Source organism: Emys orbicularis, chromosome 9, assembly GCF_028017835.1.
Source record: "Emys orbicularis isolate rEmyOrb1 chromosome 9, rEmyOrb1.hap1, whole genome shotgun sequence".
NCBI lineage: Eukaryota > Metazoa > Chordata > Testudines > Emydidae > Emys > Emys orbicularis.
In genome coordinates this window covers 18,639,014-18,783,192 of record NC_088691.1, presented here as the reverse complement: position 1 = coordinate 18,783,192, position 144,179 = coordinate 18,639,014, and the positions used below count along the sequence as shown (strand labels likewise).

General features: G+C 43.6%; 1 protein-coding gene across 5 annotated transcripts; it reads left to right on the top strand.

Annotated features, from left to right (window-relative positions):
* The first annotated feature begins 57,489 nt into the window (after window positions 1–57,489).
* On the top strand, window positions 57,490–105,474 carry CHRDL1 (chordin like 1). Of its 5 annotated transcripts, none has more exons than XM_065411125.1 (11): window positions 57,490–57,586; window positions 59,450–59,562; window positions 64,369–64,462; window positions 88,278–88,423; window positions 89,969–90,062; window positions 93,477–93,544; window positions 95,802–95,976; window positions 99,821–100,015; window positions 101,967–102,131; window positions 104,522–104,611; window positions 105,344–105,474. In XM_065411125.1, exons 1-11 carry the CDS (start codon window positions 57,490–57,492, stop codon window positions 105,472–105,474), a joined length of 1,368 nt encoding a protein of 455 aa, XP_065267197.1. The 5 variants fall into 5 exon arrangements, with proteins under 5 accessions (XP_065267197.1, XP_065267195.1, XP_065267194.1 ...); XM_065411123.1 differs by having other exon boundaries at window positions 101,964–102,131; XM_065411122.1 differs by having other exon boundaries at window positions 99,821–100,027; window positions 101,964–102,131.
* Window positions 105,475–144,179: the final 38,705 nt, after the last annotated feature.

Below are 144,179 nucleotides of genomic sequence, written 5' to 3'. Positions count from 1 at the left end.
ACCCCAGTTCCCTCAGCCTCTCCTCGTAAGCCATGTGCCCCAGCCCCCAATCATTTTCGTTGCCCTCCGCTGGACTCTCCAATTTGTCCACATCCTTTCTGTAGTGGGGGGCCCAAAACTGAACACAATATTCCAGATGTGGCCTCACCAGTGCCGAATAGAGGGGAATAATCACTTCCCTCGATCTGCTGGCAATGCTCCTACTAATACAGCCCAATATGCCGTTAGCCTTCTTGGCAACAAGGGCACACTGTTGACTCATATCCAGCTTCTCATCCACTGTAGTCCCCAGGTCCTAGATACTTGACTTTACATAGAGTAACACAGTGTTGCCATACTGGAGCAGACCATTAGGCCATCTACCCCAATGACCTCCATGAGTGGCCTATTCTACAAACATGTAGAGCGGGGGTCCCCAAAAGGTTTGCCAACTTTCTACTCACACAAAACCAGAAATCTTTGCTCCGCCCCTTCTAGGAGGCCCCTCCCCCTGCTCACTCCATCCCTCACCCTCTGTCACTCACTCTCCCCACCCTCACTCACTCGCTCATTTTCACCGGGCTGGCTCAGGGGGTTGCGGTGCGGGCTCCGCCTGGGGGTGTGGGTTTCGGGGTGGGGCAATGGGTGGGATGTGGAAGGGGGTGAGGGCTCTAGCTGGGGGTGCGGGCTCTGGGGTGGGGCCAGACATGAGGGGTTTGGGGTGCAGGAGGGTGCTGGGGGGTGGAGCCAAGGGGGTCGAAGTATGGGAAGGGGCTCCAGGCTGAGGCAGGGGGTTGGGGTGTGGGAGGGGTACAGGCTCTGGGCTGGGGGTGTGGGTTCTGGGGTGGGGCCAGAAATGAGGAGTTCAGGATGTGGGAGAGGGCCCTGGGCTGGGGCACGGAGTTGAGGTGCAGCGGGGTGAGGGCTCTGGGCTCTGGTGTGGGACCAGGAATGAGGGATTTGGGGTACAGGCGGAAGCTCCAGCTGGGGCTGAGGAGTTCAGAGGGCGGGAGGGGGATCAGAGGTACAGGATCCAGGCAGCGCTTACCTCAAGCAGCTCCTCGAAGCAGCGGCATATCCCCTCTCCTATGCGGCGGCGCGGACAGGCGGCTCTGCACGCTGCCCCGTCTGGAGGTGCCACCCCTGCAGCTCCCATTGGCTGTGGTTCCCAGCCAATGGGAGCTGCGGAACTGGCGCTTGGAGCGGGGGCAGCACACGGAGCCCCCTGGCTGCCCCTAAGCCTAGGAGCCAGAAGGGGGATATGCCGCTGCTTTCGGGAGCCACGTGGAGCCACAACAGGCAGGGAGCCTTCCTTAGCCCAGCTGTGCCGCCAACAGGACTTTTAACGGCTCAGTCAGCGGTGCTGACCAGAGCCGCCAGGATCCCTTTTCGACCGGGCGTTCTGGTCGAAAACCAGACACCTGGCAACCCTCGTCCCCAAACTGTGGGATGCAGCCCCCTAAGGGGGTGCAGAGGAACATTTGGGGGAGTGCTGCAGGGCCCAGGCCAGCCCCCGTGGGGAGCGGGGAGGGAGTGCCACCCAGCCCCGCCCTGTCCCCTGCTCTGCTCTGGTGCGGCCCCAGCTCCTGTCCCTGTGCCTGGCCCCAGCCCCAGCCCTGCCCCCGGCCTCGGCTCCGCTCCTGCCCCACGCTCCTGGCCCCCTTGCCCCTCTCCGCCTCCCTGCCTCAGGAGCCACGGCCTCACTTCTGGCCCTGGCTCCCAGCAGGGGAAGTGGGTGGCGGGTGGGGGGGAAAACAGGGGTTAGGGGAGGTGTGACTCTGAAAAGTTTTGGGACCACTGACGTAGAGGAAGCAACCACCACCAACCTCCCAAGTAAACCTAGGGCCAAATCCTGTCATCTTTACTCTGATGAGTGTTCCACTGAAAGTAAATGAAACTTCTCACCAAAGGGAGGACTACTCCCGTAAATAAAGGTTGCAGGGTCAGGCCCCTTGCTAACTGTCCAGTGCTATATGGGATGGTGTGTGTGTGTGTGGAGGGAAATCCCTTCTTACACCTGGAAGCATGAGCTGTGGTTTCCTTTATCATGGCCATAGCTTGCAAAGCTGCTAAAGCTATTAGCACTCAGAATGTTTTCCAGTCCTTTCCTCAAATCTTGCTGCACAGTTTGCGCACAGATGACGGCTTGTGGCTGTAGATCCCATGAGTCAGCTACACACTTTTTAATGAAGAATTCCCTTTAGTACATTTACAGCTCAAGTTTCTCTATAGCCTCACATGGTAAAGAAGAGGGACAGAGACTGACCAGTCTTCATTATACTCTTACGTACCTCGTTCAAACCCCGCCGTGCTCTCTCTGCTCCCCAAACATCCACAATCCCTGCAACCCTTAAAAGCTCACAGTGAAAATCTACCACTGCTTGTCAATTTTCTGCAGTTTTCCCCAGACATTGGACCCACATTTCAAATGGCTCCTGGATTTTTCCTAATGTAGTTCCTGCAGGGACCTTGTTTGTGTTACCTTTCCAAATAGAGAGTTAAATCTACCCCATAGATGGCTACTGAACCCTATTATGTACTATAGACTACATGAGAAAGAATAAAAAATGGCAATGTTTTGCCTCCATGGAAAAACAGCCCCCTTAGGCAGTCTGCTAATTCATCATCACCCATCCTTCAAGGCGTTTTATTGCAGCTTTAATACCTTTTGTTTCTGTGGAAATGCAGGTTTGCCTTTCTTTTCTCGCTGTAACATGGCAAAACAGAGAGAATAAATCCACCCCCAGTGATCTGACAGCTACAAGTGACACTAATAATACTTCACTCCTTGCTGCCTCCTGATTATATCACAAGAAGAAGAACTGATAAAGGACACCAAGAGGCAATATCCCCAGTAAAGATTGGGAGCAGCAGGTAAATTTGTACATTGTGCTTTGAAGTACTGATGGCTTATCAGCAAGGTTGTGAAGACAGCATTATATACCTGGTTAGGGACAGACTGAATAATCAAACTTAAATAGAGTCTTATGTAAATAACTTCTCAGAAGGTTATTTCACTGCATTACATTCCGAATTCGCAGGCCAGCTCCCTGCCCAAATATCTGAACTAGGTGCTGGGGAAATCTGCCAAGACTCTCTCCGCAGTGGCTGGAATCACACAAGCCTGCTTAAGGGGTCCTGTCTATACCACAGCAAAACAACGACAGGACAATTGTATGTGCCTGACACAGCGCTTGGTGGGTAGTGCGGCTAGCTGCCACGAATCCTTAGTGTGCTTTAACCTTGTGGTGTCCAGATACAAATGGTATTTAGAGTCAGCCATGCTAAAAGTGGTCACAAACTCAGTGAAAAGTTGTGATACAAACTGGGCCCCCTATCTCTGAAGCAGTTCGCATAGGGATGGGGTCGAATTTCAGTCTGAATCCTGAATTCTTATTTTGGAATGATGGTTAGAAGAGCGATTCCGTTGTTTGTAACATTTGTTTTAGGACGACCTGATGTCACTCTGAGTAGCTGATTCCAAATGTCCTCCCTCCCTGTCAGTTTTGCCTCTTCAACAGGACAAGAGAAGGCCAACTCCATTTGCCACAGATCTATTTATTTTCTTGCAATAGTTATACACTTTAACCCCATACTACTAGTGTGTTTGTACTAGGAGCAGGAGAAATCACCCTTTCTTCAAATCCTTCCTGAGGTTCCAAAAAAGTCTGGCATATTTCCCCCCTATTCTCTTTCGTTTTCACTAGACCTCTATTTTTGGCTAGAAGCTGAACTATATTGTGAGACAGGCTTCCTCAACACCACCACAAAAGCCTAACTGGAACCAAGACGTTCCAGAATTCTTGTGAGAAAATGCATCTTCTTGAAACCACCTGTCCGAGAGTGCAAAGCCCAGAGGTTCAGAGGAGGCAGCCAGCTCATTGGGTGATTGGTCAAGCCATATAAAACTGCTATTTTTTGGTTTGCCTTCCTCTGGTTCAAACCAGAGATAGGCTCTAACCAAAATCTTGGATCTGAAGAGTTGCAAACTTTGGGAATGTTTCCAAACTTTGTGACTTGAGCCTCTCTCTAATTTAAACTTCATTATGGTTCAGCCCATGGCACTTGGTATGAGCTTTACATTTCCAAATGAATCCAATACATAACAAGGGTGAGATCTCCAGAATGCAGGCACCCCCCCCCTCAGTGCTTTTTCTGAGAACCTTTTCCATATAGCAACCACCTTTTCTATACCGAGCATATCTCACTGCTCCTGCCCCTCCTGGATCCTTCTCCCATTAGCTGGAACCACCATCCCAGTTAGCAACACGGGAAGGGGAGGATGGTCTTGTGACCCGAACACCTGTTCATGCCTCCCAGGTTGCAAATCCTTATTCTAAGGAGCAAGGAGGGATACCACTATTAAAGGGGCTAATATTCACTCTGCTTTAAATGAGTAATGGGCTCTGTGGCTCAGCCTGAATTTCAAACCAGCTGGCTGATCGTGGGGCAAACAGCTGCTTTATTTGTCAGGCTTCATTGTCTGTTCACTGAACAAAATAAAAAAAAAAGTCTAAATAAATCTAAAAAGAGTTCCAGCAAATACATTTATGTCTTTAACTGTCCCCCATGCAATCACACACACACATCCCTCATCACTTTAATGGGGTCAGTGTTAATTAACCCAATTTAAACCCCCTCCTTTGAATAACCTAAAAAAAAAGCCACTTTTGTTTTACACTGGTGAGCTATATTATGTATATTTCACAGCGTGCTATGAAAAGGCAGCTTATCGTTTGGGGGGGGGCATTACTTTACTGTATGCAGTGTACAGTCTGCCTCTACACTGATGACTGATTAGAGAAAGGGCCACTAATAAAGGAAAGTGTATAGGGTAGAGCATTTGCCTATTTAACTCGATGGCAAAATAGGGTCATGAATTAAAGGAGGTCTTTCAGCAGGCTGGGATAGGACCCTTTTAGAAAGGTTTGACTGTACTCTGAACATAGACAGGCTTTGTTTTCAGTGCGTATGTGTTTATTTGATAAAGAGCAGTTAGAGTATTTATCACATACCAATGTTAAGGGGTCTCCTTTCCTCTGTCCCTCACCCACGACTCGATTTCTCCTCTCCACTTACCAACCAAGCCCCCCAGAACACGTCAAACCCCAGAGGACCTGCTGGAAAAGCCTTTTAAAAAACCCCAATAAGGTTGTATCAAAAATGAAAAGCGGAGCTTGTGAGTCCTGAATTTGTTGTTAACAAGCCAAGGGGAGATTGACATGCTTCATGCAAAACTGACTCCTAAGATCTGTCTAATGTGATTTCTCTCTCGATCTGGATTACAGAACTTTAAGATTATTAAGACTAAAGGCATTTTCTATGTTTTATTTTACTGTTCAGGCTGTTGTTTACTTGCTTTTTTTGCACTCCACTCAGCTTGTTGCAGTGTGAAACTAGGCCATGTATTCACTGCAAAAAAGCTTTGTGTTTTTACATTGCGGTTATTATCCTGATGTAAAATTGTAGTGTAGATGGAGCACTGACCTTAACGTAGCTGGCCAAGGTAAACTCGAGGGAGGAGAGTTTAAGGTTGACCTCCACCAGCTGCACTGAGATTAAAAACTACAGTATTGCCAACCCCAAGCATTCAAAACTCATGAGTCAGGCATAAAAAATAATAAGACTGTCTTAAAAATTATGAGATTTTTAGAACAAACTTCAGTCTTATTTGATTTTTTTTCTGGTTTCTGAGCCTTTAGGGTTCAGTTGAGCCACGTTTTCAGGCTTTTCTCTGAAACCATGAGAGTTAGATTTATTTATTTTTAATGAAAGCTGAAATTCTCACCTCGTCACAGGTATCCAGGAACCGAGGCTTTAAGAAAACCATCAAATATTGTGAGACTCGTGACAAAAGCATGAGAACTGACAACACCGGTGCCTTGACTCCACCAGGATTTTATATCAAGTAACCTCTATGTAAAAACCACATCTTTTTTTTCTTTCAGTGAAGACAAAAACCTATATTATTCAATTTTAGAGAATTCTTTGCAATGATGATTTCTGGCTTCCCCTGTGACATATTCTATTGTTTTACCAATTTCTTCCCCTCCCCCTCCCCTAGTTTGTTCCTTAGATGTAAATCTTGGTTATGCAGATTTCCAAACTAGCTCATAAGCGAAAGGGTGACTTATAATATTCTAAATTATAGAAGACCAGAAAGATTGCACGTGCCTCTCTCATTACTTCATGCAACTGCCCTGGAGCAGATCATGCTTGTTAACACTGTCCACTCTTACCGTGACATACTGCATATACTGTAGCACGGTATCTGCCTTTCTTCTGTATGCCCTCAAAATGTACGCATGTCTCTTTATATGGCTTTGGGAGTGATTTTTGAAAGGCGCTGGGCAGTAATTGGAGTTGTAAGTGCTCAGCACTTATGAACATCAGACCCTTTGTCTTCAAACCCCAGGCATTCAAAAATCATTAGTCTGACCCGTTATTTCCTTGTATTCCCTGTCTGTATCCAGTCATTGTCTCTTGCCTTTTATTTAGATTCATAGAATCATAGGACTGGAAGGGACCTCGAGAGGTCATCTAGTCCAACCATCTGCACTCAAGGCAGGATTAAGTATTATCTAGACCATCCCTGACAGGCGTTTGTCTAACCTGCTTTTAAAAACCTCCAATGTAAGCTCTATGGGGCAGGGATCATCTCTTTGTTCTGTGTTCATGAAGTACCTAGTAGAATGGGGTCCTGGCCCCTTACAGGGTTCCTAGCCGATATGATAATTCAAATAATAAATAAATACATAATAATAAGAGACATTAGAAATCTCTTTGTGGATCCTGTTATTTGCCAGTTTCAGCTCTTTACCCTGACAGATCCAAAAGCTTTGCAGTCCAATCCATAGGGTAAGAAGGAACCGCAATGGTCATCCAGTCTAACCCCCTGCCAAGATGCAGGACTTGTTGTGCCTAAAAACCATCCAAGACAGATTAGCGATCCAGCCTCCTTTTGAAAACCTCCAGTGAAGGCGCTTCTACAACCACCCTATGCATTCTGTTCCATTGTCCCTCCGTTCTTACAGTTAGGAAGCTTTTCCTGAGATTTAATCTAAATCTGCTAGGCTGTAGTTTGAACCCATTGCCTCTTGTCCTGCCCTCTGTGGCACGAGAGAACAACTTTTCTCCATCTTTTTTATGCCAGCCTTTCAAGTATTTGAAGACCCTTATGTTCCCTTACCCCCCTTAGTCTCTTCTTCCAAACTAAAATTAACATAACCATCCTTCAGCCTTTGCTCATCTAGCTTGCATTCCATCCCTTTGATCATCTTTGTCGCTTGCCTCTGGATCCTTTTCCAGTTTCTCTACATCCTTTCTATACATTGGTGACCACAACTGGACACAGCATAGGTGCTGGAACTAGGGGTGCTGGGGATGTTGCCGCACCCCCTGGCTTGAAGTGCTTTCCATTATATCCAGGGTTTATAGTTTGGTTCAAGGGCTCTCAGCACCCCCACTATACAAATTGTTCCAGCACCCCTGGGACACAGTACTCCAACTGAGACCTAACCAGCACCAAGTAGAGTGGTACTATCACGTCCTGTGACTTGCATGCTATGCCTCCGTTAGTGCAACCTAGAATAGCATTTGCTTTTTTTGCAACCGCATCGTATTGCTGACTCAAGTTGAGGTTGTGATCCACCACAACTTCCTGATCCTTCTCAACAGTGCTGTTGCCAAGCCAGTTATTCCCCATTCTGTATTTGTGCATTTGGTTTTTCTTCCCTAAGTGTAGCACTTTTCATTTGTCTTTGCTGAATTTCATTTTGTTGTCTATAGCCCAGTTCTCCAATTTATCAAGATCCCTCTGATTTTTAGCTCTATCCTTCAAATCATTGGCAACCCTCCTAGCTTTGTGTCATCTGCAAACTTGATCAGTATGCTCTCTATTCCTATATCCAGGTAGTTAATGAAGATGTTAAACACCGGACCCAGAACAGATCCCTGTGGAACCCCACTTGAGACCTCCCTCCAATCTGACATCATTCCATTACAAATCCATGCTGGTTGCTAGTGATTACCCTTCATCTTCCAGGTTTTTGAAAACTGAATGTTTTATACATTGCTCTAGTAACTTCCCAGGTACTGAAGTCAGGTTGACTGGTCTATGGTTCCCCGGCTCTTCCTTTCCCCCCCCATTTTAAAGATGGGCACTACGTTAGTCCTTCTTCAGTCTTCTGGGACCTCACCTATCATCCAGGAGTTTGCAACTACTATTGCCAGTAGCTCTGAGATTTCTTCAGCTAATTCCTTCAATAACTTGGGGTGAATAGCATCAGGCCCCACTGACTTGAATTTATTCAAATTGGTCAGAAGATCTGTGACATGTTCTTTACTTATCCTGATCTGCATTCCTTCCCCTTTATTGTCTATGGTAACTTTGCTAGTCGTCTGGTCGTGTTATTTTTTGTGAGAAATGTACCAGACCTGAAGAAGAGCTCTGTGTAGATTGAAACTTGTCTCTCTCACCAACAGAAGTTGGTCCAGTAAAAGATAGTACCCTACCCATTTTGTCTCTCTAATACCCTGGGACCTACATGGCTGCAACAACACCGCATACATTTACATATATTAAAAACACATTGTTTGTATGCACCAAGTTTACCAGATTGCTCTGTATCAGTGTCCTGTTCTTTTCATTATTTACCACTCCCCCAGTGTATGTGTCATCTGCAAATTTTATCAGTAATGATTTTTGTGTTTTCTTCCAGGTCACTGATAAAAATGTTAAATAAATGTAAGGTCCAGTGGGTCCCAAATTGAGGCCTACAGAGTTGCCAGGCAACAAGCACCTCCATACTGCCACAGGAAGTTCTGCCTCAAGTAGTTCAACAGACAACAGCCTCATGGCACCTGATTGCCTCCCTGTCCTATATAAACCCAAGAGCATTCCAGGAAGTGTCCAGGCCACAATGTGGATCACTAGCTAGCTGCCCCACCTCTGTTCCTGAACTCCCAGTGTTGAGCTCAACTCTGACTTGCACTTTGACTCCTGCTCAACCCTCAGAACACACACAGACCCCGATACCCAGTACTGACCCTCGGCCTGATCCCTGACCTGTCTCTGCCCTTCAGCCTGACCCTTGCCCTGACTATCAACCCTAATTCGCAAAGCTGAATATAAACTGGTAGATCAAAATGCTTTAAACGTTGCACTTGAGTGAGAAGGGGAGGGGAGGGGGAAAGAAGAGCCCTGGTGGAAGTGCACCAGTAGGCGCACAGAGATAATTAAGGACCCTATCCCACAAGCCTGTCTCACATGAGTAGCCCCATGGCTATGTGCCTGCCAGCATGAACAGGGATAATCACATTCGTCAGCGTTGCAAGAGCAGCCCCTGCATGTTTCAGGCTAGAGTCACACCTAAGTGAATGGAGTTAAAGGACCGAATTCTTCCCCATTGTATCTTTAGACCCCAAAACACAGTTCTTCTGCAAGATACAAGTATGTGGGGCAACCTGGACAGATGCAGTTGGCAGCACAATTGCAGATAATGTATTAATAAGGCAGAGAGAGTGAGAGGTAGAGCCAAGCAGAAAGAAAAATGAACGCAGAGCAAAAGCCGCAGCAATCTGTCCTGCTTAACATAATTTGAAAGGCCTATCTTCATACAGAATATTTTGAATAGACATGCATATTTACAACCTCCCTTTCCTTCCCCTCCAAAAATTCCCAAACTGCTACAGTCAACGGCCCTCTGTAAAACAAACTAAATATACATGGCTTTTCAAAGCAGCCATCAATGCACCAAAATATATAATCCTTTAAACCCTTGTGCATCTCAACATTTACTGGGCCTTAGGCAGAAAAAAAAGAAAAAAGAAAAGGACAAACTCTGCAGTACAGCTGTGAAATATGAAATAAGACAGGAATGAGAACACATTCCTTTCTCCAGAGGAAGTGCATAGTGAGCTGCAAGCGTTTTGATCTACCAGTTTAAATTAGGCTTTGCAAATCAGTTGCCTAATTTATATATACTATATACACACACACAGCCAAGACATACTGCTTGCTGAGTGTAGCTCCCCGCTGCATGCAAGGGGGATTTGTTCTGGTAGCAGTGGTAACAAGCAGAAAGTCCATGAACCAAAATGGGGACAAAGACCCCCAAAGTGCACTGTTGTTGTTTTGTTCTTTCTATTCCAGTAGAAGCCTCTCTCTTTATTAGGAAGTGAGGCATAATTGTGCAAGAATGGAAGGATGTGAATCATGCCAGAAAACTAGACACATTTCTAAATCTGTACGGTTGAAAGTGATCACCTAATAATATTATAAAGGAGAAACCTAACAATTAGGGAGGACTGACTGTATGGTTCATTTTCTGAATGAGAGCCATCCAAATATGGCCAGATATTTTCAGCCTATGTTCTAGCAATGGTGATGATCTCTTCTACTTCTGCCATGTAACAGACTATGTGCTACTTCTGCTACAGGGATTACTTTGTTTGTTGTCTCTAATCATATGCTACAATTCTAGTCTATGTAGGGCAGGGATTGTCTTTTATTACATGTGTTTACATGTGTTTACAGTGCCCAGCCCAGTGGGGCCCTGATCTCTGACTGGGCAAATAATAAATAATCACCGCCACTAGAGAAGTTCTGTCTATGTAACTACTTATATCGCCCTCATCATCATGGTATCTGAGCACTTCACAATCAATGATGGATTTATTCCTGGTGCGCCATGGAAGTACCATCTCCATTTTACAGATGAGAAACTGAGGCCCGGGATAGGGTAAGCCAAAGTCACACAGGAAGTCTGTGGCTGAGAGAGGAATTTAATCCAAGTCAGTCCAAGTCCAGTGTTTTAACCATTAGACCGTTTTCCTCCTCTGGCCTTCCTGGTACCTCTTCTTCCCAGATCAATGAGAAAAGAACATGTATAGTGTCAGTTCAGAAAGGAACCAACAGCGTATGGTGCAGTGGGATGAATATGGGAATTTTCTGTAATATTTTTATGATCTGTAGGACTCTGCACCCAGTGGGCGCAGTAGGGTTAAAATGCTGCTCCTGGGGCACAGCAGGAGACATGCAGTGTTTGTGGTTGGCTGAGGTGATATAAATGGGTCATTAAGGACTGGCTGGAACCAAAACTTATCAATGGAGGATCCGGAAAGACAATGGGTGCCCCAATGACTGAACAACTGACACTTAACACCGGGAGGCCCCCAGCAGGTGGAACACATGAACTCAGCATGGCTTTGCAGCAAGCGGACAGTGGACTGAGGGGTGATAGGAGGCCATGGTAAGAACTGGGCTCACAGAGACAGAGCGGCGCTCACCTGGGACCAAGACAAAGGGACAGAAAGAGACAGGCAGAGCCAAGATGGATTCTACAGCATCTTGGTAGGTCCTTGGTGTTGGCCAGTCTAAACTTTGTCTTAACCTTGGCTTCTCTACACTAACCTAAGGACTGCCTGGTGCTGTACCCCATTTGACTAATAAACCCTACTCTGTTTTGACAAGGCTTCGTGGAGTCACTGCAGGTACTTGCTGAAACGCATTGATCCCCAATGGGGTTAAAAGTCTATGACCAGGAGTCTGCTTCAGCGCTCACAGTGAGGAACAGGAGGGCTGGAACCTAGAGGCTCAATCTCAGAGGCTTTGAGGCCATGTGACCTACCCATGTGGAACAGGGTGACCGGTTGGGGGTCTGGCATGCTAAAAGAGGCTAATTACAGGCTAGGGCATAGCACGGATCCTGGAAATCCATGATATGTGGTAATAAATGAGGCTAGGTCAGATGATAATAAATAGGATGATGAATACTCCAATATGCAGACAATTACATTAGCATTTCCAAACCAAAGCTCTTACTCCAGAGAGACTTGCACACAGGAAACCAAATTTAACAGTCATAGTCATCCCACTTCTTAATGTATTTTTCCTCTTACGTTCTCTAGACACAGATGAACTCTCTCTGATCCGTATTTTATGGTGACTTCCTTGAAAATGGAGACTGCTAGCATTGTGATAAATGGCTTGAAAGACTAGCAGCACGGCCGTTTCTACAAGTGTATCCCTGTCCTCTGCAGAAATGTTTCTTGGCAACTTCTCAAAGCAACAGCTCTCAGTGGATCATGGCAGATATCCCTACACCTCCTTCAAGAAATATCACAACAAAGGGATTATTGTTCCTGCTTCTGGAATGATGGAAGCACATTAGGGTCAAAAATATTGATATATCTAAGTACTAACTCTTATTTCTAACATAAGTCAGTTCTGGCCCAATTACTGGCTTCCCTCATTCATCAGAAAACAAATTATCACTATCAACAGTTTTTTCTACTGAACAGCACATTTTTATGTCAAAGAAAAACTAAAAACATACCTAAAATATTAAATCAATCCTGTCAATTTAAAATCTATCTACAAAAGAACAAATTAAAAACATCAGAATTAATTTGGACATTGTAATGTTTTACTACTGTGTAATATTTTAATTTGCCTGTATGCATTGGTATAAACTACAGACGTCAGTGAGGAGATATTGGAAGAAGGGGACACACATCAGGGCCCAAATGGGGTTCTGGGTGATCGCTACTTCCCACCACCCAACACAGATGTAATGAGGTTAAGTGGTGTCCGTATAAAGAAATTAAAACTACTAATTATTCCTCAAGATAGGCTTTTAATGACTTACGGCTATAAATGCAACACAGACAGAATAGGAAAAGAAAAATTAAAGACCAGCATTGAATAAGGATTAATATAAATGACAAATTATATTGCAAACAAGCACAAGTACAGGTAATGTTATGCATTAGCTACTTATTACTATAAAAGCATGTTCTTAACATGTGCCTGTCATCAGTAAAAACTGGCAAAGTAGATGCTAAGCTATTATTACTTATTAACTATTAACCTTACAAATTTTATTCCTATTCTTAATAACCATAAGTACAAAGATACTATAAACTGATTAACAACTTTCTACTATTTCTAAACAATTTAACACTAGTATTAAACTTTTACTACTATTTTTAATACTGCAGCACTAATATAATCTGAGATCAAATTATCCCGACACTACCATTCTTAATACTATAGAGTCACTACAACTTGAGATCAAAACAGCTCGAGCAACCCAGACTTCTTTACTCAGTTACCTTATTCTGCATGCAACCAGACTTTTTCTTTTTAAAACCTTACCCTCCCGAGAATATGTTACTTTCTAGTCGACCGCTCTTTGCATTGGCCAGGTGCAGATAGTCGGTGCAGTTCAGGTTTCCTCAGTTCAGGGGGTGCGGGTCAGACCGATCAAAGAGAATAACTTCTTAGACCAAGACACACACACACCTCTGAGGTTCTACACATTTAATCTCATCTGCTCGCCGTGTTTTGAAGCAAATCAACCAATCAGGTTAGGCCAAATTTAATGTTGTCGCTTTGGCTGTATAATTCATGCTTACTTATTTTCTTGTAGCCAATTATTGTTTTAATTTTATAAGTTATGCTCAAGGAGATAGCTTATTTCTATATAGCCCACTGTCTCAACTGTGGTTTCCCTTACTTTTCTAGGTAACTTACCTCTAAAAGGGCTATTGCCTTCATTGTGGATAAGGTTATCTTGATGACCTATGCCTAAAGGCCTAGCCCATCAAACCCACATAGGAATCAGTTTTTTGGCTGCAGCGTCTCTTAACCACAAGTTCCAAAGGTGGTTTCAATAAGCCATACCCGGGGGCATGACCTATTATCAGGGCTCCAGGCACCAGCCTGGCAAGCAGGTGCTTGGGGCGGCCAGTCCGGAGAGGGGCGGCAAGTCCAGCTATTCGGCAGCAATTCGGCGGACGGTCCCTCACTCCCGCTCGGAGCGAAGGACCTTCCGCCAAATTGCCGCCGCAGATCGCAATTGCGATCGCGGCTTTTTTTTTTTTTTTTTTGGCTGCTTGGGGCGGCCAAAACCCTGGAGCTGGCCCTGCCTATTATACCATATAAGAGTCAGCATAAAATGTTGTCTGGTTGTAGGTGTCTTTTGACCACAAAAAGCAACAGAGGGTCCTGTGGCACCTTTAAGACTAACAGAAGTATTGGGAGCATAAGCTTTCGTGGGTAAGAACCTCACTTCTTCAGATGCAAGTAATGGAAATCTCCAGAGGCAGGTATAAATCAGTATGGAGATAACGAGGTTAGTTCAATCAGGGTGGGTGAGGTGCTCTGCTAGCAGTTGAGGTGTGAACACCAAGGGAGCAGAAACTGCTTCTGTAGTTGGATAGCCATTCACAGTCTTTGTTTAATCCTGATCTGATGGTGTCAAATTTGCAAATGAACTGGAGCTCAGCAGTTTCTCTTTGGAGTCTGGTCCTGAAGTTTTTTTGCTGTAAGATGGCTACCTTTACATCTGCTATTGTGTGGCCAGGGAGGTTGAAGTGTTCTCCTACAGGTTTTTGTATATTGCCATTCCTGGCATCTGACTTGTGTCCATTTATCCTCTTGCGTAGTGACTGTCCAGTTTGGCCAATGTACATAGCAGAGGGGCATTGCTGGCACATGATGGCATATATAACATTGGTGGACGTGCAGGTGAATGAGCCGGTGATGTTGTAGCTGATCGTTGTAGCTTCATTTTGCAAAGCTTGCTTTTTAAAGATAATTTTGCAAAGCTCATTCTATAAAGTTTCCGGAAGTTTTAGGCCTAACACTGGCAATACTGTTGTTCATCTTAAGCTTGACAACACTCTTGCTCAAATTAATCACAGTCAGCTATATGTACAGCAGACGTAGGCAGAAGAGGGTTTACTGCACTGAAAAAGAACTACATTGTCCATGACAATAAGCATTTCTCCAAGATCTAACTACTTATGCATTCGATAAGCAGAATATTTTGTACTAGCTGATGATCCCTTTAATATTAACATATGCAAATCCCTGGTAGTGCATATAAGTAAAGCTGACCAGAGAACAACAATTTCATTTCATGGCAACTTTAAAGGTTTCTAAATTTGTTTTCATTCCAGTGTGGAATGAAAACAAAACCTTTCAAAACTTTTATTGAAAACTGCATTGTTCTGAAAACTAAAATTTCAGATCAAAACTTGAGCTTTTTGATTTGGAAAGTTCTCACCCACCACAACTGGAGGGGAGAGGGATTCTGAATCTAAGTTTGAGATGATCTTACGTCATCACAAAGAATGAGCAAAAGACAATATCAAAATACTGTAGTTTTTGCTCTTAACTATTTATAATATTGGCTGCATAATGCAATGATACTCTTCTAAAGTTTAACTAATTGCACCAATTAATAGACTCATTTTTTCACTCATTTGAAGTGTTCTTATTTGGTTCGCCGATGATTGAAGAAATGGAAAAGTGGAAAAATTAATTAAAGCTTCCGTGCACAATTTATTGCTCTGCAGACCACCACATGTGCATGTACATAGGTCTATATATGTACAGATCATTATGTCTTATTCACAATAGGGTACTGTAAATATGTTCTGCATTCTGGAAAGGGCTGAAGCGTGTGTCCTAATGGTTGGAACAAGGACTCTCAGGTTATATTCCCAGCTCAGCCCTGATTCACTATTTGAACTTGGGCAAGTCATTTCCTTCAAATCCCTCCTTGAAATTCTCCTTTGCCGCGATACCTACAACAAACAAAAAAACTTGACAACAGCTAGGCTGCTTCTCTGCTGAGACCACTGCTTATCATACTAACCAATAGTGTCTTATTTCCTTGTACTCCCAATGTTTATATGCACCTATTGTCTTTTGTCTTACGTTTGGATTGTAGGCTCTTCGAGGCATATGTATGGGGCATAATGGGGCTGCTCCATGACTAGAGCACCTAGGTGTTACTGGAATAATACATAATAGCCATCCCTCAATTTACCATCTGTAAAATGGGATAGTAGTTCTCACATCACAAAATGGGCTTATACTTTTTATGACAGGGATGTTATGAGGCTTAATTATCACCATCAAAGTACCAAGATCCTTGGATGGAAGGAACTACTTTATCATTAAAGTGCACTGAACTAATAAGTGCAAGCATAATTATTGTTAGAAAAGGCTTTATTAAGTTACTCACAATTGAGAATTTAGCCATTTGATTTGCCAAGAAGATCGGATAAAGCTGATGATCGTGTCCTTTAAACCTCAACTGGTTTAACCAGCCTGCTCCCTTTGGCACTTCTAAAAATAATCATATCATATAATTTATTTATTAATTCATATCAAAATATCCCTTCATTCCTCTGGGGGGCTTTTACAAAAGTTAAAACACACAGTAATCAAATAAATTCGTCCTAGATAGAATGAAATTTCCTTTGTAGGACAAATAGAGAAACATTTTCACAAAAACCAAGAAAGGCCCTTCACAAATTTGCTCAAACCAACTGCAGCTTGGAAGATGTCGTCTTTGTCTAAAATTGGTAGCTATCACATTTTACTGCATTATTAAAAGTGACAATTATCTCCGGGTTTGTACAATTAGAACTTCTGATATTACGGAAAATAATGAATGCACCACTACTGTTCTGGATGGCCTAACACTAATAAAGCAAACCTATTCTGAATGCCCAAGGCCAGGACCTCAGGGACAGCAGATGGTGCCCGGGATACCCATTCTCACATTAGCATAAGAAAAGCATTGAGTGGGTCACAGATTGCCTGTAAGCAAGCTTTCTGTTGTCCACACAATCTCTCGCCTTCTACCAAATGGGACAACAGCATTGTTTTGGTTTTTTTAATTTAGATAATCAGTGCTTCATTACATAGAGAGAGACCTCATTTCACAATCAAGTCAAGCAATACAGAAGCCCACTTCCTTTGTCACTAGTTGGGCTCTAAAAGCTCATCATTCAAATTCTAGGACACACAACAAAAGGAAATGAGCAGTAGCTGATAATATGCATTTAAACACTTAGGGCCAAATGACCTCTGGATCTTAAATTAGATTTTTTTTAATGGCCTCTAATTCTGTATGTAGTCAATTGCAGCTGCAATCAGTTGCAAGCACAAATGGTACTGTTTAGATACCCAGCTACCTGACTGCACTCTCAATTCAGACTTGTCTAGATTCTATCATCTGGGGGCAGGATGCATGGCAGCCACAAAAATAGAGTCCAGACTCAGGACTCTGAAAACTTGGGGTGAAATCCTGACCCCCAACAGTCAATGGACAAATTCCCACTGACTTCAGAAGGGCTAGAATTTCATTCTTGGCTCTCAATATTTTTCATCTAACTTTCTGCACTTTTCATGACTTACCACTGGAGGCCCAGCAACATGAACAAAGCAGCAAACAAGTAAAAGCGTCACGGTGTCTCTCCCAGGAAGTCCCAGAGTCTATAATATCACATGCAATCTATCATGAGGCGTTTACATTTTTCGCTATAGAGTTGACTTCCACATTTATTACTGTGAATTATGAAACTCATGAGTAGAATCTGTTTCTGAAACAACCACCAGTGCCATTCATGACCAACAGAACCCTGTGTGTTTACAGGAATATTTTCACTGCAGAGTTCACTTGGGTGATCGGCACCAGGCTTAGCCTAGCCCAGGTGTAATCAGCCACACCTACCTGATTTACAGGGTCCTGACTGGTGCTGCATGCACCTGTGTGTCACATCCGATGTTTCTTTGTACTGCAGTAAGCTGAGCCACTCTGTGATTCTTTCCCAGTGAACTGTGGGAGAATTTGTCTGTTCTTCTGGGCACTTCTGGGAATTGTGGGAAGGCACTGGAGGACTATCAGCACTCAAATAATTTAGTATGTGTCCTCGCTGCAAAATGGGCAGGTGACCAGCTCATGTGAAAACAACACCCGAGTTTTAACTGATACACCAGGCCAGGCCAATTAGCCAGGGTTGAAATCACCGCTAAACTCAGCTCAGAGGTTTGTGTGTGTTGATGGGAGGGGGGTTATGGCAACGTCCATGTGAAAGCCCAGGTTAACCCTGCAGTGAAGACATACCCTCAAAGGGAAGGGAAAGGCATGGTTAACACCAGGGCCGGCTCCAGCTTTTTTGCTGCCCCAAGCGGCGAAGTGGGGGAAAAAAAAAAAGAGAGAAAGCCGATCGGTGGCACTTCAGTGACAGCTCAATTGCGCCGCTTCATTCTTCGGCGGCAATTCGGCAGCACTTCGGTGGCAGCTCAAAGAGGAAGAGAGGGACTGAGAGACCCACCGCCGAATTGCTGCCGAAGACCCGGACGTGCTGCCCCTTTCCATTGGCTGCCCCAAGCACCTGCTTCCTTCACTGGTGCCGGCCCTGGTTAACACACTCTGGATTTCCCCGTTCATCCTTGTTGCCTATTCTGTAACTTCTATGGCTTACTAATTTGAGATAATGTCAAAGAGGATTTTTAAGTGGAAAGCATGAAGCCCTGAAAGTTTTGCATGGTGTAAATAACAGGAAGCTCTATGTAGAGCAGATCAAAAGAGTTTACAAAACAAACCTACCTGATTTGATAATAAAAGTCCCAAGTTTAGTTTCCTATGATTCTGGGGGCTTGTCCACACTTGCAGCTCTGTAGCTGCACTGCTGTAAGTGCTTAGTGAAGACACTACATACACCCAGGACAGCTTCTGTACTCCACCTCCCCAAGAGGTGGTAGCTATGTCGATGGGAGAAGCCCTCCCACTGACATAGCACCCTCTACACTGGGAGTTTTGTCAGTATCATTGCATTGCTCAGCTGAGCGATTCAGTTACATTGACTTAAGTTTGTAGTGTAGACCAGGGCTGGGGGTCATACTATTAGTTATTCAGAAGTATTCCGAAAACCACCTGATATTTGTAAAAACTTTCATGGATCTAGAAAGTTTCAAGAGTTTTAACTGAAATACCATTAGTCTGAAAGGGTGGACCAGAAAGTGCTTTCTTTGTTAAATGCTGCCTGTTTAAAGGAATTTAAGTCATCTTCTTAGAAAGCAGAAACAATTCTACAGGAATTAGGCCACCTCACCCCCCTACATTACAGAGAATGACTAGCAAACATTTAACAAATAACCCCTCTTCCAAAGATCATTCATCCCAAACTAGTCTACAAATCCTTACAAAGACATCTGAAGAAAACCAGGGCTGGTTTGTGAAGGATAAGCAAACATATTATTCATAACATACAGTACCAGTTGGCATCTTCATCAAAAAGTGTCCATGTCTGCTTCCAAAACAATAAGCACATGCAGCATCTTGCAAACCTCCTTCTTTCCCAAAAGCACCTGCTTGAGAAGGAGCATCATGCAGCAATGGAAATCAAAAAGCAATTTCAGAAGAGACATTAAAAAAAATAAGATTTTTATTTTGGCAAAGTGCTTTCATCTCTATGGCAATTAAAACATTTTAGCATAGTAAGACAGAAGGAGTTTTAAGGGTGACTTTTAAAAGGTACACCGAGCAGTGAGAAGCCCAGCTCCCAAAACCAACTTGGGCAGTGACATGCAGCCAGGTGGTTTCACTTCCAGATTGGGTTTTGAATGTTGCAGTGCAGGGGATGCTTCAGTCCCTCTAGAACCCATATTCTGAGACATTTTTAACTTAAAATAAAATATCTCATGAAAACAAATTATATTCACATTCGGGTCAGTCAAATGCCCTTTAAGAGGAAGCCAAAATAAGGGCCTGACATCTCACCCCTTCACAGAGGTGTCCCCAGACTGGAACCCAGCAGGGAGGGGAAGGGCAGGGTTAATTCCCACCTCTCTCTCCATCCAATACACAGAATGAATACCTGTTTCCACCACCAAGCTCAAGGGGCAAGCAGGAGGTCCAGGCAATCCACACAGAGGCCTTATACTCCCCCCGCCCCACCCCAATCTGGCTCCTCAACAGAGCAGTTCTGCTGGTAGAGCATTATTGACCCAAAAGGGTCACCCTAGGAATCCCCTATGACAGGAGCATCCACAGCATATGATAGACAGTAGCACTAAAATTCTGCATTGTTTGAAGGGGATGGTGCCCCCACCCTACCTCATTCCAGCTCAATAATCCCCAGCCTTGTGGCGCTCCAAGGAAGGGGACTCCCATGCCATGGATACAGACTGGGGTCTTACTGGGACAATAAGGCCTTAAATTCTTGTTTGCCTAAACCATTGACACCTTACTTTTAAACAAAACCCTGACAGAGCTAGTGAAGGCGAGTCACTCAATACCGCGCAATCCCAGCCACAGGCTGATGGCGAGGCAGCTGAGAGTAACATATTTATGCACAACACAAACTGGCACAAGGGGCAGAGGAAAATCTTTTGTTGTTGCTGCTGCTCGTGTAACACAGTTGTCATTCTCTAAAGCCAATGTACTAATTGCCAACTAACAGAGTCGTCTCATCAGTTTAACTCTAGCAAATACAAACAATATTTTAGCATTACTAGAAAATGCAAGCGGCCCCATCTGAGCAGAGAGAACACTAACTTTCTCTGCCTCGTGTTTAGTATTCGTTTCCCTTAGACTCATAAAATCGTAGGACTGGAAGGGACCTCGAGAGGTCGTCTAGTCCAGTCCCCTGCATGCAAGGCAGGACTAAGTATTATCTAGACCATCCCTGACAGGTGTTCATCATTAGAGATTTTTAAGAGCAAGTTAGATAGAGATTCCACAACCTCCCTAGGCAATTTATTCCAGTGCGTAACTACCCTGACAGTTAGAAAGTTTTTCCTAATGTCCAACCTAAACTGCTCTTTCTTCAATTTAAGCCCATTGCTTCTTGTCTTATCCTCAGAGGTTAATGAGAACAATTTTTTACCCTCCTCTTTGGAACAAACTTTTATGTATTTGAAAACTGTTATCATGTCCCCCCTCAGTCTTCTCTTCACCAAACTAAAGAAATGCAATTTTTTCACTCTTCCCTCATAGGTCATGTTTTCTAGACCTTTAATCATTTTCGTTGCTCTTCTCTGGACTTTCTCCAATTTGTCCACATTTTTCCTAAAATATGGCGCCCAGACCTGCACACAGTACTCCAGTTGAGACCTAATCAGCACGGAGTAGAATGGAAGAATTACTTCTCGTGTTTTGCTTACAAAATTCCTGCTAAAACATCCCAGAATGATGTTTCCTTTTTTTTGCAACACCATTACACAGTTGACTCATATTTAACTTGTGATACATTTTAACCACCAGATCCCTTTCCATAGTACTCCTTCCTAGGCGTGACTCTCCTAACCTAGTAGTTGAAAAGTACTAATTCACCGAAACCAGCCTGGTACTGGTGGAAGTTTCTGAATATACTTGAAAATGTTTCAGCCAGTGAGATTGGTATAGCACCACTGAATTACAAGAGTCATTATCTTAGTGAGGGGTCTAGAGAGACAGACAGATGATTTTGTGGCTAACAAACAGGATGGAGAGGAAACCAGGTTTCTGGGTTCTAACCCTGATCTCCTATGTGACCTTGAGCAAGTCACTTAGGGCCCAATTTTCTGAGACACTCAGCATCCAACACTCCCATTGACTTTAACTGGCACTCAGCACCACCTTCCAATCAATTGCCTTCAGGGCTGGGGCTTTAAGAAAAAAAAACACTAAATATCATTAGAGTTAGCAATACTACAAATGGAACATAGCCCATACAAAAGACACATGTCAACTCTCAGCACTATTCGTCAGGCAGGAATTGTAACCTTCTAAAGGGTTTTTATACCTTCCTGTGAATCACTTGGTGCTGGCCACTATTGGAGACAGGACACTGGACCAGATGAACCTCAATTCTGCTCTGTTTCCAGTATGGAAATTTTTATGTTCGACTTAAAAAACAACAACACTACAGCAACTGCCAGGCAGTGGGTCATTTTACCCATCTAACCTCTCGTCTTATTATAGAAGATAGAGTGTTTGATTATTGCCCTCTCCGCACTTCTGCATAAATTAGCCATAGAGGACTAGTCAGAAATTATTACTGAAAATTCAATCATCATGCTCAGGTCAAGGTTCATTGACCTGCCAAGGCTTTTGGAAAAGGTTTCATTAACAAAACAGGAATCGCCCTTAAAATCAGGAAGGAGCAAAGACTTGCTTGGGGGGGAGGAGAATTTAATCCCCCAATTTCTCAGTCTGAGGGTTTAATTTATATATTTACAAAGGGACATTATCCAGTAATTTAGGTTACATATTATACATTATTTTCAAGGCTGTTTCTTCATTACCTTAATTTGTCTAATGGATTAGGCATTTCCTTGGATACACTTTGATTGTAAACTCTTTGGGGCACCGACCATCTTATCATTCTGTGTTTGTACAGCACCTCACACAATGAGGTCCCGGTCCATGACTAGGGCTCCTTGGCCCTACCACAGCACAAATAATAATGGACCATACTCACATCCACAAACCGAATCCTGCTGGGGCAGCTGCTCTAAAGGGTGGATTCCATGCTGGGAGAGCAGCTTTAAGTGGCCAGGGCTTCATGGAAACTCAGCACTTCTCCTATCCAGGGTTGTACTATGGTCAGCAGTCCATTCCATGAACAGATATTCCAAGCCTGGATTTAGGGAGCCCCTCTGTGATTGGACTGGACAGCTCAGGCTGTGTTTAGGCCCTGTCTGCAAGGGTTTATAGCACCAGTGTAGCCGACCCAGTCTAAGCCCCTCGTATCAAACTCTGTTAAGCCCACATCAGTATAAATCACCAATTACACTGGTGCAGCATATCTGCACTAGGGATTTGTACTGGTGCAGTCACATTGTGGTAGCTACACCAATGCTAAAAACCCAGTGTAGACAAGACTTTAGTCCAGAGCCAGGGAGCACTACGAGGTCTGCCTGTTTCCCATATAATGAATATAAAATGACCCTTTATTCAGGCTATCAGAATCAGGTTTGTTCTCTACCACTAGGGACACTATGGAGTTCATTGACTTTCTGTGCTGCATGGATGGGATGGCAATAAGGGTACATCTACCCAGCAAATGAAGGTGTGATTGTAGCATGGGTCGGTATACCCATGCTAGCTTTAAGATAGCTAGCGCAGGTAACATTAGTAGTGAAGATGCGGCGACACAGGAGTCAGTGCAGGCTAACCACCCCAGTACGACCCCCTCGGGGATTCTGAGAACATATTCGAGTTGCTAGCCTGCACCAGGATCTTGCCTTTGCATCTTCACTGCTATTGTTACCTGCGCTAACTGGATTAAATCTAGTGTGGCTTCACCTCTCCAGGCTACAATAACATCTTATATTCAGTGTAGATGTACCTTAAACCTCTGACAGAGCTGGGTTGCAACTAACTCATAGCACTGCTTTCCCACCCCTTCCCATGGGCTTTCTGCTACCGGGGACCCACAGCTACTGAGCCTGATTGGTCTTTAAAAAAAAATCATTTCCACCCTGAATAATTGCACAAAAATACATTTGGAGCTTTGCATGAAGGTTCAACATAAACCAATATTTGCATACCCAGGCTCCTGGATTAATACATGATCCTCAGGCTTACTTGTATTGTAGGAAAGACATCAAGAGCTGCAAGAACTGCAGAGCCCAAGGGACCAATATTTAAATCAGAGGGATACAGTGAGATGGATATTTACCGACACACTGACTTTAAAAAGATGTGCAAAGTGCAGGACCTAAATTACCTGACCTGGCACCTCTGATTGATACTTCAACATTGCATCACCTTCATTCTAGTATAACCCAAAAGTAGAGATGGCTGGAAGTTTTTACCCCTCTATGACCTTGGGGTTGTCACAATCTCTCTGATCCTCAGTTCTCCATCTGTAAAATGGGGATAATAATACTTCCTTTTTACCACCCTTTGCGTGTCTTGTTTTAGGCCTGATATTGCAATTCATAGTCATGGGCGGACTGCTGCACATATGGGGAATCTCCTTGAAGTCAACTGATTTTAATGGAGCTGCACCCACGCTGTCATTGCAGAATCAGAGTTCTCAGTATAAGCTCTTGAGGGCAGGGACTGTCTCTTATTAGGTATATGTACAGTGCCCAATCTTGGCTGGGGCCCCTAGGTGCTACTATCATACAAATCATAATTGTACTTAATCTGGACCTTCTTCAGCCAGGTATGGATCCAGCTTGCTTCCACTTCCACAAAGTTAGACTCCCCGTCCCCATTAACATTTACAAACATTCACCCCCAAACCAACAATAATTCCATCCTCATTCTCGCAACAAAACCAGAATGAGTTTAAATTACCGACAAGGTGAAATAAAATGCATGAGCAAAGAGCCAATACTCAGCAAGAAAACAGACAGAACTGCCCCAGCAAAACACCTGAGATGTTTAGCATCGCTACCGGAGAGCTTTACAGTGTGTCAAATGTTCCCCCCGTCCGTGCACTCAGAGTCTTAACCCACTCAGGAAACTACCATGTATAGCCTGGTGTGCTCTCGACAGACTGTGGTCCTGTAGCCAGAGACAACGGTTAGATTAAGAACCCCCAGCAGTGACAAAACTTCTGGATGTTGATGCAATGGAGCAAGATTTACAAGGAAAATGATCAGAAGTAAATAAAGAAATAAAAATGAAAGGACCTTACAGGGAACCTAGCCCCATTTGAGGGGTTAAGCCTTTGACTAGTCAACAGCCCCTAGAGTGCTATTAATTCTACACAGAATTGGGAGACTCATGGTTTTATATCGGTGTTTTAGAATAGCTAAAAGTAGTTTATCTGCATAATTTAAGGTGATGTTTATTGATGCCATGGGGTATTTTAGGGACAATATTGTCTCTGCAGAACATTACCACCCAGCTGTTCTGCCAGCTAGTGACAATCTGTTTAAAAATACCAGGGAGCATGAAGTCTGTAGTCTGTAAGCAAGTGTGTGTGTGTCGTCCAAAACCTCTGTGAAAATAACCTTCAGGAATGGCAATTCTCCAGGAGCTCAGTTTGAGCCAGCTAAGATATGAACAAACAATCAAGGCAGCTAGGTAGTTCAGATTTAATGTATGCTGCTAGCATAGATAAATATTCAGATTTAATTTGGTTATGGAGATCAAACCCCCTTTAAAAATGTGTTCACATTGTGCAAATAAAATTTGATTCTTTTATTTTAATTTTTGCTCTCCTAGCTTCTACACAATGAGCTTTGATATATTTGTAATGCTCTGGCTGACTGAAGCTATTTTATATATATTCATATCTCTGCAGTCGGGAAACCAGATGCAAAAAAGTTTCACCCCATGCTTTCTGTTAGGCTGTGGGGGCCATTGCTACACCATACAGAAGTGGAGGTTACAAACCATCCCAACCCTTTGTATCATTTGATTGTACACCGTTTAACTGTTGCTGCATTTCACACCAGTGGTGGCTGCATTTCAGTAGTGGGTAAAGTGATTTCAGTGCAGTCTGCTAATTACTTTGGCCTTCTTTGTGATAAATGACAATGTAAATGTAAGAGATTATTACTATCAACTCTGAAGGCTACTCTGTGTCAAGGAGAAAGTTTCAGTTATATAAATTCCAATCTCCCGGTTTATTGCAACTGACACTGAGTGATTACATCATTAGGAAGGCTCAGTTTACACAAAACCCATTGTTGACTCAAACAACCGAGTTACAACATGATTAAAAGGTAGAGGCAAGACCTAACCAAGCCCCATAACTAGGCTAAATCATTGGACACAAGGCTCTCCACTGAGGGAGAGATACCCCCAAAATAAGGATGCACTTGGTAAATAAAGTTAGGCTTAGCGTAGGATTGATTCCACTGGCACAAAGACTAGACCACGGGTCAGCAACGTTTGGCACGCGGCTCGCCAGAGTAAGCACCCTGGCGGGCCGGGCCAGTTTATTTACCTGCTGATGCGGCAGGTTCGGCCGATCGCGGCCCCCCCCTCGCTGCAGTTCGCCGTCCCGGGCCAATGGGGGCAGCAAGAAGCGGCGCGGGCGAGGGATGTGCTGGCCGCGGCTTCCCACCGCCCCCATTGGCCCGGGACGGCGAACCGCGATTGGCCGAACCTGCCGTGTCAGCGGGTAAATAAACTGGCCCAGCCGCCAGGGTGCTTACCCTGGCGAGCCGCGTGCCAAACGTTGCCGACCCCTGGACTAGACAGATGTGATTGGCAGGGATGGTCTTGATAATACTAGCCCTACCTCAGTGCAGGGGACTGGACTAGATGATCTATTGAGATCCCTTCTGTGACAGTGTACCCCATAAGGCTTTATGGAGGGTGCTTATAAATGTATGTATGATATAACTGGAATAGGTTTTTGCTACATATGCCAGGTAACATATCTATGTAAAGGTTATGATCTACTGGTTATGTTCATCCTAGTTGTATGCAGGCACCATTTGTGTGTTCAAAGTTATGAACATTGGCTGTATAATTGCTAAGTAGCCTTAGATTTCTAAGTAGCCTTAGTTAGAACATTTGGTCACTTCTTGGGAAAGGAATGTGCAAATTAGGTGCTCAATCAGGAAGCACTTAACAGACAAAAGAGCTTGGAAAACTCCAATCCACATAAGAAGTCTACCTGAGGACGTTCAAAGTGGCATGTGGGTAATGGCTACTACCTGCAAGTCCTGAGTCATGCATGGGCATGTGACTTGCCCATGTGATTCCGAATCTCCATTTTGTGACTGGATTCTACACAGGGTGAGGAGGGGGTCTCCACCCACAAGAGAAAGTCTATTTAAACCCGTGGGAGACCCCTCCATTTGGTCTTCAGCTGGCTAAAGAAGGAGCCTCTCCACCCCCCCAGGATACTTGAAGGAAACTGGAACAAAGGACAGTAACTACAGGGGGTGTGAGTGATTGCTGGACCCAGGCTAAAAGGAGATTAGCCTGTAAAAGGGAGCATTCTGGAACTGATGAGGATCTTATCTGTATTTAGTTTGATTAGACATAGATTTGCGCATTTTATTTTATTTTGCTTGGTGACTTACTTTGTTCTGTCTGTTACTACTTGGAATCACTTAAATCCTACTTTCTGTATTTAATAAAATCACTTTTTACTTATTAATTAACTCAGAGTATGTATTAATACCTGGGGGAGCAAACAACTGTGCATATCTCTCTATCAGTGTTATAGAGGGCGAACAATTTATGAGTTTGCCCTGCATAAGCTTTATACAGGGTAAAACGGATTTATTTGGGTTTAAATCCCATTGGGAGTTGGGCATCTGAGTGCTAAAGACAAGCACACTTCTGTGAGCTGTTTTCAGGTAAACCTGCAGCTTTGGAGCAGGTAATTCAGACCCTGGGTCTGTGTTGGAGCAGATGGGAGTGTCTGGCTCAGCAAGACAGGGTGCTGGAGTCCTGAGCGGCAGGGAAAACAGGAGCAGGGGTAGTCCTGGCACATCAGGTGGCTGCACCCAAGGGGGTTTCTGTGATCCAACCTGTCACACCTTCCAGGTCTACATTACTATGATTCTATGACTGCCCAGGGTTTTACCTTATTAGGTAGCTATGGTTAAGTCCTGTCCACACTACAAATTCTAATCAAGCAGTAAGCAGATCTGAACTATACTGAAACTAGGCCTCCTCACTCGTTACAGGGCCCAATACTCCTCTCCTCTCTAGATTCCTCTTGGAGCCGGTCATTTATAAAAACAGATACTACATTTTCTTCTGAAGCCATGGGCTGTGCATTAAAAGAGCTAAGTCAAGAGCTCCACTCCCAGCCCTCTTTCCCTGGATACCCAGTCACCCCCTTCCCTGGCTGTTGTGCTCAGACCTCCTAACAGCAAAACATGGGCTCACTTTAAATGGCAGATTGCTCTGATGTGAGCCACTATGTGACAACTTCTGTAGGCTCAATGTAGGCTTGAGATTGGCTGGCAAGAGCTGTAGGAAGAACAGCTGATTACAGCAGCAGTAGTATTAAAGGCAGTACTCGGTGCACAGCAGGAATACTTGCAGAAGAGGGAGTAAACAGCCTGTTAACAGAATCCTACTGAACAAGGAGAGATGGCAAACACCACTAAGGACAGAAAAACAATATTAAAAGGGACCTAGAGAGATTAGCAATACAAGCAGAAAACAACAAAATGTATTTCAGCTCAGGAAAATGCAAATTATCATCACTAGAGAATACCACTTCAACATATTCTACCCATATTAAACCAACTTCTAGGTTTCCCAACATAGATTCTTTACCAGTGTCGCACTAAAGATCAACACTATAATCAACTTCACACAAGCATCAGTGCTTTCCCTGGATACTATTCATCAGCTCAGGAAAAGTTATTTTTAGAAAGAAAAGAAAAGAAAAGAAAAGAAAAGAAAAGAAAAGAAAAGAAAAGAAAAGAAAAGAACTTTCCTTCCTCCAGAATTCACTAGTAAAAATGGGAGCTGTGCTTTAGAGCCCATTCTTAAAGCTCTCTACAATCAGGTTCCCGCAGCAGCAGTTTGGCAGTAGGGTAAGCTACAAATGTTGAACTTCTAACAATAGTCATTTTAGTCTGTTTTAGAAATAAAGCAGGACCCTGTGCATATGGTATAGAACTTGAACTCGTAAGCTAGCTTCAAGACAACTTCATATTTTCCTGAGGGATATGAGTAAGATTGAGTAACTGGATGAAAACTTCCTACTTGCACCAACTCACTGCTTCCAAAGTTATTTCCTCTATCCCATTGTTAAAATAAAATACATTGCTGTACACCATTACCGATTCCCATGGTATGTCACTGATCCGTGTGACTTTATGAGAGGCCTGGCTGTTGCTCAGTAATGTAACAGCACGCAGATGAAAGTTTTCTGGCTTAAAAACTGGATTGAGGTTCTAATGCCCTGTTTTTTCATGTTGAATAACTAGTTATGTTGGGCCACAGAAATGCAACTGAAGAATTCCTTTGATTTCCCTGTTCTGTATGTCTCAACAAATCAGAGATTGATGAGCTTTCTTCTTTTTTGGCTATGGTTCTTGACAACAGCTAGAGTGACCATATTTCCCAAAGGGAAAACAGGACACCACACAGGGCTGACCTGAGCCCCCCGCCCCAGCCGCTCTCCAGAGCCCCCGCAGAGCTGGCACCGGCTGATTGGTGGAACCCTGTTGCCCACCCCCCCAGGTTGTCACTGGTCACTCAAACCCCACCAGCCTCCCCGCATGCTGGAACCCTGCCTGCCCCCCTGCGCAGGGCTGGCATCTCCACTTCCCCACCCCGACAAGTTCCTCTGACCACGCTGCACCCCACTTTTTTGACAAAAAAAAGTCAGGACGGACAGGACAGGGCTTAAAAAAAGGGACTGTCCTAGCCAAAATGGGACATTAAGTGATCACCCTAGCCGCCACATCTGCACTTGGTAAGGAGCTGGTGGAGATCCACAATAAAGTTAACATAAGTGGAAGGAAGCATGAGCATATGGGATGACATTGGACTCGCAATCAGGAAATCTGGGGTCAGTTCTCAGCTTGGTAACAGACTTCCTGTACGACTGAGGGCAAGTCATTTCATCTACCTGTGCCTTGGCTACCCACCTAAATAATAATAAAGTGAGTAGATTTTCTACAAGCTTTTATTCCAAGCAAAGTCCAACTCACATAAGATCCAGTTACCAGGGTGTTAGTCTAACACAAAGGACACTGGATTCTAAGTGTTCAAGTCTCTCAGCCATAATAAACAAATAGAAGCAGCAATGGAAGAGAGATTCAAATGCAATCAGCACCTTTTTGATCCAAAATTAAGAAATGGTCGTAAGGTTTCCTCCTCAAAAGGTTAAAGCAATAGCAGTGCTAACTCACCTGATCTGTCTCTTTATTTTTAAAAATATAGACCAGTGATTACATCAGCCGGTGCATTGGTCCCGTCAGTTAAGATAAGCTCATCCCAAGCTGGATCCTTGTATGAACCCGACAAATCTTGCTCAGATAAGAAATTGTCAGTCCTGCTGGCAAGGTGAGCAATGTCAGCCTTAGTAAGATTTCTTAGTAGGCACCACATGAGAGTGGGGGAGGGTACGTCATTAGATCAGTTGCTGCTGGAAAAAGGGAGAAGAATTTTTCTGCTCCAGCCCCGTTAAGTCAGTACTGTGCATCAGCCCCTAAGCGTATGTGATTTTCCTGCATGAAGCCTGAGGTGATCTCCCTGCTCACTATCACCACTGGCCATCATTGTGGCCAGAGCAGGAAATACAATATTTGGGTTTCCTCTTTTTAAAAGAAATTTGGGTAAATACAGTAACAAGAGTAAAGTGCCTGCTCCCACTACAATCAATGGCAAAGCTCCCCTTTACTTCAGTGGTGCAGCACGGGGCTCATAGTTTTAGTTTGCTACTTGTTTCTGCTAAACAAGTTAATCATGATCCCTGTACATGACCTGGCTGTTACATGCTGTTCATCACTACAATAAAACAAAATCTTAAACCACTTTAGTAATGTTAGATTAAGATACTGTATTTTTGCCTGACCTGAAAAATAAAACATTTTTTTTAAAAAAATTGCTGGTAACACAGAGAGAGTTTTAGGTTGTGAGTGGGTTTAAAAGAAACCGATTAAAATTATTCTCTTCCTGAGACTCTGGAAGTGACTAATACAATAGAATCACAATGAGCCTTGAGTGTCTAGTTGTCTAGTTGTAAAAAAAATAAGTGTGGGTATCAAAAAATCGGGGAATTTTTCTATCCAAAATAATTATTATTCTCAAAATGTTGGTAGAACAGGTAAAGCCCAGACTACAGCCGTGTGCATGCAGTGTACTCTGACACAGGATTAAACAACCTGGCCCACAGGTATATTCTAAGAAGCACTGATAGCGATTGCTCTCCATCCCCCCTTCAGCACTTGCTCCAGTTACACTGCTTATTTAAGTGCCTTCAATCTGTGTACACACACACCCGTCTAGTCCTCCTCACACAAGTGCAGACGCTGCCAGCAGAGAGGCGCACGCAAGAACATTTTTCACACTGACACTGCTCCCTGGAGTCTCAGACTAACCAGGTCCGGCAAAATATGGAGAGAGAGAGAGAGAGAGAGAGAGAGAGAGAGGCTTGTCCCCCTCCGCTGAAACTGACAAGGAGAGTTTTGCAATTGACAAGTGATGAAACTGACCAGTTGCTACCCCGACTCCCTCCCCTCACTGCCGCATCAGATCTACTCCCCGGCTTTGTTTTAAACGAGCTGCCTTTCTTTTCCACCCCAGACGGAGCTCTGCAGGGCAAGCTGGCAAGGTAACAAAGCAAATGACAGACCTTCTCTCTCGCCTCTTCTGTGCTGGGGAGGGAGCGTTTCCTCGCCCTGCCTTTGCCTGGCGCCGCTTGGCAGGAGGAGGCGAGCAGCACAGAGGCTTCCTCAGGGATGCTCCAGTTTCTTTGCTGGCTCTCTCTTGAGGCGTTGCAGGATCTCGGAGGGCTCATCTGCTCCACATTGCTCGGGCCGGTGGGATTCTTTATTTTCCAAAAAAAAAATTATCTATATTATTATTATAATATATTCTGGGGGCTTGTGGTTCCTGCAGCCAGGCGGAAGTGAAACCCTTCCCCCTCCCTCCTTCCTCTGAGCTCAGCCCAGCAGAGAGGAGAGACGGGGTAATTCCCAGGCCCCGCGCCGAAGGGCAGGCGAGCGGGAGCCTGCCAGGGTGGGGATGTGTGTGTTTCAATCTGCACACGGGGGGGCACAGTAGATTGCAGGGTGTTTCCTGCAGACAGGGCACTACGGAACCAACAGCGCCTCGGGCGTTATTCACAGGAGCCGGTTCCAAGGCAGCCAGGCACGTGTCCCCCGGTCCGCCAGGGGCCTGCGGGTCCCGCTCCCCTACCGCCTCCTTCGGCGGAGGCGGCGTGTGGCGAGCTGCACTGAAGCCCCTGAGCCGAGCCCCCTGCAGGGGCGGGAAGGGGGATGTTCCTCTGCCGCTATCAGTCCATCCACCGCCTTTCACCCCAGCCCCAGTGCGGCAGGCGGGGGAGGAGGAGAGAAGCCAAGAAGGGGGAGGGGGCTGTCGATCTATTTCACCCCCCTGCCCTGGGTAAAGTATCCCCAAGGGAATGGGGGAGAAACTTGGGGCTCTTTTCGCACCCCCCCCCTCTCCCGCTACCTGCCGGCTGAGCTCCCAGCGTGAGTGGGCAGGGGAGGGCGGTTTCCCTTCTCCACCCCATCCAGGACGTAGGGCCCCGTTTCTTCCCCGCTGCAGCCCGCCAGGCGAAGAGCAGGCACCGTTCCCCACGGCCCCGCGGAGCAGGTGCACAGCCCAGCTGCCACGCCGGGGCTGCCTGTTGGCAGGGCCGGGGAGGCGCAGCTGGACGCAGCGATCAGCGGCTCCTGGCGGCTGCTCACACAGCGGGGCCGGGCGCATCTCAGCCAGACAGCGGGATTCCCCCAGCCGCAGCCTGCTCTGAATAATAAAGGAGCGGCCCAGCCGTGAGGCACGGAGCTGAAAGCACAAACAGTAGATCGGGAGGCTGCAAACGCTTCCCGGCTGCTTAACTGCGCTTTGAGTTGTCCCGCTGCCCCCTCTCTGAGCAAAGTGAAGAGCCCGGTTAGGACTTTAAGCCTTAGGACACCCCTGTGACTAGGTATTGAAACAACAAGTGGAGATTGTCGTTAGCTGTTTGACAAAGGTCAGTCCCTTTTTCTTATGTCCTGGAGATATTCTCTCGTAGAAGTAGGCTGGGTGACAGGCTGTTAGAGAGGAAAAACACACTCTTCTCCCTGTGTGTGTCTGTGTATATACATAACTGAGAGAGAATCATTGATAGGAAGGGCAATTTTCAAACAATTCATGATTAAAATATAAATCCATCTACCTCTTGCTAATTCTTTGTATGGTTTCTTGGGTGTTTGTTTTAGATGCACAGGTAATTTCCTCCAAAAAATATATATGATAGTGTCTAGGGACCACCCAGAAGAGGGCTCCCATGTGCTAGGTACTGTACAAACACACAGAGAGCAGTTCCTTCCCCAAAGAGCTTCAGTCTAAATAGACAAGACAGACAAACCGATAGGGGGAGGGGTAGATACACACAGCAGAGTGTTTAATGATATGGCTGCAAACTAGATGTTAATTGTACAATCAACCACAAACTATTGTACATATTCAGACACATTTGGTGCTATATTTCATTGTTTCAGTGCGTTCCATGAAGAGGGAAGAGGCATCTATCTGCAACCAAGGCACCCAAATACCCCTGAAAATCTGGGTTACATTTTCAGAAACACCCAAGAGACCCATCCTCAGAAGTGACCCAGGAGCCCACATCTCATTGAAAGTCACTGCAACAGGGTCATCAAAGGATCAAACTGCTTTATAGAACAGTGTTACATACTCTGCATATACATTTTATGTACAAACGTGTGTAGTGTTTTAGATAAACGGTTCAGATGTCTGTTCTTGGCCCTGATCCTACTTCTCATAGCAGTAAAGTTAAGTGATTAATTCTTCTGTGCCTACTATGCTTTCCCTTGCGAAGCAGCAAGTTAGAGAAGTTGAAAGAGATTCAGTTACATGCAATTACTGTAATAGTATAGGAGGAAAGATTGTAAAATACAGCTAAATACAATACCTTCTGCTAGCTCCTGAGTGACATCCTGTGGTGCAGTTGCTGCATGACCCATTCATTTGCACCATTTATTTTGGGCCTAATTCTGCAAGCACTTGAGTGGTAACTTGACTCCCTCGAATTGTCTCATTCACTTAAGCTGCTGGGTGCTCAGCATTTGGAAAATCAGACTGTTTACTCAGGTGCCTAAATGAGTATTAGGTACCTAACTTTAGGCTCCTATTTTGTCCTCTGTTTTATGCCATTCACAGACTGCTCAGTTTCCAAAAATTATTGGCACCCACATTCCATAGTGACCAGCACCATATAAAGATGCAGAACCTCACACAGTATGTTATATTTCAACTGGCTTTATGCATACGCTGAGGAGCAGAAGCCGAAAGGGAGAGATGCTAACTGATCCGCCAACCACAGCAGACACATACTAAGGGTAGGATTCACAAAGATACGCACTTGAGTCCCATAGCAACTCACAAAATTCCGCTCAGCTGCCACCTAGCCCTGTAGGCATTTAAACCCACTCCACCCCTAAGTTTTTCTCCTCTGGGACTGCACACTCACTATGTGCTTGGATAGCTGCCTTCTGCTTAAGCCCCAGAGCAATTCACAAACCAGGAAAGATAAGTCTTCAGCTGCCCAAGTCACACATGGGGGCCTGATCTGGTAGGCAGGCTCTGACCACACCCTCCCTTATAGTCTTTAGACTAGTGGCTAGGGTACTCACCCACTATGTAGAGACCCCTGGTTCAAGTCCTCACTCCTCCTGAGAGGGAGCAGGGATCTGCAGCCTCTCGGGTGAATGCCCTAGCCACTAGCTATGGAATATTCTGATATGGGTTTCCCTCAATCTCTCCTACTGACGTTGTTCCACCTTAAACAATGGAATACCAAATCATAATTGAACCAGAGAAAGAGTAGCTTACACCGTCCTACCTCACATGATCCAATGAAATATAAGGCAATACAGTGAAGTCAATAGTTACAGCATAAGTGCACAGCACATCAATCGCCATCTCAGTGACTGATCCAGAACCATCGTTAGGCACTCAGCCTATACCGTCACTTCAAAAAAGGTAGGGTTTTAACAGTGAGATATCGAAGTCCAGAGTCTGGACATGGACTATGTCTTCCTATAAGTGTGTATATAATAGACTAGTACAGAGGGCTCCAATACTGACCGGTGCCTCTGGATGCTACTGCAATACAAATTCCAAATAATAAAGTGCACACAGTATAAGAGCACTAGTCGTTATGATCATTTATACCTTCCTAGCTATAGAGGAGAACTGAAAGGCCATGAGAGACTAAGCCACCATTCCTGCATACTACCATATATTAAATGTCCATGAGTTCTCTTAAGTGAATGGGGTGGTACTGAATGAGGACAAGTAGCATATGCCAGCTGACGACACATGGAAAGTCATGGGCCTCCAATGGCAGGTCATGACAGGGGGCTCATGTTTTGTTTGCCGGTTTTGAAGTGCTGTTTCTTTTTCATTTTCTCAGTTTGGATGTTTTGCTCTGGAATTCAGCAACTGACATTTTATTTACTATTTTTCATACAAAGTCACCATGCATAAAAATTACATTTTTGCCCCACATACTTGCTATAGTATGAAAAGCAATCTGCTGTTAATAAAACAGAAACTAATCCCCAGAGGAAATGAATGTGCTTAGGAACCATGAGCTTAAAGAGGAAAAAAAAAAAAACACTGCTGCATTTGAAATAATGACAAGAAAGTGAACGAAGACTAATTCCTCTCAAAGTTAGGCAATTTTTATATCATGCTACTGATATCCTTAATGAAGAATGATGCATTTATTCACCATCGTGTATTTTTACTTTAGCTTATGCTGTACAATAATAAACATCTGCTTTCTAAGTTAGTGAGTGGAATGATGGGTTAGCTACTCACATTTCCACAGCAGGTCAACTCCTAAAGGTTTGTTCAGCTGCAGCTAGCAGAGTGTTGTACTTGTGGGAAAGGACTGCTCAAAAGTGGAAGTGTTCCAGAGAATCTTCAGTCCAGCTGGGTTGTTCTCCTGAAAAATCCAGATGAAGGATTCAGAGAAGGCAACCCAGTGTGGGGATCCAAGCAGTGTTACTGTCTGAGTCAAGAAACAAGGCTTAACCTGAAAGCACCCTTTGGCATGTGTCACTTGTATAAGAGAATGATGGCAAGTGACTGAAATGAGGTAGAAGGCAATGGCGAGATTGCCGACTTTTCACAATCTAAAGGAAGAGGGGGGAGATTTTTTTGCCCATCTCTGGACACCAGCTGCAAAAGATGTAATGGGGAATACCATGGTTGCTCTTTCAGGCCCTGATCCTGCAAAACATGTACACATGCTTATCTTTACTCATTCTTTGTATTACAGTAATTCTTAGAGGCCCCAACCAAGATTGCAGCACCATTGTGCTGAACCACTGTATATACACATATTAAGAGAGAGTCCCCAAAGAGCTTACCATTTAAATAGACAAAGGTGGAGGGGAACAGCACAAAGATTAAGTGACTTGCCCAAAGTCACACATCAGGAGAATGGCAAAGCAAGGGACAGAGACTAGGTCTCCTGAGTCCCAGTCAAAGGGTTTATCCACAGAATCATGCTGCCCCGAGTGTGTTCAGGAAAGGCAAGACCTCTGGGAACTGCCCATGAGCAAGTGCGGAAAAGAAGTGTCCATCACAGGGTCCTTATTCAGGCAAATCTCTCACTGAATCATCATGTAATACTCTTTACATGAGGTTGTTGAAATAACTAGCCAGGAGTCTGGTGTGAGCCAAAGAAATCCTATTGTGAAAGAATAATTATTTCCCCTCTCGAAAGATCAAAGGGTCCCTAAATACATTTATAGACTACCAGGAGCTCGACAGCGTCCCATAACAGGAGACAATTAGATCTGCTGAGGGGGAAAGAAAGTTATTCGTGTCATTTTAAATGTTAGTGAATTTATTGCAGGCAAAATGTGCCAGAGCATCAGCCCGGGAGACTGAAATGCTCAGACTATCCATAGACCATGCACAGCACAGAAAGCAGGAGTGCAGGCTTCTCTGTCACACTGCCCCAGCCAATGTATCTGATACCTGGAGGCACCTGCTCTGGAGGGTGTTGGGAGGGGAAGGGTTCAGGTTCCTTGCCCCATGTAAACATTGTTTTCGCTGAACCTCTTCTAATTTTATTGCACACAGATAAGTCTAAGCATGTTTTCTGTTGCTCTAGGGACTGAAAGTGTTAGCTTACAATATAGAGGCCAGATTCCAGTCTCAGTTACCAGGGTGACACTCCAATCTTACACTGATGTAATTGAGACTGGAATCTGGTCCCCACATTGTAAGTAAACACATTGTCAATGGAGTCACCAGTGCCACAGGTCAGAACCAGGCCCTGTAGGTTTTGATGCATCCTGGAAGCCTGATGACATGCCAATTCACCGATGCTCACTGCTGGTTGTGTTTTTGTAAATGTACGCCATACAGTACAACAACAAGACAACTCAGTTTACTCTTTTCTGATGGTAATTGTTAGTTGGGAACAAAGACCCTCGCCCCCAATGTGTGCGCTAACTTGAACACGTTGTTGTGTAATTGCTTCCTGGCAATATCTGTTTTCCACCACTAGATGTCAGTGTTTGCATTAGTAGGAACAGCAACTCTCAGGACAGGAGACCAGTTTTTAAATATTCATGGTTAATGCCTCCTTTTATTCTTGTGGGGCTTTGCTTTTCATATTTTGTTTATTTAATAAGTTACTTCGTTATATGGTGAATTACAAAGCCATTTACTGGACTTTTGCTACAACCAGCAGAATGCCAGTAAAATTAAATGAGGCATCTTCATCAAAGTAATTCTTTTTACATTTTTTATTATAAGCTTAGCAGGACATATTTCGAAAGTAACGTGTTTATGCTCCAACTTTAACCACAAAGGCAAAACAACAACTTCAGCTACGAATTTTCTTTTTCAAAATATATCATAGCTATGAAACCCCATTAAACAGCTATCATCTCCCTCACCCATTTAAAGAGCAATAACTCCCTGTAACCTTTTCTGCTTCATTTAGATACCAATTTTAAAAAAATTAAGCCCCAACAACATCTGGATGGAATGATCCTGCTCCCATTTAAATCAAAGGGACTTTTACAATTGACTTCATTTGGAGTAGAACTGGTGCCAAACAGTGGTTAATTTACAGGACAGAGTTTTCGAAGGATCATTTCCCTCAGTCATATTATATTCTGGTAAATAACCCTCCATGAGGGACTCTGCTGTTCTTTCATTGCTGTCTCTCAGCCAAGCAAATTAATACAAGAATCTGATGCACCTTCAAACCATCTTCTGTCGTCACTGAGGTTCTAAGAAAAATCTAAGAGTCCCACCAGCAACCACAGCGGGATTAGTGTCCTCTAAGCCTGTGGCTAATTTACAAAAGGCCAAGAATTTACATTAGGAGGGTCTGGTTTTGCTCATTCTCAGACTGGTGCAAATGAGAAGTAAGACTCTATGGAAGGTAGCTGAGTTACTGACATAAGACCAATGTTAGATCAGATTCAGGCCCAAGTTCTGTATGTTATTTCAAGACCATAATTAGCGAGACGTTATCTCCTTCTCTGGCTATTTCATGTCCCAAATATCCAGAGATATTAGGCCCTCCATAGAGAAAATGGCTAGAACTGGAGTAACGTGCTATGACAATAATGAAGTATCCTAGGAGCTTTTGCAGTGAGACACAGAGCAGGCGTCTTTCTCTACAGCAGACAATTAGAGAATATAGAGCTCTGAGCATAGAGAATCCCTGTTTTAGTCAGATGCAAGAACAAGACCTCAGAGTGGTTATTTCAATGCTGATGAACCACATCTTCAGAGACCAATTTTTTTATATTCAAACTGTGAGAGAAATATAGAAAAGTGAATCAAGTTCTTTGTGGGATTGAGAGAGTGAATCTACTGGTTTAATAATAGTAATGAGCATGTTTAATCTCCAAAGCACTTTACAAACATTTACTAATTAATCCTCATAACATTCCCAAGAGGTAGATGCTTTAGTACGTTCATTTGACAGATGGGGAAGCTGGGAGGGGTCAAGTAACTTGTCCTGGGCCATAATAGCGCAGTTGGAATTAGAACTCAGGAGTACCTGGCTCCTGGTCCAATGCTCCAAGCACTAGACCATACCTTTCTCTTAGGATAGTGCTCCCAAAATGCCAATGACCCACATAACTCATTAGTAAGATGGTTGCCAAGTGTAAAGAACAATGTGACAGATCATCCCCTAAGGATCTGTGCACATAAGGGACCCTCTACATGGCACCCATCCCTCCTGCAAAGAAGGGGTGAGGTTCTGCCATCTCTACAGCACTGTTTCCTTCCTCCTCCACACCCCCTGAAGGACTAAGGTTTTGGAAATGTACATGGGGGAAGGAGAGGCTGGGATGAGTCTGGATATAGTAAGTTCATCATTTCCTCCACTTCAGAGTTTCCCAGGAAAATTAATACAGTCTGGCCCCCCTTCCTTGCGTAGGGAACCCCCTTTTATGGGTAATCCCAGGATCAGCTGTTGCCTGAGGGCCCCAGAGTTGCCATAGAGAGATGGGAATGAGCTGCCTTTACGCTAACCCAGAATGCCTCTGCACTGTGGGGAGAAGGGGGCGGGAGTCCCTACCAGCCCCTTTAATTCCTTTATGCTGCTCTAACTGTGCAAAGGGACCTTAGGCAGAGTGGAGGATTTTTAGGGGCCTTTCCTTAAAGGTCATTTGGTGCCTTAATATAATTTAAATAAAATCGGAAGTTGGTCCAAACATGTGAGCATTTTTGAAATTTCAAAATGGTTTGTTTTGAAGTGTTTGAAATGACCCTACTTTTAGTTGTTTCAAAATTTGTCATGATTTTTAAAAAGTCAAAAGCACAATGTCAAATGGTTATTTACATTTTTATTTCTCAAAAAACATAGTAAGTAGTTCAATAATGTTGACTATACATATACATTCTTAAAGGCACAGCATTTTTCACAAACAAAAAGAAGAGATGTCCCGTCCTCCCCCCCCCAAAAAAATTGTGAAAACTTGTTGCCAAATGCAATTTTTCATGAAAAATTGTAACCAGTTTTACTCAAACCAAAATGCAACATAAATTGGTAACTTGCCAAATAAATGCAAGAGCCATTACAATAACACCAGCATCCCACTCCTCACACAACCCCAGCACATACACGATTAGCAAACTAAAAAGAAATCATATTGAGCCATCAGCCCAGAAGGATGCCACAGATGTGGTCTGGTGAACAGTGATTAGAATATTTCTATCTGTATCTATACTTGCAAAACAAGGACTTGTAATTCACCCCCAAACATAGTGGCAGAGGAGGCTGTAGTGCAGTCTGGACAGATATTTTTACCACCCTGACATCTAACCTTGCCCTGTAATTAACTGAAGAGTCACACACATTTCAGCTGGTTTGGCTGCTTCAACTAATGAGTGGCTCAGGACTCAACTAATGTGGATCCTGAATTACCTGCCACTCATGGATTAGTCCTTGTGGTTACATGCAGCAAGTCAGGTGCAGAATTGTGGTAGTGTGTGTTAAATGGGAAAGGACACAAAGAGAGGGCCATGTTCCAATCTGGTGCAACTCACTGACTTTAATCACACATACTGAATGTTTTGGATGGCTAGCCATATAAGAACAAAACCTTGAAGTTCCTGTATGTCCATTACCCGAGACACAAAGTGCTTGACATTTTAATTAAGATCTACAGAATCAATATAACAAAATTAGTCTGAAGTTACAAGAGCAGGATCCAATTTGATTGTAAAAACATGGTTATTCAATTGATGGCCAGCACTCAGTCATAACCAGAGCTGGGTTAGGATCAGGAGTCCAAGTTCAAGACTGGGGAAAATAAGAAACCAAGGGAAACTATCTTCTCAAATAATCGTAGGAGGAGCTGTGATTTTAGCATGAAAGAATGGAGTGCAGCTTTAAAGTAGCCAAATGAAAATCCTGCTGCCATAATTTCCCTGTAAGATAAAAGCAGACTTGATCTTGTAATACTGGCCTCTGACGTGTGTTTTTATTGGGACTGTCCTCCATATTAAAGAAAAAAATCACTCCACATTTAATATTCAAGATTACTCCAATATGTATGCATTACAGAATTTGCCTGGGCTAATCCTTTCCTGGAAATAAAGTTCCCTAGTGTAAATGTTGAAGGTGAACAGAAAAAGAAAAAAAAATGGATAAGTGATTTTGGTTCCTATATCAGATCACTTTTTAAATACTTTTCCTGCTTGTTTTTTTATACTTGAAATATCCGATTCTTCTTTCCTCTCTAAGGAGGGCAATGGCAAGATCTCTGCAGGACCTGATGATGTCAAACAAAATTGTAGCTTCACCTCCCCACAACTGCGGGTGGAAGAGATTCAGAAGCATGTGACATAGTGAAATCAACTGGAAAAAAACAGATGCCTCTAAGAATAGAATATGGGCTTAACTATGGAATGAGCTTAACTAGAGGTAGTGTTGTCCGGAGCACTAGACCGGAACTCAAAAGACAGGTTTCTATTCTCAATTCAGCCCTGGTCTGCTGGGTGATTTTGGACAAATCACTTGTCTTCTCTGTGCCTCAGTTTTCCCCTCTATACAATGGAGACAATGAAACTTACCTCATTTGTAAAGCACCTTGAGATTTACTGATATAAAAGTGATACAAGAGCCATTTGCTGCAAATGGATTCATATGCTGCAACATAAGAATTTCCCTGTACTTAAGTTATAGGGTCATAGATCCTGAAGTATTTCTCCTACTAGTGCAACCGGCTGGTCAAAAAAATGGTAGCAAAAGAACCAAAGAGCAAATTCATGGATGGCATCAGTGACTGTGGGTATGTTGACACGGCAATAAAAGACCCACAGCACTGCCACGGCTGACTTGGGCTGTGGCTGCGAGGCTAAACACTTCAGCACAGACATTAGAGCTCGGGCTCTGAAACCCAATGTGAGGGGAATGGATCTCAGAGCCCAGGCTTCAGCCCAATCCCCAATGTCTGCAATTTTTAGTCCCAGTCTGAGCCCCATGAACCCGAGTCAGTTGACCCAAACTTGGAGACTCCGTGCCACAGGTTTTTTATTGCAGTGTAGACATATCCTGTAAGTCCACCGATATCAGTAGACTTGCACCTGTTTACATGGTGAATCTCATCCCTGGGATACTTGGTCAACAATAGGAGATTTATATTTGTGAATGAAAAGGGGCTAGAGCTCTTCAGTGATAGAGCCAGGAGTGAGTTCTCACCTCTCCTCTCAAATAAAGTAAGTGTCCTAACTGATCAACCATCGTGGATTTAGCTATTAAGAGTTGTGAAGTATTACAAATGGTGGGAACGCCAAGAATACTGTTCAGAAATTATAAAAGCTTATGGTGGCAATGGAAAAACAAGGTGTATTTGATGCATTAAAAAGATCTTCATCCCTACAAGGGATGTGTTTAAATTGTGACATCTATATGTGTGGACACAGTTCTACAGTCCTTCCTCTTTTTTTTACCTTACTGGAAACAGCATCCAAAGCTGTGGACCAGATTCTGATTTCACACCAGTTTTACACCACTGACTGAAATTGAATCCTGCCTCATTTACATGGTATAAGGGAGAGGAGAATCAGCTCCAATATTTCTACATTTGGCAGGTGTTTGTCATGAGAAAACTATTATTCACTGATAAAAGGAAAAGCAGGTAATAATATGTTAAAAATAAGATGGAAAATATAAACTAAACCCACTCAGGCAACCAACACCCCCCTCAGCCTATGAAATCACAGCCCCCAACCATGTATCCCCCTACAAGGAGACACCAGCCTGGAAAATTACCAGGTCACCAAAACCTTGCAAGAGAGACTCACAAAGGAATCAATCTAACAGTACACATTCCCTGGGGGCAAAGCCCACCCCCATGCCAACAATGAGTAAGCAACACTTATGCCCTCCGTGCAGGCCTTAATTCAGCTGTAGCAGTTCTAAGGTGCTCACCTCCCAGGTATCTAATCTTCATTGATCTTAAAATGGCCTGGAGGGCTTTGCATGGGTTTCTTGAACTGGGTTCATTGTCACCCTACTAGACTATGGCCTCTTATTGAAACAAATATCCAATATTTAGCACATCCAGACATTAACTAATTAAAGCCAACCATCCCTGTGGGGTGGGCATTATCCCCATTTTATAAATGGGGAACACTGAGGCACAGAAAGGTTCAATGACTTGCTCAAGTATACCATGAGCAATAGATAATAGAGAAAAAAAACAAGAGTCCTGATTCCTGCTTTTGGGGTTAGATCCCTGGAAAACACTGAGACCAGCAAACCATGTCAGAAGTGTGGTATATGCTTCAGCAAGATGGAGAGAGAATAGGAGGGCTCACCAGAGACCTAGTGTGGGTTTCCCACCACAGAGGAGAAGAACCCAGAGGAAAAAGAGCACCACACCGTGCAGGAGAAGCCCTCCCAGACTGCTGAAAGCTTGCTAAATGCATGCTCGCTGCAGTCAGAGTGCTGGCCTGAAGCCATTTAAAGGGGAAATATACCTATTATATTTAATATACCTATTAAACCCAGAGGTGCTGGATTAGGATATTTGTAATGGAATCAGAATCATTGGGGCTTGGCCATCTTCACAGAGTTATCCTAAAGCCAGAAAAAATTAGCAAAGTTAAAATAGCAAATCACCCCGCCTCTGAGCACTACCCCAAACCATTTACCAGCTCTGAGATGGACCCTAAGGATTCCCTACCTCCAGCTTCAGGCTGGCTGCTGCAGGTCAGGACTGAGGTGTGTTAGCAGAACAACACGGGGGATTGCAGTTTAATGGATGCTGCAGTTTAAGATGACTGAGATGTTTTGGCAAAGCTGCGTGTGGGGCTCAGGACTGGAATAGCAGGGGACTGACGTGTACTGGCAGAGCTATGTAGTGAATCTTGTCCAGAACCTGTTTATGCTGTGTCTGCTTTAACCACCGCTCTTTATGCCTCCCTTTCATAAACAACAAGCTGACCAACAAAGGTCGGAATGAAAACCTGACATGATACTAAACAAACAATTTTTCAAGGGGTTATTTTGGAGCTACCCAGCGAGAGAATGGTTAGCTAGCTCCTCCTGGGCTACATTGTGCAATCCTTACTCACACCACAGACTTCAGCGGGGCTACTTGTGAGAGCAAGTACTCCCCAGTCTAGCCCACTGCGATCAGGCGCATGGAAATCACAAAGTCATAGGATTGTATCACGCAGCCATTTTGGAGATCAGAAACAGCTCAAATGAATATGGTCCAGCACCTCTCCTCTTTATTTCAGGGTGATAATTAAAAAAATAAAAAATAAAAGCCCTTCACCTATCCCCTGGAATTGGGGGAGCAGGAGGAGATGTCTGCTTGCATCTGTGACCCTGGCAACTCTTCACAAGCAAAGACAGCTGAGTCACTAATATTTAGAAAAATACCACAATTGACTGTATTCGGCCCTGCAGAGAACGCCTGCTGGGTATTCACAGCTAAACATTAGCAACTCAGCCATTTCTGGCAGCCTTTGTGAAGGGCTGTAGATTCAATTCGATGACCTCCACTGCAAGTATCTTTAAAAAAAAAAATACATTAAATCCCTAATAGATCCACTGAAACGGGAGGAGACAACCCTTCCCAGCCTCAGTGGATGTCCCAGATCACCCTACAGACCCAGTCATATGACTTGCCTGGATGCTGTGTGCATTGGCTCTGTTATCACCATTGCCTAATGTGATTTAGTGCTGTCTGTAATGCATTATTTAAACATGAGAATGTGAAAATGCAACAGTTGGATATGGAATAGGATGTGAAATACTGTTGAAAAGCTAAAACATGCTGTATGCAGGATTTTTATTTTTTTAAGGACTACTTTGACAATTTTTTATATCCTTGGACAATTTTTTTCTCCATTAGCCATTAGAGTCTTAATTTAAAAGGCACAGCAGGGAATAGCTAGATTCAGTGCTTTGTGTTATATATAAGTTGATATATAATACAGTTGAATAGGAATCTAAATATTTATTTCCTGGATGTCTGCATTGTATAAAGTAATTTATTTACTAAGAAGTAAATACAAGTCTCATTTCGAGAGTTCTGTTTCTCAATTAAGATGTTATGACAATGATATGGACAATATTTGCTGATGCCACCATAATCAAATCAATTAACACCTCATTTATACCTTACAATTGCTTCTTATGCTGTACAGAAGATTTCTAATTCAGCTTCTAAATGGACCAATTGTTTGGGCACCCTTCTGTCTCTGCAGACTGCAGAGATTTCATTGAGACCAACACATTTGCTTTGATAAATTTGTTTTTAGTGCATGCGGCTTCCTGTTTATCTAACCTAGCAAAACCTGACCAACTACCAACCCTTAGTCTTCCTCACACAACATTACAATGCAGCACTAGTTCTCCAAGAAGACTCCCCAGAGAAATGTTTAGCGAATAAATTTTGTCAAGAATATAGCCCATTGTCTGGGTTACCAAAAGATATTAATTCAATGACAACAAAATGATCTGGATATGAGCTGTGATGAGACTGACTATTATATATAAGATGTGTAAGACATACTAACTAAGTGGTTACATAGAGGAAACTTTTTAACACATATAGTGTAAATTGGAATGTGGAACAGAGACACTGCATGGAGTGTAGTCCTGATTTCCCCCTTCCCCTCCCCAAACATTCCCTGCTGAGCAGTGCCACAATTAATCAAGGTTTCTAGGTTTTAGTTAATTGCTGGACCCCAATAAATTGGTTTGTACTGGCTTTGGTCCAGGCCTGATAATTTCGCAGCCTTGAGTTTGGAAACTGCTGCACGTTCACACAGGAGCCTGCAAGGAGGGAGCTGGGATCGAAAGAATAAAAGAAACGCTTGTTGTGCTAGGCTCTGAAAAAGCCCGTCCACCAGTGACCATGTCCTTCGCTGTTTATTTTCTCCATATATCTTATAATGTTTTTTATGATGAAAAAAAAAACTCCTTTATTTTAAACTCTCTCTGGAGATAGTTGTTCTCAAATGGGGTGCCTCTAATTTCACCAGTTTCCCCTTGGAAATTTCCACTCAACTTATCCTCGGCTGAAAAGTTCAGTGAAGCTTTTTGAGAATGGTCTAAAAACATTACCCCGTCTGCACCTCTGTTTGCCTGCAAGGTTCACAGATTTCTGCCAAGCAGAAGATCAATGCTTACTGCCTTATAAACCAGGCCAGAGGAATACCCTAGGGGCAAAGAGGCCTGGTGCCACTGGTTCCATAAGCTGGCCCAAAATTAGCTCTTTGTGAGCAACCTTAGGTACCAGAATAAAAGAGACTATGAAGAAAATTGAAATGGTGTTTACAACATGGGCATGCTCAGAATCAGAGAGACTGGGGACACTGTTGAGTAGGAAGTCTGGTGTCTCAGGCTTCGTTCTAGAGTAAATACATTATATTGTTATTAACGTGAAAGAAAAGATGACCCAGGGAAGGGCTAAGTGTTCTCAAGTCCCACTGGCCTCCATGCTCAGCACCTAGCAGGTCCTGGCCCATGCTAGCAAATATTTGACTTTGTTCTCCTTAGAGAAGTCTCATTTTGGCAATTTCAAAAGCTCTCTCACACCAGCAAGTCTCCGTGCAAGAGTTACATAAAGTTTGAGGTGTTGTCAACTTTGGCTCAGAGAGACAAGATTAGCAGCATTACTCATGGTTTTATAAAAGCATATTTAAATTGAGATTCAGGGCCATATTCAGTCCTCCTTACTAACTCAGTATTGCTTTAGAAAGATGAACTGGATAGGGCTATCTCAGCTGCAAAGAGACCCCAATCAGCAACTACTTCTATATCATAGCATAATTCTATGCACTCTTAACCTGGAAGGCTAGCCAAGGCAATCTATTAGTCATGTTTTGCACCTGGGGAGGTGAGTAGCTAATTGGCCCCCAGCCAGCAGGCACAAGTTAAATAATAAGGTACTCCATTGATGGGGGAAAGATAGCAAAGGAAACAGGGTCTCTCCGGCTGAGAGAAGCCCAAGATTAGGGTACACAGAGACTACAGGAGCAGCCCACTACAGGGTCAGGATACTAACAAGGGCAGTCAGGGCCAAGGATCAAAGCAGAGGCAAACCTGAGGCTAGGAGTAACCAAGGAGTTCATAGTCGGTTTCAGGCCAGAGTCAATACCAAGGGTCAGAGTTCAAGTCAGGAGGCAAAGTCCAAAACAGGCCAAGAGTTAAAGAACACAAGCAGCCATGGCACCCATAGGAGACCAACACTGTTACCAGGACACTTCCTGGTATGCCCCTTGGGTTTATATAGGGCAGGGAGCCAATCAGGAGCCATGGGACTGCTGCCTGTCTAACCCTTGAGGCAGAACTTCCTATAGGCTGTGTCCACAGTGGGTCATGGGAAGCAGAGCATAAGCTAGTAATAGTTGCTGCTGGGTGGCAGTCTGGGGCTGTTAACTACCTAATAGCTCTACAGGCCTGGGCCCTAGACCCATAGGGCATTACATGCAGGGGGGTAATGTAGGCTCCTGCTAGAGAAACTATAAGATACAGTATTTAAGTAGAAAGGAAAAGACTTCAGTGGCCCACGAGGGGAGGAGAACTATTCAGTTTTGTTTAAACTTGTTTACAATACCCCAGAAGGGATGTGAACTTAGGTGACATAGCCACAGGGCTGGGCCACAGAAGACCACTGGCAGGAGGTGCTAGAGCAGAAGATAGAGGCAACATCCTGCACCAATGCAAGGGGGCACTCAGAGCCCCACCACACTGCTATTCAGATACGTGGCCAAATCCTCAACTGATGAACATTGCTGAAGTTCCATTGAAGTGAATACTGATTTACATCAGCTGAGTATCTCATCCATCATTTCAATTGTAAGGAAGAACTTTTATTGAGTTCACATGAGCTTGCCATTTTCAGAGTCAGATGACAACGGCACAGAAAAGCAGCAGTATAAAAGCTCATTCCAGAATTTAAATGGTCCTTCAAGGAAGATTTTGTGCCACTTTTAACAGTACATTCTGAAAATATAATATAATTATGCAAGCACTGCTAGACATATAGTATTATAGTTTTGTATACATTTTCTGTGTACAAGAGCCATATACCACGTGAAATCAATTATTATAAATATATATATATGGGAATCATATACTGTGACTTGGAAAGGTTCATTTTAACTCATTCAAACATTCATCACATGACATCCAGGGGAGATTCAGATCAGCATTTTCAAGTGACCTAAGATGTAGGCACCTAACTTCCAATAACTTTCAACAAAAATGAAACAAATAATGAAAAATATTTATGATTAATTATTATTATTATTATTATTTATTATTATTAGAGAGAAACAAGAAGTCAACAGCCTGACATTACTGGGAAATGTATCTAAAAAAGTAAATTCAGTGGATAAACAACCAAAGAAGATAAATTGGAGATCAAAGATTTCTGTCAGAGAGCAAGATGCTGTATGGAGAGTAAGATACATCCTGTGCAGAATTAGACCAGGTATAAATTCAACCATTTGGTTCTCAGAAAAGGCCATGACCTTGAGAGGGGAAAAAGCAAGACATTCTAAAATTGTCTCAAAGATCAACCCTCATCGTTACAGAATTTCTATGTAAACAGGACACCTAACTCTCTCAGGCACTTTTGGAAATGCTAGCTAAAATTCCTTCCTCAATTTGGTTATATCACTGCAAAAGCCCTCATTAGCGTTTTGCCTTCCATGGACTGCTAGGTATGATCTGATGCTCACTTGACTCTAAGGCTACCGTTTATGCAGCTCTTGTTTCACATGAGAAATCCTGATTCATACAAACTGTCCCATTGACAACATATGGGATTATTTTAGTGAGAAAGGGTTGTAGGATTAGGCCCATAATTATGTCCAGGATACTATGGTGATGGGCACCTTATAAATGTTGTAAATAGATTAGATTAGAGGGCAGATGCAGATGAACACTTTGCGATCAAGGCATATCCAGGATGGCATTCCTCACACTCACTTCTTCTCATCCAATGGCCTTTATACCTCTCATGTGCAAGACTGGTCTCAGTTCTGGTTGGCAGAACATCATGTGCAGTGTGGCGACTTTTAAAGTTATCCTTACATTTCTCCTGCACTCTTTTTCTTGTCACAATTTGCTTTACATTTCCATGACTGTTGGAGGGTTTCACCGATCACTACATAAAGGCCAATCTGTGCAATTTTATTTTTGATTTAGGAATATATTTTATTTGCATTTTAGAGATATTAAAATATTTCCAACCATTCTCACATCTCAGACACTGATGCCTTTTCCTCGAGGCAGGGAAGCTGCTCAGCTGAGACTTCAAGTTTTATGTTGTGTTTATTGAAATTACTTTGCACTTTGTGCCTCTCATCCATTTTGCAATTGTTAATTTGCTAAGCCTCACAATAGCCCTGTTAGATAAATATCTTAATTACCAATGATAAAGGTAGGGGGTGGAATCCTAGCCCTCTTGATGTTTTACCACTGACGTCCACTGGCCAGGATTTCACACAGGTAACTAAGGCAGAGAGTGGTGTATTGATTGATGTGCCCAAAGACACAGTGAGTGAACAGCACAGCAGAGAATCCAGATTTCCAATCTTCTTTTGTAATCACAAAATAATATTCCATCCTCAACCTTTTTTTGTTTAGCATATAGTGCTCATAAAAAATGCTGGACAGACAACCAAGCTCGTGTTTCCATTATGAATCCCAATGTCAGGGGTTGATCGTACCCATAAAAATTCACTCAGGGCTAAAAATAGCATTATAAAATCTGGGGAATAATCTTCTATTTAATACGTTTTCAAAACACTCAGTTCAAGTTATAGGCATGAAAAATATTTCTTAAAAAAAAAAAACACCCATAGGAGTTTACTAATTCAAAAGCTTCCTTTCACACTTGTATAATTTTGCAGATTCCTAGACCTGACCACAGGCTAACCATCTCTCTAAATCTAAATGACTGAGTTAATATTTGGTATTAAGAAAACTCCAAAAATGTGTATCAATATATTTGAGTGTATGCATGCTGCTCTTGTTCTCTTTTTATTACCACAAGAACGGAGACATTAGACATAACTGAGTATTGCTAAGCATCTTAGCTGCATCCACAGCACAAGGAGATGGGCTCTCTAATTGTCAGTTTCACAGGTTTTTAGCTATGCAAGTCCTAGTATCTTTAATGAGAGTCATGTGGCTAAATCTCTGAGCTTTTTAAAACTTTAAAGCATCCTTGTAACTTTAAGACCCATCCCTGGGGGAGCATGGGGAGATATTCTGTTTCAAGCACAAATCCTTCCTCCCCAAACTCCAGAGCATGTCACTTTGCATGTTCAGCCAGTCAATTCTCCTGGCGGTGTGTAAGGTGGCAAATACCTGACCAGCGCCTTCTCTCCTTTGGGGTGTTCTGTGCCCCAGGGGTGCTAAATCCCTATGCTTTGGGGAATACAGGAACTGCAATTGCACCCTACTGCATGGGCACAGAGCAAAGGAGAGTCTTTGTGCTTTGCACTGCATCTGAGTATTGCAGTCCATAAGGTATGTGATATGTAATGTTCACAGACTCTCTAATGCAGGGCCATATCAGATGCAATGCACAATACAGGGCACAATGGGAATTTAATAGAAAATACTAACTTTGGCATAGACTTTCTTGAACCATTCACTAGAACCGAATAAAGAATTCCATCTCTGCTAAAGAATTCTACGAGACAGTTCCAAAAACCTATTGAAAGAATATCACTGGCTATTACACTATATAGACATATAGAGTAATACCTATAGAAATCCTATTAGTTTCATGCCTATTAAATTCTATTGGACTTTTCCATAAGAACAGCTAGTGGAAAGGATATTGCAGACACAGTCAAAAGAAACCTCAGCAATACATTTTTATTTTTACTATACATTAATTTCTATAAGGTTCCTTTTTTTCAAATTACAAATTATGGATAGGCCTCTTCAAAAAGTTACCTAACTCCCACTGAAAGTCAATGGGAGCTGGATGTCAAACTCCTTCAGGCACTTTTGAAAATCCCACCATACAGACATATTATATATAAAGGTAAATTAATCCAGCATCAAAATGCAACTAGTTCTGCAGCAGAACACAGCTTCAAAATAGAACAGCTTCGGTAACAGAACAGTGTAGAGACCTGGCATGGGAAAGAATTCCTTATCCAACTGTAGCAATATGGGAATTCAGGAAGATAAGCTAAACCATATTATACTGAAATCCAGCCAGGATACCATGTCAGTTGCCCCTGCTCTTCCAAAGAAATGCCTGGGGATCTTTAATCACCACTGCTGATCAGGAAACCTTTAATATCTCATCTGAAAGATGGTACCCTAGCAGCATAGCTCCTCCTGACACCATGCAGGCAAATGGTTCAGTTCTGACTCAGAGGGAAAACTGACAACAACAACACTTCCCACAGCACCATGATTTTTTTCCACAGATAATAAGGACAGAAGGAATCATGATGGCCATCTAGCCTGACCTCCTGTATAACACACACCATGAAACTTCAGTCTATTATTCCTGCATCAAATGAAAGCCGATAATCTCTGGTTTAACTAGTGCAGCTCTCTCAGAAAGGAATCCAATCTTGATTTAAAGACTTCAAGTGATGGAGAATCCACCATGTCTCATGTTAGGTGTTTCCAGTGTAAATTATCCTCACTTAACAATTCGTTCTTTATTTCACTTGAATGTATCTGGCTTCAATGTCTAACCACTGGACCTTGTTATGCCTGTGTCTGCTACATTTCCTGGAGGTCTCCAGGTCTGTTCCTGCTTAGCTTGTGAGATTAAGGCCACATCATCTGAAATGGGAAGGCAGTAGGATTTGCAAGTGGCCACACATCTGACTGGCTCCCCACTTGCCAATAGTATAAGAACATAAGACTGGCCCTACTGGGTCAGAGTAAGGATCCATTTAGCCCAGTATCCTGTCTTCGGACAGTGGCCAGTGCCAGGTGCCACAGAGAGAATAAACAGAACAGATAATCATCAAGTGATCCATCTCCTGTTGCTTATGCCCAGCTTCTGGCAAACAGAGGCTAGGGTATCCTCTGGGAAGGCTCTGTCCAATACTCGCTGAAGTCAATGGAAGATTTTAGTTAATTTAACTAGACTTTGGATCAAGCTCTGAGTTAAGTTCTCAGGGGTCATAGGTGGTTGGCTCAGAAGCTGGGGCCTGAGTGCATACAGAGGAGTTGTTCACCCACCACATTAAACCTGTCTTATAGGCCAGAGCCATGCTACCAGACCAGGCAAAATATTCCAAGGCCCAAACCCCTTAGGTGTTGCACACCCTTATCTCAGAACTTTAGGCTCTAATCTTTCAATGATTTATGCATATGCTTAAGTTTCTCCAATATGAGTAGTTCTATTAATAAGTCTTTGCAGGATCAGGGCCTAAGTTAGTAGGATTCCCTGCCCACCCATGAGATTTAGGATCATGTTCCTGATAGAATCCTGGCATTTGTTTTTCTCCGCAAGCACATTTCTTCCTCTGCCTGCAACTCACCCATTCCCAGAGAACTGCTGGCAGTCATTCTGCGGCAGTGGCTTCCACCTTCATTACTAAGATTTCCTCATAATCAGTGAAATTTTCTTCCTCTAGGAATATGTGTGTGAGGTCAATACATTTTACACCCAAAATCCAGATGGAAAGAGATGTAACTGGGGGGGGGGGGGGGTGTTGATGTGTTTACACACACTAAAATCTTTTCAAAATGTTTAGCTTCAGAGAATGGGGGGTTTATGCTAAGAGTTGTAAAATCATATTAGTACACAGCCCTAGTTACTTATTGAGCTGGAAAACAGCCATGAGGTATCTAATCCATCCCTCTGCTAATGCAGGATTGTTCCATAAACTCTATGTCTAGTGTTTTATCTAGTCTAGTATTACAATAGATGGAATAAAAGTTGCACTGAGTTTTCAATTTTATGGGATTTACTGAAGTCCAAGGAGACTTGTGACCTCTCAGCAGTATTAGACTCCCAAATACCCTTATACAAAACTAAGGGGAAATAAGCTGTAATTTGTTTCCCTACATGATGTCTTTTCATACCTCACTCTTTCTCTCAGATCATTTGTCAAGGGTTTGCTGATCTCTTCTTATTAGTTAAAGGGGCTACAACAAGACGAACAAGAATGTTTGACCAAGCATGTAATGTCATGAGTCATGGGTTTAATTTAGTTCCAACAGATTTTCAGTATGACCTTGAAACCTTCTAACACAATAAACCAGACCAGGCCATGAGTATCAGAAAAGGATGCCTGACAAATCCTAACAAACAATAACTTAATCAGTCCAGCAACGATCTGCGCTCTGTGTGTGTGGAAAGCCTGTTACAGAGCCAGCTTGGTTTATATTTCTATCTCTAATAAACTGAGCAGAACTGAAAGCTTTGCCTTAAGGGGAGGCCCTATACAATTTGTTAGAAAATGGGAACCTTGCTATGGTTTTTAATTTTCAAACCATCCTATAGAATTTATTAGTGAAGTCTAGTGCTGTGATAGAATTCTATACGATTACAACCCCCATAGACCGGATCTCATTCTCTATTAAATCTAAGTGTATCCAGTAATTTCTATAGACATTTAATAGGTTTCTATTAAACTTTGACCATTGCCAGTTGCTGCCTGAAGATAGGCAGAATGTTTTTTTTCTTTTTCTGGAAATGAAGTATCCGGCATTTAAAGCGGAACCATCCTGTCCTGTGGCTCACCGTCCCCTGCAAGCTTGTGAATGGGCAGGGGGGAAACTAGTCCCAGGATCTGGGCGAACGGCCCCTTTAAGCTCAGGGTGAAGTTTGCTTGAGTTGAGAGGATCTTTTGAAGCTTCCTTGCTCAGAGGGAGGGAGGGGAGAGGCTCTTAAGATCCTTGCCATGGAAAGAGCTCGTTTTCCTAACGCACTGACTTTCCTGCCTCCCTTAGACAGCCCCGCCCCCACCCCCCAAATCAAACAAACTCCACCCCAAACTTTTGTCAATCACCACTTGTGTGCCAGGCAGAAGCGAGGGGGGCGCAGAGAAAGGCGAGGGTGGGAAGGGAAGGCGGATCTCCGGGGCTCTGGCTACATTCCTGCTCCTGCAGGCAGCAGCCCCGCTGCCGGCGGCTCTGCGGGGGTTGCAGGGCAGGAATCATTTAAGAGCATCCTCCGAGGGGCTGGATCCACCTCTAGCTCACCGGGCTCCCGGCTTTCGGCCCTTCACAGAGCAGCTGCAAGAGGCAACATCAGCTCTTCCCCTGGACTCGCCATCAGCTCCTGGCTTGACCTCCCCGCCCCGGCTCAGTTGGGGGGCGGGGGTTATAGGACCCAGCAATCCCCATCGTCAAGGCTCCGGGACTGAAGGAAGAGCCTGAATCCCAAGTGGGCTTTGCCGGGGGCCCCGATGGCACCGGGACTGTTACTGAGTCACGGGGGGTGAGATCCCTGCCTCTCCGCCCCCTCCAGCCCAGCCGAAGCCCCTCGCCTATTTCCAGGGGGAGCCACTTGAGTCTCCAGCGGCTGCTGCTGAAACTGACCAGCCCGCCAGCTTCTGCCTTCTCAGCAGGTTTGTTCCCGTCTCTTGCCTCTGCCCGTAGCCAGACAGGGGCCAAGGGGGTGTTGGCAGCCGCAGGAGAATGGCTGGACCCAGAGAGTATCGGAGGGGTAGCCGTGTTAGTCTGGATCTGTAAAAAGCGACAAAGAGTCCTGGGGCACCTTATAGACTAACAGAGGTATTGGAGCATAAGCTTTCGTGGGTGAATAGTCACTTCGTCCCCGAGAGAGAGCAGGGAGCTGTGGCACGGACAGACACACCTAACAGGGCCCACTCAGAACCTAAGCCCCGTTTGCGATCCCCCCCCCACACACCCCTCCCCGCTGCTGATGCTAGGACTGGCTCGCTTGCCACTTGGCCGGGGGCTGGCGCTCAGGTCTTCCGGAGGTGACATACCCTTCGCTTTCCCCCTTCCCCCCCCCCCCCATAGGGCTGGCTTGTCCGTGTCCCTGAGCAGGGCTGGATGGGGGTCAGCGGCCAGGGGAGTCGGCAAATGTCTCCTCTCTGCCCCAGGCGACCCCGCAAAAGTTAGTCCTTGAACTAAACTTTCATCCTGCTTATGGGTGGGGGCTGAGAACTCTGCAAACCGATACACAGTTCTCTATGTCCAGTCGCCTATAGGAGTACTATGGGCTTTAACCACTACAAGCCAATACTCTGGCCAGGGCGGCATCAAACTAGCTTTTATTAAAATTGGCTGCCATTGTAAGAAAACAAGCCTAATGCAGTGCCTAGGAAATCTTTCCCCTCTACTGTACTTTGTCGATGAGAAAACAACAATGCATGTTCTTAGTGGTACATTTTTATGTTACAAAAGGACAGCAAGCCATTCCATCCATGACTGACATTTCTTAAACTAATTGCAGTTTACATCTTGAGCTCACTAATCAGATTAAACTTCTAGGAGAAAGTTTATCTGAATATATTTGGTGTCTAGTTGCATGTAATAGCATTGATCATGTCACAGATCTTTAACAATTTATTCAGATTTTCTTTGAACATTCCTGCTTTGTTTCAATAATATAAAGTGTGGACCCATGCTCTGTCATTTTTAGCTATTAAATGGGATTTATTGGAAATCAAAAGACATGAAAATAGGTCTTTGTTTTCTGCCTTATTTCAATTTTAGGTAATGCTAATTAAAGATGGGGTTCTCACTGATGAATACCAATAACGGATAATAAAAATGTTAATTTTAATTGCAATTAAGTAGCTCAGAATATTTCCAACTGAGGATATTGCTCAAAAATAAAGGAAATATGTTTATTGCTAAAAGTATCTGTATTTGGGTTTATTGTAACGAGTTTGAAATTAAAGAGATTAAAAATCCATCTAATTTCCATTATTAATTCCTCTCTTTCATTGTACTATTTAACATTCCTTATTTTAAGCAAGATGGGGTTTAAAGAAATGACATTTTGAAATGGAAGGATTTCTGAGTTCTTTCCAGTCTAGCTAACAATCAAAGTGCTCCCGAGACTCCAAGAGGAGTAATGTACTCCATTTACAAATATTTTTTGCTCAAACAACCAGACAGCACCCAAAAAAAGTCAGAGTATTTTAAATGCCCACATTTTGCCAGTTCTAGTGATCTGAGGCATGCTACTGTTGCTATGAATACTGGCATGTTATACTGAGACTAAATTGCATTTTTTTCATTTTAAACAAGTTTTTTAAAAGTATTTGTCTTAGAAAACGTCCTGTGAGATCTGAACACCCTGAGGGAAAAAATGATGACAAACTTTTGTTTCTAAAATGAAATTTTATTTCTTGTTCCCAAGAAGAAATTTAAATTCTATTTTGCTATTGTGTAAAGAGCACCCTTTAAAAGTTACATTATGCTTTTGAATGTTCTCAGATGCATTTTAAATTATTTAGAATGAGGCTATACAGTACCAGACAGAGGTCAATGATGAGTAGACAGAGTGGTTGTACTGTTTTGAATGGGGAGGGTTGATGGTCATGCTTCTGGTGTTGTTTTGAGGATTGAGAGTGGAAGAAATTATAGAATAAGAGAGACAAACATACATAATAAATCAAATCATCCATATTATCAGCCCCTTGTTACAGAATCCCAAGTCAGAAAGAATAGTTCTACCTGGAAGATGTTTAAAAAGTGGTATTGATCAGTACATGACTTAAAATGATTACTCTGTAGCTTGTATAAGCATTTTGTTTAGTTTCTTTAATGAGAATTTGAAAAACAGTATTTTAAGGTGAACTTGTGTTGTTTTTTCTCAGTGCTTCTCCATTCCTCTAAATTGTCCTTAATTTTTTAATTTACATGTATAGTAAATATTTCTGCTTTGAAAATGCGTCACTGAAACCTTGTGAAATCTGGGTCCAGCGTTCAATTTTTGATAAGTCATCTGGAGATAACTTATCTAAAGAGATCAAATGACTTGAGCATATTTTTAAAAGTTTATATCATTGTTTAAATTACCAGTAGTGAATTACTTTTCAAACTTTCATAAGGAAAACCAATACTGAGACTGTTTAAAAAAACCCACATGAATAACACTGTAAATTATTCCCAACTGTCCTTTTAATGAGACAATAATTTTCTTTATTGTGGTTCACATGTTTATTAATTTATTGTTCCAAATTGGATTTTTTTTTTAAAAAAGACCCATGTTAATTACAATTTGATCAGTTTCCTCTTTTCACTCTAAGGAGACTGACGGTCTTGAAAATGTCAGACAAAAGGCAAATAGAATTTGCGCTCTGGCACCATGAGTGCAGCTTTCAGGGCAAGGCATACTTGATGACTATGCTCCATGCTAACAGGGTGTTGATATTAAAGATCTGCATGAATAAAGACTGGCATGTCATTTGCATATTGTACCTTCAGCATAAAACTGCAGAATGCAGGGGTTAATAAGACAGGTTTCAAGGTAACAGTAAGAGTTAACTCCTGAACAATCAATTTTATGGAGTCGCAAAATAAGAGGAGATGGGGGATGAATTGATTAGGGGTGAAATCCTGAACCTACTGAAATAAATGGGAATGCACATTAAAGGGTTAACATATATTCAAGGTTCAGATTACTCTTACCATGGCAAAGGTAAGGCATTACAACCAACATTCATACTTCCTTCTTTACATACAAAAGATCTGATTCTGGCCATGGAAAAGCTTCTAAACAAACTATTTCTCTTGTGAAAGAGGGTTTTAAGAATTTAGACTGTTTACACTTTGCAAGTTCTTTGCTTTGCAATCAGAGAAGGACTTCATAAGATGTAATACCCACTTTTCAGCTTTTATGAAAGGGAATGTGGTCCCTTTTCCAAAAATGAAGCAATTTAATCTCAAGCCTAAAATGTTTCCACTAAACAAAGCTCTGTACAGACCTTTTTTTGCTGTTGTTTTGTTTTGTCTTGTCTTGTTTTCTGGCAGCTTTCGATTTTTACATGTTGGTTGAAATCATATTGGAGACCTTCATCTTAAGTAGTCCCAGAGGATTTCAGTCTTAAGTCTTTTCACATTTTCTTCCCAGCAACTCAACATTCTGCCCTTTGAAGGATTTTTCTTTCCTTTTTGTTGGCAAAGATGAGGAAAAAATGGAGATTGGAGGACTTTCGATTTATCTTTTCCTGTGTGCTCTGGCTCCTTTTCATAGATGGAAGTAAATCGGAACAAATAAAACGTAAGTAAACTTCAAAAGAAAAATGCATCTATCGTATTAAACTAAATGTGGGGTTTCCTGTTGTCTATCAATTGTGCGTGTCAAATAAAAATTGTATATGTAATAGAACTTTAACAACGGTTTTGCATTAAAATAAGCCTAATGCAGAAAAAATGTGTCTGCTTGTTTTCATTTAGTAAAATCAAATCAAAATAAATTGTGGTCTATTTCCCTAAAACCATGCAGTTTTCATCACATCATAAAGAACATAACACATCAAGCTGCCAAATCTGTTTTACTTCAAATGTCCTTCATACAGAGTGTGCTTAATTGCATTTTAGTGACCTCTATAAACATCTGACAGATTATCTGGATTTTGTCCCATCCATAAGTCTATTGTGCTGAGGTTTTCAGCTAGTGTAAACCTCCTCCAAGGCAGACCTGTTGTGTTCCAAAAAACCTCATATGAACTGGATTAGAGATGAAATAGTCTTTGAGAAAATTAAGGATCCAGGCACTGTCAAAAACTTGGTGCAATATATTGAAAGGAATACAAACAAGGCAAAGGAAATATTTCTAGAAACCCAATGATCCATGGGAGATGTTAACACATTTCATAAAGAGTGAGTGACAGGAAGGAGTAACTAACAGCACACTCCAGTATCTATAGGAAGACTATGGTCTTGCTAGGAGACACCTAGTGCCTTTCTCTACCTGCATGTGCAGGTCTTTTGGCCTGTGCCTGAGCTCAGTGTTTGCACTTCAAGGAGTAGTCACAGACAGAGTGTCAAATCTTTCAAACCCAGCTTCTTGTCCTAAGCAAGTGGATGCAGCAAAAAATAAATTGAATCGGTCCAAAGAAGGCATTCTCTGCTCTCCTGAGCTTATGCACAAGAAAGAACTGTGCAAATTAGCCTTGTGCAGAGCAGAGGCTGCACAGAAAAATTCAGCAACTTCCAGTTGCAACTTCAGCTCGTTACTTTTTCAGACACTAAGCGTCATTCACCATGCAGCTGTCTGAAGTGAAAGCAGATCACTTTACACATGCTACCAGTAATCCCTGCATCTTGCTACCTGCTTTTAGCAGACTGAATGCTAAGGACATTCCACTCTCATTCTAACATTTGGGAGCCAAGTATCTGTGTGTTGTTACGAGATGTGTTTGTAAGAACGGTGATAATTTATCATGAGGCTTGACATTACCATTTACCAAAGCAGCATCACATAAGTAGATGGCTAAATGATACCAGTTGTGTGTGCTGTTAGTTGCAAGTGGAAAAACTATACTTGTGAAATTAGAGGCCTTTGCTGAAAAATAGGCCCCTAAAATATCTTGCACACTGCTGCATAGATAAGATCAACACACTGTATCAAATAACATGCCATGCTCCTGTTTGATCTGGTTCTTAAACTATGGAACATGCCATATAAGTACAATGCACATTTCCTCATTCTGTCCTTCAACACTTCTGCTGTCCTGAGCAGAGACTGCTGCAATACCTTTGAGGTGGGAACATTTTATTTACTATGAATTAGGCAGAGGGAACTAAGCACTTTCATTTGTGACTTACACAGGATTTGAACCCAAGTCTCTAGGATGTGAAAGACTAGTGAATCAACCCAGTCTGAAAGCTACCACATCAGAAACCAGGGGGGTTTCTTGGCTAGAAACTGGTATCTAATACAAAGGCATTAATTTTTAAATTGTGTTCTCAAAGAAAAGGAAAAAGTAGAATTCTTTACAAATTTCTTTGCACCTTAAACAAACTCAGCTACCTGGGGTTTACATGGAGTCCTAATTGAGATACCATAGCTACCACTGCTTTCCTGCACTGAAAGGGATTATTAATTCATAGCTCTTTCTATTCCATATTATTTTAACAGATTCAGAGACATACTGTGTCTTTCAAGATAAGAAGTACCGTGTAGGAGAAAGATGGCATCCCTACCTAGAACCCTATGGACTCGTTTATTGTGTTAACTGTCTTTGCTCAGAGGTAGGTCAATTCAGGTTTAGCTCTAGTGACTCCTTGCATGTCCTTAACCGAGTACAAGTCTCTACATTGAATTTACATGGCAGTGTGGCCCAATCCTGCTCTCCTATAGTGTCCATCTCCCATTGGCTTCCACGGCAACTGCAGAGAGAAAAGGTATTCCACAGCTGGGATTCGCTGCCTCAACAGAGAAGGGCAATATTGGCAAAAATACATAGATCATGCATGCCTTTTAGAGTGATGGAACAGGCAAGAGACTCCTTAACTACACATCAGCCTTGCATATTCTTTGCATTGAACCTTGACTCATATCAACCCTGCATCCACATATGGTCCTCACCATTTTGGATGGAAGATTAGACTGAGCCCAAGCTTGATTGTGTTGGGATCTAAATGCAACACCCAACTCTCCAATAAGGCATTCCCACAGTAAAGAAATCTCTTCCCTCGGAGCACTGGGGGAATTAGGCTGGGATGCCACAACTTATAAAAATCCAGGAAAAGGCAGGGAGAATGAAGGAGGAGAAAAGAAGGGGTTGGGGAATAGGGAGAATTGGCTTTGACATGAAAGGATGAGCCCTTCTGGGCATGATTAGGCTCCCTTCAATTGATGATTGATGTTTAGATACCACAGTGATAGATCCCGTAGCAACATGACAGATAGCTGGGGTCAGGGGGTATATCAGAGGGCAGAATTTGTCCCTTAAAGTGCTTTATAGTCATTTTAAACACAAAACCCACCATGGTGCAGGGATTTGAATCACTACCATGTGACACTCCAGATGTTGTGTTTGGTCTGCTATCTTTAATGCTCAATAAATTCTTTTTGACCATTTATCCCCCTGCAAACATAAAACACTGGGCCCTGTGCAGCACTTATCCTAAAGAATCTGCTACTTCACTTTCATGCGCACATACAAACAGTAGCACACAAGCTTGGCAGTAGTGCATATCTTTTCCTCCTGCTGCTCAGAAACAAACCGAAAAGGGGGGAAAGTCTCTTTTTTAAAGTTATAGGGTTTGAGGACATGATCAGGCTCCCTTCAATTGGTGATTGATGTTTAGATACCACAGTGATAGACCCCTTGGCAACATGATAGCTTGGGGGGGGGGAGGGCATATCGGAGGGCAGAATTTCTCCCTATTCAGAAAACCCACCATGGTTCAGGGATTTGAATCACTAACACATGTGACACTCCAGAGTTTTAAAGTTATGAGGATTTTCCATTCACTCTTGCTGACCCTCCATGAATGTTTAAAAGTCCTTCTGAATCAAGGAATGGTAAAATGCTCATTAAACTGCTTAAAGGGAGGTGCCCGATTGTGGGGGTTGGGGGAAATTAATTTGAGACATTAGGTGTCTGAAGAGAAATCATCAATCAGTGATTTTTAGAAAGAAGTTAGACAAGCTGGAGGAAAAGGAAAGCATGTGGAATGCAAACTTTGTGTATGAGGAAGGCCTCATAGGTATTAAAGTTAAAGGAGAACTGCCATGTTCCATGCAAACCCATTCATTATAAGATTCATGTTGGGAAAATCCTGTTTCCACAAACACACATGGATTGAATGACAACAGAACTGGTGCAAAGGAATATAGGAGGGGTGGAAGTAGGATAGAAGACCATGTCCACTGTATGAAGGAGGCTACGCAGAATCTTTCATGAGGCTGTTACAACATTCCTGACATGGCTTAATAGAGGGTAGGTGCACCACCAAGCAGAGCCCAGAAGTGGCTCCCTGCACCTCAGTGGATCCGGGACTACCTGGATCCACCAGCCAATTCCTTCCTCCCCCTCTTTGCAGGGGTGCAAAAGTAGCTAGGGAGTGGAAGCACGGCCACTCTGCAGCCTGGATGGGAGGATTTCCTGTGGACATCCCCAGTGCTCATCCATTTACTCCAGCTTCGTGCTTGGACAAAGATTTAGCTCCAAGAAATGCCACCTGAATGTTGACCTATAGTGAGAAGGCTCTTATTTTAAGGGGGAAATTACAGCAGTAAATTAGTAGTAATTGGTATTTCATGTGATTGCATGTTCCTGTTTAAAAGCAAAAGCTTTTTTTTTAGTAAGCAATTCTGATTATGATAAACAAGGAATAATAGAATTCAGCTCCCTCTCTCTTAGCTGTGCTTCCAGGTTCAAAGTAAAGCAAGTACCTAAAGAGAACTCATTATCTCCCACAAGGCAGGGACAGGTAGAGTTAGAATTGCACAAAGACTGTTAGCTTCAGCTAAGCAAAGTGTTTATAAACGACCAGATCATTATTCTATTCTGAAAAGTGAGACTATAAACAGGGCACCTTCTTACTCAATAGAGCAGCTCCCTGTGTGTGTTCAGAGTCATATCTGCAGCCATCAGTGACTAAAAAGTTTACTGCTTTTTAAGCAATGCAGACAGGGCCGGCTCTAGGTTTTTTGCCGCCGCAAGAAAAAAAATTTTTGGCTGCCCCCCACCCCAGCCCTGGGCTCTGCCCCCACCCCCTGCCGCCCCAACCCTGGGCTCTCCCTCCCCCACCCGCACCCCCAACCCTGGGCTCTCCCCCACACCCAACCTCCTGCCGCCCCAACTCTGACCTCTCCCCCCCACCACACCCGCACCCCCTGCTGCCCCAGCGCTGGGCTTCGCCCCAGCGCTAGGCTTCCCCCCACCAGTGCTGACTCCACCCGCTCCCCCCTCGCCTCCAGCTGGTCCAGCGCTGGCAGGGTCGGGGTAAGCAGCGGGGCTCCTGGACTGCACCTCAGCCCAGGGTCCCTCCAGCCGGGGCTCCCCCCTCCAGGACCATCCGGGACCGGGGAGGACAGAGCCGGGGGACCGCCCCAGCAGGGGGCTGAGGAGCCGGGGCAGGGCAGCCCCAGAGGGAGCGGAGCCCCGGAGAGTGGGACGCGGGCCCCGCACAGCAGCGCCCTGCCCTCTATGGCCCCGCTGCTGCTCCTGGCCACCCTGCCGCAGTCCCTGGGCGGCTCGGGCTGCTTCGCCCACCCCCGGCTGCGGCGCTAAAGGGCGGCCGCCTTGCGGCACCTGCAGGCAGCACCGTGTGCCCCAAGGGACGGCCCTCAGCCCAAGTGTCCCGCGCTCGGAGCCTGCCCAGCCATAAGGTGTGGGCGCTGCTCCCTGATGCGAACTGCAGCGGCCCCAGGGCGCCCCCGGTGCAGGACGCGCTGCTGCTGCCAGGGCCGGCTCTAGGCTTTTGCTGCCCAAGCGCCAAAAAACAAAAAGAGGCTGGCTGGAATGCTGCCCCTGAAAATGTGCCGCTCCAAGCACCTGCTTGGTTTGCTGGTGCCTGGAGCCGGCCCTGAATGCAGACACAGCTAAGAGAGAGGGAGCTGAATTCTATTATTCCTTGTTTATCATAATCAGAATTGCTTACTAAGTTCTAATCAGTTACAACAGTGTAAACCCACTGAAGGCAATGGTGTCTCTGAAGATAGCACTTGGCCTGCGGAACATATTATGTTAATGATGCACAAGAAGGAAAGAATCTAGCTTGGTTTTCAGAGCTCAGGTTGAGTTTGCATGGCTGGTAATTCAAACCCCACCACCATTTTGGGTCAATTTTTTGTTGATGTAAACAGGCAAAACTCTGTTGAAGCCAATGGAGGTAGGCCCATTTACATCAGCAGAGAATTTAACATTTATACTGCAGCAATGCCTATGAACCAATTGGTCTGGGGTCCCATCGTGCAAGGCACTGTGCAGATCTATAGTAAATGACAGTCGCTGTGCCCCAAAGAGTTTCCAACAAAAAGACTGGCCCGTTTTTTGCAACCCCAGCACATCCAATCTAGAATCATTGAGACACAAAGTTTTAGTCATTTTTCAGAATGGAATTGCTCTTTATGACAACGACAAGGATTGCTTGTGTACAGTGATGGGACCATATCAAGGCATTCTAATGCACGTTGGAGCCCAATCGAATGGAAACGATTGGCTGGACCAGTCTCATAGTATTCTGATGGCCCATGTGAAGTTGAAATGGATTTATTTCACGTTACACCATAAACTACAATCATTCACAAACATAGCACAGCATCAATGTTCATGTTGAAGAGTCTTTCTTATTTACAAACATTAACAGCTTTCCTAGCTAACTTAAGGGTATGAATTAGGGCTGGGAAGTGGAAATCTGAAGTAGATAGTCTTTTCTGGTGTAACATGGATAGTCTTTTCTAATGTAATATAGATGGTTTATAGACTTTGGAGACTGAATATTTCCTGTGCTTTAATTATAAATCAAACCTAGATATGGTCAAACAGAACATTACATTAATTATGAATAATGAATCCTATTCCCAAACCCTGCTCATATTTCTTAGAAAAATAACTATTTACCAACTGGTTTTCTTTGCCTATTGGGGAATCAATACAATGAGAACAGAGGACTCTCTGCAGGTTTAGTGGAAGAATTAAAAATTATAGACTCTATGATCTCTTTTGCTCTCAAATGAATCCTCAACAGGAGGTGCCTCAAAGACCTATCATCCATCATATATTCCTTAGCCTTGGAAAAGCAGTTTCTAAGTATAATTTGGCTCAAAAGACACTGGAATACACAAGTGAAAATTGTTGAGATCCCATTTCTAGATGCTCCCTTTTATTTGAAAGCATTTATGCTATTTTGTGGATTTAGTCCACATTCTAATTTCAGTTACTGCAGTGTAAATCTGGAATCAGTGGAGTTACCCCAGGCTTACACTGGTGTAACGGAGATCAGAATCTGGCCCATAACAACAGTCTTCACCATAATACCTAGATGCAGAATAGAGGGCACAATACCCAATCCATGCATTTAATTGTTGCATTCCTTCCCCAGAATGGGAACGTATTATGCAGCAGAATAAGATGTCCAAGCCTACACTGCCCTACCCCAGTGCACGTGCCACAGCTGTGCTGCCCACGATGCCCAGGTAATGAACGTTTGCAGAACCATAATTTGCTCTTGAATGTACTCTATTATTCTGGGCTATAGGAAGCAGGGAACTTCCATGACTAGGAAACTGATGAAAAGCTTTCATTCAGAAAACCCCAGTATACACTCCTTTTATAATAGGAGGGAGACTTGTTCTCTAGATAATAAGCCCTAGTATCTCCTACAGTGGTTTCTTCTGGGATTTCTTTGTAATGCTTAGCATGACAGTGGTGCTAAGATTTATTTTTTATAGTGGTCACTTACAGATTGTGCAGCATTACTAAGTAGTTGTTCCAAAACGCTATGACCAATGTGCAATTGTATAACATCACTGTACAACTGGAGTCCTACATCTCATATCCTAGTATAGCTTGTAATTAAGGACTGCTATAAATCACAGAAACAGAGCTGTTGAAGTTTATGACTATATAAATCTGATTAGTTACTGTATAGTAAATTCTTGCAGACTGTACATTTATTAGGCGTTCATTGTTAAGAGCCACTGTATGAAGGAGGTTACGCAGAATCTTTCATGAGGCTGTTTCAACATTCCCAACATGGCCTAAAGGCTGGTGGGTTTGACGGGCTTTTTCCCCTAAGCTTGTCTCTTAATGGTACCCCTCGTTTCCAGCTATAAAAGGCTATTTATGCAGCACTGTAGAAAGGGTGTTTATTTGGCTCTCTCCAGAGAAAGTTTTGTTGTCTGAGGAAAGAACCGTTCCATTACTGAAAAGTGTGAGCAGAGGGTGGTACGTGAGAGGAGGGCTGTGAACATGGGCGTCAGTCTGCTACGCATCTGCTACTCATCAGGGCTAGGAGAATATTTGAAGCACCTGCTACAATGCAAGCATAACACAGTGACCAGTGTGTCATGGTCACCCTCTGTGCCCAACATGGGCAGTTGGTATCAAAGACCAGGGGAGGCTAAGCTTCCCTATCCCAGGCCTGTGGCTATGCCCGTGCTCTGTCCCGAGGCCCTGCCCTCGCTCCTCCTCTCCCCCGAAGCCGGCGGGGGCTCAGCTCGGGTCTCGGGCCGGTGGCGGCTCGGGCTGGTGGCCCATGGCAGCTGGGGTGGGGTCAGGCCAGGGGCCTTGGGTGGCTGGGGAGCTCCAGCCAACCAGCCAGTGTGGCTGGGGTGGGCCGGCTGGGGCTCCTTCAGCTGCAGGGAGGGGGGTTCAGGGCTCCTCCGGCTACGGGGGCTTGGGGCTCCAGTGGGTGGGGGTGTGTGCTTGGGTGGAAGGGGTGGGGTTGGGGGGCTAGCCTCCCCAAAAGGGGGGTTCACCTGCCACCCACGGTGCCCAGAGGATAAGAGTCTGTTACAGCTCTCAGCTAGGGAGCATGACTCCAATAGCAGCTCATGGTTTTAGCTCTGGAGGTCCCTGGCTCAATCCTTTGTGTCAGTCAAGATTGCAGCTGTCACACAAGCTCAACTGATTAATTTGGCTAAATCTATCTCCTAATCTCTCCTGCTCAGCAGTACAGGGCTGCTCCCTCCAGGAAGTTTTCCAATACTCTGTCCTGGCTACATTTGTATCCCAAGCAATAAGGCTTTCAACCCTCAACTTGTGAGATTACATTCCACAGTGTAATAGATTTTGGGTCCTCACAAATGAGGACATGCAACAGGCCTTACCTGAATACCCACAAGCAGAAAGTTGAAGTCCTGACATAGAACTTCCCCGGGTTTACAAGGATTGGAGTAATGACAGCAGGGCTGCAGGCACTCAGGAATAAGTCAGGAAACAAACAGCAGCCACCTGGTAGTCAGAGGGGGAGGAGCCTCTAGGGAGGCAGGGCTCCATGGTCAGTTGTTAGGGTCGGGGTTGAAGCACACACAGATTTTTTTGATTGCTTTCCTGCAACATGTGCATCCTAAACCTCAAGGATCCAGCATTGGGGAGAAAACCTTGCTTGGAGAAAGCACTCTTATTGTTAGCTGCTGCAGCAGGTTGTAGTAATGTTATTTCCTACAATGATGGGAAACTCCAATGATGACTCTAATTTTTTTTTATTAATGAAATGCAAGTAGAGAATTATCCACCAAAAAACAACAATCACAGATGAATACAAAACAAAAGCACAAATCACATGTGTAGGACTAAGGTCAGGGCAGGCAACCTGAAGCCCTTGGCAGATGAGGGAATTATTCTGCCTCTTACTGGATGTCAATCAATAATTATCATTTCTAAACCTCAATGGGTTTCTGATCACATGGCCCCTTAGTGTTCTCAAGCCAGTTCTTTCTTCAGTGGCCTCTTCGCCCACAGAGGTGCATCTGACACTTGGTGCCTGTTTCTCCTGTTCCTGGTGCTTTTCATTGTCAGCATAGAAGTACAATCTGTAGCCTTCTGGAGGTCCTCAAGAGATGGTCTCCTTAGCTGCGTTTAAACGTCATGTTCCTCTCTAGGAATGACCCGCTGCCGTGTTTATTACACATATCCTTGGTGTGGACTGTTACTAGGGTGACCAGACGTCCCGATAAAATCGGGACTGTCCCGATTTTGAGGAGTTTGTCCCGCATCCCGACCGAAGTATGGTCAGGACGCCATTTGTCCTGATATTTTGTTTCGGGCATTTTTTTTTTTTTTACACTCACCCGTCCGGGTCTTCGGCGGCAATTCGGCGGAGGGTCCTTCAGTCGCTGACGGTCTTCGGCAGCATTTTGAAGGCGGGTGCTTCTGTCTTTGACCTCAAGGTTTATTACCCGCCGCCGAAATGCCGCCAAAGACCATCGGCGACTGAAGGACCCTCCGCCGAAATGCCGCCGAAGACCTGGACGGGTGAGTGTAACAATTAAAAAGGAGCCCCCCTGCGGCAGTCCTGATATTTTCCACTTAGCATCTGGTCACCCTAACTGTTGCATTAGCAGGTTGCCAGCCATTTTTTGTTTGGAACAGAACATCTCCTCTCACTTGCAAATGAAGGTAATGGTTTGGCATTCTTTGGGTATTTCTCTGCTGCTAGTATCCTGGTACACAGCTCTTTTAGGGGGCAGACAGTGTCTTTGTTATGTTTGCATAGTGCCTAGCACAATGGGCATTGGCCCCTTGATGCTACCATAATGAATACTAAATACTTCAGCGTTATTTGGCTCTAAGACTTTTTCTATAAACTGGTGAACTCAATAAACGGCCTGAGAAAGTGTGTTGCAATATTCTAGCAATGCTAAGTATGGATCCCTTGAAACTCCCTCTTTTATCAAATCAAATGTAGCTGTTTGTATTGACTTTTGCTATCATAGCAAGTGTTTGACATGGCGTACTCGAACTGATAGATCAAAAATTGCCAGAAAGAGCCACTCGTGAATGGTGGGCCATTATCTCTTCTTAACTCATTATACAGTGAGTTATCACATTGCTAATTGATGTGTTGGGCAATAGTTCATTTAAAAAATGTGAACAGTCGTCCACCAATGAGTAATCTTTTTACTTTTAATTCAAATAGATCTGCACCAACCTTGGACCAAGGGTGATGGCTCATGTGGTTTCAGTAATTCTTTTGCATTCTGCCTCCTGCTTTGACTGTAGATTTCATACTTGGATGCCTTATCTTCAGTAATATTATTCATGACTGACAAGAATAGGAAAGTGAGGCGCTATTCTCACACATCTCAATCCAGATTATGCGCTCATGGTGTGTGGTAGTATGATACAATGTCCTTTGTGCAGAATCCCATGATATGCAGGAATTTCATCTCTGTGGTCCAAATAAATATTGTTGCTTGAAAGTGCTGGAGCTTTTGCCATTGGCCATTCATTTGAATTGCCATCTTAAATGTCTGTAAGGGTATGTCTACACTACTGCAGTAGTTCGGCGGCTGGGGATCGAAGTTCCGGGTTCGATTTATCGCGTCTGGTGTGGACGCGATAAATCGAACCAGGAAGCGCTCGCCGTCGACTGCGGTACTCCAGCTAGACGAGAGGAGTACCGCGGAGTCGACGGGGGAGCCTGCCTGCCGCGTGTGGACCGCGTCTGAACCGCGGTAAGTTCGAAGTAAGGTATGTCGAATTCAGCTACATTATTCACGTAGCTGAATTTGCGTACCTTACTTCGACTTGGGGGGTAAGTGTAGACCAAGCCTAAGATTCAATCATGTATTTCTCATCAGAGCTTCCCAAACTGCATTTCAGAAATGGGTCGTACTTGAGTCATGTGACTTCAGACTCTTCCTCCCACTGCTCCACAAGCACTGTATAGTGTCATCCCCCAAATACATGCCTCCTTATATAATGAACAGAGGTAATGCCAGGAGGCGAGAACTGTAATTGGAAACTGGTACTTCATAGCAACCCCGGGGGGAGAGGCTGAGGGAAGTTGGCAATGCTATCCTCTTGGAATTAAGATCTCCCCCAGCCAGAGCACCATGGACCCTGCTGGTGCAGTTTCCACCCCCCACTCTCCCTTTGCCAAGGTGAATTTTACCCATTGTCAAATGCACATATTACATGCGATGTATCTTCTAATTTTCTCCAATGCCCCCCAGCTGCTGCCATAGGTTCATGGCAAGCCTTTCCATAAGCTTTTCATGTTTGTTGTCCTTTGAGGCTTAGGCTTAATTTTGCTGGTAAATCCAGGATCTGTGTCTTTTATACACAGAGATTATTCTCCCTTTACAGCTCTGTGAACCATTTGCTTTATTACCCGAGTTAGATTATGCTGATAATACAAGGATCTTCCAGAAAGCTGAGATCACTTTTCAGCTGGTGCCACACAATGGAAACTTCTGTGGTCTCTGCATGTTCATGAGCCCAGGTACCGAAGGACAGATGTCCTCATCTAAAAGGGCATCAAAACAATTGGTACCCTAGCTGGCAATCTAAAATGACTGAAGAATTAGTTTACAATGAGCCACGGAATCTGAACTCCTTACTTGCACCTAAAGCTTGTCCATCCAGATCAGGATGGAGGTACTTTTGCAGGATGGGATAGAGGAACCTTTCACTGCAACTGTTTGATCGGTTCTGTTAATAATTAGAGAACTTCAGTCTGCAGGCCTGTCTGAATGGTACCGTTCATGGCAACAAAGTGCCCTGATTAGTTTTTAAGGCATGTAGATGAATCCCACAGTCATGACATTACTATGGACAACAAAATTTATAAATGTAACTAATTTAAAATATAAACTATAAATTTTTTAATTGAGTAATGTGCCTGAGTCATTCCAATATGGAGCATTCAAAATAAGGTTTAAGATGATAAAGTGAATATTTGAATACGAGGTGTTGCAAATTTACAATAGGAGTAAAAATGTACACTTCACTATTTTAGATAGGGTTTCCATATTCCACTTGCTGCTTTCATCTTCAGATATGTTTTGCTGGGTAAGCCAACATATTGTCATATGAATCGGCCCATCTGGCTCCATCATTTTTTAAGCTTACTGCCCAGATACACACACTGGCTTCCAGGAACTTTCATGATTAGTAACACATTTATGTTCAGGCTCCTGTGGTGTTATAATTTTTCAGCATGTATCGAATTCAATCTGTTTCTTTTCTCATTTAATTTTTTATTCAGATATTGAAATAGCTGTAACAGCAAAATGCAAGGCAGTGGTATACAAATACATAACCCAACACAATAAGAGGTTTCTTGCAACAGTCATATGTAGTCATATTAGAATGTCACTTAACTATACAGATTCAATCCTGCAAACTGCTGAGAGCTCTCACCTCTCATTGACTTGCATATTATGTATAAATATAGGGACATGTGTATATTACAGTGCATGTTGCATTGGATTAGAAGAGGGATTCTCGACCTGCTGGTCATGAAAAGCTTTCAGGAGCCACCAACACTCTGCACCTCCCATACTGTTAAATGGGAGGGGCCCAGTTATATCCTGTCTGGGAAGAATAGATTCAGGGAGTTACAGTATAAAAAGTTTGAGAGTCACTAGATTAGAACACCACTTTCAAGGGTAAATGACTTACCTGAGGGACATTGAAATCTAAATTGAGGGGAAAACAAATTAGGGGCCTAGATCCTATTGAAGTCAAGGAGAGTTTTAATTAACTTTAATGGGAACAAGGTCAGGCCTAAATAGAGAGGTTAGGAAGAAAGAGAGAAAAAAAACAGGAAGTAGTAATAGGAAAGGATGTGCAGCTGACCTACCATCAAAGTGACACTGTTGGTACAAGAGTGGTTGGTTTCTCCCATATAGAATGTACCTTTGTTGACTGACAATGCACTGTATGAAATTGTAGTAGGAATAAATCTCAACTCCTTAGCTCCTTGAAGATTTCAAGTGGACTAGAAGAAAAATACTCTGTACCAAATTCTTTATGAACAACACATCAAAGAATACAGGATCTTCTCTATGAAGAAACAAACCTGAATCAGTAACATGGATCCAAGCACCGAGAACTTTGTGGGAATTTGGATTTGGATCCAAAATTCATGGCTTGCTTTTGAAACCCCAGATCCAAACAACCCCAGTCTGGGTGGCAGTCTACATCTAGACCTGCAATTTGCACTGTGGTCCATGCGTATCTCCTGCTAGTAATGAGTTTTTCATGTTTAACTCACCAACATGAAGAGCAAAATATACTCAATTCTAAAAGAACTTTATCACTAGGAGTTCTTATATCTCCCATGTAATTAGACTGTCTGCACTTACCGTGGATTGACACTGCGGCAATCTATCCACCGGGGGTCGATTTAGTGGGTTTAGTGAAGACCTGCTAAATTGACCGCAGATCGCTGTCCCGTTGATTCCAGTACTCCACCGGAATGAGAAGCATAAGGGTTTCTCCCGTTGACCCAGTGCGGTGTAGACACTACAATAAGTTGACCTAAGCTACGTCAACTCCAGCTATGTTATTCACATTGCTGGAGTTGCATAACTTAGGTTGATTTAACCCTGTAGTGTAGACCTGCCCTCAGTGTGGTCATATTCAGTAGAAAATAATATTGATATAGTGCCTTCTCACTGATGTCTCACAATACAATCAGCAGAAGGCACCACAGCTACAAAGTAGGATTCAGCCACAGGCCATATTAAAATTTAGTCTTTGAGACATTTAGTCTTTGTGAAGCAAAAGAAATGGAATGTCACCTGCAGTTTGGAAGCTATTCCTAATGGCTAGAACAAAATGAAAACTGCCCACCACCACCCACCTGCCATTAAGCCCAATTCTCCCCTACATGGGGACTAGCCAGCATAGGGAAATAAAAATGCCACAAGATGAAACTGGGGAAGTTTCTTCTAGCTTCTCCCATCAGGCCAAAGGGAAGACTTAAAATATGGAAGGCACAAGTGGCAAACAAATAGGGGACTCATTATTAAGGAGACCTTGCTAAGCGAAGGTCCCAGTCAGCATTTGACAACTTGCCTTCTGTAACAGGGCTAGTCAACCCTGATTACAGAATGAGGCACACCTAGGATGTATCAGGTAGTTCCCTATCGAGGGCAGCAGGTGCCTGCAATGATGGGAAGGCTGTGGCAGAGACTGAGGAAAGACTCTGGTAGGGAAAACCCTGAGACCAAGTGAATTACCTAGGCAGAGACATCTGCAGGAAAGAGCTTGCAAAGACCTCAGGGAGGAAGGCCTGGGAGGAAGAAGAGAAACCTTGGGTTGTGGGGACATAGGAATGGATTTTGTTTGGGGATTCTGAGTTTTATTTGCTGTTTATTTTTAGATTAATAAACCCAGTCCCCAAGGAGGGATATTGTGGCCAAGAAAAAGCCTGAAGTGAAGATTTATTTGAACAGTACAAAAAGGGAAACGGAGGCAGTGACCCTAGGATACGAGGGGGCACCCAGGAGTTGGCCAGCCTGGTTACACTCTCCCTTAGATTCACACCTCAGGGCCTGCCATCCTTCCCCCACCCTGGAAGAAGTGGGAGGTTCAGCCTTAGAGCATGAACTAAAATGTAGCTACAGAGAAAGCTTTTTTTTTAATAGTTCCCCTCAGACTTTTGTTGGGCTATTTTTTATGCCACCATAAAAGAAAATACAGGAAATTAAACCTCACAAAAATCTATTAAAATAACACAGAGTCTGACTTTAACCCAAGAAAGTTAAAAATAAATCCTTGAGCATTTAGACTGAAAGAGCATCCTTAACTCAGCTCAGTATGGAAACTCATACTGCCTAGGTAAAGCATTGCTGGTCCCTTCAAGAGGTGGGTGATCTTACACATGCTACGGGCCGGCTGTATTAAAGACCAAATGTTCCCCTCATTTTTGAATTGCCTTGTTCTTTCTGAGTTTAGCCTAGTCATTGAAGTTACTTTAATATAAGGTGTTTTGTGATTTAATATCTTTGACACCTGCATCTCAGAGCTGCTCGTATGGATTCTGTTAGTACTTGTGTTCACAGTTGTTTGATAGTGGATAGCTTTTCAATTGAAATTTATTGTCACCCTCAACCACTCCTCAAAAGCAAGACAATTAAATTGCTTTTTAAAAAAACCCAGACCCTGAACCACATTATTTATATTTCAGATTTATATAAAATTAAATTGTGATACATGAACAACAGGAAAAGGCTATCTGCATATGGACTGGATAGACTCCCACTGAATTTAGATAAGGTCCCTGTGAAAAAGGGATGCAGTTAATATGCACCACCACCCAGAAATGCTAATGAATAAAACAGAAGAATGATTCAGAAGATGAAATCACTAAGTTAAATGGACTTTGGATCCCTGTGGTGTACTGAGGACTGTGTTGGAATTGCAGGCTATCATGTTAAGAGTGGGATGTTTCCTGGTCCGGCTTGCAGGCTATGGGTCTCTGTAGTGAAGTGTCTGGGAGCATCAGTCTGAAGACAGCCAGTCTATAGTAAGATGGAGTGAGTTGCGGCTCTTGGTTTTAGGGAGCACCTGTTTCTTTGTGTGTGTTTTCAGGTTCTTGTGTGCTATTTTTCTGAATTCTAAGAAATAAAGTAGTGTTACACTGCAAACTTCCAGCCTGACAGTTTTTATGTAACTTCTGTGTGTATGCTGTGAACCTAATAGTACCAAGGGCTATAAGTAGGAGGAAAGAGATGAAATTAAGCAAAGGAAGTTTTAGAGAGAGAAAAATCAATTTGCTCTGTTACCCTATGCAAAAATCCCCCACAGGCCTCCTATCACAACCTAAACTGTGTAAATCATTAGAAGATACATTGTGCTAATGAAACATAGTTAGTCTTCTCCAGCTCTGGTTCCTATGATCCCATAGAGGGTGAAGCAGGATTTAGCTCTGATGCTAAACAACTATAGAACATGTGTGACAAGGTGGGTGAGGTGATATCTTTTATTGGACCAACAAAGATGGTAAGAGAGACAAGCTTTCAAGCCACACAGAGCTCTTCTTTGGGTCTGGGAAAGGAACTCTGAGCTAAATGCAAGGTGGAATAGATTATTTAGCATAAGTAGTTAGCACATATTCTAAGGGACCATCTGTTAACACCTCTGCAGTCAGATAAAACAGGAGCATCAGTTATCCTTTATGACATCGTGGTGTGAACACATTTGTTCTCCCACTAGCTGATGAGGTTAGCCTCAGTCTTGTCTAATAAAATAGTGCTCAGGAGAGAATCACGTACTGAAAGATGATGGTGCTTTTTCCTATTCTTTGGGCTCAGTTCAGTCATCCAGACCCAATGCTGTATTAGTTGCAGGATTGGAAGGTGCACCAGCTGAGCGAGCGGTGGTGAGAAGCATTGTGCCATTGTGAGAGAGGAGCACAGAAGACCCACTCCCTGGGCACCGAAGGGGGTTGTTTGGTGGCAGCCTTAGCACACGCCAGAAAAGGCACGGCTTGCATTGTCCTTAGCACCAGCTCCTCTCCATGAAGAGGGATAAGGACATAGCCATGCATGTCAGGGTGGCCAGAATGTGGCCCTATTTTTCCCCTCCCAGAAACACCTTTAAGCATGAGTAGAAGTGATGGTGATAGTGCTAGAGAATCAGCAAATGCAACTGAGCAAATGCAGAGTCCTGAGTGCTTAGAAAGTCTGTATAATTTCTCTGAGCCAAGTTCTACAATCTGTCATCATAATCATCATGGTAAATCCCAAAGGGACATGGCCTCATTGCAGATTGGTCCTTAAGGTGCTCTGGCTTGATATTCAGTTTGTCTATCACTAGCTATCTTGAATGCGCCACCAAAGCTTTTGGAGACCACGTGACTGCTGGTTGTATAGCACCATTCCTGGTATATATGGTTCGGAATTTGTTGGACTTCCATTCTAACAACATGTCCACGCCGAAAAAGCCCCCAAACCAAACCAGGGCCGATGAGAGCCATTGCTGGGTTCAGCTTTGACGAAGACAACAAGAACCAAAAATGTCAATGCGGTGTTCTTCAGCCTTCCTAAATGCCCATCTTTCACTGCCATACAATAGCATTAGTATAATGGTGTTTTGCTAGAACCACAGCTTTGTGACAAGCTTGATGTCACAATGTCTCCAAAACATGGCAGCAGTTGTTGCTATACAAGTATCCACATCTTTCGCGCATCCTCCAGCACTCTCATGCCCAAATATTGACAGCTGCCACCTGCTTGATGTCCCATCTGGACAGATTAATATTGAGCTGGTTGTAATCTGGAATTGGAGGCTACTTGATGCTAATGGCCAGGGACTTTGTTTCATCCCAGATTAATAACCAGACCAACGTGTGCTGCTTCTTGCCCCACCAGATTGGCCATCAGCTGCAGCAATTCACCAAACTGCGCTAACAAGACAATGTCATTGGCATATTTGAGATCTCAGAGCAGAATGGTGTCATCTCAATACCTCTGACAGCTTATCAACTAATCAATGACAATATTGAACAACCATGGGGCCATGATACAGCAGAGTCCTGTGGAGACAGAAAAACACGATGTGTATCTGCCATTGACTCAAACACAGCTTTCCATTCCATTATAGAGCTCTTCTGTCAATGACACTGTCTTCCCAGGGATGCCCGGTCACCTCATCAGATCCCACAAAATTGCTTGATGCACTGAATCACGGACCTGATGGAAGGCTATAATAAATGCCTCACACGGCTTATTAAATTCAGCCGTCTTCTCCAAAAGCTGCTTCAAAAGTAAAGGTCAGGTGGTCGACAGTGAAATGATTAGGTCTAAAGCTGCACTGAATATCCTGGCCTTTTCCATGAAGGGCATCATGGATTCTAGACGTTAACATGAAGCAAAGACTTTCCAAGGGAGACAACCGTGTAACACATAGTTGCCACCTTCAGCTTTATCGCCTGTTTTGAACAGAGGCAGAATGACTCCTTTCTTCCAGTCATCAGGGATAATACTAATTTGCCAGCTGCTCTGGAGGAACCTATGCAGCCATGGTACAACAATACCCTCATCTGTCTCCAGAAACTCAGGGGTTTCTGGCGCCTTCCCAGACTTTGAGCTTCTGGACTGAGATCTGGATCCCATCTTGGGTGAAGGAAGGCAGCTCTACAAATGGAAGTGAGACTGCAGATGCTAGACAATTGAGCAAAGTCTTCTACAACCTATACTCAGGTTTAAGTGTGGCATCTGTGTGAGTGAGAATTGCAGCCGCTGGCCCTAAAAGTAATGCCTGTAAAAACAGAGGGTGCAGGGTGTATATACGTAAGGGCATTTTCATCCCTGATCTGGTGTGGGTGCCAGAGCAAGGAAAGAGAGAAGCAGCACCTGGAGCAGGCATGGGGGCCAGCTAATGGAGCGCTTATAACTGCTATATAGCCACTTTGCACCAGCCCTGCAGGTATAAAGAGCCCAAAAGACAATGATGAATTGAATTGGGTCCCTAAGTACAAATTCTGCTCTCAGACACATTCTTGCAACCCTACTGATCTCATTGTTCCTTGTAGTCAGTGGGGCTATTAGAGGAGAGATGAAAGCAGAATTTAACCCTCTCTCTTGTAGTAAAATGCCTTGATATATACACACAAACTATTATTTATTTGATCTATTTCCCATATAAACATGTGAGTTTTTTTTAATAACAAAAAGCATAAGATGTTTTTTAAAATAAAATTTTAGGTTGAACAAACAGCTCCCAAGGCTAGGAGGGGCACCAATATATTGATAGTCTACAGTATAAATAAAGCCAGAACTGATCCACTCCTGGTTAGATTCTCATCTCAGGAAAGAAGGCAATAGTCACTCCAGATTTACACCTATATAACAGATCAAAATCAGGTCCGCCTTGTCTATCAACTCTTGTAGCAAGTCCCATAAATCTCTTGCTGCAAGATGCTACCTTCATCTCTTTAAATCTCCTGCAGCTGTGTTTTGGATTTGTATGGATCAAATTCTCAGCACTTATTTATTCTTCCATTACAAATGTGTCACTGATATTGAATAGGCTGTTTCTGATCCATGGTTATCATATTTTATTGGCTTATGGACAGTATGGGGTAGCGTCTGAAATTGGAGAGTTTCTGATTGGATTCTAATTTTTAATATCCTTCATTTGGAATAACACTAGTACTGAGATTAAGACTCTTCCTGGCATAGGGCCCTATCCCAGGTCTGATCAAGCTGCTTGCAGCACAGACTCTAAGGGTGCAGGGGGCAAAGGGCTATATGCCCCTTTTCGGCACTCTGATTCTTTGGCTGACTGGTGGCTAATTCAGGCCATGGTGTAAGTTAGAGCAGCCTCAGGCCTGCCTGACCCTACACATGGCCGACCAGGTTCCCCAGGGGCTGTTCCATCAGTTGGAAATAGCAAGAGTAAGAGCCAAACATCCTTTCCTCCGGGCGCACGCCCTATTTTGGGGCTGCAGGGGAGGGGGTGGGCACAGGGTCACTAGGCCAGCTACCTGCAGAGGGAATTTTAAACTAGTCATAATTTCCAATGGGATTTCTTGGTGAAAATCCACAAGCCAGGGGTGGCTCTATGTATTTTGCTGCCCCAAGCACGGCAGTCAGGCAGCCTTCGGCGGCATGCCTGTGGGAGGTCCGCCGGTCCCGCAGCTTCGGCGTACCCGCCGCCAAACTGCCGCCGAAACCGCGGGACCGGCGGACCTCCCACAGGCATGCCGCCGAAGGCAGCCTGACTGCCGCCCTCACGGCAACCGGCGGGCCGCCCCCCACGCCCAGGCACGCACTTGCTGCACTGGTGCCTGGAGCCGCCCCTGCCACAAGCTGTGCACGGGAGCATGCTGCAGATAATTACCAGCCCACTGCGCCACAGCTAAATAACTATGGAGCACTGCAAGCAGTGTCTTCTACATGATCCCAGGAACAGTCATAATGCACTGTCCCCTTTCTTTTCACACGGAGTGGGAGCTCCACCTTTCTTAGGTTACCTTTGCTTGTATAAGTGGAAGTGTATTTGTTTTTCACCTTAGGTTTTCACAGTGTCATATGAATCCAATCAGGTTGAACTGTCACACCCATGATGTTGGATTCGAATTTATGCAGAACTTGGGTGCCCTTCCCTAATACAGATCAATGGTTTCATTCCTTTACATGGATTTTAACAAACCATATTGTAGTTAGGATACGAATCTAGGGTGAAATGTTGGCCCCATTGAAGTCAAAGGGAGTTTTGCTTCACTTCAATGAGCCAGGATTTCATGCCAGTGTACAACATGCCACCTAGATTAGTACTGACTGAAAGTCAACGTTTGCAGAAGGAGAACATTGATATTTGTGAATTCGTTTATTTTAGTGGAAGTTGAATTTTCTCCTTTAAAAAAAAAAAGAGAGAGAATATTTGAAGCCAACAGAACATTTTGATATGGCAGTGCACTCTGTCACCTATTTCTGAACTCGAGAGTGCTATAGGTAGATGCAGCCTTCAAATCAGTTTTCAAGGTAAATTTATTTCCATATTAAGATAGTTAAGCCTGGTCACACATCTTATCCTCTTGGCATTATCTAATACTAACGCAATTACCAACAGATAGATATTGGTAATATTGCTAATTAAGGGCTGGATCCTGATACCACTGAAGTCACAGGCAAAACCATGCATTGCACATTCACTTCACTAATATAGGACTGGACCCTTAGAGGATGGCTGTCAAGCCTACGAACAAAGACACCTCCTTTCCATTGATGCTACAAAACACATTACCCTCCATGCTTCACTTCCCCTGCCCTGATACTATGGGGGCTGACAAAGGAGGATTCAGAATGAACCCATTTCATTAAGAGGATTTATACAGATGATTTACCTGATATTTTCCATAAGCAACTAATTACTACAAAGATATCCAACACCATTAAATGCCATGCAAAGCTGTGAGAGCAATCCTTATTAGGAAACAGGGTTCACAGATATGGGCTATATGCAGTACTGTATATCTGCGGCTAATTAATCTAATCCAATTCTCACACATCTCAACTGAGGTATGGAATGACACATGCTGATATCGACATTCATGCCAAGTTCTTCCAAAACACAAACTGGCACTTACTAAAATTAGCCATAATCACTCTAAGTTCACATTCTGCAGGAGAATAGGATATCAGGAAGGAATCTGAAGTCCTCTAATTAGGCACACAGAAAAAAATTGAGAAGGCACGTTTTACTCGCCGAAAGGCAATCACACAAGAGGAAAGAGGGAGAGAAAGAAATTGTACCAGACAGAAGTTATATATAGACATACAGTATAAACAAAGCCTCCTTACAATTTTAGGCAGATGCTGTTTTTGTGGCGGAACACACTCTCACATGCAGTCTCCAACATTCAATTGTATGTCTTTCGTTGCAGTCATAGCAATGTAGGCCCCGGTACTGCAACTCCTCATTCCCAAGCATAATCTCAAGCATCTAACTAGTCCTATTGAAGTCAATAGGACTACTCATGCTAAAAGATAAGCACATGCATGATCAGAGCCACAGACATAAGGTCATATTCTCCCCTCTATGGTCAGCACAAGACTTATGAACCACTTAAGCCCTCAAAGCAGGGGAGGACTTCACCCTATGTCATAAATCCTCACGGGCTTTCATAGGCACATGAAGGAGAGTGTGTTATGGCTTCTCTGTTACAGGCCTAACTTCTTTGGTTGATCTAAGGAGAAATTCAGATGTATGAATTGATCTACTGAAGGAACTGGGATGTATGGCTGAGCAGTATATCTGATGGCTCCATTTGGAGAAGAGAGCGTATTCATGCACTTGCAGTTGCACCAGAGAATTGGACAAGGCACAGGCTCTAGACAATGTTAAGATCTTCCTGGGGCAAATAATTCAATTCCCAACTGAAGTACTATTAAGACTGGATACCAAGATACCACTATGTCCACGCTGGTTTTGTGCTGAGTGGAGAGGCCCATCCCACGTAGTCACTAAATGTGTTCCTGATGATCTCATTCAGCTTCTTGTCCTCTTTGCTTCATCTCTAATAGACAGGAAAGAGTCTCATGCGGAGCAGTATGGAATTAACAGAAGTCTTAATTCTGAGCCGAGAATGGAGATTAGAGGAACCAAGCTGGAGCTGCAGTCTTGAGCTGGTCCAGAGAGAGGTCCATCATCCCATCACTTCACAACCTTCTCTTCTGTCCCCACTTTGCCTTGCCCTTCCATACTTTTGTGCATCAGTCAGAGACATCTACTCATTTTAATTAGCCTGGAAACAGCATTGACTGTGGATTGGTTTTCAGATGAAAGCCAAGCCCGTGGCATTGGAAAATGTGGTCCGGATCAGAATTAGATGCAGTGTTAGCTTCCTGTTTGAATGCTGGGTCCCTCTCTCTCCTCTCACCTCCCTACTTTCCTCCAGATGCAAAGGCAGCTATTGTTGCTTCTCAGGCCTTGTCTAAACTGGCAAGTTTCTGTGCTGTAACTCCCAAGGTGTACACACGCCAAGCCACTTAGTGCACAGAAACTGCGCAGTTGCAGCGCTGTAAAAAAAGCACCCCAACGAAAGGCGTACAGCTTTCTGCGCCGGAGCTACAGCACCTCCAGGAGGTGTCCCACAATACCTGTTCTTGCCTCTCTGGTCATCAGTTTGAACTCTACTGCTTTGCCCTCAGGTGACCAACCATGAGCCCCACTCCTTAAATTCCTTGGGAATTTTGAACGTCCCCTTCTTGTTTGCTCGGTGATGCATTCAGTGGTCTTAGCGCATCTTTCTAGGTGACCATGCCTGCACCACGCACCAGGCGATCCCCCGCTTGGAGCAATGCCGAGCTGCTGGACCTCATCAGCATTTGGGGAGAGGAGACTGTCCAGTCCCAGCTGCGCTCCAGCCATAGGAACTATGATACCTACGGACAGATTTCACGATGCATGACAGAAAGGGGCCATGACTGGGGGACACTGCAGTGCAGGGTCAAAGTGAAGGAGCTGCAGAACACCTACTACAAGGCGCAGGAGGCAAACCGCCGCTCCGGTGCTGTGCCCACAAGCTGCCGGTTCTACAAAGAGCTGGATGCTATATTCGGTGGCTCGCGTGCCAGTCGAGAGTGGACCGAGCCAGAAGGAGGAAACCTTGGACGAGGATGTGGAGGGGGACCCAGAGGCAGAGGACGACTCGGAGGTCACAGATGCATGCAGCCAGGAGCTCTTCTCTACCCCGGAGGAGGCTAGCCAGTCACAGTGGTCGGAGCTTGGTGAAGCACAAACAGGAGAGGAGGCCCCTGGTAAGTAGCTTTGATTTGGGGAAACGCTGAAGCGAGTTGTTGGGGGCAGGAGGGTTGCAGAAAACAGGCTTGTGTCTGTATAGTGTGTGTACCACCACGTGCCTAGTCTGAGCGGTGGAACAGAATGTTGATTGACTCCCTCACTTCACAGGAATCTGCCTGAGAGATCTCCACGAAACTTTCATAGAGATACTGGGCAATCCACTGCTGCCAGTTCTTTGGCAGAACAGCTTTGTTTCTTGCCCCATTAAAGGTAACTTTCCCATGCCATTCTGCCGTCACTGGGGGGGTGGGGACCATTGCTGCACACAGGCAAGCCGCATAAGGACCAGGGCAGAAGCTGCAGTCGTGGAGAAGACCCTCCCTTGATTCCCTGCTCACCCTCAGCAGCGAGATATCTTCCATAATGAACACAGCCTGTGGAAAATGTGGGGACAGTAATGATTATAAGCCCCCCCCCCCCCCCCCCAGTGCTGGCTCTCCCCAAGAGCCACGCGCCCAGTGTACAGTACGGTCCTGGAACACTGATTTCCCCTGCCCCTGTGGTTACTCACCATTTTGGAGGTCTGCTGGCTCATGTGTGCTTGCCTGGGGTCAGCCAGTTAGTGACAGGTATGTGAATAGTGGCTGTGTTTTAAATCACTGAATGAGTGGTCTGTGTGTTGCAAACAATACTGCTTCTGTAAAATGTTGCATTTTGGCTTCACAGATATGACCTTGGGAGCCCGGCCTCCCTCTTTGTTATCGCTGGCTGAACGGCTGCGCAGAATTAGAAAGCAGCCACAAAAAACTAAGGAGGACTTTCTGCGTGATGTCATGATGCACTCCGCGGCCAAAAAACAAGAATTGAAGGAGTGGTGGGACAGCGAGAAGAGGGACTGAAAGGAGAACGCGACACACCAGAACAAAGCCACGGAGCAGCTCTTAAAGGTTATGGAGCGCCAAGCAGACGAGCTCCAGGCACTACTAGCACTGCAAACCGAGCAGCTTCTCACCCGCCCTCCCCTGCAGCCGCTGTCGCAATCCCCAGACATCACCAACACACTCTTTTCAACCTCCTGGCTCCAGTCTGTACCCGCTACATTCCACTCCTGCCCCATCACAGTCCAGCCCTGTGGACTCCCAGTACCCTCTGCACTCAACACCCGTCTCTCTGCAGTTTAGCCCTGCTGAAGAACAATACCCACTGCACTGTACTCTAGAGGACAAGGTTGCATATGATACCTGGACATACACAAATCTTTAAACCGTCCTGGGACCCCACCTCCTCCTGAGACCCTCCCTTCCCCCATCCCCCACTATGCTGATGTGTTTTTTTGTTTGTCTCTCTCCACCGGTTGTTGTTTTTTAATAAAAGAATTGTTTTGGTTTGAAAGCAATCTTTATTCTATTAATTGAAAGCAAACAGAACCCTGCAAAGCAACAGGCAATTTTCTCAAACCTTCACAGTGCATCATCTGCACCAATCACAATCACCTCCTAGCATTACAAGCACTGCACTCCCGAGCACAGCAACAAATATCATTGGCTTTCAGCTTCAAATTGCTGCCTCAAGGCATCCCTGATCCTTATGGCCCTGCGCTGCACCCCTCTAATAGCCCTGGTCTCTGGCTGCTCAAATTCAGCCTCCAGGCACTAAGCCTCAGCAGTCCAGCCCTGAGTGCTTTCACCCTTCCCTTCACAAATATTATGGAGTGTACAGCACGTGGCTATAAGCATAGGAATATTGTCATCGACCAGGTCCAGCCTCCCATATAGGCAGTGCCAGCGGGCCCTTAAATGGCCAAAAGCACACTCAGTCATTCTGCACTTGCTCAGCCTGTTATTGAACCGCTCCTTGCTGCTGTCAAGGTTCCCCCTGTATGGCTTCATGAGCCACGGCATTAAGGGGTAGGCAGGGTCTCCCAAGATCACAATGGGCATTTCGACTTCCCCTATGGTGATCTTCTGGTCCAGGAAGAAAGTCTCTGCTTGCAGCTTCCTGAACAGGCCAGTCTGCTGAAAGATGCATGCGTCATGCACCTTTCCGGACCCGCCTGTGTTAATGTCCATGAAATGCCCACAGTGATCCACAGGCACCTGGAGAACTATAGAAAAATACCCCTTCCGATTAATGTACTCGGTGGCTGTGTGGTCTGGTGCCAGAATTGGAATATGCGTGCCATCTATCGCCCCTCCGCAGTTAGGGAAGCCCATTTGTGCAAAGCCATCCACAATGTCACACACATTGCCCAGAGTCATGGTCTTTCGGAACATGATACGATTAATGACCCTACACACTTCCGTCAACACGCATCCAACGGTCAACTTTCCCACTCTGAACTGGTTAGTGATCAATCGGTAGCAGTCTGGAATAGCCAGCTTCCACAGTGCAATCACCACGCGCTTCTCCAATGACAGGGCCACCCTCATTCTCATATCCTTGCGCTGCAGAGCTGGGGTGAGCTCATTACACAGTCCCATGAATGTGATTTTCTTCATCTGAAAGTTCCACAGCCACTGCTCGTCATCCCAGACGTGCATGACAATGTGATCCCACCACTCAGTGCTTGTTTCCAAAGCCCAAAAGCGGTGTTCCACTGTGGTCAGCACCTCCGTGAATGCCACAAGCAATCTCATGTCGTAGCTACTACGCATGGCGAGATCAATGTCAAACTCCTCTTGCCTTTGTAGTTTAAGGAGTAACTCCACTGCCACTCATGATGTGTTAGTGAGAGTGAGCAGCATATTGGTCAACAGTGCAGGATCCATTCCTGCAGACCAAAGAGGCAGAGTGCACAGTACACAAACCGTTGAAAGATGGCGCCAAATGCGGATGGAAGCACAGGGATTGCTGGGATGCAAAGCAATGCATCACGAGGCATTGGGACAGGACCCAGGATGCCCCATGACCCTCTCCGCCTTCCCACAACTCTTAGCGGCAGAAGAGGAAGAGATGCTCTGTGGGATAGCTGCCCAGAGTGCACCACTCCAAATACTGCTGCTGCAAGTGTGAACATGCTATTGCACAGGCAGCTGACAGTGTGAACACACAACAGTAGTTTCCCTTCAGCGCTCTCTGAGCGGCGCTGTAACTCCCGGTGATGTAACTCTGCCAGTGTAGACAGTCAGTCTTCACTTCGGTCTCTAGACTCACTAGTGAGGCAATGCAGTTGCAGGTTTGTCAGTTACAGAATGATTTCCTCCACCTGCTGCTGTCCTGAGACACTGCAGGGACTCCACAATAGTTCTATAGACCCGCATGCAAGAGAATCTTCTTCCAGAAGAAGAAACTCTTACAAAGAAAGTCTTCCCTTCCACCTCCCAAAAACCATAATTAGTGACCATAACTCAATGTTTTGAGGTGTGATGGTGATTTTATTTAACAATGTTACTTACGGGATATAAGTTGTCTGCAGTAAAATTTATTCACTGCATCCAACACTCTTTCTCACTCTGAAAAAGTTACAGGGAGCTCGTGCATGCATTGGTCTTTGCAAGCTGCAGACTATGGGCAGGTGCCCAGAAAACAACTTCCCAAATGGACACAGCAATATGCTGCAGAGGCAGCATGAACACATGGCTTGTATCTTGATCGGGGCCAGCTCTTGCAAATTCCGGTGATGTTACAAGAGCATGGAGTGCTACATGCCAGAGCAGTAGTGCACAGGTCAGAAGCATGTGGACCATTCATTCCCCATAGAAAGCTGCGTGTGCTACAAATATGTGGATCCATCCCTCAGAAGCCTTTAGCTACATTTTTATGCGCACCATGAGGTCAATTGCAGAGGGCCCCTGGAGCTATCCCTGCACAACTTTTTGGAGAAGGCAGAGTCCCCAGTAGCCTTTTCTGCACTGCAGTCCTGCTGGCTGTGGTTTGTCTGGTATCGATGTACCACGAGACAACACCGAATTTTGGCTTGAGTGATTATTCTTATGAATTTCAAGGATTATGTCTAATTAGAGAGAGCTACTCCAGAATACACATTAAAAAATTAATCCACACAGCAACAATCAAAGTGCCACATCTCCTGGATCAGCATGGGTTTTGTCATAGCTTTGTGTTATTTACAATGTAAGATGTGACTCTGTATGAAAGTTTCAAATATAAACATTTTTAAAGGTACAGTGGACTGTATGGTAATAGGCTTCCCCCATTCTACATTTTCCCTTATGTTTGACACCCACTTTTTAGTGACATCTCTCCTATATCTCAGAGGGTCCCTTCTGCCAGAGGCATATATAGCCCTCTAAAAGAGGCCACTAGCCTTTCAAACTTTAAGGTTTTAGTTGTTTCTTGCCTTCCTTACAGTATCTTAGCAAGCTAGTGATTGAGAACTCAGATCTTGTTTTCCATTTTTTTTTTAAGCAGGGTCCCCCTTTCTGTACTCTGGACATGTATAGAACCTGGTGATTTTCTACACTTGCAGTTCTCTCTCTTATAGTAGGAAATTGAGTTTTAGTTCTTGGCTCTAGATATTGTAAATGCTCCTACACTGGCCCAAGATGGTACAAGTAGCTGGAAGCAACAGCATCTCCCAGAATAGGAATAGAAGCCAGTGCTGATCAGCAGCCACCAAGACAGTACTTCTAGCAGCAGCCGGTTTTGGAAGAGACTCTTCTCTTTCAGACTTACAATCAAGAGACTGATTTACCTTTCATGTCTGAAGTATATTAACAATAGGTACCAGAATATGGACACATGAAAATTCTGCTCCTGGACTGTTGAATATTGCTGACCAAGAGAAGTTTCCACATAACCATACATGTCGTCCATCATAAAGCACGTCAAGGACATAAAACTTGAGTACGTTGAAAGATCAGTGAAGAGAAAGATTGGAGGTTTGCATGGGATCTAGTATCCATGCATTTCCCTTTTATTTTTACATTATCACAGGGGGCCATTTGTGGAGCTGAAATAACTGCAAGCTGTGGCCTTTCACAGAGTGGAAATGCAAATAGTAAACACATCTCCTAAAAAGATACTCAGTGTACATGACGTACAAAGGGTCATTTAAGAGCACTAAATCCTCTAGTGCTTTGGCTTACATAGCTTCTCCTCCTCCAATTCCCTTTGTCATAGCCGTAGGTCCTGCACTAACACATCAGACCTTAAAATTGTTGAGGTTTGTGCACACAGTACATTTCTATTTGACATTTACTAATTTCCCCCATGTTGAAAAGATTATTAATATGCAATGGTGCCAGCATACCAAAACAAACTCTTTTATGGAGGGCTCTAAATATCAGTTTAAATCCATTGCCTGTAGTCTACAAACTCTTGCTCCTTTGGTTGAGTGCTCAGCTAAAAAAAACCTACATTCTTTGATGACATACTAATTTTGGAGAGGTTTTTATATGAAACAATCTGGCAGATACTAAAATGCTACAGCAAACCATGATGTTGCAGCTCAGGTTTCTCCGATGTGAAACCCCAAACCCACCAAGTGAAATGTCAGCTGCATTCCTTGAAATCTGAAGTGATTCTCTGGCTCCAGAGAACAATCACTGCCCTGTTATTTCTAGGGAGCTACTGCTTAAAAATGCCTGTGCCCATGTCTGGATGCTAGAGTGACAAATGTAAATGTATAGTGCCAGAGTCGCAGCCCCACTCCACTCGGGCAGCACAACGCAAGCAGAAACCGCCCACGGCTCCCCAGATGAGGGTTCCTCTGAGATGAGGGAGTCCCATCAGGAATACTTCGATCATAGCCTGACCATGCCACACTCCAGCTATTCACAAGCCGGACGACAACCTCTTTGGGAATTTTGTCAACAGGCATTAGTTAGAGCAGCCCCTAAGCTGTTTTCACTAGAGCTGGGGTTGGGGTTGACACAGAAGCCAAGCCATAGAAGAAAACCTGGCCAATAGTTCTGCTGAGTTGAGGCAGCAGGGCCCAGAACTGGATCATGGCTGCCAAGTTCTGGGCAGCTCTGTATGTGATGTTGTATGCAAATTTAATGGGTTAATTTGAATATTTGAAAATAATTTGCAGGCAACCAAACATCAGCTTTAACAAAATTATGCACATTTAGTTCAGATGAAATGTGTCACTTTGACAGCCTTGGCCAATGCTAGGAAAAAAGGCAAGCATGGAAGCCACTGGAAACAGAGACTTCCAAGGTACAACTATGTTTGGGCATATTTGCTGGTAACCGAGTTCTACCATGCCCTCATTGCACAGGGTAGACAACATGATTTTGCAGCAGCATTAGAGCAGTGTTATTGCCTCATGTAGAGGCGATCAGGTGAAGGTAAGCTATACCACAAGTTGCTAACATAGTTCTTTATACTTCCTTGCTAATGTGGATTCATATGCTAAGATTGTAAACTCTTCGGGGCAGGACCTGTCTCTTTGTTCTGTGTTTGTACAGAACCTAACACAATGGGGTGCTGGTCCATGCCTGGAGCTCCTCGGCACTACCACAATGCAAAAAATATTGGTTCTCACGAAAGGAGAAACCGGGGCTGGGTGATTTCTTTGTTCAAAACATGTTTTCACCCAAAAAAATGCAGATTTGGATTGACTGAAACATTTCACAAGTTGTTGTGATTGAAAAAAGCTAAACAACAATTCCAAAAAAGTCAAAACATTTGAAACAAAATGTTTCAATTCAAAATGTCTTTGTTTTGAAATTTCTTTCAACTTTATTGTTAAAAACTATTAAAAATCCTCAAAATTGAAATAAAAAAAGTTTTGTTTTAGGTAAAATGAAACATTTCATTTGACTTGAAATAGACACCCCCCACCCCCTAACTTTTCCTCTAAGTTTCCTTTTGGGTCAACTTGAAGATGCTATTTTTTTAATTGCCAATGAACCGAAGAATTAGATATTTAGCCCGCTCTAGAGAAACCTTACATACAACATAACCTGTGCTAAGTCAGTTCCTAACCATGGCCACCCGTCCCACTAGCTGGCAAACACTACAGTGTGATTAGCAAAGCCGACACACACCTCCTTCAGTAGAAGTACTGTAGCAGTCTGAAATCATGCTATCAATGCTGCTATTGCATTTTGACTATAGATCTGCGAAGACTAACAGGGACAGAGACAGCTTTTTTTTTTTTTAAATCTGGGGTTCTAAAGTTAAAAAAAATAAAATAGCTGTTTAATATTGCCGTAATGAGTAGTTTTGTACCATGACTAAATTTGCCCACTTTCAATAAAGTCATAAACAAGCTTCCAAACTCAGTGTTCCTTTTATTTATTAATGCAATTTAGCCCCCCAAAGCCCCCAATTGTCTACACCCATGATTGAGCAACTTGTGAAGTATTTTTTTAATGAAATGGTTTTTTGTTCCAGAGGATTCACTTTTCTCCATAAGCAGTAAAGTCACTGGGAAATCGTGTGAATACAATGGCACCACCTACCACCATGGGGAAATGTTTGTGGCAGAAGGGCTTTTTCAGAATAGACAACCCAACCAGTGTGCTCAGTGCAGCTGCTCAGTAAGTAAGAATTTCATTGAACCCTGCTGTATGCTTTGCTAGATTCTCTTTGCTAGGAGACCAGCCTATTGAACTTTAACTAATGTACAGTAGTACCTGGGCAGTGGAGGCTGAAAGTCAGTAGTGAACAGTGACATATAAAAGCATACTCAGAGCCAATATGCAGCACCAGGTAAATGCCATTCTGCCTCCTACTCCAAACACAGTAGACGAAATTTACCCTGTTGTGAACACTCTGTATCTGACCCCACACTCCACACACTTAAAGTAGTTAGGTGGCTGGTAGAATATTGCTACTTGGAGTATATATAGTTTTATGTCAACCGGACTATGGAAAGTTCAACACTGGCTCTCTAAAAGAGGCCAGAATTATTCTAAATTCAATAAAGATTCCTACAAGTGGGAACTGGATGGCTCATGGGATTGACAATGGGCCAGAGAACTTTAACCCACTAGATCATCAATTCAAATTGCAGTGACCAGTAGTTGTCACCCTCCAGTGGCTGTTCAGAGCCACTCTGTGAATTGAAATAGGTTCAGTCTATCCACCTCTTCCTGGACAAACATTGGCCACATTTGGACCTTCATTTGATCAAGTCACCAGCAAATTTTGCATTAAGGAACCATCTCGGTAGCTGTCTGGCCCAACAGGTCAAGTACTGAATGGACTTGGAGATTACACTACTGGGTCACTGCTCAGTGCAGTCCCTCCAGGTCAAGGCTGAAACTCAGTGGTGGGGCAGTGAGTTGGGAGCTTGCCACATGACAATGCCCGTGTTGTACCTATATAGGGGAGGGATAGCTCAGTGGTTTCAGCATTGGCCTGCTAAACCCAGGGTTGTGAGTTCAATCCTTGAGGGGGCCACTTAGGGATCTGGGGCAAAATCAGTACTTGGTTCTGCTAGTGAAGGCAGGGGGCTGGACTCGACCTTTCAAGGTCCCTTCCAGTTCTAGGAGATAGGATATCTCCATTATTTCATTTCATACCTCTCTTGTGGATTGAGTCTCCTGGTATGTTATTGTACAGAATATAGTGCTCAGGAAATGTGCCTGTTTTGTTAATGTTTTGTGTTTTTAGAAAGACAATTAAGGAATACTCTTCCGTGCAATATCCTGTTTCTAGATACTAGAGTGGCACATATGTAAATGTACAGAGCCAGATTCAAATCTGTATAAGGGCTTGTCTTCACTACTGGGGTACGTCGACCTAAGTTACGCTACTCCAGCTACGTGAATAATGTAGCCGGAGTCGACATAGCTTAGGTCGACTTACTGCGGTGTCTACACCACGCTGCATCGACAGGAGGCGCTCTCCCGTCGACTTACCTTACTCTTCTCTGAAAGGTGGAGTACTGGAGTTGACAGGAAAGAGCTCAGGTGTTGATTTAGCGGGTCTTCACTAGCCCTGCTAAATCGACACCCGCTGCATCGATTGCGGCAGCATGGATCTCCCTGGTAGTGAGCATAAGCCCAAAATGTAAATGCATAGTACCATATGAATCAATGCAGAAATCATTTCTTAATTGTCTTTGTTTTTAATGGCAGGAAGGGAACGTGTATTGTGGCCTGAAGACTTGCCCTAAATTAACATGCTCTTTCCCAGTTTCTGTTCCGGAGTCCTGCTGCCCAGTTTGCAGAGGTAAAATCCGCTATGTAAGCAAAAGGATACTGTCTGCAAGCATGCACATTCACCCATTGCAGAGGGAGTTTGGAGATTAAACATTGTAGTTCAGCAGATGTATCATTTTTTGTTTTGTTTTCCGAAATTGAAACAAGCAATTAATACAGCAGAAGCAACGTTACGATAATGAGTTGAAACAAGGATGCAAAGTATTAAAATATCTTCCACCTCTCCAGTAGATGAGCTTTGAAATATGTATATATCCTGCAAGTGCCCAGACTTGCTCTCATCATAAAAAGAAACAGTTCTTAGGAGACGATCGATTCCCCCAAGTAAATTAAGTGCCAATCTACATTCAGGTATCTCTGGTATTGTATTAGCAAGTCTGTGTTAGATCCCAAAGCAGCCCTCACGTACACACAGAGAACTTAATTCTGGAGAAGGTCAAAATCCTAAATCTGGGCCTCCAAATTTTGCAGGTGAGGTCTTCTTTATAATTGTATCTTACCTATATATTTATATTGGGGCTTCTGTGTCACCCACCACTGGAATATCTAAGCATATGGACCAGATTTTTAAAGGTAAATAGCTGCCTAAAGATGCAAATTATCACTTAGTGGGATTTTCAGAAGTGCCTAGGTGCCTAACTCCTATTGAAATCAATGGGAGTTAGGCACCTAGTGGGATTTTCAAAGTGCCTATCTGTGTTCTTAGGGGTCTACATATCTAAATATCTGACCCTTAGAGCTCAGTACTGTTACTTGGAAAATTAAGGCGCATTTATATTATTTGTAGTTCATTTGTGCCTATAGTACTAGACACTGCACCAACATATAGTGAGAGACAGATACTGCTTACAATCTATACAGCCAAGAAGAGGGGGAGGGGAAACAGACACAGACTGGTGAACACAGCAGGTCAGCCAGGGATAACTCAGGCACAGAATCCAGGTTTCCAGAGTTCCAGTCCAGTCCAGTCCCCTACCCAGTAGGCCATGCTGCTGCTGCTGCTTCTTATATTTTTACCCACTAAACATAGAAACATTTTATTAGGCAACTTGGATTTGAAGCTTTCTGCACTCAGACAGGCAAAGGTGATGGTCCCTGTCTCATGGCAGGCGATCTAGCAGATTACCATTTAACATTCAATGTGTTGAGTGTGCAATAAAATAAACATTAGCTAATCATCTGGTTCCTGGTCTCCGTTCCCTGATAGCTATTTTTAGTTTCCTGGGATGGTAGCACATAATTTTACTTTATATGGTGACTTGTCTTTGGAACTGACCAGTTATAATTACAAAAAAATCAAACTGAGTTTCAAAGCACAAAGCATCATGCCTTAGTTACACAGTGCACTAGGATTATGTTGGAAAAGTCAGCCACCTAAAACAGGAGAGGACAGTCACTAAAGAGAAAAAAGCTAATCAGAAGTAGGAAATTCAGGGCAAGATGTAGGAGGCATTAGGCAAGACAGGTTATGCAGTAAAGGAGATTCAGAGCCTGCAATGGCCTTTGAAAAGACTCTGCGTTTGTATGGTGGTTTTTAAAATGCTTCATTATTTATAATACTTTCTTAAAAGTAACATTTCCTTTCTAACTACCCTTGTCCTTTTCAATCTGGCACATGCTGATTTATCCTTCCCCTGCGATTCTTATGAAGCACAAGTCTGAGCAATTCGTTTGCATGAAGATATATGAGCACAGCCTCAGGGAGAGGGATCTGTTAGTTAATTTCTACTCCCTGGAAGGACAAAGAATATTAGTAACTTATGAACGGAACACTTCGAAGCCCTCTGCATTTTCAAATTAGTCCTTTTCCTACTGACTAGAGATGGCTCCAAGCCAAAAAGTCCAGCTCCTGATTTGGGGGCACATGCTGCTACCCTGGAGTTCTGTGGTGCAAATGTGGGGCCATTATGAAGCTTACATTACATAACACATTTAATAAAAGACAGATCTAAACACCAACGTTTGGGGGTGTTCAACTCCAAATCTATCTCCCCAGTAGATAACCCTCCCGCCCCATTCCTGTAAGTCATCCTTACATGTCTTTAAACAATAAAATTTCTAAAGCTGTCTTTACAAAGACTTAAATGGAAGCTGAGATTTTTTTGTTACATTTCTAAATTCCCCCAGATCATGGTGTTGGGTTTTGAGGGGCCAAAGCCTTGCTCTGAAGTTCCTCTAGTTGCTTCTCTAAAGCATTTTAATTCCTCCTACATCACAATGCACAAATGGCAAGTGCCTCAGCCAGGGGCACCAGAACAGCGAGGGTGAGGGGGCCATGGCCCCATCACTTTTAAAAGTAGGAGGTCTATGCTTTCCCATTTTGACCTGCCTTAAGGGTGAGCAATGGGAGGGAAGGGGTGGAGAGGAGCAGGCAGTGGGTGGGGCCTCAGGAGGAAGAGGCAGAACAGGGGGGTGGGGCCAAGGTTTGGGTGCCGGTGCCCCCACCCCACTTCTAGGGAGTTTCCAGAGCTCCTGGCCTCAGCTAATATCTCTGATTCCACAAACATTCATTTAACACACAAGTCAACATTTCCTTCTAGTGTTTACTTCTTTGTTATGAGCATCCTAAGTGATATGAGCCCTATCCTGAGGACAGGGCTACCTACCTGTACTCCTTCTCCTGGCTGTTTGTCTACATCAGTGGTTTTCAGCTTTTTCTCGTTTGCAGACCCCCTAAAAATCTTCAAATGGGGGTGTGGACCCCTTTGGAAATCTTAGTCTGCTGGCCCCCAGGTGTCCACGGACCACAGGTTGAAAACCACTGGTCTACGTCAACAGCAGAGCTGTACAGTTCATGATGGTTGGCCAAGGTACAGGAATCTACTGGCTGACATTAGAGCCAGTCCTACTAGTTCTGTTTCTCATATAGCCTGATATATGTTACCGCACCTGGCTCCCTCCTGCCTGTGTGTCCAGGGAGTAATGCACTCAGAGTGGCTCTTGCATTTATTTTTTAAATAAAAAATGGCAGAGTGTTGAATTTTTTAAAAAAGAAACTCATTGGTTCAGAATAATATTTGGGAAATAAAATTTGGTAACTCAGTGTGTGAACTCGACAGTAAGCAAAAAGGGGGAAACAACCCTTAAGGACAATGCAACACAAAAATGTACTTCATTCTTTATATGATAAGTGTAGTTTAATATCGACTGAGGCTAATACTTCATAGCAGACTAGGAAAATGTCTCATAGATTGTACTCAGGGGCTGTCTTTTTGTTCCATGATGGATTTTTTGCCCAGAATGGCAGCTTCTGTGATACAAATAATACATATGTTTTGTAAAAGTAATGGGGTCTTAGTAAGATGTGACCTCACTACAGCTCTACCTCAGTCTTTGGTCTCATTCGGCTGTGCAGAATTCTCATAGGCATTTCTAAGGCATTGCACAATTACTCCCATAACTGTTTATTTTACTTCACACACAGGAGATGGAGAATTATCATGGGAACATTCTGATGGGGATATCTTCCGGCAACCTGCCAACAGAGAAGCTGTAAGTGTGCCCTGTGTAATCAGAAAACCTGTTTTCCTGTCGAGCCATTCACACACACACACACACACACACACACACACACACACACACACACACACACACACACACACACACACACACACACACACACACATAAAAGGGATGATTACTCTAACTCTTCACCAGTTCTGCCTTGGCATGGGAATACCTGGCAGAAAAATTCATAGTAGTGACAATACCTTTTTCCATTGTATCTTCCTCTGTTTGCCTTTAGCTCTTTGTACCCAGCTGAAAATCTGATGATCTTGAAGAAATGACAGAGAAAAATTCTCTTGTGATAGATTGGAGCCCCCTCTCCCGGCCCCCTAGACAGAAACTTACACAGGATGCTCTGAAACCAATATAGTGCGCTTCACATGTCAGCTCTCATGAGCTAAAAGGTGCTGCTAGGGAGCCGAGGGCACTACAGAGTGAGCAATTAGGGCTCATGAGGGCAGAATGGGCATCTCTTACAAAAAGGATACTTTGTTTTCCATTTCCTAGGTAGTGATTTGTCACGCCTGCTTTTTCCATAATCCCTCTTTCCCACTTTGCTATCCCTTCTCCTCCTCATTCACTATAATATTCTACTTTTCCTTCTAGAATCATTTGTGGTTCATGGACTGTTGAGATGGCAGCCCGTGATCAGCTGATGTCTAACATCTCCCACAATGATTGTTAGAAAAAAATCCAGTGTCCTTTGTTAAAAAAAAAAAAAAGCTAGCACCAGAGGAAGGGGGAACGTTGTTTATTTTCTGTGGTTCACAGTGTATTTTGTTGCCAGACAAAAATTCTATATCCATTTCTGTGGCCCCTGACTCAGCAACAGCCAGGGACCCTGCCTGTAGAGCAGTACGAATGTTGGAAAATTCATCATTGCTAATACCAAGTAAATACTTAGCAATATATAGGTCGTATGTCATATGCTGTAGCTGTTTGGATACTATGATATCTGCCAGTATTCAATAGTTACAACAGTAGGACAAAATGCCACATTATAAGAAGATAGACCCAGTGAATGGGTCTGACTCTTCATTGCTCTGCACCTTGTTTAGCCAAGTACCTTGCACTGCTCCAGAATGAGCGCAGACTACCACCCAACTAGAACAGTAGCATATTGCAGCCACCTTGTAAATAACCACAGCAGGTGCAGGGCAAAGGAGACTGTAGCCCTGTGAGCGCATCGCCACTAGGACGCACATGTGACTGACCCAGGTGGTCTCTGGATCTTGTTACGGAGATTTTACTTATTCTCTTGCCCTTTACCGAGCAAACGTGTGCAGCTAAGGCCTGATCCAAAGCTAATGGAAAGATCCCCATTGACTCCTGCAGACTTTGGATCAGATACTTGTGTATACCATACCTGAATAAATGGTTTGTCTGCCACGTGAGCATTGCTTTTCAATAGTAGTAACACTTATTCTCCAGGTATCGTGCCTGAGGTGTATGAATTCACTCCAGAGGCTAGATCAATCTATGGTGCAGCTTGATTGCCTCCAGGGTGAAGATTAACCATCAATAATAGTGTTGATTTTTATAACAAAATTTGGAGAGAGCACATGGAATTTTTAAAGCATTTGGAGCACAAAATAAATACATGCCCGTGGTCTATGGTAAGTCTTAGGGTTGCTCAAAATAAAATAGTAATCTTCCAAGGAAGTTAAACAATCTTCAGTCCTGCCTTTGGGTATTTTTGGAAAAAAATCCCCCAAAATAACCATGGTGCTTTGTTTTGAAAAACAGAGAGTCACCGCATAGGCTATTTTCACCTACAGATCTCTCAAGGTTTCCCAGCTGATGGACTTAGAGCTAGATTCCAACAAGGTGCTGCTCACCCTGAGCAACAGTGGTTGACTCTGGCCTTATGAGTGTCTGTGACTCTGGCTCTACAGTGAAGTGAGAAGCAGGAGGGTAGGCAGCATCTGATCATTACACATATTGCACGATACTTGGTCCATATTCAGGGATGCTGTAAAAAGTAGTTTGGATGCAGAAGGCTATAATGCCTGGGGTCAAATACCTACAGTTTAACCCAGGTTAATCTCAAGCACCTGCATGAGTCTCTTTCCAGCAAGGAAGAAGCGAATCTTGCGATTTAGCACCTCACTGACATCAGTGGCAAAACTCACATTGACTGCACAGGGAGCCTTAATGCAGACAGTTTACACACAAAGTTCAGCTCTCCAATTGCTTCACTGAATGAAACATTTACATTCTTGTTCCTTCTGTCTCCACACAGAGACATTCATACCATCGCTCCCATTACGACCTGTCCCCCAGCTCCACTAGACAGGTGGTCAACGTTCCAAGATTTTCCAGTGGCAGGAGTAACCGTGGAGTCCTACCTGACCCCCAGCAAGCTTCAGGAACTATAGTACAGATCGTCATTAACAACAAGCATAAGCATGGACGAGGTAATAAGTCCTTTTAACAATACTACTTGGAGTCGGGTCTCAGCCATTTATACCTCTCAAAGAATTCTTATAAGGAACAGGAGTACTTGTAAAAAGCAACAGAGGGTCCTGTGGCACCTTTAAGACTAACAGAAGTATTGGGAGCATAAGCTTTTGTGGGTAAGAACCTCACTTCTTCAGATGCATCTGAAGAAGTGAGGTTCTTACCCACGAAAGCTTATGCTCCCAATACTTCTGTTAGTCTTAAAGGTGCCACAGGACCCTCTGTTGCTTTTTACAGATTCAGACTAACACGGCTACCCCTCTGATACAGGAGTACTTGTGGCACCTTAGAGACTAACACATTTATTTGAGCATAAGCTTTCGTGGGCTACACCCGCTTCTTCGGATGCATAGAATGGAACATATATTGAATTCTTAGTACATAAAGGGGGAGACCCTTTGCAAATGACTGAACCCTGCAAGTCAGAAAGTAAAAGTACAGTAAGAGAGCAAAGATATATATATATAACATCAGGAGAGTTATCTTGGCTGAGGGCAATTGTGTCTGAGCACATAGAGGATGCTGCACTTGCCCATGCATAGGCAACGCATAGGCACTACCACATTGCTTGCTAAAGCACTTTGAGAATCTGTATTACATGAAACTATATAAAGACCACATTATTCTGTTGGGACTAGGAAGGCGAGCAGCTGACACCACTGTTGATGCCTTTGGATCTGCTGCTAAAATTCACACACCGATTGGTCTAGCATCCAGAGAATGGAAAAGTCTGCTTTTGGTTATTTTCTTCATGCTTTCTCCTATTTAGTAACCCGTGTGAATGCAAGTGGCACGTGTTTAAGCTACCTCAGAAATCTCAGGCTACAAAGCCCTACTATGTTACCACTAGGTTTGCTACTGCCAAGACTTACTGAGCCATCTCCTTGGTAGAAAATATCCCACTTATGAGCGAAGAGGAACTTCCCCCTTTACATCTGTGATGAACAAAGCTGTTATCTAGTGTTCAGGCCAGCAGTTTCACCCCCCCCCCCTTAAACTTTTATTCTGTTTTTCAGAGATCAATACAATACTTCATATCAAAGATATATGTAAAACAAAGCCCTGAGAGCTAGAGGCATTCCAGTAACATAACATAATGTCTTTAAGCCTCTGAGAGCCTTACAGGACTTATTACATTATGGGAACATTAGGACCTCAAGCTCATATGGAAAACCTTTATAGAAGCATGACTAAGCCATGTTCCTCAAGGATTATACTAAAAAAAGAGGGGTGGGGGGAATAACCAAATCCCCAATTTAAAAGGGGCAGCAGATTTTATGTCCTGGCAAAAGGGCATGATGCTGCAAGGTGCTGAGTGCACCCAATTCCTATACATTTCAACAGAGCTACTTGTGTAGCAGGTAAGTATTATTTAAGTGAATAATGGTCTGCAGGATCAGGCCCAAATAATAATAGAAGAATTAGCTATAGAAGAGCAACTATACACAAAACCCAGAGTAGCATACACTCAGGAATGTCCCACAAAGAGTTAAAAGCCTTTGTGTTATAGCCAACTAATCTTTGAAGGTATTAACTAACAGAAGGAATGTTCGCCATAGGATCTTTATTATCCACCTGAACAACCATGAAAACACATTCAGATCATGCCAGTGTTTTATGCTGAAACTAGGAACAGGAATCTCCACTCAGTGCAATATCTCTGACATCCAGTTCACACATGAAGACATCATCAAAGCAATTTCTAACTGATTTGTTTCAGCAAATAAAAAGCAGACAAATGAACAGCACATTTCTCTGCGCCGTTTAGTATCAGTGATAGCTTTAGGAGCTTGCTGCCTAGAGAGAGTCTAAGAGGTCTCTGTAATGGAAATTAGAATGGTGACCATGTCCTTTCTTTTGTTCTCTACAATTAGAATGTTATTAATTAATGCACATGCTTCCAGAGATACATTTTATAAATCTAAAAATAAACAAAATAGTTATACTGACATGCAGATTTGATGCCATTACATGGATACAGAATTACATTTCTATGATGACAGTGGTTAAAGCAGGCCATTTGGGAGCTTGGGTTCTATTTTCACAGTGACTGCAGACTTCTTCTGTCACTTTGGACTAATTAATTATTTAACCTTTCTGTGCCTCCATTTATCCATCTGCAAAATTGGGATAATGTATCTGTAGTCAACATATCCCTGACTACAGTACAGAGAAGTTGTGAGGTTTAATTTATGTTTGTAAAGCTTTTGGAGCTCTCTGGCAGGAAAAAAAAAAGATATAAAATAAGTATAAATATACTACTAAAGCATGTAAGAAGGTTAATTATAACAATAGAGTAATTAATCCCATTTTATGTAAATTTTCCCTTTTTTCTCATCATTCTGTTTTGTATACAGAGGACACTTCATTTGCTTTTATGAGAGAAAAACTGTTTCCCCTTCTAAAATGAAAACAGCTCTTAAGAAAGAGTTTAAAAAGTAATAAATTATTAAACCAAATGATGGTATAACACCCATGAAAGACAATACATTATGAAGAACACCCATCATAAATCTTGGTAACTTAGTAACACATAAGCCAGTTGCTCACATCTGTTACCAGTTAGATGTAAATTTAAGATTACAGATAAAAATTAAATTGCTTTTGAAAGTTACAGGCAAAAGAGGAACATATTTTACAAATAAAAGCATTAATAAAAATGATGGCATATTGGAAGAATTGGAAATATTTACAGCATATCCAAGCTTGATTTTAATTGCTTTTTGAAATCAAACAGTGCCCTCTCTTTCACCTTTTTTGGTTAGTCTGCATTTTTCAGTGTGTTTATGAAATGTTTAAAGAAGCAAGGTTCATAGGGCAAATTCAGCCTTGGTGTAAACTGGCGCTACTCCCATTAACTTCAGTGCGAACCGAGTCTGCTTTTGCCAGCTGTTAATTTGTGCAGTGTCCTTTTGCCTGCTGTACTTCCCTACCTTGCAGGGGTGTAGTGAGGATAGATCCATTAAAGATGGAGGCATTCAGATATTGGTGTAATGGGTGTCCTTAGATACATTTCAATATCATCTGCAGCCTTTCAATTTAAAGCCTCCTTTTGTTTTTTGAAATTAAAAATACCAAGTCTACAAACACCCAAAGTATATTTGGGGAAAAATATGGAAGTGATCAAATTCCATCTTCTAATCATCTCCTCCTTTGCTCTGTCTGTGTCATCTAGTGGAGGGTCCCTCTGGAAAGTAGCAAAGTGTATGGGTGACAACAACTCACCCAGCTGCTAGCTTGAATAAACAGTGTTCACCCACTGACAGGAGAAGCTGTGCAGGTTCAGTAGGAAATGCCGTGATGCTGGGAACTAGAGTATTGTTCCGGCTGCAGGCTGAAATTCTAGGGCAGGAGCCAGTTCGTAGGGGTGGGGTGTGCATGAGGAGCTAAGATCATAAAAGCCAACTGGTGGGAGTAAATGGTCCCCAACAAAAATGGGCACACACTGGAGGAGAGTGGTCAAATTCTGCACTCCATCTCACTCGCTGAAATACCAGGGCACCCTCACGGATAAGTGAGGCCAGAATTTAGACCAAGTTGCACAGAAAAAGGTGATCAGAGGCTCAATCCTGTTCCTTTTGAAGTAAATGACAAAACTTATCAATGGGAGAAGGGCTGGGCCAGAAATCACTAGTGAAAAATACACTTCCAAGCAGAGGTGCGTCCTTTAGTCATGAATGAAACATTGCCTCAAACCAATGTGCATGCACTAAGGCAGAGGTTGTAGTCCAACTATGGATCTGTTGGGGCCTTACCATACAATGAATATTCATTTTCTTCCTCTCTCCTTTTCTGTTATAGTCTGTGTTTCAAATGGAAAAACATACTCACATGGTGAATCGTGGCATCCTAATCTCCGGGCCTTTGGAATCGTAGAGTGTGTGTTGTGTACCTGCAACATCACCAAACAAGAATGTAAGAAAATTCATTGTCCGGATCAATATCCCTGCAAATCCCCTCAGAAAATAGAAGGAAAATGCTGTAAAGTCTGTCCAGGTAAAACGAAGAATAGATCACAGACTGCCTTTTTGCTATGAATTTTAAGGGGTCTTTTGATCATAATGATACCTGATGAAATGAGCAACTTTATATCTGTTGCTATATTTTGTCTAGAGGGAAATCTGGGCACGATAATAGATCTAGCACCCAATCTTGCAAGCCATCTCATTCATTTCATTTCCACAGGTAGAGGGCACCGAGGACTGGGCCAACCTTACGGTCTCTTTTTCTTCTCTCTAGCATTCGTGTGACTTTTGGACATCTATTTCAGCAGAGTGTATCTCCCCTCCCCACCAACTAGAGATTCATTATCTCCCCGACAATAATTCAAGGAGCATCTCTCATTCTCCCATCCCTTCCCATTTGCAATCCTCACAGAGCTTTCCATTTGTTTTCTAGCTTAGGATATTTACACTACTGTACTAAAATAAAGCTTTTGTTTTGCAAAACATAGCAGTAGTTTTAAAAGTTTTGGTCATAACATTATTTGTGCTAATAATGGAACTGGATCCTTAGAATAAGCACTAATGCTATGACAGCTTATCATAGCATTGTGGGAAAAATCTAATCACTTGATTAGCTTGTTGTAGGATATTAGTAAAAATGTGTAAAGAAAAACAAACTACACCTCTACCCTGATATAACGCGACCCGATATAACACAAATTTGGATATAATGTGGTAAAGCAGCGCTCCGGGGGGCTGCACACTCTGGTGGATCAAAGGAAGATATAATGCGGTTTCACCTATAACGCGGTAAAATTTTTTGGCTCCCGAGGACAGCGTTGAATTGGGGTAGAGGTATACTTAGAAATTTGCTAACCCCTCTATAATATTTTGCCAGGTGCCTAACTCCCATCTAAAAAACGAGGAGTCCTTGTGGTACCTTAGAGACTAACAAATGTATTTGGGCATAAGCTAGAACCCACTTCCATCAGATGCATGGAGTGGAAAATACAGGAGCAGGTATAAATACATGAAAAGCTGTGATTTGCCTTACCAAGTGTGAGGTCAGTCTAATGAGACAATTCAAATGACAGCAGGATACCAAGGGAGGAAAAATAACTTTTGAAGTGGTAATGAGAGTGGCCCATTTCAAGGACTCCTCGTTGTTTTTGCCGATACAGACTAACACGGCTACCACTCTGAAACTTAACTCCCGTCTGTACCTTTAAAATTTTCCCACAACACGTTTATCCCCTTTTTGTGTTTAGTTCTATGATGCACTAGCAGAAACGTTCTGAGAAAACGAGTGTCAGAGCCACAGGCATACGTCACTTACAAAGCACCTGCTAGCAATGTGTTATTAGAAGGGAGCCTGGTTCAGTGCACTAGGAGACAGGAGAGCTAGGTTCAAATCCCAGCTGTTTCCCTGACTCCTGTGATGTAAGGAGACTCAATTAACTGCCCTGTGTCTCAATTGTCTTTGATGATACTTTACTTCACAGGGGGGTTGTGAGGCTTACTTCAATTAATAAGTAAAGAAGCGAGAGCCTGACATTTAGACGTGCTGAGCATCCACAACTCCTCTTGAAGTCAATGGAAGATGAGGGCACTCAGAAAAATCTGGCTAGGAACCTGGGATGGAAATGCTCTAGAAGTAAAGAATTTGTTATCTAGATTTCAGATCAGTCTCTAACTCCTGAAGTTCACCCACAGCTATCAAAAAAAAAAAAAAGCAAAAAGCAGGATCTTTTCTCGAAGTCTGACTTGTGTGTTAAGATAAAACATACTAAATAAAAATCCAAATTGTTTTATTGTTACCAGGTCTGAGCATTAAAAAGGGAGAGCAAAAACAGAATTTCACTAAGTAGTCTGGACTCCGCTGGAGAAGGCCTTGAAAGACCTCTTCAGAGGACCTCTCTACAATTAAGCTAAACTTGTTGGGCAGCACGAATCTAGTAAGTTCCAAGGAACATTAAAGCTGTATCATGTTTTGCTTACAGAAGAGATGCCAAGTCAGAGCTTTGACAGCAAAGATTACTTTTGTGGTGAAGAGATGCTTCCTGTCTATGAATCTGTTTTCACGGAGGAAGGAGAAACCATTAGAAAAATCGCAGTGGAAACAGAAAAGCCACCTCAAATAGAAATACACGTGTGGACAATTAGGAAAGGTAAGTAGATCAAGTTCTCTTAAAAATAGGGCTTTTTTCTTTTTATAGCCTCAGGAAAGATTTACAAATTCTTGCCACTCAGGACTTTATAGCTGTTCCAATTCTTTACATTGGGGCATTTGGCACTTCCCTGGTAGTAGAGATAGAACTCCAGTCCTCCTACAACAAAAGCACAAATTGCTAATGCTTGTGCCAAACTCCCTTGTTGTTAGCAGTATGGGGTCTATCATATGCACTTGAGCAGTTCTGATTTTGACCAATAGAGGGAAGTAGCACACACTAGCCAGTTCGATGCCACCATCCTATTGGGGGTGGGGTGGGAGGGAGACTGTGGTGTATCAAGGGAGATGTAGGCCAACCAGTGAGCCTGGCCTATTGAGGGGAACAGGAGCACACAGCTCCCAAATTACAGCTCCCATGAAGCACTATAGCCACAGGTGCTGGAGGTGCTGGGGGTGCTGCCGCACCCCCTGGCTTGAAGTGGTTTCCATTACAGACGTCCCCCAGGTTACGCAAACGTGACATATGCAAATCCGCACTTACGGAAAAAGTTCCATAAGCTAGAAATAGGAGTTGTATTTTTTTTTTTTTTGGCGTAATGGTCGGGTATACGTTTCCGACTTATGCAAAATTCGAGTTACGCAAGGCATTCCAGAACGGAACGCTTGCGTAAGTCGGGGAGTGTCTGTATATACAGGGTTTACAGTTTGGTTCAATGGCTCTCAGCACCCCCACGATACAAATTGTTCCAGCACCCCTGACCATAGCAGTGCTGCAGAATCAAAATTCTTCAGGTTTTGACCAAAATATTTTGGATTTTGGTTTTTTCACAGAAAACTTGTTTTCTGTGGAAGGGAAAAGAATTTATGTTATGACCAGCTCTAGTCTTAACCCTGAGCACAGACTTCCAACCCTTTCAGGCCAGTCCCTTCAATTGTCCAAACTCCTGAATATCTGAAGGGTTTAGATGTTTCTACCAGTTCAGATAATCAGTGTTGTATGTACTGCAAATGAATAAAGCCTGAGCTTTTACTTTAGTTAATTGACTGGTCTCCTCGGTTTTACAGATCTAGAAGCTAGATCTCAAACAAATGCCAAACTTCCCTACAGTTCATGGACTCTACGTTGAATCTGAACTTGTGTAATATTGCTATGTACTATAAGAGAGTATGTGTTTCACTATGTATCCTAAGAAAGTGTATTATCTCTGAGGATGCTACATTTCAAAGTGGGCAAAGTGATTCCTTACTGAAAGAAAAAACCCTTAAGGAATCTTTGGGAAGAGTGGAGTTACATAATGTATTTTTAATTCAACTGAAATAATATACAAGTGGGGACCCAAAAAGGGAAATGCCAAAAGTGTGGGTGTAAATAGATCCGTTATTCAGTATATAAAGAGAGGCAATGTTATTTTTCTCTTCATCTCCTACAACCAACTCTCTCTTTCCCTTAAGAATTATGTTGGCTATCTTCTCAAAGGCCCTTTACATGAAGGCATTTACTAAGTGATGACACTGTCTCAGAATGCCTTAGTCCAAATGCTAAATATTAAAGTAGCTTTACTTTCACTTGTTTGTAGTCTCTCTTTATCTGGGAATGTCGTCACACAGTCAGAGCAAGCAAATAGGCAGACACAAGAGTCAAGGCTACTGGGTTCTAGTCCTGACTCAGCCACTGACTCACACAGCGTGACCTCTGGCAAATCATTCAATCTTCTTGTACTTCACTTTAAACAGATCTGTAAAGTTAGGATATAGATTTACTTAGTTTACTGGGGCAATGCTAGGCTTGTTTACAGATTGCTTTGAGACCATCAGTGTCAACTTAGTGGTTTTAGTCTCTACCTTTTAAAAAAAAAAAAAAAGCTTCATAAGTTGAGATCATATTAAAGGGCAAACTACACTTAAAGTTATACAGATCATGATCCATGAACAGCACTCTGAAGGGCTGCTGGTTAATACGGGGTCCTACTGACCTATGCTCCCAGTAGGGCACAAACCCTCCTGGTGGTTTGGCAGGAGCATTTTCTGCTGGCTGCCTGCAGTTAGGCAAAAGACAATTGTCCAATGTCAGCATGACAAACTGCTTTTCTCCAAGGCACTGGGATTTTGGCCTCTGCTCTGGTCCTCTCTCATTCATGCCAGGGAAGGCTGAAGCTATGTGGGCAAAGGAGGAACCAACTCTCAGATCTTGGTAATACTCTCTACCATCATAAAACCACAAAAGAAAAATATTGATGGAGCACATGGAATCGGTTAAAACATTATTGGTAAAGACAATTTCACAATGTGGCTCAACATGCTAGTAATTCTTCACACAATCACAACATCACAACAAGCTCAGAGCAGAGGAGCTTGTTTCAACTACATGCTCTTACTGCTTTGCTACAGGGATTCTACGTCACTTCCACACTGAGACGATATCCAAAAGCGAATTTGAAGAACTTCCCTACTTCAAGCAGATAACAAGGACAACACTGAGTAAGTAAAAGTTTTGTCTTCTTAGGCTCCACTTTTCTATATAACCTCAGCCTTGAAACATGCCCTGCATTACTCCTCCAACTGAAATAAATGTGCTACTTTCCCACCAACATCTGGAATCAATAGTTTATGAGTATCAAATAAAATAATCAGAATGCAACATATGATTAGAGGGTTACTTTCACATAAATCATATTTAAAAGATGCCTTTCCAAAGTCCCTAGTAACACCTTGGATTATTAAAAACTGACTGTTTAAAAAACCCAAATTCATTTTTCACCACTAGTACAATTTATATTTTACCCAGCTTGGGCTACAGAACTTGGCCTCCCAATATCACTTGTTTATGGTCAGTTTTATTCTCCAGTTCTTCTGCACTAGCAAGTTGCTGTTATGCTTGGACTTCCACTATTGCAGGGCAATAGCAGCTGTTGAAAGAATTACTCTTGAGAGTATGCTGCAATTACAAGCCAGGGCCTTCCCAGCTACAAACAAAAGCGTGTCCCCCCGTCCCCCAATCAGAATCTGGCCCTTCATATTCTTTTAATGTAGTTCTTTTGCGTGGAATGTATTAAGTGATTGAGATATTTTCAAACCTTCCAAAGGAAAATATTTTAATTCTTCCTATCAACAATTTGAATGTGTTTGTCTGGCTAGTGCTTGTAAGTGACTCTAAAGCTCTCTGCATTCTGTCTAAGTCAGTGTCTCTCTGCTTTGTGTTTTTGTTTTCAGGCCAGTGGAAAATATTTAGCGAGGGAGAAGCTCAGATCAGCCAAATGTGTGAAAGCAGAGCGTGCAGGACTGAGCTGGAGGATTTGGTAAAGGTTTTGTACCTTGAAAAGTCTGAAAAGGGTCACTGTTAAGGGAGACAGCACTGGAGGGAGAAAACAAGAAAACTTATGAAAACGTGGATCTGCAGCTGGACTGCAGGCTTATTTTGCTTAAGTCAACAGTTGCCCTAAAAACCAAAACTATAATGCAGTAATTATTCACATCATGCACAGCAAACTTGCTGCTTTATGTGTAGTGGTTTGTGTCAACCATTTAAATATCTCCTAGGAGGCTCTGTATTGGTGGGGGGAGGGGGGAAAGGGAGACTGTAGTTCCTTGTAAAGTTGCAAAGTTAAAAAAGAAAACAGAATTTAAAAAAAAAAAATACTTGGCATGTTATTCAAACTAATGAAATGAAGGACACCTAATAACTGTGCAGGAGCTATGGAGAGCATTATTTCCTGTGCTGAGTTTATACCACTTCTGGTGTTGAAATGACTCATGTTTTTCTAAGGGGGGGGGAGGAGAATACAAGCGATACAGTACTTATGTTTGAGCCATAAAATCCAGATTTAAATGAAAACTCCCAACGAGTCTACTGCTTTTGGGATGATGTCTTGCAGTTGAACAAACTCTGAGTAAATAAACAAACCAGAAGGTGTTAGTGGGAATTACTGCATTTATGTAGCAATTTGAGAAAACGTTCAACTTTTAAGTGGTTGTCACTTGGTTTCCATTATCCACTTCTCTACATGAAATATCAGCTCCCTCATGCTGCCCCAATACTGCATTCTCGTGGGCCCTGTTAACACATAGCCTCGGTCAATAAACTCCCTTTACAAAGTAACATAGCAGGAGAATGCAAAATACTTGAATCGTTTATGAAAATTCCTATAGGGTTAAACCCACAGTGATTAATAACTCATTAAATGTCTTGTGATATCACTTAATTTATTAATGGTAATTGTCGCAATAAGAGTGTTCTGCGTGGTTCTAATTGGTGGCCTCTCAAGTCCCAGCAAACTAATAAGCATAACTTCAAGGACAACTTTCTCCAATGGCAAACTAATGAGCACTTATATCAAGCCACTAAGTTAGTGCAGCACCAGCAAGACCATTATCTTCATGCAAAAAGAAATCTAAGGCACTCAGTTTGATTTGCAGTTCACAGGTGAACGATAGTGTCTGTCCAGTGTCTGCCTTCAGAAAAGAGTTCTGTTCTGATACAAGGCCATTACTTTGAAAACATGGCTTTCTCTGAGGAAATCCTGCCACACCAGCTCATGGACACCATCTTAGATTCACTCCTGAGGTGCAAGTTGACTGTGGCTGCTTTCCCTCCATTTTCTATTTCAGAAGCATACGGGAACATTTCCTATTATGTTTGAACAGCAATGAAGTTCTAAAAAAAGTGGCCTCAGGCCAGGCACTTGGTCCTCAAAGGGAGTGAAATAAATGGCGGTGGCCAGAATTTGGAGGTCCCCATGGGACTTTGCAAAACTTGTGCTCTCTGCTCCGCCCTGCATTTCCAGTGATGGCACTCTAGGTCTTCATCAGGGGTATGTGCATCTTAACAAAGAGGTTAAGGGGTCTGGATATTCAGTGCTTAATGCCAGTGGCCCAACTCAGGCTCCAGTAGAAGAAATATTAAACCTTTTAGTAGGGCCTTGTTCACAATAGTGATCTCTTTGCACCTCTCCCTGCTAGCAGCTGTGGTTGTAAGAGGCAACCCCCTTTCACTGCTTTCAGTGGCGCAGGATCCATCCCTGCCAGGGTTTCTTGCAATAGCCAGCAGGAGTATATGGAAAGGGTAATCGACTAAGAGCAAGGAGAGAATGAGAGTGGAGAGATGGGAATGTGATAGGGAAGAAGAGGGAGACTAAGTGAGGATAAGGATGAGAAGAAAACCCAGGATTTCCTACACAGAAAATCTTCATGGTTCTGCCTGCAAAGAGCAAGCTATCCGCCATGCCAGGATAGAGAACAGATTTTTTAGTGCACTTCCTTCTCTGACAGTGCCCAAAGTGGCCTAAAATACATAACAGGATAGTGTGCCAGAAGGGAGCTCCTTCAGCAGCCGGTTTGATTGGCAAGAACAAGAGAATCCTTGTGATGGCAGTAAAATCATTTAGAAACCCGACAAGGCACTGACACCAAAATATAAATACACAGTCCTATAAATGATGCGAGGGCAGTTCTCATAAGAGAGTAAGTTAACTCCAGTGTCCATGCCAAATCCAGCAATGAGACTTCGCCTCTCTAAATTCTCTTTTGTGTTTAAAATGGGTGTCGTGTTCACCTCCTGTCCAAAATTGTGGTGTAGTGTGCCTGTGCACTGTTAAACAGCTGTGTGTTCCACACCAGAAGTGGGTGCCATGCAGTGTAGTTGTGGGAGCAGCCATTTGTAACACACTTTGGGATCCTTTGGGTTGGAAGGCACTGCAGAAATGTAAAATTTATTATAAATTCACTAATAATACCATGTATTAACATGAACATACCTCTGATGAAGACATAGTGGAAGGCATCCTGAGGCATCATAGTATTCTGGTAGGCTGACAAACACGTGGCTATGTTTGGCTCACCTCTTGGTACAGTATGTTTGTAGCAGTAGCTGACTGAACAAAGATTATGTGAAAAGTGTACAGTGTTTGTATTGTTTTTTTGGAAGACAAACAGTCTTGTGTTTGTGACAGAACAAGTGGGGTTCAAATTGTGTATTTATTTGTATAATAAACACTTGTGAAAAACAAAAATATAAGCACCATTTAGTAAATGAAGTTCTGCATTTTTACAGTCTCTGGTCACTTAAGACAATAAAATACACAATATCATGTTTTTCACTGTCTTCACAGGACATATGCCTGATGTGGTACTTATTTATGTACTTGCTCTATCACTTTGACCTGGTTTTATAAATTAATAAACTCTGCAGTTGTTCAAAACAAGAAGTTCTCAGTGATGTGATATGTGAATTAAAGAAATAAATGTTAGACCTATTTGCAATTCTGCTGCTATTATCCCTTTAAACCAAATCAGCAGGCTTGGACAACAGAGTAAACCCTGATCTGCAACCTAGCTCATGGGAGTGTGTCTTCAGCCGCAAGAGCTGCGAGTACACTTTGCCAGTGAAAGTAAGTTAAGTTCTGATTCAAAAACTGTGTCAACAGCAAGATATGAATCAGGGCCTAAAGCCCTGCCTTATTTTATTCATCTAGCCCATAATCATATGCTTCGGTGTAAGCATGTGCTTTCTTAAGCCCCCTGAATTTGATGGGACTTAAGCATGTGCTTAAGCCAGTGGTGAGCAACCTGTGGCCTGCACACAGCCCGTCAGGGCAATCCGCTGGTGGGCCACAAGACAGTTTGTTTACATTGACCGTCTGCAGGCACGGCCGCCCGCAGCGCCCAGTGGCTGCGATTCACTGTTCCTGGCCAATGGGAGCTGCGGGAAGCGGTACGGACCCCAGGGACGTGCTGGCCGCTGCTTCCTGCGGCTCCCATTGGCCAGGAATGGCTGCTCAGCCACTGGGAGCTGCAGGCAGCCGTGCCTGTGGATGGTCAATGTAAACTGTCTTGTGGCCCACCAGTGGATTACCCTGATGGGCTGCATAAGGGCTTTGATGAATCAGGGCCTTAGGGAGATGCTGGGGTTTAGAGACCTTAGTCTACCCATATATGGGTGAGATCAGAATGTGCAAAGCACACACACGAGACTCCCAGCGAAATCAGCAGGAGCCCTGTATGTTCCTCTCAGGGCACCATTTAGCCCTAGTTTGTCAGCACTGGTAGAATGTTGCTGTCCTTTTAGTTCTTAAGGGGCCAGTCCCACTCCCATTTAAGTCAATGGAAAACCTCTTTCAAGCAGGGGTGGCACGTTTGTATAATTTTTGGTGGTGCCCAGAACAGGTGCAAGTCCTGCCCCCCCCACACCTGCCTTGTAAGCCAATACATATATTTTTAAAATATACAAATGTGAGGGCTCTGGAGTGGGGCTGGTGTTGAGGGGTTTGGGAGGGGCTCAGGGGTGAGAGTTGTTGGGTAGGTTCAGGGATGAGGGGCTCATGATACAGGAGGGGGCACAGGGCTGGGGCAGAGGATTGGGGTGCAGTGGGTGTGGGCTCTGGGGTAGGGTGGGGCTGGAGATGAGGAGTTTGGGGTGCAAGCAGGCTGCCCTGGGGCTGGGGCCAGAGATGAGGACTCCCCCAGCCCTCTCCCCGCTGGCAGCAGCGAGCTCTGTGGCAGCAGCAAGCTCTGGGGGGGTCCCCTCCTCCCCCGGCAGCACTCACCTCACACCACTGTCACTGCACGTGCTCCTAGGGCCCCTCTCAGGACCAGGAAGCCCCCTCGCCTCCCCCGTGGTGGGTGTTGGGGGGGGAGGGGGAACACCGCCTCCTCCCCTGTTGCTGCCCCTCACTGTAGCCCCACTGGGGGTGGGGCTGCCCCTTGCCCAGCATGTGGCAGAAGCAGGGACTGCGGGTGGGGGGAGGCCCCTGTGCTGGTGGAGGGTCCTGCCAGAAAAGGGAAGGGTCAGGGTCAGCGTGCCTTGGCACTAGTCGACAGAGTGGGGCACTAGGACCCTGTGGCGGCAGTTGATGCTGGGAGCCACGGAGCGGAGCTGCAGGGAGGCTTGAGGCAGGGATGCTCTGGAGCAGGCGTGTGGGGGCAGCAAGTGGGGGGCTGGGGGATATTCAGGGGCAGCAGGTGGGACCAGGGGAGAGACCCGGCCCCAAACATGGGTGAAGCCAGGCCCCCAGACCCTGAATATTGCTGGAGCCCGGGCACCACAGGCCCATATAACTCGCCACCCCAGCTTTCATGTGGAGCAGAATCAAGCCTAAAAACAATGAAATGCTGATTTTCAAGGAAGCTGGGCATCCACAGTTCACATCAACTTTCATTGGAGTCCTGGTTGCTTGGTACCTCCCAAAAAAACCAAAAAAACAAACAAACAAAAACAAACAAAAGACTAAAAACAGGGTTACCATACGTCCGGATTTTCCCGGACATGTCCGGCTTTTTGGTCGTCAAATCCCCGTCCGGGGGGAAATTCCAAAAAGCTGGACATGTCTGGGAAAATAGGGAGGGGTCGTGGGGCTTGGATCCGCGCTGGGGCTGGAGCCGGAGCCGCTGGGGCCGGCGCTGCTCGGCCGGGGCCGGGGCCGGACGGGCCGGTGCCCCGGGGCCGGAGCGGCTCGGCTGGGGCCGGTGCCCATGTCGAGCTGGAGCCGCCAGGGCCGGGGCCGGCGCGCTCCACCGGAACCGGGGCCGGCGCCCCAGGGCCCGAGCCGAGCTGGGCCGGAGCCGCCGGGGACGTAGCCGCTCGCCCAGGGTCGGTGCCCCGGGGCCCGAGCCGAGCTGGAACCGCCGGGGCCGGGGCTGGCGCCCCAGGGCCCAAGCCGAGCCAGGCCCAAGCCGCTCGGCCAGGGGGCCAGACTGGGCCACGCCTCCTGGCGCCCCCCCGCCCCAGTTTACCTGCTGCCTGCCTCCCTGTTTCAGGCTTCCCGCGAACATTTGATTCGCGAGAAGCAGGGGAGGGGGAGGAGCAGGGGGCGGAGCATTCAGGGGAGGGGGAGGGATTGGGGCGGGGACTTTGGGAAAGGGGCGGGGTTGGGGCAGGGGCGGGGCCCCTTGGAGTGTCCTCTTTTTGTTATTTTAAAAATGGTAACCCTACTAAAAACCTGTAGTAGCACAGCTGGAAGTGTATCTGACACACAGCTCTGGAATCTCTTTTTTTTCCCCCAACGAGAAAATGCTTCAACAGAAGCCTCAGTACAGTATAAGTGATCACTTATGAGCTACTGTGCCATCTAACTAAATCCATTTGTGAGAGTAAAGGAAGAGATTTAAGAGCCACTACTGACTGCACAGGTTTCCTCATGTATAGCTGGTATATATATTTATATATCATAGAACTGGAAGGGACCTCAAGAGGTCTTCTAGTCCAGTCCCCTGCACTCATGGCAGTATTAAGTATTACTAGACCATCCCTGACAGGTGTTTATCATTGGTAATTTTAAGAGCAGGTAAGATAGAGACTCCACAACCTCCATAGGTAATTACAGTGCTTAACCACCCTGACAGTTAAGAAGTTTTTCCTAATGTCTGACCTAAACCTCCCTTGCTTCAATTTAAGCCCATTGCTTCTTGTCCTATCCTCAGAGGTTAACAAGAACAATTTTTCTCCCTCCTCCTTGTAACAACCTTTTACGTACTTGGAAACTATCATTATGTCCCCCCTCAGTCTCTTCTCCAGACTAAAAAAAAACCCAATTTTTTCATTCATCCCTGATAGGTCATGTTTTCTAGACCTTTAATCATTTCTGTCGTTCTCTGGACATCCTCCAATTTGTCCACATCTTTTCAGAAATGGGGCACCCAGAATGGGACACAATATTCCAGCTGAGGCCTAATCAGCACAGAACAGAATGGAAGAATTACTTCTCGTGTCTTGCTTATAGCACTCCTGCTAATACATCCCAGAATGATGTTTGCCTTTTTTGCAACAGCATTACATTGTTGACTCATATTTAGCTTGTGATCCACTATGACCCCCAGATTTTCTTTCTGCAGTACTCCTTCCTAGGCAGTCATTTCCCATTTTATATGGGTGCAACTGATTGTTCCTTCCCAAGTGTAGTACTTTGCATTTGTCCTTACTGAATTTCATCCTATTCACTTCAGACCATTTCTCCAATTTATCCAGATCATTTTGAATTTTAATCCTATCCTGCAAAGGACTTGCAACCCTTCCCAGCTTGGTATGATTTGCAAACTTCATAAGTGTACTCTCTATACCATTATCTAAATCATTGAACAGAACTAGACCCAGGACAATCCCTGCAGGATCCCACTAGATAGGCCCTTTCAGCTTGACTGTGAGCCACTGATAACTACTCTCTGGGAATGGTTTTCCAACCAGTTATGCATCCACCTTATAGTAGCTCCATCTAGGTTGGATTTCCCTAGTTTCATTTGACCTTCTCATAAGCAAACAGTACCAAAAGCCTTACTAAAGTCAAGAGATACCACATCTACCTGTTCTCCCCATGTGACATTTGTCCATGCTGACTGTTACTTATCACCTTATTATCTTCTAGGTGTTTGGAAATTGATTGATTATTTGCCCCCCTATCTTTCTGTGTGCTGAAATTAATCTGACTGGCCTGTAATTCCACAGGTTGTCCTTATTCCCCTTTTTATAGATGGGCACAATATTTGCCCTTTTCCAGTCCTCTGGAATCTATCCCATCTTTGATGACTTTTCAAAGATAATCGCTAATGGCTCAGATATCTCCTCAGTCAGCTCCTTGAGTATTCTAGGATGTATTTAATCAGGCCCTGGTAACTTGAAGACATCTCACTTGCCTAAGTAATTTTTAACTTGTTCTTTCTCTATTTTAGCCTCTGATCCTACTTCATTTTAACTGGCATTCACTATGTTAGATGTCTAAATTGCCAATAAATGAAAAAAAGTTATTCAGCACTTCTGCCGTTTCCACGTTTTCTGTTACGTGTCTGTGTGAATTACCCTAATAACTGATGATGGGTGCTATTACACTGTGGCTAATCTCGCTCTTCTCCTGATGTTATACTGGAACGCACAGATTTTACCTGGCATGTAAAAACAATTCAAATTAAGTCTATTAAAGTTTAGATTCTCCCAATTACAACTGAAGTTCAGCTCATTACTCCGGAAAGAATGGGGTTAATATGATTTTACACACAAGTGATTGCGTTTTCCCATTATGCTGCTTCATCACCCTAAGCCCTTTGCTGGAGCCTTTAAATTGTATTGAAGTACAGAAGATGGGGGTGGGGCGGGGAAGCTATCCGGCCAGTTTGCTTTTACTAAAGTGAGTTTAAGGAGGGGAAAAAGTGAGAGGGTACATGGCAGAAGGCATTTGATTTAACTATGTTTTCAGAGATTCATTAGCAGAAATTATCCAGAAAAATCTAATTTATACATTATCGTAATAACTCAACAATGGTATAGTGCTTTCTATACCTACACTGCCAAAAGCTTTACAGAGATTGGTCTTATTTCTGTAAAAACTGATGAGAAAACGGAAGCACAGGGATTTTTAATGACACAGTGAGTAAGAGCTGGTAAGAGAAATCCAGTTCCCATCCTAGAGCCCTGTCACTAGACCACATTGCCTAAATGGTGGTGGTTCCTAACCAACTGAGTATAGGAGGGAGTCTCCTGGGCTATGAGCATGTTAGGTTGTCATTACTTAGGTTTCCCCTTGGCTAAATCTGATCACATTAAAGCTAGAATTTTGAAGACAAAATGATATTAACTCCAACCAGATAAGCTGGAGATAGTAGCAAGCAGGATAACGCAAACAGATAAACTAAGGAGTGGTTAGAAGGGGTGAAACATCAAACAGGTGGCCCATTGAGGTTGCTTAATCTCAAGAGCCATAGTTCTGTTCCTACCATGACTTGTTGGTAGAGGAACAGCTATCACAACTGGCTGCAGTGTTTCTGGGCTTGATCTGACAGGTGAACAGGTATGTTTTTAGGAGGTTGTTATCCTATGGAGAGGACATGCTCCTGTGCAGAGTTGTATTTGAAGAGAAAAGTCAAAGTTGTCAAAGTCTGCCAATCAGGGAGCAAATCCTATAGTATGCATTAAACAAAACTTCCTTTGGCGTCTATGAGAGCTCTGCCTAGCTAAGGACTGAGAAATGTCCTGTGTGCATTATTTGCTAGTCTAGTAGGGGCAGGTTTTTGGGTGCCTAAAGCTGCAAGTCACCTAATGTGATTTTAAAAATACTTCTAGGCACTCACCTCCATCTTCAGAGGCTCAAATACCTTTTAAAATCTGGGCCTTAGTGTACTGGTTTTTATAGAAACACGAATTCTATGGTTCTTGGAGAAAGCCACAGAAATGGCTGGGTTGCCTTGTTTGGGGTTTCTCAGTGCTCCTGACAAAAATGTTTTCCTGCTTTGTAATGCAAAGCAATTAAAATATGCCTTGGGTCAAATGGCTAGAGCAGAGGACTGAAACTGGGCTCCAATTCATGGAGCTAGGCCACCAGTTCACAAGAGTTGAAATTCACCTCTGTGCAAAGCAGGGCCGGCTCCAGGCACCAGCTTGTTAAGCAGGTGCTTGGGGCGGCCGCTCCGGAGAGGGGCAGCAAATCCAGGTATTCGGCGGCAATTCAGCGGACGGTCCCTCACTCCACCTCGGAGCGAAGGACCTCCCGCCGAATTGCCGCCGCAGATCGCGATCGCGGCTTTTTTTTTTTGGCTGCTTGGGGCGGCCAAAACCCTGGAGCCGGCCCTGGTGCAAAGGAACAGCACAGGACCACTGCAGGGCAGTGGTCTTGTACCAGCCCTTTCTGCAGAGGTGAGTTTCACCTCTGGCAAGTACAGCAGTTCACTCAAAACCAGTAATTCGTATAAGCAAAGCACAAACATCCATGTGTGGTATCCAACTAACAACTGACCATGCCTGGACATTTATGAGATCGACAGAGATCTCTTTACATAGTGATTACAACTCAAGATCATTTGGAAAATACTGATAACAGTCAATCTATGCCAAATTTAAAAATACCAGCATGAGAAGGTTTTCGGGAAAAAAAAAAAAATATGAGACACACACAAATCAATCATGGAAGTGAGTTAACAGAATGTTAAACCCTGGAAAGGTAAACTGTTAAAACTGGGAAGAGGTAAAAATAGTGAAACTCTTCAAACCTTGGGTTTAAGATGTCATTGGAAACTCTTCATAAAATTCTTATTTCATTTGGCCTGTTTATATTCATTTCCAAATAAGCCACTTTCCTTAGTTTTAAGGGACCATGTTACAAAACTAAAGAAACTGTTTCCTAACCACTAGAACACATGCTCGTCTATTCTTTAGAAGTTCTTAAACCCTCATCACAGTAGTCCGAGCACCTTTCAATAGCACATTAAACTGCATGATTCATCACACCCCATAACACCCCCTCCCCCATCATAGAACATGGATTGCCTGACTTCCACATCCCCAAATCATGCAGGATGGATAAAGGAGAAGGAACTACCTCATTTAATACTATTGTGTTGTTCTGCAATACCCTTTTAAAATATTTTAATATGTATTAAGCCTCCCCTCTTCATACATTTTCCAACAAGAAAGAAGCTAAAGACATTTCACAACCCAGATTTTTAATATCTCAAGAATAACTGATAACACATGAAGCCTTTATGTAATATCAGTGCACTGTTTGATGCCTATTGCATTACCCACTGCTATAAAAGCCAAGATTTTTTCGATTTATTGAGGGAAGGGGAAAATCACCACAGTTAATCCTTATTTCCATTTATTCCTTTTGTTTTGGTTTTATTCTCCTGCACTGAGGTTTTGGAAACTCCTGCTACTTGGGTACAGTATGCATGAAAATGAAAATGCCTATGAACAAAAGCATAAGCATATACCCACAACCCTGCCCTTATCTAACATAATATATATATAAAACACACACACACACACACACACCCCAACTGAGCATGAAAATGAACCAGACAAGACAAAATGAAGCAATTATTTTAACCTGGGAGAATAAGTTTCAACAGATGTCTTTGCCGCTAATTCAGTATGTTCAGCTAAGGTGACAGGTTTCTTTTCAACTAACAGCAGCAATAGCATTCAGAGTAAAGAGTCCCCCTGTCCTTTATTCAATTCTGTAATGGGAGACAGTTCACAGCACTACTATGCACCACTCAAGACCCACTTGAGCTCTGAGGGTCTATGTCTACACTGCAATTATACATAAGCAGGCTCACAACAGCTAACTTGGGCTTGCAGGGCTCGGGCTGCAGGGATATTTACTTGCAGTGAAGAAATTTGGGCCTGTAGTTCAAGCCCCCATGAGTCCGTGTCCGCTGACACAGGCCAGCCCTGGGTGTTTAATTGAAGCGTAGACATACCCTCAGTGCAGCTTAAGTGCGTCTCACATGGAGAATACACCAACTGGTGTTGACTCTTCCTGGACTGGGGTGAATTGACATTCCCTCTTCTCCAAGGTGACTTCTCTTTTCTCTCTTATTTCCTTACCAAGATGCTCACAACACCCACAGTGAGGTGTGTTGAGGCCGAAGTAAGTTAGGGTACGTCTACAGTGCAGCTGGACGTGAGCTTCCCAGTGCTGGGCTCAAGAAGCAAACGCTCAAACCATAGCAGCGTGTATGCTGTGGCGCAGATAGCAGCTCAGGCTCTCAAGCCCATTCGTCACCTTGGGTTAAAAATCAGGCACCTAGCCCAAGTTTCTGCCAGAACCACAGCATCCACACTGCTGTTTTTGGCACACGACAGGCTAGCTCAAGCCCTGCTAGCACAAGTCTGCCTAGGAGGCTTGCTCTCAGCCGCAGTGTAGGGCTACCTGTAAAGGCTGATTCCTGCTCCCATTTGATGTCAATGGCAAAGCTCCCATTCATTCATTTCCATAGGAGCAGATTTTAAAAGGGGCTGATACAGTCGGCCACTGAAGTCATAGGACATGCCTGATAAAAGACAAATTATTCAAACTTTGTCAGAGCTGCAATTGTCACTGGATATTTTTTGCAAATATTTTTCAAAAAGTTACCGTGATTTCTTCCCTGCGGTTTTCCTACCACCTTTATTGAATGATCAAAATGTAAGCAAAGTTTACATTAAAGTTTTGATTTTTATGCAAGAAGGAAAGGGAGGCTAATATTTGCCTGTATTTTCTACCAGCTCTCCCCTTTGGCAACCAGCAGCAGGCAGCCCTGGAAGAGCTGAGATGCTGCAGTCCACACAGGAGTCTCACTTCACTAACTTGTTTGAGCGTGGGGGAAAAGACGACATTTCGAGAACTACTTTGATCATTTTTACATTCTACGATAATGCACAAGTTTGCTTGAAGACAGCTGAAATGGTAACAGGCCCTTGACTAAAGAAGAAATGCCATTTCAGTTTGAACTTTATTTGCTTTGTTGTAGTTATGCCAGACGAGCTTTCACTTCAATTGAAATAATTTTCTAAGTAAAAAAAATATTTGCTTTCAGGGGTTTTCTGGTCTGCTTAGTTTTTATGCAAGCTGATGTTCAGGCATTGTATGTTTTAGAGAGAGACACAATAGAATGCAGAAAAGCCAACATGAGAGCCAAGGAGCATGGAGAGTGTAAGGAGCTGAAATGAGATGTAGCTCCTAGAAAAACAGTCGTATTTAAAAATCCTCTTTGGACAATGCACTGCAAGGCCTTAATGCAGGATTGGGGCCTAACAGAGACAGATATTGTTCATAAACTGAACCACACAATTTGATGCTTATTATTGAATTAAAATGGGGCTAAACAATTTAGAAATAATACACACACTCCTCAGGCACATATATAGGAACCAGCACAGTATGTGTTGGTGATAATTCCACCTATATCCTGACAGCCCCAAAACTGAAATGTGACTTCTTAGTATTCTGACGAACATCCACTGCTGCAGCCAAAGAATGAAAGGAAGGGAAGAGGTGATAAGAGGAAAGGAGAAAAAGAAAAGCATGTTACTTATAAACTGGTGAAAATAAAGGAGACATGAGGCTCATCCACACACTAATTTGCACCAGTTTAAACCAATGCAAACCACTAATATTGGTTTAAAACTGGCTATATCAGTTTAGCTTGCCCCTATAAATATATAGGGGAAACAAATTTATAAGCCAGGTTTAAATGGAGTTAAGAGTGTGCACATCTAGAGTTGCACCAATTTAAATAAATCAGTTTTAAGTCACACCTGACAAAGCCCTGGCTGGGATGATTTAGTTGATGCTGGTCCTGCTTTGAGCAGGGGGTGGGACTAGATGACCTCCTGAGGTCTCTTCCAACCCTAATATTCTATGATTCTCCTCTCAAAGTGGTGCAAACCAAAAGAAACTTCATTGCTAGCCCTTATTCTTTACACAGGCCCATTGAAGTCAGTGAGACTACTAACTGAGTAAGGGATGAACAGGGTATTCCAAGGGGCAAAGGGTTGCAGGATCTGGCCCTAAGACTGAGTTGAGCCACAAAACTGCAGTCCAAAGCTCTTAAGCACATACTTAACTGTATGCACATACATAGCCTCACTTGAATCCATATGTGTTTTGATGGATTGAGTCAAAGTATTCAACTCCTTGTAGGATTGAGCCTTAAGGGAAGATTCAGAAATTATAGCAAGAACAATGTACAAATCCTATTGGCCAACTTTCCCAAAGAGCATGGGAGTCTCTTCTGTTGAGGTGTGTTAGTCCTTCTGAGTAGTTCACCTCAACTTTCAAAAAAGGCTGAAAATTTTTTTGTACTGCTACATTTTGTACCTGACATTAGAAGGTACAGACTTTTTTTTAAGCCACATACTTTATGGACAGATCCCCAGTTACCTAAATGTTTCTGACTCAGTGCTGTTAGTGGAATTGGTTCATCCCAGATTACATTCTTCCCCACACAGAGTGTCAGTACAAGACCCATACATGACTTCAGTCTTTAATTAAATATTTTCAAGGCTCAGCTGGGACTTAAGTGATGCTTAAGCTTTGTTCTAGCCTTCGGCACAGGGGTGAATTTCACCCCCTACATTCCTAACTGGGAGAAATAGGACTTTCCTGTTAAACCCTGCAGCCTCAAACAAATATAGTATTTATTCTTCACTTCCTAACCTGAAGGTTTTGTGATACTGACATGATGCAGCACACTGTTATAGCAAGAGGTGACTGGATTTCAGTGGTGAGTGAAAGAATTCCTATGAACATACTTTGTAAAGCATTTGAGATATTTTGGAATGAAAAGCACTACAAAAATGCAAGACACTTTTATTAATATTGAGCCCTCTGCTCTTTCTGCTATATCTTCCACTGGCACAGTAGAAGGACATTTTCTATAATAAAGACATTGTAACTATCTAATAACTAAACGGCAGCACTTCAATTACCACTCCAGTCTTCACAAAAGGTTGATAGAAAGAGGAAGTTTCAATAGTAAATACAGCTTTTATATAAAAGTTCTACTCTTGGGTACATACACGCAGCTTCCATTGATTGCTGTGAGACCACCACATGGGCAAGTATATCTAAGGGCAATTTATTTTTTTGTTCTGTATTATTAGAAAACATTTCCTGCTTTGGGTGGAAGGATATTGGTGCATGTCAGAAGCTGAACCTCACAAAATACATGTTAATTAAATGCATCCAGACAGCAGTGTGCTATCCTTTCAGAACAACACCAATATACATCCTCAGAAGAATATTTACAAGACTTGGGTGTGATTGTCCAGTGCCCTGAATGGAGAATCATTTATACCAATGCAAATATAAGTGTAAATATATTACCAATTCACAATGGCAGTGTTTTACAGTAATTTTACACTAGTGTAAATGACTATACAAGGTGCAAGGCACTGGAGAGTCAGTCCCTTTGAGTTTCCTATGTCAAAATATGCTAGAACTCCCTGGTATTCAAAAATCTGCTACTATTTTGTTTCCAAGGATTGGTGTATATGGATCATTTTCACATGAGGGAGAAAAAAAAAAATCATGAATTTTTTTTTATGAATTCAAAGAAAATCCATCTAGAGGCACTTGCTTTTACAAGCATTAAAAAAAAATAGAAAATTCAGTTCACTGTAAAATAGTGATTGAAACAAAACAATGCTTTTCATAGCGACTTTGAAATTTACAGCAGCTTTTCTTAGTCCTATTTTCCTCCTTCCTTAGGCACTTTTTAAAGAATTCTACACTGGCGAGTCTCCTGCTGTTGAGACTAGGCACTTCCCATGACCTAAGCTTGCAGATAATACCCAGCACATGCTGACTAGAAAGAACTTGGGAACTATTTACCACATCCCAACGATGTCCGTTATGAGATCAGCTCTCAGAGACAAACAAAGCTATCATAACCATCCTGTTTATGGTGACTACTGCCCATATCCCTGACGGCACGGAAATCCTAACAAAAACATTTAATAATTTACTTGTCAAGCAGAAAGCTAAGATTTCCACTGGCTTCCATCACCACCACCTGTGGAAAATGGTGCCGGTATTCAGTGCCATAACAAGAATCATTCAACCAAGCAATTACCTCCTCATTTCCCCAACCCCTGGCAGGCCATACTCACCATGGATGGTGCTGTGACTACTACTGTGCACAAGCAAAAGTGAAAATGTAGTGCTTAAAACTTTAGGCAAGCAAGGGGAGCGAGTTCAGCATCTTAAGTTTCATTCTCCATAGTGAAGACCCTGATAATGGCACCTCTATTTTATCTTCAGCTGCTGCCACTGCAGCCGTCTGTGTTTCCCCCTCCACACCCACTGAATGCCTGAGCCACATAAGGAAGAGGACGTGGGATGACATGTTCAATGAAGTCCTGCAAGCCCGTGCTGCACTGGACCATGAGTACAGAGCCTGGAAGATGAACATTGAGGACAACCTGGAGAACAAGAGTGGAGAGGAGAAAGGCCCTGGAGTCCCAGCAGGAAAAGGAGAGGGGGCTGTATCAGGACATAAGGAGCCATCACAGGTGTCAATAACAGATGCTGCAGACTCTGTTGAACTTGCAGGTTCAACAATCTCAGGCTCACCTCCTTCTGCAGCCTATTGAGTACTCTATCAGGACCTCCCTAGATAGGGTGACCAGATGTCCCGATTTTATAGGGACAGTCCTGATTTTTGGGTCTCATATAGGCTCCGATTACCCCCCCATCCTCTGTCCCAGTTTTTTGCACTTGCTGTCTGGTCACCCTATACATATGCGCGTGCACGCACACACCTACCTCATGGCATCAGAGGGACAGTAAAGAACCAGTTTCACATTAACCCTGGCTGTCACAGGTCAGTGTGTGTAGCTGGAATGGACATCAATGTTCTTTCTCCTTCATAATAAATTAAGAGAACAGAACTTAAGGTTAAATGTATTTGTTGTAAAATTGCATGGTTTTCTGTGTACTGATTTTGTTACAGAATAAACTCCTATTATTTGGAACATAATTCATTGTTATTTGTTCACAACATATTCTGCTGAGTACTCAGCTGTTCTGAAAGCAAATTACCTGTTACTGCACAGTGTCACACAACTCAGAGGATCATTCACAAACAAAAAATAGGTGCAATGACAATGTTTATTCCTACATTTACAGCAACCATACGATTCCTCCCAGGCCACAAAAGAGCAGGGCCAGGTAGAGCACCTTACACCGCCCTATTCTGACTTACTGTTAAAATGGTCTTCCAAAGCCTCTCTGAGCCATATAACTCTGCGTTGAGTTCTAATAACCCTCATATTTGACTGTTCAAGTTCAGCAGACAGCCATTCCACTCCCCCACTTTGCTTCACATATATTATGCAGGACACAGCAGGCAGCTATAACCATTGGGATATTTTTCTCCCTAAGGTTCAATCTTGTGAGTAAAGAATTCCAGTGTGAGGGTTGGACACCCCACCTAGGGTGCCACCTGATGTACTGGGGTCCCACTGAGCCAACCTGTTCCACCAGCCAGGGATTCCTCACCCTGTCCTTGCTATGTCAGGCCCTCAAGCCTTCTCTAGCACACGTACGCAATTAAGGCCACACCCAACTGCAGACAGACCGAAATCAGCTCTGTGGGGGAGGATTCAGCTTAGGGATCAAAAAATCCCCCCCCCCAATGGAGGGAGATATGTACAGTTCCCCCCCCCCCCATATGAATTGCTCAAACTGGTTTATAGAAAACAAAGACAAGTTTAACAACTACAAGGACAGATTAAGTGATAAGGGATAGCAAACAAACCAAAGCAGATTACTGAGCAAACAAAACAAACACACAAACTAGGGTTAATATATTAAAGAAATTGGCTACAAATAGTAATTTCTCACCCTAAATATTGTTTTATTCAGGTTGCAGAGTTTCTTGAAGGTAAACTGCACTGCTTACAGCTTAAATCTCCAGGTATACCCTTCATGGGCTGACCTCTCTCAGCCTGGGTCCCAGTCCTTCTCCCCAGAAGAGTCTTAGGTGTTTATAGCAGTCATCTTGGGCAGGGGTTCAGTGAAGAACCAGCAACCTTGATTAACTCACTCTCCAACCTTATATAGGCTTTACATATGGTGTGAATCTTTTGTTTCACAGTCTGACCTCCCTTAATGGAAAAAAAAAACCCACTGAAAGCCAAAGATTGGGGGGGGGAGGTCCTAGTACCAGGTGACAGGATCACCTGACCTGTCAGGTCAAAGCAGCAACCCGGGAAGCTTCTCAGGAAGGCAGAAGATTAGTATCTTCTAAGTCTTATTGTTCTTCCTAATGGCCCATTCAGGCCGATTACCTACTGTCTGGTGGACGTTTCCCAGATCCAAACACTTTTGTAATTGATACAGAGCTTATATTCCTAACTTCAGATACATCAATGACACATGCATACAAATAGGATAATCATATTTGGTGAATCATAACCCTTCCAATGATCTCACAAGACCCATCTTGCTTCAAATACAACTTAGTTATGCCATATTCATAGCATAAGCTTATTTCCATGAAGAATACAGGGGGATGTGACAGCCAGCATCCCTTCAAATGACCAAAAGTGCATTAAAATGTCAATCTGCACCTGCTGAGCTAGTAGTTGAACCATTCCTTGGTGCTGTTAAGCGGGCCATTGTACAGCTGTGTGAGTCAGGGGACCAAGAGGTAGGCTGGGGGTCCCCAATGGTAATCGCCATTTGGGAAAAGAAAGTCCCTTCTTGTAGTGTTCCAAACAGTCCACTGCTCTTAAAGATGCTACTTACATGCACCTTCTCTGACCAGCCTACACCGCTGTTAGTGACACAGCCTTGGTCAGCCACCAGTGCTTGAATGACCATAGAAAAGTAGCCCTTTCTATTGAAGGTGTTCTAGTGCCAAAATAGGGATGTGTGCGCAGTCTATTGCTCCACTGCCATTTGAGAACCTCATTGCTGCAAATCCATCCACTGTGTCCTGCGCATTGCCAAGAGTCAGTCCTGAGGAGATTAATGGCCCTGCACACTTGCATCACAACAACCCTCATGATGGATTTCCTGACTCCAAACTGCTACTGGTCAGTAGGGAATCTGATGTTGCAAGTTTTCAAAGTGAGATTGCCACTTACTTCTCCACTCTCAGTGCAGCTCTCATTTTGGTGTCCCTGTGCCGGAGGGCTGGGGTGAGCTCAGCCCAATCTGCAGCCACTGCTTGTCATCCCAAACCTGCATTATGATGTGATCCCACAAGTCAGTGTTTGTGGCAATCCACCATCTGCAACTGCTCCATGAATGCCACCAACCACCTTGAGTTGATTCTTACTTTTACAGCCATCTGCCTTCCAAGAAATCTTCTCCACTTATTTGGTTCTTGCAGCTCTGCAAATACTCCAGGATCATTAGTGCAGAGCTGTGCAGGCTGCATGCTTCTGTCAGATGGTGACTAGCAAGGAGGGCCATGCAGGTTCACGGGATTTTGGGGGGGGAAAGGCATGAAAATTATGGGCTACAGATAACATTATGGGATGGAGACAGCTAAACTGGTAAGTTGATGCCAGGATCCCAGTCACCCCTGCACAACTTGTTGTAGCCCCATCATGCACTGCCAAAACGTCCCGGAAGACAGTGCGCTGAATGGTGGCGAGTTGCCCAGTGGGATACCTACCCATGGTACACCACACTCTGCATCAATACAAGTGCTCCTGGTGAGTATGTGCACTACTGATACAAGGAGCCAAGTATGCACATGCACAAGCAATGCACTAACTGCAGCAGCTGAATGCCAACACAATGTGAAACATAAATTTGTAGCATGGACAAAGCCTCAGTCTACACTTGTATCGGCATACCACATTGGCCAGAGGTGTTAAAAAACCACACCCCTGCCCTGACCAGCATAGCTATGCCGACAAAACTCTCAACATAGATGCAGCTATGTCAACAGAACAGGGCTTCTACTGACTTAGCCAATATCACTGGGGAGCTGGTTTTCCTATACTGACAGGAGACTCCTTCACTCAGTGTAGGTTGCATCTACACTAGGGGGCTATGACAGTGTAGGCTCCATAGTGTAGACATAGCCACAGAGTAAGACACCACTTTGAATCCAAACTGGGTCAGTCTGATGAGTTCTAGATCTCATGGCACTTCAGTGGCCTGATGAATGAGTTGATGTCTAGTTTGTATAAGAGAGGTATTTATGACTCAGAAAATGCAGTCAAAGCTCTTGCAGTTTTATGCATGTAAACTGGTCAAGATAAATCCAATCTCTCCTCTAGAGCTCACCCTTGAACAGCTAACATGTTAAAACTGCAACTTTCCAGGTTCACACTAGCATTTCAACATGTGAACACATTAGAGAGACACCCCTTTTCCTAGAGGAGATATAGCCAAAGTGGAAATCTCAAAAGAGGCACTAAGATTTGAAGAGACATGATATCAGGATAACCCATTCCTACTGATTGGTTCCTTCCTGCAGGCCCTCTTCCAATCCCCAGATCTATTGATGCTTCCTGTACTTATTACCTTCTGTGTGCTGCTCCTGGTGAACAAGGTTCTGTGACTAGAACAGCTGGAAAATGAAGTAAGAGTCTAACTAAGAATTCTTGGATCTTGAATGGGAAAGACTCAGTACCATACTGTCACTCACCATTCCCAGAACAGGGAGAGAATTCCACCTTAAAAAAGGGATGGTTAGGGTTGGGATCCCTCAAGACTAGGAGTTCTGATTGACAGATATGTTCCTCCAGATCTCAGACTAGTAACACAACAAAGAAAGGTTTCATAGTGGTAGCCATGTTAGTCTGTATCAGCAAAAACAACGAGGAGTCCTTGTGGCACCTTAGAGGCTAATAAATTTATTTGGGCATAAGCTTTCGTGGGCTAGAGCCCACTTCATCAGATGCATGAAGTGAAAAATACAGGAGCAGGTATGAATACATGAAAGGATGGGGGTGCTTTACCAAGTGTGAGGTCAGTCTAGCAAGATAAATCAAAGAAAGAAAGTTGTGAATGCATTTAAGAGATTTGATTGATCAGAGGGTGTCTGTTTCTGACAACGCTCCAGGTAACACATGACCATACAACTTTTCTATTTTGGAATTTGACTTTTGCATATGAACTCATGGAGTGAATGAGGAAGTTAGAGGCAGCTACTGAAAAAGTGAACCTTCTCAACAAGATGAAATGAAAAGACCACACCTTGGTCTTTGCCCTGTATACTAACTACTTAAGATGTGTTTATATCTCTGCCTCCCCCCTCCCCCCACTGTTAAAGGAAGACAATATCTTTCATATCCCCTTCTTAGAGTGTCTGTTTTCATATCATTGGTGTTTAGTTCTTTCCTTTTACTGTTCTGAGATGCAAACCTTTAAAAATCACCAAGAAAAACCCCTTGCAGAGTTAACAGGAGCTGCAATTTGTCACTAACATGCAGTCACTCCTCATTTTAGGCCGACTGATACAGCTGACCATTCTGTTGTCTATAAAGTTTGTTTTCCAAAACAAAAAATAAGGCTGAGGTTGAAACCAAGTTAAAGGCAGTGATGGCCCTCTGATGAGGTGAATAGGTTGCTCTCTGTGCCAATACAGTCTGCTTAATCACAGTCTAACATTTAATTGTGTATATAGCTAAGGGGACGTGCTTGCATCGGCTTAATTATTCTGCATGCTAATAAGAACAAAGGGCCTCTGTTGAAGTAATCAACAAAAATTTTAGCTGGCTGAGTTTCCTCAAATGTTCTAAGACCAATGAAAGATCCCATCATTAAGGATTTGTGGCCTCAGAGAGCGATTTTAAACCTGCTCCCTTCATATCACAGCTGGCACTTGGAGCCCACTCAAATTCTTTTTATCTGAAAGCCTCAACGAGGCAGAACAAAAGAGTGCTGCTTGTTTAGAGTGAGTTGTCTAGGTCATCTGTGTGATGTTCACTAGAAGGAGATGTGTATCTTAACGAGCTTTTGGCTAGGGACAGTACTGCTACTTTCTAACTTTTGTCCAGTACACAGGACTCCTGATGCAGGGTGCTCTGGATGTGTTAGAATGGTAAATGAGCCCCAGCAGTTGCACATTGCATAAGGATCCCGCAACAATTAAGCAATAGTCCCCACTGTTGTGGGCCTCTCCTGCCAGATAATTGACCATGACGGGAGCTATGCAGAGTCCTGCGCTGAAAGTGAGGGTGCACAACAGAAGTGAAGGTTAATTATCTTGCAATGAAAGGGAGGTTAAGCGGGAAGTGGTTTGTAAGAGGAACCAAAGATTCAAAGCCTTCATATTCTGGGGGCATTTGTTGTTCATTTCTAGTATTTCTTAAAGAAGTCAGGTCTTTAGAAAATGTACAGACGGTGCTGATGCATGCCCTTATGGACAATGAGCAAGATGTCATGCACACTGGAAGTCGGACCACTGATAGTCATGTATACATTCCAAGATTAATCCAGATTAGAAATAAATAGTCAGAATGGAGGAGGGAGACAATTTTATTAAAATCAAAAACATTTTTTGTATAATTTTTCCATGGAAGCTTTCAACTTTTTGGCAAAATACTGAAATATTTCAATGTGGAAATGTCTGAACAGTGGTGCCTCATGGATGTTATAGTTCAGATTCTCCTCTATAAACCAGGGTTCCTAGTCAGACTACATCTCTCATAATGTAGCACTTCCCTTCACTCTTGATGGGGGGAGGTGATGCATCATGGAGTTGGTCGTGGTGCACCATTAGAGATGCAGTCCACCTGGTGCCTGTCCCAGAGAGGAGAATGAGGACATAAGTGAGTGTAGTAACCCACACCCTGGTACTAACTAACTAACATTGAATGCTGTTGTGGGGAGAGACGGCCCATGAGAGGGCAGCATGAGCTGAGGAGGTGGCTTGGAATCCCCCTGATAGGGTGGGTAGAGAAGGAAAAGAATCAAGATGCTGAGCTAGGGAATGAATTGGAGCCTGGGTAGGAGGTGAGGTGACAAAATAAAAGAAGATCAGCAGAATAAAAGTAGGGGACTGAGGGGTGAGAAGGAAAGAAAGATTTCAAGTCGAGGGGGGGGCGGGGAGGAATAGACCTGGGTATGTGAGCAGGCACTCTTAGAGAAGGGAAGTAGGCAGGGAGGGGGGAGCCTACGGACTTACCAGAGAGAGTATCAAGGGAAAAAACCTGAAAGGAAATAGAATTGATGAAAAAGAAAATGGACCAAAAAGCTGTCAGATGAAAACAGATCCTGAAAACCGTAAAGAAGCCCACCCACATAGGACCTAATCACGCTGTTCAGATAGTTTGTTTGAACATCTATTGGAATACAGTTCAAAGGTGCCTAATGGACAAGTGAGGCCCATCAGGTGAAGAAACCCCACGTGTGGATAAACTCAGTGAAAAGAGGTACAGCCACAGGAACATCAAATCTAAGAAGCACTTCAAGCCAAAAAGAAGCAAAGAACAGGATAGCAAGAGTGGAGCTGGACTTACAGCCAAGGAGAGGAAAAGTTGATTCTTTTCTGAAATGACACAGTATATTGTATATACTCGTTCATAAGCCGAATATTTTTTGTAAAAAAGTGATGAATCAAAGAACAGGGGTCGGCTTATAAACAGGTCTACACCAAAATTTGATTATTTTAAATTCTGTGGAATCATTGAATTGAATATCTAATACATTGTCATTTTGTTTACCTGGAGCGTCTGCAGGCATGGAGCCCCTCAGCTCTCTGTGGCTGCGGTTTGTCATTCCCAGGCTCTCAACTGACCTGTGTCTTTGGCGCCATGGAATGCCAGTGGATTTATTTGCAAGGCCCCCATCCAGCATACTCTTGCATGGTAAATCTGAAGCCTGCATTCTTGTGAGGGAGACTACATAGACTGATGGGGGAGACAAGTAGATTCGTTATCTCTCCAGTTGTACTAACCACCTCAGCTAAAGAACTTGTGAGCATGGGCTGAATCTCACAAATGCATCAAACTCAAGGCTCAGTTCAAGCAAGTTCAGAACTCACCAGGAAGACTCTTCATGGTTTATATCTAGGTAAAGTATTATTTGCCTTCCCTTCTGGGGCAATGCTATTGTCCTCATCTCACAGATGGGGAACGGAGACACAGAGAGACTACCTGGCTTGTCCAAGGTCACACATGGAGTCTGTTATGGAGCAGGGAATTGAAACCTGGTCTCCCAAGTCACAAGCTAAAAACACTAACTGCACAGTGGTTTCCTCTCTGGCCAGCCAATCAGCAACCTTAATGTTGCAATCATTTACTCCAACTGGAATTTGGCTAGGCCCCCAATGCTTGCAAAGAGTTCCCTGGATTTTTAATGGAAACAAACAGGGTCTTGAAGCCAATCTTGCTTGGGCCATTCGTGGAGTTTGAACCCAGCATCTTCAATACAAGAGGCAAGAGTCTCTAGTGCTTGAGGCAAGAGACTAAGGCTAGAGCTACATGTTGCACTGGACATGTACATTTCTGCTCAAGGAGACATACCAGCGCTAGCTGTGATCAAGCCAATGTCCTAAAACTAGAGTTTAGGCATAGTGGTGTGAGCAGCTAGTCACCCTCCTACATGCCCAGTGCCTCAGATGGGTACATACTCAGGGTGGCTAGCTCCTCCTGACGCTCACGCTATGGAAGCTATGCTCCATTTTTAGTGCACTAGCTCAATTAGAGAAGGTAACAGTTTCATTCCTGACACACCCAGTCATTAAAGCAAAGTAGCAATCAAAAGTAATTTTCAATCCATTCTAAATAGCTAAATCAAAGCCAATTTAGAGTTGATTGTTCCCAGGGCTTTGTTTCCCTGTCTCATTTTCTATCCCCACCCTCTGCAGCTTTTGCCTTAAAACACGTGTTTTCCTTTTTTGTTTTCTCTTTCACAAAAAAGTTTGATTAGGTTTTTGCCACATATCCAGAAAGTGCCAAAATCTTGAACAATTCAAGAACTGTTCTGCCATCTGAAAGGCCGCTGTCACCCTTAAAGGCTCACATTGACTCACTGGAGGATTGGAGATGAAAAGAGGGGATAACTGCAGGCCCACTGTGTTGTAACTGTGGGATTTGAGGGCAACAACTGTTTTGGGAAGTTCATGATTGATTAATCTCATCATTCCTCGAAGTCAGCCCCTCTCTCTCTAAAATACAGAGGCTACAGACACATGCTTTTCACAAGTTCATGAGTGTATTTGAATGTTCAAGATCAGTGTGAGGCTTTTAAAGTGGCAATTTATTGTAAATGATTTTTGTTCATATTAATGAAAGCCAAGGTGGGGTGACAAGAAATGTTGGTAGGGGAAGTTGGGAAAAAAGGAGGAAAGGAAGGGAAAGGAAGTTGGAAGGAAGAATAATGGGGGGGAGAACAAGAGGGAGGGAAGGATGGAGAGGTCCATGTAGTACCAGGCCTCTGATAGAAAAGTAACCACCGCTCCTCTTTTTGGGGAAAATGGTCAAATTGACTTTACAAGTTCTTGAGTAGTTTCCTATTCAGTAAATGCCTATTGTCATTTGCTCCCTTTACATTGTGTTCTTAGCTCTCATTGTTTGCATGCCCCCTACTGCATCTTAATGTGTACTAAAGGGGGGGCACTATCACCACATCCACCCGCATCCCTACCTTATCAGAACTGTTACTACAGTCACCATGCTATGAAAACTTCCACACAGCCTTGCTACTGATCCCACCTGGGAAGTTTTCCCCTGAAATCTTTCACAGATGTCAATATATATTGGACAGTGACAGCATCTGCCTTTTGGAAATGAGCACACAAAAGGCTACAGATCCATCCATCCTACGCCCAGGAGCGATACTGGGCCAAACTCAACTTAGAGGCCCCATCAAGCTCACTTTTCAGCCTCTTCTAGCCGAGTGCTCCCAGTACAGTTTGAAACAAAACAAAACAGGCAAATTTCAATTTCCCCAACATGTAAAGCCTGGGATTTATCTGAATGATCAGATTTAGATTCTTTGGTCTAAAAGAAGACCTTCAAGGATCTGAAGACATATTCTGGCCAATAGGGAGTATTTTCTCCTGCTGTACATATCACTGGCCCGTGACTTTCAAAAGCAGTAGCTAACCTTGGGGTCTTCTCATTGAAGGTATTTTTCATGCATTTGCAGTTACTGAATCTGCTATCTGAAAAGGACACAATTCTGTATTAGACTTTTCCCTCTTGACTTGGAGCCAAGAAAACTAACATTTGGGTTTGGAAAGAAACAGTCCTGATTCTCTCCAGCATGGATTTATCCTGCTACAAGGCAAATGCTAACAGGCTTCAGAAAGGAAGACATGTGGGCTACCTCCTTGGTAACTGTGTCCTTCAGTGGAGTTACACTAGGGATGAATGTGGCTTCATAATCTTTACAGAATCCACATTTCCTTTCATCACCTCCTCCACTGAAATTGAAAGGTAGCAAACTAAAAGCTGATAAAAGGAAATACTTTCCTCAGATAGTGTACAATTAGCCTGGGGAACTCACTGCCACAGGAGATCATTGAGCTCAGTAATATTAATAAAGAATACAAAGTTATAATAATAAACATTTTTAAAAAAAACAACAAAGAGGCAGAAATCTAAGGTTAAGCCTCTCTCATACAGCCCCCACTATTGTACCTCAGTCCTTTATATAATAGGGCACACTCACCTCTCGTGAGCACCCCCTTGGCCAAGTGCATATGCATGCACTCTCTCTCTGTTTGTCCCTGCTCCAGGAGAGAGCAGTGCCCCAGGGCTCCCTCCCTGGAGACAATGTCGTTAGCCTGTTGGGAGCCTTTCTGGTCACAGCTCTCCAGCTGGGCCACTACAGTTCAGTTCCCCCACTGGGGAGCCTTAATGTCCAGGACACTTCCCCCAGGGCTAATGGAGAGACCCAGGATCACCTACTACTCCAGGTCCTGGCCCAGGGACCCTATAGATAGCAGCCATCCACTGTGTCCCATTATCTATGTCACATTGCCACTCTAATTCCCTGGGCCACTTCCCCATGGTCCCACGCTGTCTTCACCCTTACCTCAGGGCCTTGTCCTAATGGAGTCCCTGCAACCAGCTCAGGACTCCCCAGCTTCTGGCAGTGCTGCCCTGTCCAAGGTTCTGCAATTCTATCAGCCATCCACACTCCTTCAGCTCCAGCAAGGAACTGAACTTCTTCTGACCCTGTAGCTCTTCTTATACTAAGCTTCTGGGCCCTGATTGGGCATGTCCCACTCTAGGCAGCTTGGAGGACCCTCTCCACTGCCCTTTTCTGGGGCAGGGTATGGCAGGGCCATGAGGCCTCCAGCAGGGGTCCTCAGAGGCGTCACAATCCCCAAACTCACAACACTCCTGAGATGCAATGAAGTACCATTATTTCCATTTTACATTTGGAGAATTGAGTCACTGAGACTAAGCAGCTTGCCCAGAAACACAGAATGTCTCTGCTGGAGCAAGGAATTGCTTGCTTGAACCCTTTCCCTCAAGTCCCAGGTTAATACCCTAACTACAAAACCATAACCCTTGCTGGGGTTGAGGGTGGCGGAGTAGGGGGAAACTTCTCTGGGGACGGGTCATCACATAGCTACCTACTGCAGAGTTTCTTGTACTTTCCTCTGAGACATCTGAGACTGGCCAATGATGGTGATAGAATACTGGACTCAATGGACCCGTGGTCTGATCTGGTATGGCAATTTTATGTTACCATGTACTATGTGCTGATAAAGATTAGAAAACATACCTGTGTCCAATATTTATGACCTCTGAATTCAGTATCAATGATTCTCTACCCCTGGATAAAGGTCCTTCCATTGCCAAAGTCTCTCTATTACTAACTTTGCATGGCTAGTTACAGACCATACACAGTAACAAGATTTTGTTAAGCACTTCGCTTATGTATAAGAACTGCTTTGGCAAAGCAAAAACAAGGCAACCTAGAAAATTGTGTCTTAAGCATGTGTTCTTATTAAACATCCCTAAATTCTCACTGCATTTCACAGAGAAAGACATGTTTGCTGCCTGAAAAGCTTGGTGGATCTGAGGGCCAGACCCGAAGCAATAGGGAAGTCGTGGAAAGGCTATTGGTGAAGGGGACAACTGGATGGAGCGGGAGGAATGAGGGATGTATTAAATGAACAGAAAAGAGGGGTCTTTTCTAACCAAGGGACTGCAACAGCTAATTTGGGCCTCATCCTCAACTTTGTAAATTGTCATAACTCAATTGCAATGACAATTCACACCAGCTATTCTATATAGGTTCTTATACCACCCTTGTGTCTGTAGAATCTTAGCACCTTCTAGAAGAGCATTAAGTGAAGTGACTAACATCTGTTATATGGTTCATTCTCTATCTCATTCCCTCCCCAGGGGGAGAATTGTGGGTGTCAATATAAGCTGAAGATCTGATACTGTGTGCCCTGTGACTTCCAATTTACTCTACCAAATATAATCGCGTCACTGTCCTCCCCATTGTTTGCTTATCTCCACTTCTTGTGTCTTGTCTTACGGTTAGGGCCCTACCAAATTCAGGGCCATGAAAAATGTGTCACAGACCATGAAATCTGGTCTCCCCCGTGAAATCTGGTCTTTTGTGTGCTTTTATCCTATACTATATAGATTTCACAGGGAGATCAGCATTTCTCAAATTGGGGGTCCTGACCCAAAAGGGAGTTGCAGGGGGGTTACAAGGTTATTTTAGGGGGGTTGCGGTATTGCCACCCTTACTTCTGCATTGCCTTCGGAGCTGGGCGGCTGGAGAGTGGCGACTGTTGGCCGGGCGCCCAGCTCTGAAGGCAGCAGCACAGAATTAAGGGTGGCAATACCATACCATGCCATTCTTACTTCTGTGCTGCTGCTGGCGGCAGCTCTGCCTTCGAGCTGGGCTCCCGGCCAGCACCCGCCGCTCTTCAGCTGCCCAGCTCTGAAGGCAGCGCCACCGCCAGCAGCAGCACAGAAGTAAGGGCAGCAGTATTGCAACCCCTCACCCCATCAATAACCTTGCGACCCCCCCCCCAGCTCCTTTTTGGTTCAGACCCCCTACAATTACAACACTGTGAAATTTCAGATTTCAATAGCTGCAATCATGAAATTTACTATTTTTAAAATCCTATGACTGTGAGATTGACCAAAATGGACCATGAATTTGGTAAAGCCCTACTTATGGTTAAGCTAGAAGTTCTTGGGGGCAGGAACGGTCTTTCTTTTTTATTTAAAAAATGGGCATCTGAGGGTCCTGACCCCTGACCGGGGCCTCTAGTCGCTACCACCATGCAAACAATAAGACACAACAATTATTAGAGCTGGTCCAAAAACGGGGGGGGGGGGGGGAATTAGCACTAAAAATTCATCCATTTTATTTGTTGAAATAAGAAATTGATGACATTTTTTAATCAAGCTCTAGAAAATTTCAACCAACTCTAATACAGATGATGAGTGAAAGCAGGAAGCTGGGAGCGAGAGAAGAAAGCAGAGAGACAAGAAAGGAGGGAGGAGAAGGAGGAGTGGAAGGACTTTATGATAGAAATACAGAAATGAGAACTCTTAACTAAAAACAAACAAACAAAACAAAACCCACTACATAGGAGCCATAAGGTTGGGGCCTGTTCTTATTGCAGCTTCCCTTGCCTGACACCCTCTCCTCCTTGTTCCTTCCAGTCCAGCTGAGTGGTTTTTAGAACTGGTTGAAAAAAATTCATCAAAACATTTTTTTAATCAAAAGAAATAGGGGAAACATTTTGCGTGAAAAAGTTGTAAAATTCATTCCCTTCCTCCCCTGTTTTTCAACCAGCTCCACTTGCTTTAGATTAAAGAAAAACCAAAGAATATATTAACCACAAGAGGGAAAGCAGAGTATGTCTCACTCAGCAAGATCTTCCAGCTTGAAATGCCTCTTAGCCCTGCCCCCACTCAAAGCAGACAAAGGAAAGAGGCAGCATTGCCTAGTGGCCAGAGCACTCCAGAGTCAAGAATAGAAACTGGGTCTCTACTGGGGGGGCCCTGGGCAAGTCACTTCTCTGTACCTCACTATCCCCATTTTACAGATGGAGAAATGATCCTGGCCTCCTTTGCAAAGTACTTTGAGCTCTATGGATAAAAAGTGCTCTATAAGAGGTGTTATTATTATTTGTACATTGAAAGGCACAGTACCCGATATCATAGCTACATATGCCAAACTGCAGCCAAGATTTTCACAAGTGACTAGTGCCTCGTTAAGAAGTTTTTGGGTGCCCAACCTGGATCACCAAAAGAGGCCTGATTGTCAGCAAGTGCTGAGCCCTAGTCCTCTGACAACATGCCTTCTTTAAGGTGACTCAAGTTAATTGGACACCCAAAAATTAAGGCACTGAAAATCACTAGTCCCTTTTGAAAATCTCGGCCTGGGTGTTTTACTAAACACTAGTCTTGAGATCAATAAAGTGGGTCACTCATGAACATACATAATGTTCATATTGTTCTTTTCATCATAATGCCAACAATGGAATTTGTCAGACCACAACTACCTTGTGGTCAAGATATCTTGCATACTGACTGTATAGAGGGTGATATGAAACAAAATCGAGTTTGTCTTTTCTCTTATGTCGGTCACACTCAATGAGCTTTTAGCAACATTTTCCAGCACTTTGAGGCAATGTGCCACTTTACCCAAAAAGATCTTGACTGGAGCAGCCATTGTCTGCAAACTCCCATTCATTTGTGTGAGTTTTAGCTCACACATTCAGGAGAATAGGGTTGGGAATGGCTTGATACCAATTGCGTGGTAGTGTGCTTACAGCTGAATGGAAGGTGGGTAGGAGTAGTGCTCCAAAGGCTACCACAGAGAGGTAGGGAAAAACAGGAGATCTTAGAGTACCAGTTACAGAAGCCTAAGTACCAGGATTTGAATACCACTGTTCTAGGCAAAATCCTGCCCTTTCTGGTGAAAGGTAGAGGAGAGATGAGTGCTGCCAGGCATCCTGATAGTAAGACAGAGAGCTCAGGGCAGTAAAATATAGAATATCAGGGTTGGAAGGGACCTCAGGAGGTCATCTAGTCCAACCCCCTGCTCAAAGCAGGACCAATTCCCAGACAGATTTTTACCCCAGTTCCCTAAATGGCCCCCTCAAGGATTGAACTCACACCCCTGGGTTTAGCAGGCCAATGCTCAAACCACTGAGCTATCCCTCCGCCCCAACATGTTGTTCAGTGCCAATTTTGGAACAGCAGTGTAGGAGTAGCCCTCACTTTAGCAAGGCTATGATGCTGAATGCTCTCACTAGCTACTGGCTGGGCCATCTCTGAGAGCCCTCTTGGAGCTGTGGTGCACCAACAAGCATAGGTCTCTCTCTTCTTCTGGGACTGTGTAGGTCCCCTCCATGTGCCCTTTTACTTCCCAGCACCAATGCAACACATGGCACAATTAAGCTGATACAATATTGTTGATCCATAAGGTTATGTTGGCCTAATTTTTCACAGTGGCTTCTGATTTTGGGTGCCCAAATTGAGATAACTTAAAGAGGCCTGATTTGCAGAAAGTGCTGATGAGCATCCACCCTCCGAAACTCAGGCCCTTTACGGTGTCTCAAGTTGGACACCTCAAAATCACTAAACATCCTCAGCAGTAATATTCAACTCTTCATTTAGTGGTAGTTGCAGAGATAATTTAATTCCTCTGTTTCATCGAATATCAAACTTTGTAAACTCCTTTGGGGATCTCTAATGGGAATTCATCAACATGAAAGATATATATTGGGAAGATCATAATCAAGTCAATCAAGGGGAGACATTCCAAAGCTTTGCCACTAAAGGAATCCAACATAAAAGCCTCCGGGGGGGGGGGGGGGGCGGAGGGAAAGAGGTTTATGTACCATGCCTGGCCTAGGTTAAGAAAATTAAAACTTGTTTCACAACATAAAAAAACCAAAGTGTCAAGTCACTAAAAGCAGAAAAACAGCTTCCAATACAGATGCCCTTTTCCAGACTGGTTTATGATGAGAGAAAATACAGATTTATAATACATTTAAAAAAACCCACAACTGACAACAGTGTAACTACAAGATATATAGGAGGCAGCACAGAGCATAACTTAATTACATGAATATTAAAGGAAATTTAGTATCAGTGCAGTCCACATTGCTGCAATTAAAAATACTACCTTTTATACATATGGTTAACTTCTCTCCCCTTTTTGTTCAACTTCTTAAGTGTTTGCAAAGCATGGGAGCCTCTAACTACTACCCTAATCTAAGATTTAAGGGGTTGATCTTATTATTGTCCAATAATTGCCTGGCTAGAATAGTAGAGCCAGGAAACTCAGGTCACTGACAATGTATGTGTATGAATGGATGTATGGTATGTGGTTCTATTGCTTCTTAGTTTTGTTATGACAAGGGGTAATCCTTAAACAAGCGATCTTACCCTTGCATACTCAGGGATTGTTTAAGGAGCCAGCATCTCTAAGGGGAATTTTGTGTTAAGAAGGAATTTCAGGGTGGGAGCAAGGGGAGTAAATATTCTAAAGAGATAAGTCATATTGTGCTATCCAGGAAGGGCTAACAAGTTATATTTTAATTGTTAAAAGGTTCCTTATTTTGCCTGTTGCAAACTGATGTTATACTTGTGTAAGCAACAGAATGATCACTACGAGCTGGAAAATTGTTACTTCCCATGCACGTCCTTGCAATTAGGAGCTTTCTGAAATAAAGGACTCAAATAGGAAATGAGGACTTTTATAGCTGGGAAGCTCCTATGACCTCCTGATCCTAGGTTTGAGATGTTCTGGGAACTGTAGTTCAGTAGGTGGGTGGCCATTTTGTTGCAAGCTTGGCTAGGTAAAGAAAAGAATCTTGCCAAGATTTTCAAAACTGCCCATGGGATTTGGACACCCATTCCCCATTAAAATTAATGGTAACCAACCAATCGTTTCCACTAGATGGCTTTGAAGATCCCACCCAGTGAGCTTAAGCCTTAGTACAAACCACTAGGATGAGTTGCCTGGTTAATTGTATCACATGGGACCTAATTATTTCTTGGGGGGGGGGGGTTAAATGAAGAGGAAGGTTTTAATTTGGGAATGAAGGGGACAGGGTGGAGTGAATATCTTCTGCTGTAAAAATGGTTGATTTAAACATCCAGAGCACCCTTCCCAATAGAGCTTACTTAGACATTCTGGAAGGAATCATAAAGAGAACGTGGAGCTCCATAATTTAACTAACAGTTCAATCAGAGCTTTCCTGGCCTGCTGATACAATTTAGCAAATAACTATTGAAATTGGCGAAGGGCATGTTTATTTTTTTAGACAGTTTTCTCTTTTTAAATCCCTTTAAGCAGAGAAGCTTTTAGATACCTAACACCTGGCTCTCCCATGGGAGATCCTAACCTCTCATAATGTTCACTCACCTTTAAGCCTTTATTTATTTACAAAGGCGGGAGGGGCCTGATCTTCTGCAAATTCATTTCTGGGCTTGAACTTTCGCAAAGCTTTGGAGATGTTCCAATTTTAGGTCAGACCCATTTCTATATTTAAATGAATATAGCTCAGCAGCCTCTCTAGACTAAAGGGCTCTTTTATTCTGCACAGGGCCGGCTCCAGGCACCAGCCTGGCAAGCAGGTGCTTGGGGCGGCCACTCCGGAGAGGGGCGGCAGGTCCAGCTATTCGGCGGCAATTCGGCGGATGGTCCCTCACTCCCGCTCGGAGCGAAGGACCTCCCGCCGAATTGCCGCCGCAGATCGCGATCGCAGCTTTTTTTTTTTTTTTGGCTGCTTGGGGCGGCCAAAACCCTGGAGCCGGCCCTGATTGAATAGGAAGGATATAATCTGAGTGATGAGATGATCTTATCAAAGATGTAGATGCCCCATTCAGCTTGGATAAGCTAAGGTTCTTATGCTTATCTGAATGTCTTTAGTGTCAACATTGGGCTGGAAATCTTACAGGAACAAGGCAGTTTTCAACTTATCCTGACCAATTTGCCTGTTTGTAGTTACCCACAATAAACTTGTGTCCCTATTTTAAACAGTAATAAGGGCTTCACCTGGTGAAATCTAACAGCTACATTTTCATACACATATAGGATCACATCCTGCTCCAACTGGAGCCTACAAAGCTTGATTAGCACCATCTCCGAAACTTGCAGGAACACTGCAAAGCTGATTCTTTGTGAAATCTCTCTGGTTAGTCTGAATGATTCAGAATTTTGAAGTATACGAGTCATTTTCGCTATTGCCAGCTCATTCTATTGGTTATTTTAACTCCAACAAAACCTGTATCATTTTGGTCTGGCCAAGGCCTAGCAGAATTCCAGAGGGGCAGGGGCAGAAATAATTAAGAAAGAGTTAGCGTTGTTACCTCCAATTTTTCTTGGATAAACCTTATACAAATAGTACAATTTGCAAATAATACAACCTTTTATAGATTAGAAACTATAGAAAAGCACCTTGTGGATGATTTTAACAATCCTGATCAATCCCCCCATACTGCCAGTCTTATCTCCCCTTCTAGTTTGTTCTTGTACAGTCTGCAGGTGAAGAATTGAAAACATTAATCTCAGGACATTTAGTTTATTGCCCATTTCAGCAATGTTATTAAGTGGCTGAATTTGTAAGATGGCTCTGACTTTATCTGCGCCTGGATGTAATTTGGCCTGACTTTATATTTCCCTTTGTTGGAGGGAAGCTCTCCTTTTCTTCTTCTTTGGACAATCTATATACTAGAATGTTATGCATATAGAGAGCGACATCCTCTAACCATTCAAATGATGGCTTTTGACAGTGGAAAATTATAGGAACATTAATAATCCTGAATGGTTTGAAACAATTTCTACTAACTGGAGTTACAAGTTATTCGGTATTGAAGTGTGCCTGACTTTACTAAAATAATTGGTTATTGGCATTGAGGTAGTGCCTAGGAGTCATAGACCAGAACACAGAACAAAAAGAGCTTGGCAATTGCTTTTCTTCAGCCAAGTTCCCCGGCGAAGCCTTCCACATCCAAAACGCAGGGCCGCCCAGACGATTCAGGGGGCCTGAGATCTTCAGCGGCGGGGGTCCTTCCACTCCGGGTCTTCGGGGCACTTCAGCGGTGGGTCCCAGAGCAAGTGAAGGACCCGCCGCCGAACTGCCACCAAAGACCCGGAGCGGAAGGAGCCCTCGCCGCTGAATTGCCACCGAAGACCCGGAGCGGAAGAAGCCCTCGCCGCCAAATTGCCGCCAAAGACACGGAGTGGAAGAAGCTCCAGGTCTTCGGCAGCGGGTCCGTCACTCGCTCCGGGTGTGTTCAGTGGCACTGAAGGACCTGCTGCCGAAAACCCGCCGAAAACTCTCGTGGGGGCCCCTGAAAACTCTCGTGGGGGCCCCTGCAGGGCCCGGGGCCTGGGACAAATTGCCCCACTTGCCCCCCCCCCCCCCGGCGGCCCTGCCAAAATGTACCATACCATCAATACTGCTGAATGGGAAAATTTAGGGTCAACACACATACTGTATATCGCTTCCCTTCTGTTCATGATAGGAACAATTACTGTATGTAATACAAGTGTTACAAGATTAGTAATACAATTATATAACAATACTATGCCCTCACTTTGAATATAGCCTCATCCTCTCTCAAAAATAAGATACAGAAGAATAGAAAAGGCCCAGAGAAGGGCAACAAAGACTCCAAAAACCGAAGACATGGAAAGATTTCCATCCAAGGAGATCAGAAAGGTATGGACCCTTTAGTTGAGAGACGAAGTGAGAGAGAGCTACATAATGATGAGTGGCAAAGAGAAGATAAATCATGAGCTCCTGTTTGTCCTCTCTCTATGCAAGAAAAAGGTGTCATTCAATCAAACCAAAAAGCAACAATTTAAAAACTGATAAAAGGAAATATTTTAGTGTTAATCTCTTGAATTTAAGATATAATTGAGGCACAGCTTAATACGATTCAAATAAGTATTAGACAATTATATGGATGATAAGAATATCCAGTTATGTACAATAGGATAAAAGTCATAAGGGATACGCAAATCCTCATGCTTCAGGAAGTAAGCCAACATCTCTCTGGCTGGGATTCTGCAGAAACATTGTGAGGCTTCTTTCACCTTCAGCTGAAGCATTTGTTATTTGCCACTGTCAGTGACAGGATACCAGACTATATGGCATATTGCTCTGATCTGAGATGGCATTTCTTATGTTCTGCGTACTCAGCTGGTTCATTCATCCTTCCAATTACAACATTACTCACCTTCCTCTTAACTCTGCCTGCACTTTTGGCAACAATGGCAAGGGTGGTGTATGGGGTCCTTCTGTGGGTACAGAGTTGGCTCCTCAGTCCGTCTGACAATCTTCGTAGTTCTACAATCACAACCTTTTTCTTTTTTTCTTTTTTTGAATTCTGCTCACAAGGATGCTCACAAATGAGGGAGGAAACTGATGGGGGTGGGGCAAGGAGGACAATTGTACTGGGGCCCTGAGCTCAGGGGGTCCCCCCAAACATCTGTAACTGGAGGGGTAGAGGTGGGGCCCCAGTGAATATGATGTACCAGTGACTCAAATGTCTCTCAACAGGCCTAGGGGAACAGTGAGACTGTATTTGAATGCATTTTCTATATAGTCAGTGAATGTTTTTCTTCTAGTCTTTGAGCTAGTCATTGTAGGTTTCACATATAACAATAGGAAAATATTTGCAGACAGAAATGTGATTTTGCAACTGACTGTGTCCCTTACACTTCCCCCTTCAACCACACAGCTCTGCCTCATCGTACACCCCCTTCTCTTATACATTCATGCACTGAGATAAATAGTCCGCTGTCAACATTTCAGCCAGCTCTACTCCTGACCTCAGATGGAACAAGTTCACTTGAACTAGGTGAAACAAAGGAGAAACCACGTTTTGGTGTCAGGTTGAGGTAGAAGGCACCACAACAACATGAACAAAACTGATTATAACAAGTAAATTAAGTTTAACTAAACATGCTACCAAAAGCAGACAGGCCATTCTCACACTATAAGGTGGACTTTCACACAGAAAGCAGCTATAAACGGAGTGTGGCCTGCAAATCAATCAGCCCCCTGCCTCTAGCTAATGAGACCTTCTTCTTTATTAGATTTTTTTATAGACTTATAAAGCCAGCATAGGATGTATTATATGGGCCGTCTGTCTACCCTGTCTGTCTGTGTGCCACTGGCACTCATACCAATAGCATTGATAGTGTTTAACAGAGGTTGGAACTTGACGGAATATAAAAGTAATTGAGAAACTAAGCAAAAAACCAACACAAGACTGTAAAAGGGATTGTAAAATCAAAGCAAGTCAACAGGAAGATTTCTCTGTAAATCCCATGCAGTGCTTGGGCAGCCTTTGTGGGAGCACTCATGTAAATGTCAGTCCTCGTTTATGTGAAAAACATGGACTGTTTCTCAGAACTCTAAGTGTAACATGATTAGTTAAAAAAAAACAAGTTATGTCTATCTGGGTAGGCCTGTTTCTTCAAAGTCCTATAATGACTTCATTTAACATGTGTTACACAAAGGACTTTGGAGCCATTCCCATACATCTCAACTTCCCTGCTCACGAAGCTGATTTTTGCAATTCTTTATTTTGCTGGCATTGCTGTAAACAATGCGCTGCCCTTCAAAACAAAGAAAAAACCTCAATCCAATGTTTTTAAGTAACCCCTCCACTGAGTTATATCGTTACTTTCAGCAACTACAGAAATATTCTGATAAATTGCCAAAATGGGTCCCCATAAAGGAACACTTCTTTAAAGTTTTTGTCCCCATTAAAGGAAGTTATCTGGACTTTCTCCAGAAGGGGTGGTTTGGTGTGGGGGTGGGGGTTTTTTGTTTTTGTGCTAAAGCTTTCACAGAAGATCAAGTGTTGTTCATTATAAATTCGTTAACAGCATAGCTGCTAACATTCAGTAAATTAACAAGGAACTTTTATTACATCCGATCAAGCTCTTGTTAAAGATAACAAGTTCTTTTCATTCTTTGTATTTGTATAACAGTCACTTTTCTGGAATTCATCAAAGCCTGTTGTGAATTCATGCCAAAGCACTACTCTCCCTTTTAGTATGTTTAAAAAATTAACAAAACCCTATGATCACACTGAGAAAACACGGTTTATGTTAAAATATTTTTAGGTAAAAAGACTTGGAATTGTAGAGAAATCTGCCCTCATATCTGCAAAGATCAGAAATAATCCACTGCAAACAACCCTGAAAATGCTGAATTTTTCATGCTTGCTTTTTATTATTTTGTTTTTGTACAAAATAAGCTCAGCTAAATATCCTCTTTATGAAATCTGACAGCGTAACAATGCTCCATTGTGGCCTCACTTTAGAGTAGCTTTTCACTCAAATATAAATTGCTGAAAAGTTATTTTATATAATCAGTTTAACCAAGTGATTAAATTAAGAATCTTATCAAACAATCAAAAGTGGGAGGGAAGTATGTTTTGCTTTGAACTGTTTCACGAATACATTTTAGAGGAAGATGAGGGTGTGTTTTTTTAAAGAATCAGTTGCTTCAAAAACAAATACTTTGGGGACAGGCTAGTGCAATGAGATCTCTTTGTTGTGTATCAATATCCAAATATGTATCCCCCCAACCTTAGGAGAAGTGAAAGAAACGTTTCTGAAAGCCCATTCAAGTCAATGGGAAGACTGACATTGACTTAGATTAGGGCTAGAGCCAAAGCCCATTGTAAGCACTCCACAGGGACGACAGCAATGGTCTCTCCATAGGATAAAATACTGTTAGCTGCACCTAAGATTGGTCAAACTGATTTCTTCATAAACCTCAATGGAAAACATCCTAAATAAGCAGATCCCTAATCCAGTCTCATTCCTCTAACACTACTAGAAGAACAGATTCCCAGTGAACAGGAATACACGGCGAGGGAGGTCAAATCAAGAATCTCTGCATATACTGACAAAGTGTGTATTCCCCCACGAAAGCTTATGCTCCAATATGTCTGTTAGTGTATAAGGTGCCACAGGACTCTTTGTCGCTTTTTTCTGCATATACAGGAAGCCAATCTTTTTTAAAAGTACCTTTGTTTTTGCCTCCATCAGTCAACCTCTTTTTATTACTGAGATTCTCTCTTTTGGAGCCGTTTGTTCTTAATAAGTGATCTAAGCAGGAGCATCTCTTGAAAGTACAGTCCTGTACCTTCGTTTCTTTGCTATGTCTGTTGGGCAAAATGAAGCACTCACGCACAATGGAGCTGAACATGGTGATGGTCATTTCTCCTCCTCCCAGTAGGATACAAGTCTTATCTGGGCAGCTTTCCATTGACTGTTATCCTGTGTTTGAAAATCCTCTGTAGGGTCACAATCCAAAAGTCAAGGGGTGAAGCTGAGAGAGCAGCCACCTGCAGTCTTTTTATATCTGCATAATATCAAATACATTCAACCTAAAAAGTTCTTGGACTGCTCTAGCATCCCATAATTACCATGTAATGTATCCTCACTCCCTAGGTCAGCCTAAGGTTCCAGTTTGATAAAGACAATTGTTGTGTAACCCTTCTGCCCATCTAAGTTGGCAGCAACAAGGGCCGGGTTCTGTATTTAGGGGTTCCGTTTCAATAACACAATGCAAAACCGGCTTGAGCCCCCACCCAGCGACCTGGGACAATTACATACCACCCCCCTGGGTACCTCTAAGAGGCAATACTTCCCCTCTCGCAAGCACGGAGTCTGAGTGTAGCAGAAAATGTTTAATAACATGAGGTAAACGACATCAGCATAAAATTGGAAAAACACCACAAACAGGATTCATAACAGAAACCATGAGCAAAACCCACCCCAGCAAATTGGGCTGTGTCCTTTCCCTTTGGTTCCCTTTGAATCCAGCAACCCAAAAATCACCCAGAGTCCCCAAAGTCCAACACCCCCAAAGTCTCTTGGGTCCAGCAACCACCCAAAGTCCCAAAAGTCCA

Bases quoted from the DNA above. Each gene is read 5' to 3' on its own strand.
- CHRDL1 (XM_065411121.1), top strand. From the start codon at position 57,490: ATGAGGAAAAAATGGAGATTGGAGGACTTTCGATTTATCTTTTCCTGT. The intron at 59,563-64,368 runs GTAGGTCAATTC...TTCCTTCCCCAG, and splicing joins TTAACTGTCTTTGCTCAGAG to AATGGGAACGTATTATGCAG. The intron at 90,063-93,476 runs GTAAAATCCGCT...CTTCACACACAG, and splicing joins CTGCTGCCCAGTTTGCAGAG to GAGATGGAGAATTATCATGG.